This window comes from Lycium barbarum, chromosome 2, assembly GCF_019175385.1.
Source record: "Lycium barbarum isolate Lr01 chromosome 2, ASM1917538v2, whole genome shotgun sequence".
Taxonomy (NCBI): Eukaryota; Viridiplantae; Streptophyta; class Magnoliopsida; order Solanales; family Solanaceae; genus Lycium; species Lycium barbarum.
Window position 1 is genome coordinate 146,235,390 of NC_083338.1, and position 144,179 is coordinate 146,379,568.

General features: G+C 33.9%; 8 protein-coding genes, 2 long non-coding RNA genes and 4 pseudogenes across 10 annotated transcripts; all 14 read right to left on the reverse strand.

Annotated features, from left to right (window-relative positions):
- Positions 1–2,907: 2,907 nt before the first annotated feature.
- LOC132627888 (patatin-like protein 2) lies at positions 2,908–7,098 on the reverse strand. Its single transcript, XM_060343502.1, has 7 exons — positions 6,903–7,098; positions 6,043–6,227; positions 5,778–5,952; positions 5,132–5,293; positions 4,326–4,628; positions 3,391–3,566; positions 2,908–3,274 (listed from the first exon to the last, which is right to left on the reverse strand). The coding sequence occupies exons 1-7, from the start codon at positions 7,053–7,055 to the stop codon at positions 3,205–3,207; spliced, it is 1,224 nt and encodes a 407-aa protein (XP_060199485.1). The 5' UTR covers positions 7,056–7,098; the 3' UTR covers positions 2,908–3,204.
- Positions 7,099–9,103: 2,005 nt separating this feature from the next.
- Positions 9,104–12,010, reverse strand: LOC132627889 (uncharacterized). Its single transcript, XR_009577991.1, has 2 exons — positions 10,212–12,010; positions 9,104–9,265 (listed from the first exon to the last, which is right to left on the reverse strand). It is a non-coding gene; the product is annotated as an uncharacterized LOC132627889 (long non-coding RNA).
- Positions 12,011–12,122: 112 nt separating this feature from the next.
- Positions 12,123–12,983, reverse strand: LOC132629112 (secreted RxLR effector protein 161-like). The gene is made up of 2 exons (XM_060344849.1): positions 12,496–12,983; positions 12,123–12,261 (listed from the first exon to the last, which is right to left on the reverse strand). The coding sequence occupies exons 1-2, from the start codon at positions 12,981–12,983 to the stop codon at positions 12,123–12,125; spliced, it is 627 nt and encodes a 208-aa protein (XP_060200832.1).
- A 13,931-nt stretch (positions 12,984–26,914) lies between these two features.
- Positions 26,915–29,973, reverse strand: LOC132627891 (uncharacterized). The gene is made up of 3 exons (XR_009577992.1): positions 29,481–29,973; positions 28,357–28,406; positions 26,915–27,554 (listed from the first exon to the last, which is right to left on the reverse strand). It is a non-coding gene; the product is annotated as an uncharacterized LOC132627891 (long non-coding RNA).
- Positions 29,974–35,423: 5,450 nt separating this feature from the next.
- Positions 35,424–44,331, reverse strand: LOC132627890 (patatin-like protein 2; annotated as a pseudogene).
- Positions 44,332–57,126: 12,795 nt separating this feature from the next.
- LOC132629113 (patatin-like protein 2) lies at positions 57,127–59,570 on the reverse strand. The gene is made up of 5 exons (XM_060344850.1): positions 59,382–59,570; positions 58,621–58,782; positions 57,846–58,148; positions 57,523–57,698; positions 57,127–57,202 (listed from the first exon to the last, which is right to left on the reverse strand). Exons 1-5 carry the CDS (start codon positions 59,568–59,570, stop codon positions 57,127–57,129), a joined length of 906 nt encoding a protein of 301 aa, XP_060200833.1.
- Positions 59,571–59,653: 83 nt separating this feature from the next.
- On the reverse strand, positions 59,654–60,686 carry LOC132623399 (patatin-like protein 2). The gene is made up of 2 exons (XM_060338148.1): positions 60,448–60,686; positions 59,654–59,839 (listed from the first exon to the last, which is right to left on the reverse strand). The coding sequence occupies exons 1-2, from the start codon at positions 60,595–60,597 to the stop codon at positions 59,654–59,656; spliced, it is 336 nt and encodes a 111-aa protein (XP_060194131.1). The 5' UTR covers positions 60,598–60,686.
- A 5,706-nt stretch (positions 60,687–66,392) lies between these two features.
- LOC132623389 (patatin-like protein 2) lies at positions 66,393–68,581 on the reverse strand. Its single transcript, XM_060338137.1, has 7 exons — positions 68,450–68,581; positions 68,152–68,336; positions 67,873–68,059; positions 67,405–67,566; positions 66,993–67,295; positions 66,708–66,883; positions 66,393–66,432 (listed from the first exon to the last, which is right to left on the reverse strand). Exons 1-7 carry the CDS (start codon positions 68,579–68,581, stop codon positions 66,393–66,395), a joined length of 1,185 nt encoding a protein of 394 aa, XP_060194120.1.
- An 11,262-nt stretch (positions 68,582–79,843) lies between these two features.
- Positions 79,844–83,114, reverse strand: LOC132627892 (patatin-like protein 2; annotated as a pseudogene).
- An 11,120-nt stretch (positions 83,115–94,234) lies between these two features.
- LOC132629114 (uncharacterized) lies at positions 94,235–97,528 on the reverse strand (annotated as a pseudogene).
- Positions 97,168–105,405, reverse strand: LOC132627893 (syntaxin-32-like). Its single transcript, XM_060343503.1, has 5 exons — positions 104,946–105,405; positions 103,392–103,636; positions 103,012–103,184; positions 99,300–99,503; positions 97,168–97,694 (listed from the first exon to the last, which is right to left on the reverse strand). The coding sequence occupies exons 1-5, from the start codon at positions 105,172–105,174 to the stop codon at positions 97,535–97,537; spliced, it is 1,011 nt and encodes a 336-aa protein (XP_060199486.1). The 5' UTR covers positions 105,175–105,405; the 3' UTR covers positions 97,168–97,534.
- A 3,780-nt stretch (positions 105,406–109,185) lies between these two features.
- On the reverse strand, positions 109,186–111,181 carry LOC132629115 (patatin-like protein 2; annotated as a pseudogene).
- A 4,515-nt stretch (positions 111,182–115,696) lies between these two features.
- On the reverse strand, positions 115,697–118,283 carry LOC132623407 (patatin-like protein 2). The gene is made up of 7 exons (XM_060338156.1): positions 118,015–118,283; positions 117,728–117,912; positions 117,445–117,631; positions 116,959–117,120; positions 116,546–116,848; positions 116,261–116,436; positions 115,697–115,997 (listed from the first exon to the last, which is right to left on the reverse strand). Exons 1-7 carry the CDS (start codon positions 118,144–118,146, stop codon positions 115,922–115,924), a joined length of 1,221 nt encoding a protein of 406 aa, XP_060194139.1. The 5' UTR covers positions 118,147–118,283; the 3' UTR covers positions 115,697–115,921.
- A 7,491-nt stretch (positions 118,284–125,774) lies between these two features.
- LOC132623415 (patatin-like protein 2) lies at positions 125,775–128,347 on the reverse strand. Its single transcript, XM_060338168.1, has 7 exons — positions 128,063–128,347; positions 127,765–127,949; positions 127,403–127,589; positions 127,108–127,269; positions 126,646–126,948; positions 126,372–126,547; positions 125,775–126,074 (listed from the first exon to the last, which is right to left on the reverse strand). Exons 1-7 carry the CDS (start codon positions 128,192–128,194, stop codon positions 125,999–126,001), a joined length of 1,221 nt encoding a protein of 406 aa, XP_060194151.1. The 5' UTR covers positions 128,195–128,347; the 3' UTR covers positions 125,775–125,998.
- Positions 128,348–144,179: the final 15,832 nt, after the last annotated feature.

Sequence of the window (144,179 nt, forward strand, 5' to 3'; positions counted from 1 at the left end):
TGGTGGCACCTACATGAAAATTACTAAATAATATTTTTTTATAAAAAAAAATTGTATATATTTTTTAAAAAAACTGCATTTTTTTTAAATCAGCCTTTTAAAAAAAAATCTGAATTTTTAAAATAAATAAAAAAAATTGTAAACAAATATCAAAAATTTTAGAAAATCAGAAAAAAAAAGATTTAAAAAATGGAAATGTTGATTTATTTTTTTTAAAACGTGAAAACTAAATAACTTGTTTTCTATTTTTTTTTTCTTTTAAAAAAATAAATTTTCCATTTTTTAAACTATTTTTTTAATTTTCTATAATTTTTGATATTTTTTTACGAATATTATTTTTCAGTTTGTTTTTTAAAACAAATAGTTTTTTTTTAATTTCCATGTAGGTGCCATTGTGACATTATTTATCCACAAGGACAACACTTAGCAATATTTTTATATAAAATGGAGAGTGTAGATCACATGTCATTCAACAATAATTTGAGGTGTGTTTTGCAAACTAGATAGTGATAGTTTAAGTGGTTTTTCTCAACCTTCTGATAGTTTAGGTATGAAACTAAAAAAACAAGTGATAGTTGGAGTTTGTTTTTTACCTTTATCTTTTGTATATAACTAGGTGACAATTAACCAATCGAAAAATGTTCCACTTCAAAGTTGATTTATTTTTCATCAATCTCAAACGTCCGAAAAATCATGGCAGGATCCTCTATCTCCAACATCAATCATGTCTCATTGACTCCTTTGTGTTCTTCCTCTCAACAACCCCCACTCCACCATCCTCCTATTTGCTATACTTCTTTCTTCCTTAAATCTATTTAAACGATTATTAGATTTAAAAGGTGATAGAATCCACAAATCAAACATGTCGAAAAACAACAACATTTATTCACATAAGTTGTACTTATATATATATATATATATATATATATATATATAGTAATAAAAAACCAAAAAGATTTAAATAATATAATAAAAATATTAGATGAAATAGAAATAATAGGAGAAAAAAAAGCTTTGAGTGCATTTTTAGAAGTAATAAATACTGAAAAATTAGTATCATTAATAGAAAATAGATTATTACAAAGTATTATATACGAAGAAACCATATCTGCCATAATTTGGGAATTACAAGGAATAAGGGAAGATATAGAAATATTCACACGAAGTTTTAAGTTTCAAAAGGAACGAAAAGTGTGGATTCCACTAGGAGAAAGTACTTTGGCTATACATGTTATTTATCACCAAAATATTTCTTAGTAGACATTTGGGGCAATAGAAACCAAGTATTTTTCACTTATTTGAAATTTTGAAGTTGGAGTTGTGTTCGGTTATAGTTTTCGCAAAAACAATAATCAAATTGTTTGTTTGAACGTACTGAAAGCGGAAAAAAGTTTTTTGTTTTAAAAAGAAGTTGTATTTGAAATTTTCATAGTCATACGCTAAATTTCAAATAAAGTAAAAAAAAAATCCAAAAAAAAAGTGAATAATATTCATGGCCAAAGGAGTCCTAATTAGTAGGCATCTTGATAATATTTTGTTTAAATTTGTCAAATAAACAAAATTATTTAAGGGATGATTTTACTGAGCTCCCTGAGGTTTCATCTTGCAACACCTATCCTCTTGTAGTTTCAAATATTATGTTAACCTCCCTTATTTGATGATTAATATAACAAAACTATTCTAAAACTTGGAATTGACATGTTTGCCCTAAATTTTGTGTTGTTGGTGTGTAATTAAATTAATATATTTTAGTTTTGGCTTTTTACCATTCGACCAGCATTTAGTCTGTTACATCATATTAATTATTTTAATTATATCTCCAGATTATAACTAGTAATATTATTAAAGATATTGTTGGCATTTTGATGGAAAAAAGAAGAAGCTAATCTTGGCATTAGTCAGGTTATTAACGGCCGCAGTACATAGGTGCATCAGGGTTGTCCTTCGAGATTTTTGAGCTTAGTTAGGTTAACGTAATACTTGGAACCACAAGGGAGGTCAATGTTACAAGTCGAAACTTCAAGAGAGATCTCTAAAATTATCCCATTATTTACGGTTGAAGCTTAAAAGAAATATTTAGAAGTTAACAACTTTGTTTGAACATGAATTTCATATGAAAAGAGGTACTAGAAGTTATGCGAGTGAAAATTGGTAATACATACTTTTTTGTATCTAATTTCAAATACTGAATTTTAATATCAGTACATAAAAAAGATATTATCGATAAATAACGAAACGTATTTAGTACTACAATATATTTTTTATGATTCTATTTTTGGCTATGTCAAATGCACATGTTAGGCTAAATTTAGGAGGCATGAAGCGGTGAAATTAATAAGTAACTGAGTCATAAATCATAATATGTTGTCAAATTTGCTTGAATCAAAATAAGTTTCGCCAATTTAAATTAGACAATAGGTTGTAATTTTATCTCCACTGCATAATCATTTTTAATTTGTCTATTTACTTTTAAATCACTTTAATCCGATTCATTCCATTAACTTCACACCACTTTGTTATGATAACAAAAATGCTAGTAATAGAATCAATATTAGTTTAGAGTACTTAAGACTAATTACAATTGTTTAGCAGGATATCATTCCTGAGTTTCTTCCATCATATCATATCTTTAGGGCCGCATTATTGTATTTAAAGCATAAATAACACAATATAGGTGGATCCAGAACTTAAGGCCTATGACTTCAACTTTTAAGAGTTTTAGTATTAATATATTGTATTTTTTAAATTATGAGTTCAGACCTCCTATTATTATATCTTTAATAAATTTTTACACCATAGATTTATATTCCTCACCGAAAGTACTAGTTCAGATGAATCAACAGCTACATAATTGCATCCGCCCCCGGTGACCAACTAGTCTACATATGCCCTTACAAATTGTATAACTAAGCACGGTAAAAATAATTTTACATATTTCAATAAAACACTATTTTAATACAATCACACTAGTCCAGCAATCAAAAGCTAGAATATATAAATGGAATTACAGCTGCCATGAACAAATGATCGACGTCATAGCTAGATTGTAGGAAACGGATTTGGTAGAATCCATTAATTTTAATTTAAATCATGTATTTATTTTAAGAAATTTATTTAATATTTATAAAAATATTAATTTAAAATCTAGCAACTCAAAATGACTATAAATCCAGAACTCATAAGTTTTAGATCCTGATTCCACCTCTACAAATTGTTTGGAGCAGGTGATTTGGAGTGCCTGAATCTTTTTTCTTCAGAAAGCAACTTCGCAAACCTGACAAAAAATATCAGTTCTATAATTAATCAACACCGCATATATACCGATTAATCTTGGTATTGATATTACTATACACACACACACATTTATTCACAAGAAAGTTGAATAATTACCATTTCAAAGTTTCTCCGTTTGTGCCAGCATTTTTGCATTCTTCAAGTAGACCTGTCTTCAAATTTACCCTTGAAACTAGTTTTTTCAATAAAGTTTCTCCTCTTTCAACCAATTTGGCCATGTTCTCTTCGGTTGTTATGTCAACAGAGGCGTCTGTTCCACTTAACGTGTCATCCTAGCATTGTTGAGCAACACAATTAATAAAGTCAGAATGAAATCAGCAGCAGAGTTGGAATTTTCACGAAGGGGTATCAAAATATGAAGGAGTAAATCCACAAAGAAGCCAAGGAGAACCAATGTGTGGTATATCTACGTTAAAAAAAAATACCTAGTTACTAAGTGTAATTTTCTCACGAATCTAGTATACATATATAAAAAGAATATACATAGTTATGTAGTGTAATTTTCCGACGAGGAGATGCTAATTGACACGCCTTGAATACGTATGGCTCCGCCACCTGTTACAACACCTATAACTTTCCTAATTTTGAAATACAAGCATCTACTAAACATCTTTAGAATGTACTACTCCGCTTTTAAGGATTTTGCACACCCGTTAGAAATAGACATTTATAGCCTAAATGGTAAGAGTATATTCTTAATGGTTAAATGCTCGCCTAATTGAGACAATAAGCGGAGATTGAAAGAAGAATAAAAAGAGCACTAATTGACTATAAATGTCAAATATTTAGAAATAATTTCATTTTATTAAAACGATCAATATTTAGGGCTAGATGTAGTATTAAAAGTATATTCACCAAATTTCCATTTGTAAGAACAAAGCAAGACAAGCACGAAAATAATTATGACTACTTTACATAAAAAGTCGGTCGGATTCATATTTTACTTTTCTTAACCGGTACATATAACATTGATTATACACTGTTGTAGATATATTATACAATTTGTCGGCTATTTTTAGTTTAATCAATACCTGAATACGTAGATAATTTTCCTCAGAATGAAGAGCTTGGAAAACAACTGAAATATGCAAATCAACCATATCACCACTGGCATTACTAAAAACATCCAGAATTGGAGTTGAACCTCCATTAAGGAGCCATCCCAAGATACCCCATTTGGATGCAATTTTAGCATTATATTTTTGTTCCACTTTTGCTGAGCCAGTGCCTATAGAGATCACCAAAAATCTTGAACAATCATTGGGTTTGATTGGGAAATAATCTGGATTTCCAGTCATTATTTGTTTGGTCACTTGATTTGTAGCAACAAGGGCCTGCAAAAAAAGCAACCAAGTTATATAAATTTCAGACAGTACCATAAAAACTTTGAGTAATTCTAAGTATATTGTCAGTACTTTATTACAATTTTTTTTTATTATTAAAGTTATTAATCTTTACCAATACAATAATAAACTCATAACGTTATCTTGTGTCCCAAGAAAGTAACTAAACATATACCCTATTGCAATCTATGTGAATAGAGTCACCTTGATGGATAAATCTTGTCGCTATAGTGTGTAAAATGTTTAGTAACTTTATTGTTATACTCCTTTTGTCGCAATCTATCTGAGGGGTTCGAGGTATAAGGGTCAACACACTTAATTTGACTATGAATTCGAGTATACAAACACTTAGTTTTGTACGTATAACTATTTAATTTACCCTCTTTTCAGTAACTATACGTGAAATTAACAACAATTAAATCTCTCATGTAAGAAAAAAGAAAAGAGGGGAAAAAAGATAGAAACTAGAAAATAAGTTAAATAGTTATACATACTGGATTGTTAGCTGCGACTCCACCATCAACAAGATTGAACTCGTGAAAGTTTTCATCTTTGTCTTGGGTCCGGAAATGATGTGCAGGAAGATATGTTGGAGCAGCAGATGAACTGATGCATACATCTGAAAGCTTAGCATCCATTAATAGATTTTCTCTAGCCTGTCGGACAGGTTAGACGAGTCAAATTAATATCAGATTCAATGACAGCCTGATTAATATGCTTTATTGAGTTAAGATGAACTTGTTAAAAGAGGTTGAGTCATAAATTAGCTAATGTTTGCTTGAGTCAAGATGAAAAAGTCAGAATGGCTGAAATGAGTAAACTGACTCGCTCAATTCAAAATTTTCCATTCATTTATTTGTTATTTTATAATTTACCTCAGTACCAAATCAAACCAACAAAAATATTCCTTTTTTAGTTATCATTACTATATCAAATTATCAATCATAAAAAACCATTTATTTTATTTTATATTTTGATAACATCTTTTCCCTGATCAATTTGGACTAAATATGCAATCCGAATTGAACCAAACTTTTAAGCATGCTAATTTATTACAATATCCAAAATGACCGACTAATATTTTCATGTGTTAAATTTGACACCCCTAATAAAAACAAATAAATTTATGGAGAAAGGGACCTCATAAGTGGAGAAAATTGTAGGTTGCATATTCTTGATATCAAAAGTTGGAATAACCACATTAGTCAATGTCTCATGCATACGAGTCTCTCCTAGTTTCTCTTGTATGACTTGGTGAAGATACTTCCCGTCATACCTTGGACCTATTATTGGTTTCAACATCTTCATAATCATCCTATGATGAAAAGAAAGACAGTATCAGTCCTAAGATAATATTAGAGCTTTGACAAGAATTACACATGAAAAAATCAATTAGAAAAATTACAATTTGTTTTGTGGGAATATTTTAGGGCCATGCTCAAGATAGAAAGGCTTTATGTCTTTAGCAGCAAATAGAGGCCGTTTTTCTTTGTTTGGAGCTGTTAGCATAGCCGTGACAAGACCACCAGTGCTCGTTCCTGCAATTATGTCGAAGTAATCTGCAAGTCTCGCATCCTCACCATCCAATTCCTATTCATCCATATTTAAACTAGTTAAATGTAAGTTCAAAGTACTTAGCATAATGTATTACGTACTTGCTAATTACACAAATAAATGGTTGTTCATATACTTAATTTCTTTATAGTGGCAGAGCAAAAATAAATTTACATTATCAAGTAAGTAAATGATAACTACCATAGTTAAACACCAATAATAAGTGATTAATAACGATTATATGTTTTTTTAGAGAATAACAGTTTGTTTGACTAATTAATCTGAAAAATACTTTTGAGCAACATTAAGCTACAACTTGTTTTTGACCGAGGTTTCAAAAGTGATTTTAGAGGAAAAACTATTTTTCCAGCTTTTGCTACCTGCTAAGCACTTTTTCTTTCAAAAAGCTTGACCAAACAAACCAACTGTCTAAAATAAGCACTTTTAGCTATCAGAAGCTTGGCCAAATTAACAGGCTATAAGAGCGCTAAGTTATATGTCTTTAACTTTATTAACTTTGACGGTGTAAAAATTATTTTACACAATCATATCACTCAAAAGGATAATTATATATAACTTTTTTTAATAATCAGACTTAATTAGTTACTCGAAAAATAATTAATAAGCTAAGTAATCTAATATAACAGGTTAAGCTACGCTAATGATATAAAATGTAAATAAGTAGGGGTAGAAAGGTTTTAAGCTCATCACCTGGAGTTGAGATTCAAGGTACTCAAGAACAGTTGCAGGAATAATTCCCCTAATGCCACCTCCATCGATGCTCAGAATTGTTACGAGTTTACCATAAATTGGAGGCTGGAGCAGCTTGGATGAACCACCTGGTGACATTATTCCACTCTTCATTTTTGATAAATTTTAAGAGTTATGATGGAATACTATTGATTTTTAGCAAGGTCGATTCATCTATTTATAGCCCTCAATATAATGGATGCTCCACTATGTCATGACGCTTTTTGATCAACTTGCAATTGGAGACCGATATATTTTATTTTACTTTTTAGAAGTCCATGAAAAATTGAAATAACACGTGTATTGTGATTCTGATTTGATGTAGTCACGTGGAAATGCCCGTATTTTGTTTTCTAGGGTTCTAGGGTAGAAACTGTTGCTCATGAGGGCCCCGTTGAATATGTTGTAGGCTAAAATACAGTACCACGTTTTTTTTAAGATGAACATGAATAAGTTTTGTAGTTAAGAACATATATGAGTATTTTTAATATTGCATAATTAGTTGAATGCCATAATTTACGCGAATAATATGATAATCTGCTGATATGTGCTATAAACTATAAGTGTGGTTCAAGGAATTTTTAACCTAGTTGAAATACAAGTTAAACAAATTAACCTAACTAGCACAAACTTTGAAAAATTAACAATAGTAACGTTTTATTGAACATTTAATTGGCATAATATTTTGGATCCTTCTGAACTAGATACCTTTTGTACACCTAAATTATCTTTGATCCTAATTACTTCTTATCTTTGCCTATTTGATAGCTTTCAGTCTTTCACACCTTAGACACCGACCTATAAATATGTGTGATATTATAAACAGAAATACATTAGTTAAAATAAATAATCATTATATATAGAGATAAGGCTAAAAAACACACCCTCACTATCACTTTCTTTTGAGTTTCATACCTAAACTATCATAAGGTTGAGAAAACTACTTAAACTATCATTATCTAGTTTGCAAAACACATCTAAACTAAATGTGTGAACTCACTTTTTAAAAGGCAAGTGAAACTGATTTTTTCTTTAAAAAATTGTCCACATGGCATAAGTAATGTTATGGTGGCACCTACATGAAAATTACTAAATAATATTTTTTCATAAAAAAAATGTATATATTTTAAAAAAAAAAAAACTGCATTATGTTTTTTTCTAAAATCAGCCTTTTAAAAAAAATCTGAATTTTTAAAATAAATAATTTTTTTTGTAAACAAATATCAAAAAAATTAGAAAATCAGAAAAAAAAAAAAAAAAAGATTTAAAAAATGGAAATGTTGATTTTTTTTTTTAAATGTGAAAACTAAATAACCTGTTTTCCATTTTTTTTCTTTTTAAAAAAATAACTTTTCCATTTTTTAAACTATTTTTTTTATTTTCTATAATTTTTGATATTTTTTTACAAATATTATTTTTCAGTTTGTTTTTTAAAGCAAATAGTTTTTTTTTTTTTTTTTTTTAATTTCATGTAGGTGCCATTGTGACATTATTTATCCACAAGGACAACACTTAGCAATATTTTTATATAAAATGAAGAGTGTAGATCACATGCCATTCAAAAATAATTTGAGGTGTGTTTTGCAAACTAGATAGTGATAGTTTAAGTAGTTTTCTCAACCTTCTCATAGTTTAGGTATGAAACTAAAAAAATAAGTGATAGTTAAGATGTGTTTTTAATCCTTATCTCTTATATATAACTACGTGACAATTAACGAATCGGAAAATGTTCCACTTCAAAGTTGATTTATTTTTCATCAATATCAAACGTCCGAAAATCAAGGCAGGATCCTCTATCTCCAACATCAATCATGTCTCATTGACTCCTTTGTGTTCTTCCTCTCAACAACCCCCACTCCACCATCCTCCTATTTGCTTTACTTCTTTCTTCCTTAAATCTATTTAAACGATTATCAGATTTAAAAGGTGATAGAATCCACAAGTCAAACATGTCGAAAAACAACAACATTTATTCACATAAGTTGTACTTATATATATACTAGATGGCTCGAGCCCTTGCAAAGCACGGGCGAATGTTGTTATATAAAAGTAGTTTGACTTTTGTAAGGTATTTCCTTATTCGTTTTGTAGGAGTTTTAACTAAAAAAAAGGGAATCAATACCATCAAGTTAAATATTACTCATAACATAATATGCTTCATATTGTGCGGAACAAAGTTATATTATTACATTGCCAAGTTTGCTTAAAAGAGAAAAGTTGTGAAATTTTTGATGTTCTTGGTGTAAGTGGATACAATCTGGATTCAACCAGTTGTTGTCAGCTGTGGAAAAGAGAAGAAAAACTTGTACAGTATCCCGATAAATCTACAAATAAAAGTTCAAACCAAAAACAATCACCAAAACTATCCAAAAAAACATCCAACCCACAAGTAAACAAATACTTACATCAAACTGATAATGATTATCCAATCAACACAAACCAAACAATTGAAATAACTCAGCATACAGAGACTACCAAATTAACCTCATGTACGAAGCAAACAGTCAAAATCATTATTCATAACAAGGCTCACAGTAGATAGTATTACTATTAATTAGTAAAAACTCAACAAAAATCAAGAATTCACTCACTGTTCCCACCTTTCCTCAAACAAACAAAATCGATATGGCCACAAAAACATCACAAACCACAAAGACATAAACTGTAATAATATATTGAAGCAATCATCCACTCAACAAAAAAGAATCAACCAATAGTTGAAGCAGATAATCCAAAAATTTCATCCAAGTTTGAACCTTCAACTCACTCAGCAGATGGTATTATTTCAATCAAAATCATAATTTAAATCACTAAAATCAAGAATTGCTTACTGATATTCCCATCTTTCCTCAAACAAACAAAATCAGAGATAACCACAGAAAGGTCAAAAACCACAAAGACATTAAATTTAACAATCAAAGTCAAGCAATCATCAGAAGCAAAGAATCCAAATTTCATCCATGATTCAACCTTTAAGCTCACTTAGCAGCTGTTCTAAAGGAAATCCATCTTTCATCAAACAAACAAAATTAGAAATAGCAACAAAAACCACAAAGACAAACTTTAACAATCAAAGTCAAGCAACCATCCTCCTAACAAAAAGACAAGCTAACAGTGAAGCAAAGAATAAGTTTGTCACTAAGGTTGAGAAGTGATGAAACAACTGAAAGAAAGAAGAATTGCAGCCAAAGATCTGTCTTAAATAAGGTTGGATGGTTATTATAGTTAAAGTGTTTTACTTAGAATAGAGTGACAAAGAAACAGAATTACCAATTGAATGAACTGAATAGTTGGAGATGCAAGAAAAACTGGGGTCGAAGTTCCATTGAAACTGAAATGAAGTTACCAACAAACTGCCGTTTGTCATTCTTTCAAGATGACACAACAATTGATTGATTTTGAAGCTATAAAATGATACAGAGAAGATGTTAACAGATAGGCCCCATTTTAAAAAAAAAAGGATGTGGTTGCAAAATGATTACGTCTCAAGAAAGAATAAATAATTGGAAAAAGCTTATACCCACGTGAAGTAATTAGAGCAAGAGAGTTGGTAGCAGTAGTAGTGGCGACATCAAAATCAGACTCCGAATCTTATTTTTGAAACAAAATTGGGGCACAGGCAGCGCAATGCACCATATGATTAGATAAGGCATAAATTCACTGGGGCTCATATCGCCAATACTATAAGGAATTGCTGAGAACTTGTTGTGCATGTTTGAAAAAACAGAGGAAAGTGAAAAGAAACACACGGAAAACCATTTGCAACCTATTTTCTTAGTATCTGTCAATTTACCGGCTCTTAAATAGTGAAGTCACAAAAAAGTCTAATAGAAACACCAAAAAAGAGAAGAACCAAACAGAGAAATGAGAAATATGGACATAAAAGCTGCTCAGGAATGGAAGTAGATAGGGGAATAAGAGCTCACCTGAGAACCGAGAGAAAAGAGGAAGAATGGGAAAAGAAATGAAAGGAAACTCAAGAAAAAACATCGAAAACTAAAGTGATGATAAAAAGAAGCTTAAAACTGGAAGTAAGTGAGGTTTTGTGAATCAAGCATAGAAAGAATTTATTAATAAGATTTCTGTAATAAATTTTTTTGCTATTTCTAAATCTTCACTCTTCAAAGAGTAGAACATCTCTTGTCCATTAATCTCACAAGGGACTACAGACAAATTGATGAAATAGAGATTTATAGATATAACTGTGATTATGGATTTGAAATTAAAGTGTGATTGTTTGCTTATTGATTTCATCTTTTCCTAATTGGTACTTCAGGTATTAAAAGAATAGTGTCAGTACCGTACTACCTTTTGAGCCGACTTAAGGTTTTAGCTTTGACTTTTGTTTGATAGGTAGCTATGTTTCTTACAAGACATGGAGAAAATATAGGCTGCGGAGGACAACAAAGGATGCAGGGTAGTTGAACAAGATTTAGATGAGCCTAACATTAGTTGATGCTGGTAAGACAATGCCTAATGCCTAGATGTAAAATCATTTGGTGTCATTAGCTACTCAATATGTTCCAGAAAAAAGCACCGAAAGGAAAAAATAAATAGAAGAAACGAAGTAGGAAGAGAACCCAACAATAAAATCTGAAGGATTGTTTTTGTATCAGATGTATGGGCTTTCGTTTGTCCCTCTGTCTCTAATGGTTAAATAAAACGGCGAGGTTAGAATTAAAAATGGAGTTTCAAGGTTACATTTAACGCACACCAATCAATGGATTATGAAATTAAGAATTATGAAGATAAACCCGAAAAAAAAGGATGCTAACAAAATTAATGTTAGAAAATCAAGATGAAATGTATGAGATTTTGGGAATTTTTCTGTGTATATTTTATTGATCAATGCCTCATATATATACAAGTAGCTGAGGATTCTTCTACAAGAAATAGCAAATAGAAAACTAGTAATATCTAAACAATCTATGGACTAAAATGCAATTACATATTTTGTGTAACAAACTTTTTGTACACATACACATCCTAGAATATTCCTTGTACAATGCTGAAAATGACATTTTCAGGTATTGTTTGGTGTTGGGCTGGTGTCATGGAAATTGGGCTGTGTTGAATCATTGGCCCAAAATAAATAGTAGAGTCCATAACAAATGCATCAGCCCATTGTTCGATTATATCCATTTGAACAAAGCAATAATGAAGCCTCGTCTAGTCCGCACTTCATCTCCTCTTTCTCGGCTTCTTAGCTTCATCAATTTCATCAATGGCGATCGGAGATGGCTTCTTGCCAACATCCCTCCTCAAGTTGGGGGGAAGGGGCATAACACCCAACTTGTCCATTATTTCATGATGAGAAGCCCTAGAGAGAGGCTTGGTAAACAGATCTGCCAGCTGATGGTGAGAAGGAACAAAATGGAGTGAAATCAGGCCTGAGAGAAACTGTTGACGCACGAAATGACAATCCAAGTCATCGTGTTTCGTGCGTTCGTGGAAGACGGGATTGCGAGCGATATGGATGGCGGCCTGGCTATCTGAATGAAGGGGAATTGGAAGTGAAGGAGGAGTGGAGAGATCATCTAGAAGTCACACTAACCAGGTAAGCTCCGTTGTAACTCGTCTCATCGATCTATACTCTGCTTCGGCAGAGGATAGGGAAATGGACATCTGTTTCTTTGATTTCCACGAAATAGGAGCACCACCTAGTGTAATGAAAAACCCACTTACTGATCTTCTACTATCCTTGCAAGCAGCCCAGTCTGCATCGCAAAAGGCTAGTAGATCAAAAGAGGGTGTAGAAGATAAAAGAATACCTTGGCCTGGATCTTCCCTAAGATAACGAAGGACCCTCTGAGCAGCTGAGAAATGTGAAAGACAAGGCCTTTGCATGTATTGACTAAGACATAAAACTGCATAGGATAGATCAGGTCTAGTATTAGTCAAGTAGTTCAATTTGCCAACTAAATGCCTATACTCAGTGGGGTTATCCAACAAAGGCTCATCATCAGCTTGCAATTTCATATAAGGGTCAAGAGGTGAGGACACACTTGATCCAGTGCAGTCAAATTCCTTAAGAAGGTCCATAGTAAATTGCCTTTGACTTATGATGAAACCTGAGTCTTCCCTGATTATTTCCATGCCCAAAAAATAGTTTATATCACCCAACATTTTGACTTTGAATTCTGTATTAAGAAAGTTAGTGACATCGAGAATTTATGAAACAGCATCACCTGTGATTAAAATGTCATCCACATAGATTGCGATAATGGAAATTAGATCACCAGTAGTCTTGAAAAACAAGGAGTAGTCATTTAACGAACTAGTGTATCCTTTGAAACTCAAAGCTCCCGCAAGCCTGGCATACCACTGTCTAGATGCTTTCTTAAGACCATACAAGGATTTCTTTAGGAGACAAACATGCCTTGGTGAAGGAGGTTCCAGCCCTGCTGGGAACCTCACAAAGACCTCCTCTTGTAATTCGCCATGTAAAAAGGCATTATTGACATCAAGTTGGGAGACTTTCCATCCCTTCTTTATAGCAACCATGAGTAGACATCGAATAGTGGTCATTTTGACCACTGGTGAAAAGGTTTCAGTAAAGTCTATTCCCTCTTGTTGAATATCCCCCCTTACGACCAGCCTGGCTTTTAGTCTCTCTATGGATCCATCTGATTTATGTTTGACTTTAAATACCCATTTACATGGCAAAGGTTTCTTCCCCGCAGGTAACTCCATTACTGACCATGTGTTGTTCTCTTGTAGGGCTTGAATTTCAGCTTCCGTGGCCTTGATCCAACCTGGGTGTTTGCTTGCCTCAGCATAACTAGTAGGCTCTGAAATTTGTGAAAAGGATTGGAGAAGAGCCTGGTTGGAGAGTGATAGAGATGCAAAGGAGAAAAGAGTTGGTGTTGTGGGATGAATGAAGCAAGAGCTGGTAACATCAGTTAAGTGGATGCTGTTGCATACGAAGTCTTGAAGGTAAGCTGGTGTCTGTTTAATTCTGGTTCATTGTCTAGTGGGAATAAGAAGGATTTCTGCATTGGTTTGTTGAAGGTTAGGAATAATATTATTAGGGGAAACAGAGGGTACATTATGAGGAGATAAGTGAGAAGTAGATGGTGAACCTGAGTGAAATCTGGGACTGTTAGGTGAGTGTCTGGGTGAGGGAGGAGGTGTGTCAGCTAGTTGAGAAGGTGTAGAGATAGAGATAGGTTGAGCAGGTTCAGTAGCAAGGTCAAGTGGTGGAAAAAAGGTAGGATCTGAATTAGGGATTTTGGCAAAAGGGTAGTGTTCTTCATGATGTTACATCCCGTATTTTTGGCTTAGGGAATTGAAATACGATCCCATTGTACATTGCCTTGATATATACCTTCTTGAGTAAACCTTTAGTAAAGAATTGATAAGTATGATTTCGGGTCACTACTACTACTACTTCCAGATATGCTTTAAATTATACACGTGATATGAGGAAATTTATAAAAGGGATTTTATTTATCATAAAAGATATGAATTACCTTTCCCAAGAAAAGAAAGTTATCTTTTTACCGTTTTGAGAACTTGTAGTACAAAAATTTGTACGCTTGATATTAGGTTGGAAAAATTGTAAGAATTTGATTATATATATATATATATATATATATATATATATATATATATATATATATATATATATATATTTCGTAGATGTTTTAGTGAAACATTATCGTATGTGTTGATTTTATTAGGCAAACGTGATGTTTTTTTTTATACTCTAATAATTGTTCCTTGAGATAGGAATAGAATCGTTAATTACCTTGACTTTTCCATGTGGATTCACATGATAGTGCTCCCATAGTAGACATATACATTAGCAAATTATAAAGTATCAGCTAAGTACTTACTAGATATATTTACACGTATGTGTGTGTTCCACCAATATCAAAATAACAACAACTTCTTTCTTTCCCAAAAATCCAACACGTTAGCAGTCACCATTCTTTTCCCAATTGATAGGATATATACTTTGTGTGTACCAAAAAGTTTATGGACTAGTGCTATGTCACGCGATCATGACAATAAGTATATGAAGTGTATTAAAAATGATTTTTATTTAAGTAAATTGTGATCAAAAAATTAATTATGTGTGTAATTGATTAAATAAAAATTTGTAGTGAGAAATAAGTATTAAATTAAAATCAATGGATAAGTTCGGTGAACCAACCCATGTGGGTGACGTGTGCAACAAGTGGCATCAAGTGTAAGTTTATTTATCTCTACACATGATAGTGGTGGCATCACCTTGCCACATGTCACCAAGAAGGGAGAACATTAAGTGATATGCATTATGTACTGCATTTCACATTTGCTGGATAAAATAAAGGGATGGGCCCAATTTTTGATAAGGCTGTGTGTAAAGGACACTTTGAATAGAATAGCAAATTCTAAAAAAATCATTTGTTGGAATAATATGTATCAGCGTGCAACACACACATATATATATATATATATATATTACAAAAGTAGAAAGTACATTTCTTTCTCTAACTATGTTGCTAATCTTTAGCTAGTGCATATGTACAACATATATACTAAAATACTCTTTAAAGGTTCCTATACCATATGGAACAGGATCCACAAACTTATAACGTCAATTACCCTTCCTTCTTCTTCTTGTTGGTATAGAGTTTTTTTTTTTTTTCAAGTTAGAGCATGCTCGGTGAAGAGTATTTTTGAGTTGTTGAGGTAATATTTTCCTCTTCTACATGTATTTAAGTATATTTAAGTCTTGGTTTGTTTGTTAAATTAGTAACCTAAGAATCGGAGGTTGGAATTTGAATTTAGATTATTTTAGTTGTTGGGATATTTTGAGATAGTATGTATGATATTATATGAATGCAAATTAATGGTGGGGATCTGGTTGGGTTATTGTTGTTGCTATTGTACTATGTACATACGATGATGAAGTGTATAGAAGCGTTGGTATACAATTGTATGTTGGGCTGTTTTGAGTTTATAATTGTGTTGTTGCGATTACGTTGTTGTTGGTATTGTTGTGATAATCGGAGATTAATTGGAAGTTTGGGTTAGGCGAGTTATATAGAGGAAATGATGTCCGATTTCCGTTAAGTTCTTAACTAATCAAAATACTAATCAAGAAGTATGAACTAAGAAGTGATTCCCATAAGTGATTGGCCGTAAATTTATAAGTTTGGGAAGTCGTAGTTTATTAACAATAGTGTTACTCTCATATTAAATAGGCTAAAGGGGCGACGAAGCATGCTTGGTTACGGTTGATCTACGACAGGTATGTAAAGCTTTACCTTTCCTTCTCTTGGCATGTCTTAGGTGTAATAGGTTTGGATATGAGCCTCGGGGACGACTCTACTCTTAGGAATCCGCGCTTAAATTTGCCCCTTTTTCATTCAGTAGAATTGAATTAAATATTTTATGAATAGTTGGAAGAATTGCCTAAACACCTAGAACTTGTGCAAATAGAACCCGACTACTTTAAAACTCTCACAAGTGACGTCATGAAGTGTAACGTACGTAAATTTTGTACGCCACCTCAGTTGACCCGAGGTGGGCCCACTATTCCCGATTTATCTCCTATTGTATTATTGTCTTATTTTCGAGCGATCTTAAAGGAAACGTTTTAACTATTCTTTTAACTACTAAACGAAAATTGTTTTAAATATTCCATTGAGTCTTATAAACTATTTTGGAACATGGAAACGATCCCAGAAAGATTATTTCTACGTAACTCACTATGACATCCGAAATACGCCTACTATGATTATCGTCCGATTTCATTATTACGATTTGTCATTCGATATGTCCTATCGAGTCTTTGTAAATGTATTATGTTTTATATTGCATTTAGTTTCTCACTACTCCACTCGTGGATGCCTCAATGCTTCCTTCACTGAGCCCGGGCCAGGATATGTTATCACGCGTATTCCACTGCATTGTTCGTCGTGCCTCGATGTGAGGGGGCAGGTATACATGTACATGGGTTGTGGAGTCTGTTGTGCCATGTACATATATTATGATATATGATGATATGATATGATATGTCCATCTGATATGTTTGATATGTGCATATTCTGATATGATATGATATGTTACGGAGCTATTCCCTACTCTAGAGTTATGCTGTGTTGTGGCGCCAGTGACGGAGTGGCGACCACGTTTTTATCCACCGTGTCCCATAATGGGGCCGGATATGCCATATGTTCTGACATGCATTACCTGTGTTTTGTGAGTACGCATTTTGATATTCCGGTTATTGCACTTATTTTTCTGTACTCTCTGCTCAGATTATGATTCTGTTTATTGTGTCTCATGCTTTACATACTCAGTACATATTCCGTACTGACCCCCTTTCTTCGGGGGCTGCGTTTCATGCCGCGTAGGTACACCCAGATAATGTGAAGTTATTGTAGAGGATGTTCCAGCATAATTGGCAAGCTCCATTTGTTCCTGGAGTGCTGCCGAGTAAGAGTTTGTATGTTTGATTCTTCTGGATTGATGTAGAGACTTTGCAGACAGAGTCGTGGGTATAGTATGTCAGTTGTGTATGCGGCTTCATCAGCCGATATGTCATTCTGTATTATGCGTTAAATTCTGTATGATCATAGATTCTGTTTGATTTGGAAAACATCGGACAAGAATATTTTGAGAGTTTATTGTGTATTTTATTTTATTTGATTTAAAAGCCTAATAAGATTTTGTATGTCCTAAAGGTATGTGGGTTCGTTCGGCTCCGGATATGGGGTCGGGTGCCCATCACACCCTAGTGGAATTGGGGTGTGACAAAGTGGTATCAGAGCAGTTCGTTCTAGGGGTTGTCTGCAAAGTCGTGTCAGGTAGAGTCTTGTTCATGGGTGTGTTGTCGACCACACTTATGAACAGGAGGCTACAGGGCATCTAGGATGGTTTCCCTTCATTCAGATCATAGATTGTGCTATAGAGCTGTGTTATAGACCTTAAATCCTTGCCACTAACTTTAAGATTTGATTTTTGATTAAGTGATTGTAAAGTGTAGCTATTATTTCAAAATTAGAATTTTTCATAAGAAAGGTAAGTTCTCTAATGATTAATGATTGTTGCGTGAGGTAAGTGTCACGGGTTAAGGATTGCAGTAAGAAAGGTATGATTCTTATCGAATTGAGAATGCCATTTGTGAAGAGCATTTGTACAGGTATGTATAGGGTGTTGTAATATGATTGTGGCCCTGTGAGGCATGTTGATATATTTTGATTGTTGCCCTGTGAGGCTTGTTGGTTAGCTGTGTACAGGTGGGTAGTACAAATTACAGAGGAGGTTCTGCCAAAATTTGGTTAAAAATTAATTGTGATCAGTATATATATGTGTGCTATGATAAGTAAGATGCACAAGTGTAAACTGGAGAATGAAAGGTTAAAAATAGTTGTAAATCGGCTGAAAGGAGAGTTATGAGATGGGTTCAGAATAAGTTTGAGAGTTAGGTTGAAATTACTCGAAGATATAGAAATGAGTCGAGGGTTAAATTAAATTCTCTCGGGGATTAGAAGTAAGGTTGGTGAACTAAGATTAATGTGATTCGAATAATGTGATAAGATTACGAGAAGAGACATAAGAGGGGAAGAAATGATAAGCAAGGAGTCATTCGAGAGGTGAGTCAGTATAAAAAAAAAGTTAGCTTAAACGAGCAAAGAATGAAACAAGGAAGAGAAAGAAGCATGATTATATGTGTTTGAGGAAAGGGAGTAATGTGTCCCTTATAGAAATCAATATAACTGAAAGCATTAATTGGTTAAGGGAAGTTGAAGCTTATAAAAAAAGATAAGTATTGAAAATGACTTTAGGAATTGTGAAGGGTTGAGTGATATTAGTAAGCATTAGAATTGGATACGAGCATTAGTCTTCATTTAACATTCGAGGACGAATGTTTCTAAGAGGGGGAGGATGTTACATCCCGTATTTTTGGCTTAGGGAATTGAAATACGATCCCATTGTACATTGCCTTGATATATACCTTCTTGAGTAAACCTTTAATAAAGAATTGATAAGTATGATTTCGGGTCACTACTACTACTACTTCCAGATATGCTTTAAATTATACACGTGATATGACGAAATTTATAAAAGGGATTTTATTTATCATAAAAGATATGAATTACCTTTCCCAAGAAAAGAAAGTTATCTTTTTACCGTTTTGAGAACTTGTAGTACAAAAATCTGTACGCTTGATATTAGGTTGGAAAAATTGTAAGAATTTGATAATATATATATATATATATATATATATATATATATATATTTCGTAGATGTTTTAGTGAAACATTACCGTATGTGTTGATTTTATTAGGCAAACGTGATGTTTTTTTTTTATACTCTAATAATTGTTCCTTGAGATAGGAATAGAATCGTTAATTACCTTGACTTTTCCATGTGGATTCACATGATAGTGCTCCCATAGTAGACATATACATTAGCAAATTATAAAGTATCAGCTAAGTACTTACTAGATATATTTACACGTATGTGTGTGTTCCACCAATATCAAAATAACAACAACTTCTTTCTTTCCCAAAAATCCAACACGTTAGCAGTCACCATTCTTTTCCCAATTGATAGGATATATACTTTGTGTGTACCAAAAAGTTTATGGACTAGTGCTATGTCACGCGATCATGACAATAAGTATATGAAGTGTATTAAAAATGATTTTTATTTAAGTAAATTGTGATCAAAAAATTAATTATATGTGTAATTGATTAAATAAAAATTTGTAGTGAGAAATAAGTATTAAATTAAAATCAATGGATAAGTTTGGTGAACCAACCCATGTGGGTGACGTGTGCAACAAGTGGCATCAAGTGTAAGTTTATTTATCTATACATATGATAGTGGTGGCATCACCTTGCCACATGTCACCAAGAAGGGAGAACATTAAGTGATATGCATTATGTACTGCATTTCACATTTGCTGGATAAAATAAAGGGATGGGCCCAATTTTTGATAAGGCAGTGTGTAAAGGACACTTTGAATAGAATAGCAAATTCTAAAAAAATCATTTGTTGGAATAATATGTATCAGCGTGCAACACACACACACATATATATATATATATATTACAAAAGTAGAAAGTACATTTCTTTCTCTAACTATGTTGCTAATCTTTAGCTAGTGCATATGTACAACATATATACTAAAATACTCTTTAAAGGTTCCTATACCATATGGACCAGGATCCACAAACTTGTAACGTCAATTACCCTTCCTTCTTCTTCTTGTTGGTATAGAGTTTTTTTTTTTTTTTCAAGTTAGAGCATGCTCGGTGAAGAGTATTTCTGAGTTGTTGAGGTAATATTTTCCTCTTCTACATGTATTTAAGTATATTTAAGTCTTGGTTTGTTTGTTAAATTAGTAACCTAAGAATCGGAGGTTGGAATTTGAATTTAGATTGTTTTAGTTGTTGGGCTATTTTGAGATAGTATGTATGATATTATATGAATGCAAATTAATGGTGGGGATCTGGTTGGGTTATTGTTGTTGCTATTGTACTATGTACATACGATGATGAAGTGTATAGAAGCGTTGGTATACAATTGTATGTTGGGCTGTTTTGAGTTTATAATTGTGTTGTTGCGATTACGTTGTTGTTGGTATTGTTGTGATAATCGGAGATTAATTGGAAGTTTGGGTTAGGCGAGTTATATAGAGGAAATGATGTCCGATTTCCGTTAAGTTCTTAACTAATCAAAATACTAATCAAGAAGTATGAACTAAGAAGTGATTCCCATAAGTGATTGGCCGTAAATTTATAAGTTTGGGAAGTCGTAGTTTATTAACAATAGTGTTACTCTCATATTAAATAGGCTAAAGGGGCGACGAAGCATGCTTGGTTACGGTTGATCTACGACAGGTATGTAAAGCTTTACCTTTCCTTCTCTTGGCATGTCTTAGGTGTAATAGGTTTGGATATGAGCCTCGGGGACGACTCTACTCTTAGGAATCCGCACTTAAATTTGCCCCTTTTTCATTAAGTAGAATTGAATTAAATATTTTATGAATAGTTGGAAGAATTGCCTAAACACCTAGAACTTGTGCAAATAGAACCCGACTACTTTAAAACTCTCACAAGTGACGTCATGAAGTGTAACGTACGTAAATTTTGTACGCCACCTCAGTTGATTTTATTAGGCAAACGTGATGTTTTTTTTTTATACTCTAATAATTGTTCCTTGAGATAGGAATAGAATCGTTAATTACATTGACTTTTCCATGTGGATTCACATGATAGTGCTCCCATAGTAGACATATACATTAGCAAATTATAAAGTATCAGCTAAGTACTTACTAGATATATTTACACGTATGTGTGTGTTCCACCTATATCAAAATAACAACAACTTCTTTCTTTCCCAAAAATCCAACACGTTAGCCGTAACCATTCTTTTCCCAATTGATAGGATATATACTTTGTGTGTACCAAAAAGTTTATGGACTAGTGCTATGTCACGCGATCATGACAATAAGTATATGAAGTGTATTAAAAATGATTTTTATTTAAGTAAATTGTGATCAAAAAATTAATTATGTGTGTAATTGATTAAATAAAAATTTGTAGTGATAAATAAGTATTAAATTAAAATCAATGGATAAGTTCGGTGAACCAACCCATGTGGGTGACGTGTGCAACAAGTGGCATCAAGTGTAAGTTTATTTATCTCTACACATGATAGTGGTGGCATCACCTTGCCACATGTCACCAAGAAGGGAGAACATTAAGTGATATGCATTATGTACTGCATTTCACATTTGCTGGATAAAATAAAGGGATGGGCCCAATTTTTGATAAGGCAGTGTGTAAAGGACACTTTGAATAGAATAGCAAATTCTAAAAAAATCATTTGCTGGAATAATATGTATCAGCATGCAACACACACACACATATATATATATATATATATATATATATATATATATATATATATATATATATATATATATTACAAAAGTAGAAAGTACATTTCTTTCTCTAACTATGTTGCTAATCTTTAGCTAGTGCATATGTACAGCATATATACTAAAATACTCTTTAAAGGTTCCTATACCATATGGACCAGGATCCACAAACTTGTAACGTCAATTACCCTTCCTTCTTCTTCTTGTTGGTATAGAGTTTTTTTTTTTTTTTTTCAAGTTGGAGCATGCTCGGTGAAGAGTATTTCTGAGTTGTTGAGGTAATATTTTCCTCTTCTACATGTATTTAAGTATATTTAAGTATTGGTTTGTTTGTTAAATTAGTAACCTAAGAATCGGAGGTTGGAATTTGAATTTAGATTGTTTTAGTTGTTGGGATATTTTGAGATAGTATGTATGATATTATATGAATGCAAATTAATGGTGGGGATCTGGTTGGGTTATTGTTGTTGCTATTGTACTATGTACATACGATGATGAAATGTATAGAAGCGTTGGTATACAATTGTATGTTGGGCTGTTTTGAGTTTATAATTGTGTTGTTGCGATTACGTTGTTGTTGGTATTGTTGTGATAATCGGAGATTAATTGGAAGTTTGGGTTAGGCGAGTTATATAGAGGAAATGATGTCCGATTTCCGTTAAGTTCTTAACTAATCAAAATACTAATCAAGAAGTATGAACTAAGAAGTGATTCCCATAAGTGATTGGCCGTAAATTTATAAGTTTGGGAAGTCGTAGTTTATTAACAATAGTGTTACTCTCATATTAAATAGGCTAAAGGGGCGACGAAGCATGCTTGGTTACGGTTGATCTACGATAGGTATGTAAAGCTTTACCTTTCCTTCTCTTGGCATGTCTTAGGTGTAATAGGTTTGGATATGAGCCTCGGGGACGACTCTACTCTTAGGAATCCGCGCTTAAATTTGCCCCTTTTTCATTCAGTAGAATTGAATTAAATATTTTATGAATAGTTGGAAGAATTGCCTAAACACCTAGAACTTGTGCAAATAGAACCCGACTACTTTAAAACTCTCACAAGTGACGTCATGAAGTGTAACGTACGTAAATTTTGTACGCCACCTCAGTTGACCCGAGGTGGGCCCACTATTCCCGATTTATCTCCTATTGTATTATTGTCTTATTTTCGAGCGATCTTAAAGGAAACGTTTTAACTATTCTTTTAACTACTAAACGAAAATTGTTTTAAATATTCCATTGAGTCTTATAAACTATTTTGGAACATGGAAACGATCCCAGAAAGATTATTTCTACGTAACTCACTATGACATCCGAAATACGCCTACTATGATTATCGTCCGATTTCATTATTACGATTTGTCATTCGATATGTCCTATCGAGTCTTTGTAAATGTATTATGTTTTATATTGCATTTAGTTTCTCACTACTCTACTCGTGGATGCCTCAATGCTTCCTTCACTGAGCCCGGGCCAGGATATGTTATCACGCGTATTCCACTGCATTGTTCGTCGTGCCTCGATGTGAGGGGGCAGGTATACATGTACATGGGTTGTGAAGTCTGTTGTGCCATGTACATATATTATGATATATGATGATATGATATGATATGGCCATCTGATATGTTTGATATGTGCATATTCTGATATGATATGATATGTTACGGAGCTATTCCCTACTCTGGAGTTATGCTGTGTTGTGGCGCCAGTGACGGGGTGGCGACCACGTTTTTATCCACTGTGTCCCATAATGGGGCCGGATATGCCATATGTTCTGACATGCATTACCTGTGTTTTGTGAGTACGCATTTTGATATTCCGGTTATTGCACTTATTTTTCTGTACTCCCTGCTCAGATTATGATTCTGTTTATTGTGTCTCATGCTTTACATACTCAGTACATATTCCGTACTGACCCCCTTTCTTCGGGGGCTGCGTTTCATGCCGCGTAGGTACACCCAGATGATGTGAAGTTATTGTAGAGGATGTTCCAGCATAATTGGCAAGCTCCATTTGTTCCTGGAGTGCTGCCGAGTAAGAGTTTGTATGTTTGATTCTTCTGGATTGATGTAGAGACTTTGCAGACAGAGTCGTGGGTATAGTATGTCAGTTGTGTATGCGGCTTCATCAGCCGATATGTCATTCTGTATTATGCGTTAAATTCTGTATGATCATAGATTCTGTTTGATTTGGAAACATCGGACAAGAATATTTTGAGAGTTTATTGTGTATTTTATTTTATTTGATTTAAAAGCCTAATAAGATTTTGTATGTCCTAAAGGTCTGTGGGTTCGTTCGGCTCCGGATATGGGGTCGGGTGCCCATCACACCCTAGTGGAATTGGGGTGTGACACATGAAACTTCACATCTCTAGAAACAAACACTTTTCTAGTCTCCATGTCCAGAACCTTATACCCTTTTTGAGTTTGAGAATATCCCAAGAAAACACAGGTTTTAGCTCTAGGTTGGAATTTGTCTCTGGATTGTGTTAGACTGGAAACAAAACATAGACACCCAAAACACCTAAAGTTGTTGTAGGATGGTGATTTTCTGAAAAGAACTTGATATGGTGATTTGTTCTTCAAGACCTTAGTAGGTAACCTGTTAATGATGTGAGTGGCAGTGAGTATGCACTCACCCCAGTGTTGAATAGGAACTTTAGACTGGAAGAATAGTCCTCTTGCCACTTCCAAAAGATGTCTATGCTTCCTCTCAACAATCCCATTTTGTTGAGGGGTAGCAACACAAGATGTCTCATGAATAATCCCTGTTGAATTAAGATAAGAAGCCTCTTGTGATCCTTTCCCAAGCTCTAAGGCATTATCTGATCTTATCCTCTTAACCTTTACTTCAAATTGTCTCTCCACCATTGATAAGAAATCCTTAAGAACTGGAAATGCATTAGATTTAGTTTTTAGAAGAAAAGTCCATGTCCCCCCGCTATAGTCATCCACTATGGTTAAAGGGACCCCAAGTGTCAATGTAGATCAATTCAAATACTCTATGTGTTTTGATGAAACTCAATGGGAAAGGTAGTCTACTTTGTCTAGCTTGAGGATATATAGAACACACATAATCTGAACAAGAAGGAAACTGAATGAAATTTAAATTTCTCATTACTGAAAAGGGTAGGTGCCCTAGTCTGATGTGCCATAAGCTTACATTAGGAATAACATTTGCAAACATACAAACAGAAGTAGTATTACATTCTGAATTGGAAACTAAAGTAGAACTAGGGACAGTTTTGGAGTGTACTCCTTTTGAAATTGAAACTATTTGCCTAGGAACTATGGAATTTCTTCCTTTTTGAATAGAAAAGAATTCCTTGACTTGGCTTGGCTCTAATTTAGTAGGCTTGAGTAGATAGAGTCCATCCCCCACTTCACCAAAAACTTGTTCCTTCCTCAGGGAAAGGTCCTGTAACACACATCCAGTAAGAGTGAATAAAAGATCACATTGCAGTTGTACACACAATCTATGAACAGACAACAAGTTGTATTTAAATTCTGGGACAAGCAAGACATTATTTAAGGTGAGATTAGGAAGAACAGAGACACTCCCTATATGTGTAACAGAAATTCTAAAAGAATTGGGCAAACTTATATTCAGTGGTGCAGGCAGGGGTTTAAGGGTTAGGAAAGAGTTAGGATTGAAACACATATGTTCTGATGCCCCTGAATCAATGATCCAGGTGCTAGTGTTATATACTGCAAAGCATGAACCTGAGTATTTTAGAATAGTACCAGCCATGGCACTGGCATTGAGAGCTGAACCTGATGAATTGGAGTGACTGAGCTTCATTTCTTTTAGCACCTGCTGGACTATCTCACTACACTGCTCCTTGCTAAATTGATTTCCCTGGTTAGGGGTGAATTGGGTTGGTTGAATAGCAGGTGTGAAGTTCATGTCCTCAGTTTCTTCATTTCCTATAGCAGCATTCCCTCTGATATTGTGTCCATACTCTTTTGACTTGATGAATTCAAAATCTTCAGGGAAACCATGAAGCCTAAAGCAGTCATCATGTACATGTCCTACCTTCTTACAATAGGTACAAGAAACATTAGGATTGTACTTTGCTCTTCTCTGTTTGAACCTCTGGTTACCTCCCCCTCTTGTAGGTTTAGCACCACCATTTCCATTCAATTGAAAATTGTTTCCTCCCTTGTTAAGTTGATTAATAGGTCTGTAATTTCCCCTTATTTTCCCAGAAGCCATAAATGAGGCAGAATCAGCTGGGGTGCTGAATGCAGTAACACTAGCCTCTCTTTGATTTTCATCTTGCAATAGCAAGGAATAAGCAGCATCCATTGTTGGCAAAGGATTCATCACGATAATAACACTCCTAGCTTGAGCATAAGCATCATTGAGACCCATAAAGAAGTGGATTAACCTTTGATCTTCTAGAGATTTCATTAGCTTAGCCTTACCTTCACACACACAGAGACAGGTGCAATATGAGGCAAGGTTGAGAGAATCTAACTCATCCCATATCTTTTTAAGCTTGGTAAAATACCCAGCTATGTTGTTGTTACCTTGCACTAGAGTTGATAATTCCTTCTGAAGTTGATAGAGCTTAGCTCCATCCAGCTTTCCAAATCTTTGTTCCAAGCTATCCCATAGCTCTTTAGCTGTTTTCGAGTAGATAACACTATCTCTAATATCTGGAGATAGTGCATTCAAAAGCCATGCTATTACCATATCATTTACAGAACTCCATTGTTCATAGTCTTTAGATGTGAGATTTGGTGTTTTAATGCATCCATTAATGAATCCTAATTTCTTCTTTGCAGACAAGGCAATGAAGATTGATCTTCTCCATCCAGGAAAATCTCTTCCATCAAATATGGAGTGAATTAGGTTCATTCCTCATTCCAGAGGAGTCCGAAGAATTGAGATGATATGGATGACTTACATCATAGGTCACCACTTTGTTATTTGTGTCTTTAGTGGCATCAACTGGTGCTGGATTGTTAGTCATTTTTGTGGGTAGATGAATCTGATGTAACAGTGAACAAGATGATGACACAGAAATTGAGAAATGGATTGAGATTAATGCTCTGATACCATGTGAAAATCAAGATGAAATGTATGAGATTTTGAGAATTTTTCTGTGTGTATATTTTATTGATCAATGCCTCATATATATACAAGTAGCTGAGGATTCTTCTACAAGAAATAGCAAATAGAAAACTAGTAATATCTAAACTATCTATGGACTAAAATGCAATTACATATTTTGTGTAACAAACTTTTTGTACACATACACATCCTAGAATATTCCTTGTACAATGCTGAAAATGACATTTTCAGGTATTGTTTGGTGTTGGGCTGATGTCATGGAAATTGGGCTGAGATCAGAATTTTGGGTTGTGTTGAATCATTGGCCCAAAATAAATAGTAGAGTCCATAACAAATGCATCAGCCCATTGTTCGATTATATCCATTTGAACAAAGCAATAATGAAGCCTCGTCTAGTCCGCACTTCATCACCTCTTTCTCGGCTTCTTAGCTTCATCAATTTCATCAATGGCGATCGGAGATGGCTTCTTGCCAACAATTAAAAGAGGAACAAACCTGTACGTTAGAATACCCAGCAAGAACACCAGCCAATCGCAGCATCCTCAACCAAATCGGAGCTTCTTGTTGTAACAAATTCTAGCAGATGACTAAGAGAGTAAGCTCGAAGCTACATTGAGGAAGAGCAACTAAGGTGCATATTGTTCACAACTGTAAAAAAAGGCTCAAGTTTAATTTTGTACTGATATTTTTATTGTAGCACTTTTTAAGAATTAATAAGACACCTGTAGACCAAGCAAACAACGCATCCATCTGAAACATGAGATCTAAATCTTTAACCAAGAGAAAATTAAGAAATAAAGAAAAATTAGGAAGTTGTTCCAGCAAAAGAATTATTATATAAACAATTAGAATGAGTATGTCAATTGCAATCCACTCAAAATATCTTCATCTAAAAATGTTATATAGTTTAACCAGATATTCTACTTGAAACATCTTATCATCAGTGCCTTTTTTCTCTGGAGCAGCTCATAGTAGGAAACTATTCAAACAGAAGAATGTTCTCTATTTGAAAAACAATTTGTTTCTCGCAACTCTTTCTCATATAAAGTAGCCTACACAAGAATTACCTCTTCCGAGTTTCAATTGCATGTATGAAAACCAAGAGCAGTGAAAGTCTTCTTAGTTTAGTTGACAGATGAGAAATAGTGCTTTTCCATTGAACGAAACTCATTTATTTGATATGATATTTTCTTTTCCCACTTCTCTAATAAATCTGATGTACATCACATAACTCAATTCAATTAGATACTTATTTATGTGATGGTTGTTCAATTGTAGGATTGAAAAAAAGCCCTTACATAAGTACTGTTGAAAGTTTAATACCGATAAAAACCATTGCCAAAATTTTATAATATCCTCAAATGTAGGTTAAATAACAGTAAGCGGCATCAAGAATCTGTTATTTATAACACTGATAAAGCTCTTCTATGATATAGCAGTAGCATCATACCTAAGAGTATTTCTACTCTAGAGTGTTGACATTATCAAAGGAAACACCTCCTGCAAAGTAACATAAGCAGTAATTACTTAATTACGTTATTGATCTAAGCATCAAACAGGAAATTAAGACGTTTTTGAAATTTAGAAATGCATTGCTAGAGTGCTGCTTCGTGACAATAAATTAGGCCTTTCCATTTTTTTTTTTTTTTGGTGATTGGAGGCTTACAGATGTTTTGTCTCAGCTTGTTTCTTCAATCACATCAACCTATATTGCCAATTACTCAAATGTTTCTAACAAGTCAATGTACTCAATATACGAAGCAATTATATACAACAGACACATTTGCTTAACCGAGTAAACTTCTTTTCGGTAATCCCTGCATAATATATATATATATATATATCATAGAAACTACAGTTAGTTCGTAGCTATAACTTCGTCTATATATCCGCCTTTGAACAAAACAATTATGAATTTCTGTGTGCATTAAGAAATCATATGCAGTTCAGTAATGATTATTTGTGGAAATAGCCTATTAGCCACTTCGTATAAACACAAATATTCACATAATAAAAAAATGTGGTGAATTTTCTGTTGAATCCCCTTTACCCTTGAAGGAAGCTATAAGTCTTGAAAATGGACTTGATACGCCCCCATGTGATTTGCTGAAATGTTTTCCAAGCATTACTCTACATTTGTAGAAGACTGAATTAAATCAAAATTTTGAGTACTGAATCAGAGAATTTGGGCTTAGATTACATTGTAATTCAGATGATGGTGCCATTGTTGCTCCCAATACATGTTCTTCAAGCTACTCGATGCAGAAGTATTTATTAATTCTTGTAATTATTTAATTCAAGACGTTGTAGTGTTGGTTTTGTTGTTTTTAACTCTCTTTCTTCAGTTTTATCTTCCAGAATCAGCTTATTGTAAACACTACACTAAATCACTCCTTCAACTGAAGTCCAACCTTCAGTTAACTAATCCTCATGAACCAGTAATACATCTTCTATATCAATATTAACTTGCACCATTTTGCAATGTAAAACCCATGCCCCAATCTTCTGCCTTATTTATTTCCACCCAAGTTACTCAACTATAAGAAAGAATTATCATAAACAAGAAGTTATTACCTTACGTGAAACCGATATAACAAAAGCATTAGTAATTGACAGGCGCAACCCAAAAAGTTGGAGGAAGATGCAACCTGCGGAAAACAAATCTATATCAAAATCCCATCACCAAGAGTTGGGTAAAACCAAATGAAGAAATCAGCAGAACTCCCAGATTCAAAAACTGAGAACAAACAGAGAAACCAATGAAGAAAAGCTGAAAACATCAATAATCGAGCAACACGACTTTAAATCAAAACCAAACCGATCAATCCACCAGATATTAATCATCAAACTATCTCTGTAATAATCATTCAGATATTGATCAAAATCAAGTAGCGAAAAACTTGTTCTTTCATAGAAATCGCAAACAAAACCAGTAGAAAACTGATCGGATGAAGGATGTCAAAGGGGAGAACATTGTAGACTACTGATCGGATGAAGGAAGGCAAAGGGCAGAAGATCGTAGAACATGGTAGAATATGTGATTTATTTTAATTAATTGGATCAGCGCGAAATTATAGTTTTACCCTTCGTCGTCCAAGGAACCTTCACTTATATTACTTTACTTATTATAGTACATCTATGTGTATGTATTTATTTTTGAACAGTGATTATATATATATACACTATATATTATGTTCAAAATATGATTAATATAATATTGTAGTTTGTGCTCCGTATCTAAAACTTTATTATATTAGTGTTTGCTATGAATACAAAGTCTGCACGTTTTTTTTTTTGACATTGTTTATTGTTTTAATATGGGATTTACTTTTTTTTTATATTGCTTGATTTTGTTAATATGGGGTCCACTTTTTTTTCCCGTGAGTTTGGAGATAGTGGGTTCCGCTTTTTTTACTTTTTTTTTTAATGTTCAAAACACAATTAATATAACATTGTAGTTTGTGCTCCGTATCTAAAACTTCATTATATTAGTCTTTGCTACGAATACAAAGTCTGCACGTTTTTTTTTTACATTGTTTGTTTTTTTAATATGCGATTCACTTTTTTTTATATTGCTTGATTTTGTTAATATGGGGTTCACTTTTTTTTCCCGTGAGTTTGGAGATGGTGAGTTTCACTTTTTTTACTTTTTTTTTTATATTGGTTGATTCGTGTTTAATATGGGGACCACACTTTTTTTTATTTAATATTGATTGGTTTGTGTTTAATATGTGGGCTCACAATTAACATTTTTTTCCCCCTCCCATTTTAGGAGGATTTATAGTGTTTCCACACTTCCCCTCCAGTGTGACTCGAACCCAGGACCTACCGGTCGTGGGTGGAGGTGCTTAACCACTGAGCCATCCCTCACTTGTCAAAATTAACATTATAGTTTGTGCCCTTATTATTAGTGTTTGCTACTAATACAAAGTCTGCAGTTTTTTTTTACATTGTTTGTTTTTTTTATATGAGATTCACTTTTTTTTTATATTGCTTGATTTTGTTAATATGGGGCTCAGTTTTTTTTTTCCGTGAGTTTGGAGATGGTGGGTTCCATTTTTTTTTTTAATATTCAAAACACGATTAATATAACATTGTAGTTTGTGATCCGTATGTAAAACTTTATTATATTAGTGTTTGCTACGAATACAAAGTCTCCACGTTTTTTTTTTACATTGTTTATTTTCTTAATATGGGATTTACTTTTTTTTTTATATTACTTGATTTTGTTAATATGCGGTCTACTTTTTTTTCTCCGTGAGTTTGGAGATGGTGGGTTCTACTTTTTTTACCTCTTTTTTATTTTTAATATTGGTTGGTTTGTGTTTATTATGTGGGCCCACAATTTATTTTTTGGGCCCACAAACGGACGACGAAAAAGTGCCCTACTATGTTCAAAACACGATTAATATAACATTGTAGTTTGTGCTCCGTATCTAAAACTTTATTATATTAGTGTTTGCTATGAATACAAAGTCTGCACGTTTTTTTTTTTACATTGTTTGTTTTTTTAATATGGGATTCACTTTTTTTTATATTGCCTGATTTTGTTAATATGAGGTCCACTTTTTTTTCCCCGTGAGTTTGGAGATAGTGGGTTCCACTTTTTTAATTTTTTTTTAATGTTCAAAACACGATTAATATAACATTGTAGTTTGTGCTCCGTATCTAAAACTTTATTATATTAGTGTTTGCTACGAATACAAAGTCTGCACGATTTTTTTTTTTTGACATTGTTTTTTTTTTAATATGGGATTCACTTTTTTTTATATTGCTTGATTTTGTTAATATGGGGTCCACTTTTTTTCCCCTTGAGTTTGGAGATGGTGGGTTCCACTTGTTTTACTTTTTTTTTTTTTTAATATTGGTTGGTTTGTGTTTAATATGGGACCACACTTTTTTTTTTTTAATATTGGTTGGTCGTGTTTAATATGTGGGCCCACAATTAACATTGTAGTTTGTGCTTCGTATCTAAAACTTTATTATATTAGTATTTGCTACGAATACAAAGTCTACACGTTTTTTTTTTACATTGTTTATTTTTTTAATATGGGATTCACTTTTTTTACAAATCGAATTACAAATCCATGCATGAACAGATGAACAAGGATTCTTGTGTGCTCCAAACAAATGAATTCAGGGGCGGCGCTAGAGCGTAAGAAGCGGATTTGACACAACTTAGAAGTTTTTATTTAAACATCGTATTTCTTTTAAGAAATTTATTTAATATGTATACATTATTAATTAAAAGCCCAATAAACTTCAAATTATGGCTTCGTCTCTACTACTTAGAAGAGGGAGTTTGGTCGTCCCTGTTCGTCGTAGTTGATGGGCCCCATAAAAAAAAACTTTTGGGCCCTATATTAAACAGGCCATAAAAAAATAAAAAAAATTATATAAAAAAAAAATTGTGGATCCCATATATATTAAACAACATTTTAAAAAAAAAGTGGGCCCCATATTAAACACTATGCATATTCGTAGCAAACATTAATATAATAAAGTTTTAAATACGGAACATAAACTAAAAAATTGTGGATCCCATATATATTACACAACAACTAATATTTAAAAAAAAAAAGTGGGCCCTATATTAAACACCATGCGTATTCGTAGCAAACACTAATATAATAAAGTTTTAAATACGGAGCATAAACTACAATGTTATATTAGTCGTATTTTGAACATAGTATCCCATATTGACAAAATCAAGCAACATATAAAAAAAAAAAAGGGTGCAGACTTTGTATTCTTAGCAAACACTAATATAATAAAGTTTTAGATACGGAACACAAATTACAATGTTATATCAATCGTGTTTTGAACATAGTACATATAAATACGAACATAGTATCCCATATTGACAAAATCAAGCAACATATAAAAAAAAAAAAAGGTGCAGACTTTGTATTCTTAGCAAACACTAATATAATAAAGTTTTAGATACGAAGCACAAATTACAATGTTATAGCAATCGTGTTTTGAACATAGTATATATATAAAAAAAAAAATTGGTCTCCATATTAAACAGGCCCATAAAAAAAACAAAATTGTAAAAAAAATAAAAATTGTGGGCCCCATATATATTAAACAACAACTAACATTAAAAAAAAAAAAATAGGCCCCATATTAAACACCATCAAGTATTAAAAAAAAGGTGGAACCCACCACATCTAAACTCACGGGAAAAAAAAAGTGAACCCCATATTAACAAAATCAAGTAATATTAAAAAAAAAAAAAAGTGAATCCTATATTAAAAAAACAAACAATGTTATTTTTGGGCCCCATATTAAACAGGCCCATAAAAAAAGTCAAATTGTAAAAAAAATAAAATTATGGGCCCCATATATATTAAACAATAACTAATATTAAAAAAAATGTAGGCCCTATATTAAACACCATCCAGTATTAAAAAAAAGAAGGTGGAACCCACCACATCCAAACTCACGGGAAAAACAAAAAAAGTAAACCCCATATTAACAAAATCAAGTACTATTAAAAAAAAAGTGAATCCCATATTAAAAAAAATTGTGGGCCCCATATTAAATACCGTGCGTATTCGTAGCAAACACTAATATAATAAAGTTTTAAATACGGAGCACAAACTACAATGTTATATTAATCGTGTTTTGAACATAGTATCCCATATTGACAAAATCAAGCAATATATATATAAAAAAAAATGAATCCCATATTAAAAAAATAAACAATGTCAAAAAAAAAGTGCAGACTTTGTATTCTTAGCAAACACTAATATAATAAAGTTTTAGATACGGAGCACAAATTACAATGTTATATCAATCGTGTTTTGAACATAGTATATATATATAAAAAAATGGGGCCCCATATTAAACAGGCCCATTAAAAAAAAATTATCGGCCCTATATATATTAAACAACAACTAATATTTAAAAAAATGTGGGCCCCATATTAAACACCATGCAGTATTAAAAAAAAAAGTGGAACCCACCACATCCAAACTCACGGAAAAAAAAGGTGAACCCCATATTAACAAAATCAAGCAATATTAAAAAAAAAATCGTGGGCCCCATATTAAACACTGTGCGTATTCGTAGCAAACACTAATATAATAAAGTTTTAAATACAGAGCACAAATTACAATGTTATATTAATCGTGTTTTGAACATAGTATCCCATATTGATAAAATCAAGAAATATACATAAAAAAAAAATGAATCCCACATTGTGGGCCCCATATTAAACACCATCCAGTATTAAAAAAAGGTGGAACCCACCACATCCAAACTCATAGGAAAAAAAAAGTGAACCCCATATTAACAAAATCAAGCAATATTGAAAAAAAAAAGTGAATCTCATATTTAAAAAACAAACAATGTTAAAAAAAATGTGGGCCCCATATTAAACACCATGCGTATTCGTAGCAAACACTAATATAATAAAATTTTAAATACGGAGCACAAACTACAATGTTATATTAATCGTGTTTTGAACATAGTATCTCATATTGACAAAATCAAGTTGTTATGTTCACTAAATATATTTAAAATATTTATTTTTTAAAATTAGATAGAATTTAATACAAAAGACAACATGACAAGTAAAATGAGCTAAACCGAGAATATTTACTAAAAAATAAAAAAATAGTATTTCTTCGTTTAGATAGAAAATCAATTTCTACAACAAGTCTTCTCTTTTAAAAAATATTAATAAATTTGCCGATTTTGTATTCGTAGCAAATATTAATATAATAAAATTTTAGATATGAAGCACAAACTACAATGTTATATTAATCATATTTTAAACATAACATATACTCTCTCTCTCTCTGTATATATATATATATATATATATATATATATATATATATATATATATATATATAATATCATTATTCAAAGACAACTACATACACATAGATGCACTATAATCTAAAGTGTTGGGCCCGTGCGCAGCACGGGCATAAGCCATCTAGTTAATAGTAGAAATACTAGATGGCCTAGGCCCGTGCGCAACACTTTAGATTATAGTGCATCTATGTGTATGTAGTTATCTTTGAATAGTGATTATATATATACACACTATATATTATGTTCAAAACATTATTAATATAACATTGTAGTTTGTACTCCGTATCTAAAACTTTATTATATTAGTGTTTGATACAAATACAAAGTCTGCACGTTTTTTTTTTACATTGTTTGTTTTATTAATATGAGATTTACCTTTTTTTATATTGCTTGATTTTGTTAATATGGGATCCACTTTTTTTTTCCCCGTGAGTTTGGAGATAGTGGGTTCCGTTTTTTTTTACTTTTTTTTTATGTTCAAAACACAATTAATATAACATTGTAGTTTGTGCTCCGTATCTAAAATTTTATTATATTAGTGTTTGCTACAAATAAAAAGTCTGCACGTTTTTTTTTTGACATTGTTTGTTTTTTTAATATGAGATTCACTTTTTTTTATATTGCTTGATTTTGTTAATATGCGGTTCACTTTTTTTTCCCCATGAGTTTAGAGATGGTGGGTTCCACTTTTTTTACTTTTTTTTTTTTTTAATATTGGTTGGTTTGTGTTTAATATGTGGGCCCACAATTAACATTATAGTTTGTGTTCCGTATCTAAACTTTATTATTAGTGTTTGCTACGAATACAAAGTCCGCATTTTTTTTGACATTGTTTGTTTTTTTAATATGGGATTCACTTTTTTTTTTATATTGCTTGATTTTGTTAATATGGGGCCCATTATTTTTTCCCCGTGATTTTGGAGATGGTGGGTTTCACTTTTTTTTAATATTCAAAACACGATTAATATAACATTGTAGTTTGTGCTCCGTATGTAAAACTTTATTATATTAGTGTTTGCTACGAATACAAAGTCTGCACGTTTTTTTTTTTGACATTGTTTGTTTTTTTAATATGGGATTTACTTTTTTTTTTTTTTTTTTTATATTACTTGATTTTGTTAATATGGGGTCTACTTTTTTTTTCTCCGTGAGTTTGGAGATGGTGGGTTCTACTTTTTTTACCTCTTTTTTTTTATTTTATTTTTTTAATATTGGTTGGTTTGTGTTTAATATGTGGGCCCACAATTTGTTTTTTGGGCCCACAAACGGATGACGAAAAAGTGTCCTACTATGTTCAAAACACGATTAATATAACATTGTAGTTTGTGCTCCGTATCTAAAACTTTATTATATTAGTGTTTGCTACGAATACAAAGTCTGCACGTTTTTTTTTTTGACATTGTTTATTTTTTTAATATGGGATTCACTTTTTTTTTATATTGCCTGATTTTGTTAATATGAGGTCCACTTTTTTTCCCCGTGAGTTTGGAGATAGTGGATTCCACTTTTTATAATTTTTTTTTAATGTTCAAAACACGATTAATATAACATTGTAGTTTGTGCTCCGTATATAAAACTTTATTATATTAGTGTTTGCTACGAATACAAAGTCTGCAAGATTTTTTTTTTTGACATTGTTTGTTTTTTTAATATGGGATTCACTTTTTTTTATATTGCTTGATTTTGTTAATATGGGGTCCACTTTTTTCCCCTTGAGTTTGGAGATGGTGGGTTCCACTTGTTTTACTTTTTTTTTTTTAATATTGGTTGGTTTGTGTTTAATATGGGACCACACTTTTTTTTTTAATATTGGTTGGTCGTGTTTAATATGTGGGCCCACAATTAACATTGTAGTTTGTGCTCCGTATCTAAAACTTTATTATATTAGTATTTGCTACGAATACAAAGTCTACACGTTTTTTTTTTACATTGTTTATTTTTTTAATATGGGATTCACTTTTTTTACAAATCGAATTACAAATCCATGCATGAACAGATGAACAAGGATTCTTGTGTGCTCCAAACAAATGAATTCAGGGGCGGCGCTAGAGCGTAAGAAGCGGATTTGACACAACTTAGAAGTTTTTATTTTAACATCGTATTTCTTTTAAGAAATTTATTTAATATGTATACATTATTAATTAAAAGCCCAATAAACTTCAAATTATGGCTTCGTCTCTACAAATGATGAGCTAGTATGATGTATTGTTTGTATGAAGTGACTTGGAATCCTTGAAACTTTTTTCTTCAGAAAGCAACTTCGCAAACCTGGCAAAATAATATGTTCAATTAAATAATTAACACAAAATTATGTACGGATTAATCCTGGTATTGATACTATTGTATATGCAGGACATTAATGATCACTAAAGAGTTGAATAATTACCTTTTCAAAGTTTTTTCATTTGTACCACCATTTTCTTGTGGTTCAACTAGACCTGTCGTCAGATTTACCCTTGAAACTTGTTTCTTCAATAAATCTTCTCCTCTTTTAACCAATTTGTTCATGTTCTCTATGGTTGCTATGTCAACAGAGGATTCAGTTCCACTTAATGTGTCATCCTAACATTGTTGAGCAACATAATTAATACTCCTAGTGTCACACCCTAATCTCCCTAGGGTGTGATGGGCACCCGACCCTTACTTAGGGCCGAGCGAACCCTCAAACTCTTAGTGCACACATTATCTGCTCAGACTTTTAAATCAAATGAAGATGGAATACATAGTACAACTTTCAAAAATATTCTTTTTCATCGTTATTCTCAAATCAAACAAAATCTATAATCACGTAGAATTTATCACATAACACAAAATGACATGTCGGCTGATGGAACCGCTTACAGAACTGACAACCAATACCCACGACTCTGTCTGCAAAGTCTCTAACTTCGAACAAGACATCATAGCACATATACTCTGACTCGGCAGCACTCCAGGAACAAGTGGAGCCTACCAACTCCGCTAGAACATCTTCTATACTAGCTTTAACTCATCTAGGTGTATCTGCGCGGCACGAAACGCAGCCCCCACAGAAAGAGGGGTCAGTACGAGCAATGTACTGAGTATGTAAGGCATGAATAATAGCATAAGATCATAGTAAGAGACATAAAGCACAACGTAAAGTAAGGAAATAACCTGCACCTCTGTTTGCCTCTTAAGGCGGATATCATGCATGCTAACTTTACCTTTTTAAAACAACATAAAAATATTTACAAGTAAATTGCCCGACCATATAGGTACGGTGTAATGCTGCCCGGCCATTTAGGCACGGTGTAATGCTGCCCGGCCGTTTAGGCACGGTGTAATCATCATTAGCCCGCGTCCAGGCCTCCCGTGTCCGGGGTAATCATAATCTGCCCACTGCAGTGGTGTGTCTGCCCGGCCGCCTATTGGACGGCGCGGTGTTATACTGCCCGGCCATGTAGGCACGGTGTTATTTAAAATACATACATAATTATAAAGCATGCACGAGAGCCCAAGTGAAATCTACAACTCTATCAGAGTGACGTAAGGTCGGTAACCTTCGATTATATTATGGAATAATCATCATGACTTTGTCTCGCCTTGAAGGAACAATTATTATAAGACGAGACTAGCAACGAATAACAGCGTACATAAACTGACATCTGAAGGCTCAGAAACAAGTTCCAGGTCATTCCGATTTAGTATGAAAAAGTTACGAGCGTTTGAAGTACAGAACCTTCTACGAGCGTTTCAGAAGCTATTTTTGGAAAATCCTTCTTATCATAGTCATCATAAAAATACTCTTATCCTTGATATCATCAATGTCGTGGTAAAACATATCCATCATTATAATCATAAGACCTTACAACATCATAAACTTCTGTTTTGGTAAAGCACAGACACTTTGGAAAACATTTACGAGTTATCGGGAAAATAGTTCATTCTTTGGAATCATAACATCTAAGTTTTGAAAACAAGGAAAATATGGAAAAAATTATGAAATCATAACATCGGAATCATGCCTTGAAAGAAAGGGACGAGCCTTAACATACCTGTTCCACGTCCTATTAGCTATGCTTAATTGTCCAAGCTTGCTACCGCTAGTCTACATTCAAGAAGATTGATGTAATCATTAGATTTATTACCACACACACTTGTCTTAGTCTTTCAAATAAATTCACTTATGATCTGCCGAAATTTCGGCAGCATCTCCCCTGTTTATATGCCTAGCCCAAAATTACAATTCAGCAACCAATCAACAACAACAATAATACCAACATCAACAACACTATTATCCATACCAACATATTCCATAAACATCCTACACGACGTTTTTCAACATACAACAACAACACACACTTTCTTCCATCCCAATCCAGGAGTATAATCTCATCAACACACCAACAATGTTAGATACCATTTTTATATGCATAAATCAGTCCATCCACACGTCCACAACATGTTCAAAATAGCCTTTAACACAACAACTTCAACACAACACTTTATGACCTTTTCTCCATAACTATTTTCATTTTTAAAGCTTGCTAGACCTTCAAATAAACTCAACACAAGAGATGGGATGAATAACATGCCTCATATTTGAATAAACTCAGCCACATCAACCTTTTTCCAACACCAAGCGTAAGTAGAAGCAAGAATAATCACCTTTCACGGACTAGTTTGGCGTAATCTTGTTAAATTCTTGATTTATCGGACTATAATATTTGGGAGATGTTTGAGAGGCTTCTAGGAGTTTTTGGAGTGTTAATATGCTGAAAATATGAGACTTATGGGGTATTTATAACCTCCCTAGGTCGGTTTCACCGACCTCCCCATGTGGGGCCCGCAGAGTTTTTTTTTTGTTTTTTGGCAGCTTAAGGTCTTGCTCTTAAAATGACCATAAATTTTGATCCCGACATCGTATGAGGACCCACGACTTATGGTTGGAAATCTAATTCAATTATCTACAACTTTCATTCTTTGAGTTTTTTCAAATTCTGAACGTATAATAGCGCTTTGGCCCTTCGAAGCCGGATCATCCGAAAACGTTTTCTTAGATCGTCCTTTTGGAGGGCTTACACTCATTTTTAGCTTATGGGTCCATATATATCTTCATATGTCCTTTATAAAATCCCGACATGTGGGCCCCACCTTAACTTATCGCGGTTATCTTGAAATATCCGAATGTGCAAAATACGGGATATAGCACCTAGCTTAGTCAAGATAAAGTCACATACTATGATTTTTCTAATTTTCTAATATTTTATTTGAAAACACAAGCATCTGTAAACTAATTAAGCAGCTTTAACGTTTTTTTCTTTTAGGTGGGTGGGTTGGGGGTGGGAGGTTGTAAATAAAGTTGGTTATATTATTTGAAACAAAAGAAGCTTCAACTACATCTGTAGCCAATTTGACCAACGGAAAGCAAAAAAGTACTTTTTAAAAAATATATATATTTTAGAGAGTTGAGGTGTTTGGCCAAATGTTTAGGAAAAATATAAGTGCTTATGAGTAGTAGCAGAAATTGTTTTTCATAAGCTGAAAGTACAGTAAATTTTTCCCAGAGCAAGCACAAATTTGTGCTCTTGTAAAAGTGATTTTCAAATTGATTAGTCAAACATAAAATACTATTCTCTAAAAGTACTTTATTAAAAATCACTTTTCAAAATAAGACGAAGGTTTATCCATAGGTGCTATTACTCCTCCAGTCTTTGTATTGGCAGTCTTTTAAAAGACATTTTACAGCCTTGATCATAAGAGTATAGTCCTGAACTATCATTTATCTCTTCTTAAATATCGCACTAGACAATTACTCGACTAATTGGAACAATAAGACTAGATTTGATAGAAGAAAAAAAAAAGAGTGCTAAATGAACCTAAAATATTCAGAAACAAATTCAGTTTGTTAAAACGATTAGCATTTAGGACTATAACTATACCTGAATACGAAGATAATGTTCTTCAGAAAGAGCTTGGACAAGAAAAGAAATATGATAATCAACCATATCATCACTAGCATCAGTAAAAGCATCAATAATTGGACTTGAACCTTCACCAAACAGCCCTTCACCAAACAGCCATCCAAATATACCCCATTTGGATGCAGTTTTGGCATCGTACTTTTTTTTTGGTTTTGGTTTTGCTTTTCCGGTGCCTATTGAGATCACCAAAATTTTTCTGGTCTTGATTGGGTAGAAATCTGGGTCTTCTCTGTATATTCGTTTTGTCACTTCACTTATAGCAACAAGGGCCTGCAAAAGCAACCACCTCATATAAATTTTCGACACTACACAAATTTTGAGTTAATTTCATGTGTGTCACTGAACTTCATTGACTACTTTATAACAAAGGTTTTTTGTCATATGAAAGTAATTGAACTTTATCTATTATAACAGTAATTTCACAAAAATTTACTCACTTTAATAATAAAGTCACCTTAACGGATAGAGTTTGTCGCTATAGTGGGTAAAATCTTGTAAATTATCGTTACAATAAATAACGTTCAGTTAGTTTGATGTAATACAAAAAATATTACTATTGTACTGTTATGCGGTAGGTAAAGTTTAGTGAGTTCCTCATTATATATGGGTAAAATTTAACTACCCTAATGTGAAGAAAAAAATCATGTGTTGTTATATTATTGAATAAAATTCAATAACTATACGTGAAAGTAGTCACATACCTCTCATGTAAGAAGGACAGAAAAAGAGGGAACAAAATATATATAGAAACTAAAAAATAGGTTAAATTATATAGTTATATGTACCGGATTGTTAGCTGCAATTGCACCATCAACAAGATTAAACACATCATCATGAATTATGCCATCTTTGCCTGGGTCTTGAAATCATGTGCATGAAGATATGTTGGAGCAGCAGATGTACCAATGCATATATCTGAGAGCCAAGCATCGATTAATGGATTTTCTCTGGCCTGTTGGACGGGTTAAACAGGTCAAATTAATAAATAGATTAAGTGTTACATCTCGTACCTTTAAACTAGGCTATGATTCATGATTTGAGACTTAGAATATTAGACGAAGAGTGTTGGAATTTAATTTGCTGCAGTTCAGCAAAATCCCATTTTCACGACTAGATATACGGACCGTATAATAATACACGGCCCGTACTTCTAGTTGGTATAAGGCGAGTACAAAAAACCTAGTTTCTGTCAAGTTTTTGAAATGCTTTGATATGGACCGTATAGTGCTATACGGACTGTATAATGTTATACGGACCATATTTTCAGTTCGTGAAACCCTTTTGGGAAATTTCGGTTTCTGGAATTTTAATCATCGTTAAATATGGTTAGTTTGTACGGACCGTATAACTTTATACGGAGCGTATAAGTTGACCGTATAATCTCTCGACTTAGTTAAGTATAAATACGTCATGTTCAATTCTTTTTCACTTTTCACATTCTCCAAGCCCTGGAATGAAAATTTTCTTGTCCCATCAATCCAAAACACAAGGTAAGCCTATTCCAATAATTCCAAGTCAATTCTAACATGTATTGATGTGATCTAATGAGAGTTATCATTCCTAACCTAGGGTTTTCAAGAAAACCCATTTAAATGATTCAAGACTAAAGCTTTAGGGATTCTTCTTCAAGTTTAGATTATTGATACAAGTTTTGGAGCATAACCAGGTATGTAGGGTTCTATCTACGTGTGGGAACATATTTGTCCTTCCCTACGCCATGTTATTCCATGATTATGCAAGAGTTCACTAAACTAGGTTACTAGGTTTTTTCGCCAAGTTCAGGATAACCCTAAGTCCATGCACCATGATTTTCCGCTCATGGTTATGCCCCATGTTGATTCAGCAAGTCATATGGTTGTCTCGGTCACATGCAGTCAGGCACCGAGTGTCATGTTAAGCCCAAGCTATGGTTCGGGGCGTGACATTGAGTCTTAGCCCGGTAAACGTTTGATTGGGTTAAGATGAGTGTGGTAAAAGAGGTTGATCCATTAGACAATTAATGTTTGCTTGAGTTAAGATGGACGGATCAGTATGACCAAACAATGAGTCATAACCTCACCTATCCAATTCAAAATTATTTTTCATTAATTTGTTTGTTCTTTTATAATTTACCTAAATACCAAATCAAACTAATGAAAGTATTTACTTTATTTATCGCATTTACTTTATTTATCATGGCTACATTAAATAAATTAATCATAAAAAAAACTTATTTTCTTATATGTTCTGATAACTTCTTTCCTGGATCAATTTGGATTAAATATGCAGTTCAAATTGAACCAAACTTTTAAACATGTTAATTGTTACGCCCAAATTGACTCATCAACTAATATTTGCATCTGTTAAATTTGGCACAACTAATAAAAACAGATAAATTGTGGAGAGAAGGACCTCATAAGTGGAGAAAATTGTAGGCTGCATTTTCTTGATATCAAAAGTTGGAATAACCACATTAGTCAATGTCTCATGCAAACGAGTCTCTCCTAGTTTCCCTTCTATGAGTTTTTGAAGATACTTTCCATCATATAGCGGTCCCATTGCTAATTTTAAATTCCTCATAATTGATCCAAACGCCATCCTATGATGAAAAACAAGATAGAGTGTCAATCTTAAAATAACATTAGTGTTTTTACAGAATTTCACATGAAAAAAAAAATGAAATATAGATATTACAATTTTTTTTGTGGGAATATCTTAGGGCCATGTTCTAAATAAAATGGCTTTATGTCTTTAGCAGCAAACAAAGGACGTTCGTCTCTATTTGGAGCTGTTAGCATGGCCGTCACAAGGCCACCCGTGCTCGTTCCTGTAATTATATCAAAGTAATCTGCAAGTTTCACATCCTTGCCATCCAATTCCTATTCATCCAAAATTTAAACTCGTTAAATATAAGTTCTAAGTACTTAATTAACATATAGAAGATACTTAGCATATGTATTACGTAGTTGCTAATTACACAATATATGGTTGTTCACAAACTTAATTTCTATTGTGGTAGTGCAAAAGAAATTTCTACTATCAGGTCAAGTAAAAATAACTATTACAGTTAACCGCCCATAATACCACACAAACTTTTGGAGTATTAGTTTGTGTATGCTTTTGTAAATGTGAGAGTTGCATTTTGTGTTTGACCAAGTTTTTAAAAGTACTTTGGGAAAAAATTACTTTGCTTAACATAAGCTTGACAAAACAGGCTATAAGAGTATATATACGTTCTATATGTCTTTTACTTTATTAACTTTGTTGGTGTATAAATTATTTTTCACAATTATATCACTTAAAAGGTAATTATATATAATTCTATTTAATAGGCATAATTAATTATTAACTAAAAAAAAATGATAAGTAATATGATATAATAGGATAAGTAATATGATATAACAGGTTAAGCTACACTGATGATATAAAATGAAAATAAGGGTAGAAAATTTTATGCTTCATCACCTGGAGTTGAGATTCAAGGTACTCAAGAATAATTGCAGGAATTAATCCCCTAATACCGCCTCCATCAATGCTGAGAATTGTTACGAACTTACCCTTAGTTGGGGGCTGATGCTTGGAAGATGACCTCTTCATTTTTAATAAATTTTAAAGTTGTTGTTGGAATATATATTGCTTTGTTTTCTAAAGAAAATTATTAGATTTAAGAACACCACCTACAACTTTTTATTGATTTTCAGCAAGGTCGAATCATGTATTTATAGCCCTCATCAATGCCCCACCATGTCAAGTAGCTTCTTTAACTTTGCAATCCAGGATATGTTGTGGAACACTCATAAGTATCCTTTTATTTTTCTCAAAGGAAAGTAATATTCTAATAGAAATGACCTTTGCCTCTATTGAAAGGGATTCCGCGACTTGCTTAGGTTAGGAGTAGGGATAGACATGGTACGGTATTTGAAATTTCGGTACGGTAATTTCGGTTTTCGGTATCTAAAAATACTATATCATTACCGTACCAAATTAATTTGGTATGGTTCGGTATTTTAAAGTTCGGTTTCAGTATTTTACGGTACGGTAAATCGGTACCATAGTTTGTCCAACTTCGACTTACATATACTCATATCGTGGAGAATTATGACTTGCGCTACTTAAGAAACGTCTCAATTATTATGTACTAAACACCTTACATATGTAAAAATATTCAAAAGAAAGTACAAGCAATCCCCTTCGTAAAATCAATTACACAAAAAAGACATTTAAATCAAGATAGAGTAGTCAAAGTTCAACGTTTAAACAATTAGTTTTCTAATAATACTAGTTTATATATTTGTTAATATTATAATACTAAGATATATGATTTATATATGTAATTATAAACTTCGGTATGGTATTCGGTATTTCGATATATATATTTTTTTTATGAATACCGAATACCGTACCGAATACCAAACTTTTTAAAAATGCATACCAAATACGTATCAAATATCATAATACCGAAACCGAAGTATAAAAAATTTCGATTTCAGTATGTTAATCAATATCTATCATACTATGCTCACCCCTAGTTAGGAGAGCTCCTTTGTTATTTTTGTTAGGAAAATTTTGAATGGACAAGTGGAACTAGTTATCTAGCGATCAGAATTTTTTTATTGAAATTATGTAGTTACTAGTACCGACTGGTCCGACAATCCGAATTCAGCTTGTATAACCATCAAATTAAATGCGCTTCATATCATGAATTTTCTATCTTCAAAGCTCAAATCTGAGTATTTTGATTAATAAGTCTGAATTGCAAGGTATAATTGAACAACCAGTGATGTAATCTTGAAAGACTATTTCTATAATTTGACACTATCATTAGATCGCTTAAAAGATAATCTATATAATTGTTCATAACAATAGTAAGTAGTAATTTGAAGGAAAAGTTAATAGTAACTCGTTTCACTAAATTAAATGCACTGATAATATAAAAATTATTTATATTGTTTTTCCCTCCTGAAATATTTAAAAAACGTTTATTGTGATTTTAATTTGATGTGGTGAAAGGCCCTTATTTTGTTTTTTTGGTGCAAGGTATATGAAAAGTCCTTATGTTGTTTTGGAGGGTACAAGATGTTGCTGATGGCCACTTTGAATATGTTGTAAGCTAAAATACATATGTCCCGCGTTTTTAAATTTAAACATGAATAAAACAGGCTGAACAAAACTTAAGCTAAATTATTTGTGCTTGTGTTACTATTGAGTAATTTCGAATACTGCATAATCAGTTGAATCATCTACTTATAGCCCTTTATATATTAATTTTCAGCAAGGTCGAATAATCTATTTGTAACCCTCAATGCCGCACTTATATATGTAAAGTTGCATCTTTAACTTGAAATCCAGAATATGTTTTGGAGACTCATTAATTATCAGACGAATGTATAGTTTAATATCCTTTTAGTTTTCTCAATTTCTAGGAAAATTTTGAGTGGACAAAGGGAACTAGTTATTTAGCGACATAATATTTTTTTATTAAATCATCAGATAACTAATACTCATTGGCCCGACTAATTCGAATTCACATTGTATATGAACCACCAAAGCGGAAGTGTTCCATACTAGGAATTTTTCCATTACAATCCCAATCAGCTAATTAAGACAGGTGACTCCCATCAAATATATGGGTGTCAAGTGGGCCGGGCCGGGCCGGCCCATTTAAATGTGGGCCACAAGGGGCCGGGCCGGGCCGTAAGTTAAGTGGGCCGGGCTGGGGGCCGGGCTTGGAGAGGGAAAGGGTGTCCGACCCAGCCCACCTCGGATAGGGGCTACACGTCGGGCTAACCGGGCCCGTTAGTGGGCCGGGCTGGGTTTTAGTTAGTGGGCCGGGCCAAGTTTTAGTTAGTGGGCCGAGCCGGATTTTAATTATTTTAAAAAAAAATTCTAATGCTAAAATTTATTAAGTTTAATACTTTAAAATCTAGTTGTTGTCAACTTTATTTTAACCTTCAAGTTCCTTAAATTATACTTTGACCCTATTTTCAAACTATAAATACCATTCATTCTTCTCCATATTATCTCACAATTCCCTACTCTCCTCTTTCTTTAAATTTCCTACTCATCTAAATGAGAACTAAATGGGAACAATGCACATGAGTTTTGATACTAAACCAAAGTTCTTATTTTAATTATCTCATCTGATCCTAAGTCCTAATGTCATGTGCAGATTGTCACGTCTCCATCATCGGTGGAGACATTTCAATATGCTAAAAAATATTTAATTATTATTATATATAAAATATTTGAAACTAATAAGATTATATTAATATATTATTATATATATAACTAATAGTTTATATTATTATATAGTATACTGTATAACCTATTGAAATATTTTTGAACTTGTGTAAGCCAACAACAAGATAGTAACTTAAAAGGGGTATTTGATTTATTTCACGCATCAGCAATTTCAGAGGTAAATAATTTTTCATTTAGTAGCAATTAAATATTAACGAATTCGATTCCTCTTCATTTTTATTGTCTCCATTTTTCTCAAGTTCTTACTTGAATAAGAGACACATTACATGAGTTAAAATTAATGGTTAAGTTTTAATTAACTAAAGTAAGATTCTAACTATGGTTTGAATAATTAATAAATATTTCATATATTTGCTTCCAAAATTTTAAGAATCCCACAATTATAGCTACAACTATTTTATTGGGATACAATGTTTTTAAAATACTTATTATTAGTAATAAATGTAATACTTATCTTTTTTTTTTTTAATTTGAAGTGGGCCGGGCTGGGTCGGGCCGGTGCCCTGGTGGGCCATCACCCAGGCTTATGGTGGGCCGGACTGGTGGGCTGTCCACCTTGTCCGGCCCAGCCCCCTAATAAAACCCACCTAACCCAGCCCCTTACACCTATTAGTGGGCTTGGGCCGGGCTGGTGGTGGGCCGGGTTCGGGCTGGCCTGGCCCACTTGACACCATCAATTACAACACATCAAAAACTTTTTACCCTTTTTGGGACATTGTTTAGTAAATGACTTTTTTCTTTTTTTAATTTCTCTTGCAATTTATGGATCTTTTAGACCACGATCTAAAGATTCTTTTTGAATAAACTAAAAATCTTATGAGAAAACATTAGACTGCATTCTAAAATTTAATAAGTTATTGTAAACACTAGTTGAAAGTTTATTAATGTTTTGTCTGTAAGATTAAGGAATATATGAGCAACCATTAAACCCCAGTCTAATATTGTCCGAAAGGATAATTTCCTAAGGAATGTATTTGCAAATTTTTAAAAATAAAGACAAAATATAATTGATCGCCTAAAAAAGCGATATTTGCATAAATCAGTCGTTTCAACAAATTATTACACTGTTAAAGTATGAATTACTTATATTGTATATACCTCCTGCAAAAATAACGTTTATTGTGATCTTAGATTGACGTTAGTCACATAGAAAGGTCTTATTTTGTTCTTTTGGGTACAAGCTGTATGGATCGGTCCTTATTTTGTTTTCAAGGGTACAAGCTGACCACTTTGAATAATGTTGTAAGCTAAAATATGTTTTAAAATAAAATAAAATAAAATATGATCAATAAAACAGGCTGAACAAAAAAGAGAAAGAACAAACATATAAGTTAAATTATTTGTGGTTATGTTGTAACGTATGAGTAATTTTGGGTATTGCATTATCGGTGGAAAGCCATAGTTTATGCGAGTAATGTGATGAATCTGCTGATATGTGTTTTTAGTGTGGTTCAAATAACTTTTAACCTCATTAAAACAAAAGTTAAGCAAATTAACATAACTAGCACACCTAAACTATATTTGCTCCTAATTATCCCTATCTTGGCTACTTGGTAGTTTTTACCTCCCGGGCCGACCTGAGTCCTCAGACCAAGGATATTTTATCCGCATGGTATTTTTGATTGTGTACAATTTTCCCCCCTATTTAAACTCATTAAGGTCATATTTTCAAGCTAAATTTGTTAGAGATATGTTTGAGTTTGAGTTCTGGATACAACTTGTTCGGTTCTTGATAAATTATTTATATATTTTAAGTGGACTTTTAAATATAAATACATGATTTGAGTTAATTTGTTGCGTTTTGCCGAACCCGTACACAAAGCTCTAACTCCACCCATGTTTCGAACTCCATTATTTAGGCTAATTTTCTTATTTAGCTAACCCAAATTTTTTTGTTACAAATTTAGCTCGGCAAAGAACAATGCATAGTTGAAACAAATTGTATTGCATCTAACGATGAAATAAAAAGAACCACATGGTTGAAAATTCATTACTTCGACTAAAAGATTTATTTGTATAGAAACAATAAAGTTCTAGGAATTATTCCTTTTTGCAAAAAATTCAGAAAAAGGAAAGATGTACAATTTGAATAATATTGGTTGCATCTAAAGAAAGAAATACAAAAATACACAGTCGAGGTAAAATATATGTGGTACATTAAAATAAGTAAGAAGGAAACTAAAATAAAGGAAGGAAACTAAAATAAAGTTGAAACAAACAATAAATCATTATTTATGACTATGTGATATTTAACAATTGAAAAATATTCCACTTAAAAGCCGGTTTATCGATTTTTCATCAACCTCACGCTCCTAAGAGGGTATCCACTTTCTTGCTATATCAATTTCCGGAGGGTGGAAATTACCACATATCTAAGCATACAAGATAATTATAGTAAAATACAATTTAAATATACATTGAATAAAAGATGACAAATTCAAAAATCACAAGACATCATTCCTATTTAATTTAGAAACTGAAAATAACAACACACAAGGCAACATTTTTTGCTACCCTGAGTCGAAATTGACAAGTTTTAAATGTTAGTCCACTGCCTCCAATAATCTATATGCCTCCAACACCTTTCTCCTAGTTGCTTTCCTTTTCTTCAAATTAATTTAAACAACTAGTGAAATTGTTCGCTCTTCGCGCGATCATAATTTTTTTTTTCTTCTAATAATTGTATAGATCCAACTGTAGGTATCAAGTTCTAAAAGATTTTATTATTAACAATTAACTTCATACGTTTCTCAAATTTCTCATCACTTAAAAGGTTTACATTGTCTTAAAAAATATGTAAAGAAGGAAAAGTGTTCTTTCCCCTCTAAAATAGCTTCTCTATACATGCATAGGTGAAATAAATTCTAGAGTATGATTTTTCTTTGTACATTTAGTATATGTACAAACATTTTCTCCTTTTTATTAAAGAGTTAGCTTTTGATATGAACTTATATCAATAAGTACTATTTCAAGTTAACAATTCAAGAATTACTAGTAGGTTTATATTACATATAACGAATAATAAATAATTTACTACTAAACCAAAATTTGGAAACCGATACTTTATATCTAAAATTTATCTCATCATATCATTTTTCTCACACTTTAATCTTAAAACATCCAGATTATTTCTTAAAGAAAGTCTTAGGGTTAATATCCTAAAGGAGGACTCTGATGCTCCGAACACTTAGAATCATTGTAAAAAATAATAACAACAACTTGTAAAGCGTAAAAAGTTAATTAACGAAGCTATAACGTTCAATCTATTAAAAGTCATAGAGCGGAAAACAAATTTCAAGAACCTGTACGCTTTCTTGCTCAAACGGGCGTGAATTTTTTATTTGCTTTCAACGTTTGCTGTCAGGGGTAGATGTACCATTGTAGGTACGGGTTTAATTGAACCCATAACTTTTGATGCGGAACACAAATTTGTGTATAAAAGTTACTAAAATTGCAATAAATAGTAGATACATATAATGGTTCAATTGTGAAAATCTTAAAAGATTAACCCATATAGTTTAAATCCTAGATCTGCTTTACCTTTAGTTAGAAGTTGTGGGGGTGCTCTTCGAAACTATATTCTTTCAAGTTTTTTTATAGCTTAAGAATTCTTGATTTATGCGCAATATTATTCTTTGCCCACATCCAAGTTAAAGCTGCATGAGAATATGCCTTGTAAAAATGGAAGTAAACATGCATACACATTTCAGAACGATGAATACATGTGAAAATGCTTTCTTATGAGAAATCCAAAAAATGAAAAAACAAAATGCTTACTTAAAGAATAGAAGCAGCATATCAAACTTACTGATCAAAGTGTGGGGTTCAACCCCTATTTTGAGGAAGAAAACATCTCCCTTATTTTAGGGAAGAAAACACTTCCCTTGTTTTGAGGAAGAAAACATTTTCCTTGTCTTTGGCAAATTGTCAAGTGTTTGCTTGAGTCACTAATGACATCAATAGGTTCATTTCATCCCTATAAATAGGGAAGTCTTCTATCATTTGAAGATACAAACCAAAATCATTTGCTAGACACACCAAAATCTCAGACAATACATCTGAGTGAGAGCAAAGTGAGGTATTCCATAGACTGTGTAAGAAAATAGTCTGTGAAGAAAAATAGAGTGTGAGTGATATTATAGTGAGGTGGGAAAATCAAAAAAGTGTTTTTCTTTTGAGGGTGTAGTGGTTTTAGGAGTATTTATACTCGTTACTACACAGTGTAAAATTCCTTACTATAGTGATATCAGCTGCTCCTCTTGGCCGTGGTTTTTCCCTTATTCAGAAGGGTTTCCACGTAAAATCTTGGTGTCATTATTGCTGCATTTTATTCTTGCTGATTTAACCATAAGTTAGTGTTCCGCGTTTATCACTAATACCGTGAATATTATTTTTGCGGGTCTATTTTATTCCCAACAAGTGGTATCAGAGCCAAGGTTCTGTCTGAGTATGCTCTGTGGTTGCAGCACAGTCTGAACTTCCACATCAGAAAAGAATTACTTTGGTCTTCGAATAAAATAGTATTTGTATTTGTGATAAACGATGGAAGCCAACACTAGTAGAATGGTTACTTTGAGTGGCGTAAATTATGTCATTTGGAAGGGCAAAATGGAAGATTTGCTCTATGTCAAGAATTTTCATCAACCTGTCTTTGCCAATAAAAAGCCTGATAATAAATCAGATGAAGAGTGGAATTTGTTGCATCGGCAGGTTTGCGGCTTTATTAGACAATGGGTTGACGATAATGTGTTGAACCATATTTCTGGGGAGACACATGCTCGGACCCTATGGGAGCATCTTGAAAGTTTGTATGCTCGGAAAACTGGTAACAACAAGATGTTTTTGATAAAGCAAATGCTGGGTTTAAAATACCACGATGGTTCCACAATGACAGATCATCTGAATATTTTTCAGGGGATCATGAACCAGTTATCCGCTATGGGCATTAATTTTGATGAAGAAATTCAAGGCTTGTTTCTACTTGGTTCCCTACCAGATTCTTGGGAAATTATTAGAAATTCATTATCAAATTCTGCTCTGAATGGTGTGATCTCTATGGATCTTGCCAAGAGCAGTCTTTTAAATGAAGAGATGAGAAGAAAATCTCAAGGTTCCTCCTCATCAAATGTCTTGGTGACTGACACTAGGGGGAGAGGCAAGAATCGTGGTTCTCAAAATAGAGAACATCATAGAAGAAAATCCAGAAGCAGACTTAAAGATATTGAGTGCTATCATTGCCAGAAAAAAGGGCACACAAAGAAGTTCTGTCGGATTTTGAAAAAGGAGAATAAAAATAAGGAGGAAAAGAAAGAAGATGGCAATCGAGTTGCCGCTGTCACTACAGAAGATCTTGTTACCGTCCTTGATGCGGATCTGATAAATATTACTTGTGATGAGTCAAGCTGGGTTGTGGACAGTGGTGCCGCATCTCATGTGACATCAAGGAAGGAATTTTTCTCATCCTATACTCCAGGTGACTTTGGAACTTTGAGTATGGGTAATGAGACTGTATCTAGGGTGGCTGGTGTTGCAACGATTTGTTTGAAAACTAGTATTGGAACTAAACTAGTTTTAAACAATGTAAAGCATGCACCTGATGTTCGTTTGTACTTGATCTCTGTTGGTGTTTTGGATGATGATGGATATGTTAGTACCAATGGTGCTGGAAAGTGAAAGCTTACTAAAGGTTCCATGATTGTGGCTCGTGGCGAAAAGCGTCGTGGTCTATACTGGATTACGGCCTCTACCTGTGTTGATATGATGAATGCAGTTGAGAGCAATAGCTCTTCAACATTATGGCATAAGAGGCTTAGCCACATTAGCGAGAAAGGACTAAACGTTCTAGCCAAAAAGAATTTTTTGTCAAATTTTGAAAGTGCTAAATTAGAAAAGTGTGAGCACTGCTTGGCTGGAAAACAAAATAGAGTTTCTTTCAAGTCTCATCTTCCTTCAAGAAAGACAGAGTTGCTTGAGTTGGTGCATTCAGATTTATGTGGTCCAATGAAGACAAGGACTTTGGGTGGTGCACTTTATTTTGTTACTTTTATTGATGATTGCTCAAGGAAACTTTGGGTCTACGTCTTGAAGACTAAAGACCAAGTGTTGGGTGTCTTTAAGCAGTTTCAGGCTTCAGTTGAAAGAGAAACTGGAAAGAAGTTGAAGTGTATTCGTACTGATAACGGTGGTGAATATTGTGGACCGTTTGACGAATACTGCAAGCAACAGGGTATCAGACACCAGAAGACTCCTCCTAAGACTCCTCAGCTTAATGGTTTAGCAGAGAGGATGAACAGTACCTTGATGAAAAGAGTTAGATGTTTGCTTTCTGAAGCAAAGTTGCCGAATTCCTTTTGGGGTGAGGCATTGTTGACCGCCGCACATGTTATTAATCTATCCCCTGCGGTTGCTTTGCAAAGTGATGTTCCAAACAGAGTGTGGTATGGAAAGGATGTTTCCTATGACCACTTGAAAGTGTTTGGTTGCAAAGCTTTTGTACATGTGCCTAAAGATGAGAGGTCAAAATTAACTGCCAAGACAAGGCAGTGCATCTTTATTGGTTATGGCCTTGATGAGTTTGGTTACAGGCTATATGATCCAATTGAGAAGAAAGTTGTGAGAAGCCGTGATGTTATCTTCGTGGAGGATCAAACCATTGAAGATATTAACAAAGCGGAGAAGATAAAATCTTCAAGTTCTGAAGGGTTAGTCCCTCATACAAATGTTGATGAAGTTGGTGGGCTCAATGACGATGGTGATGCCCAGAATCATGTTCCAGATCAGCACGTTGATGATGATAACGATGCTGTTATTGATGAGGTAGATGTTTCTACTCATGAAGTCGTGGATGAGCTAGATATTCCACTTAGAAGGTCTACTAGACAGCATGTTCCTTCTTCCCGTTATTCACCTAATGAGTATGTATTACTCACTGATGGGGGAGAACCTGAATGTTATGAGGAGGCCATGGAAGATGAGCACAAGGATCAATGGATTGAAGCCATGCAAGATGAGATGAAATCTCTGCATGAGAATCATACTTATGAGTTGGTGAAATTGCCTAAGGGCATGAGAGCTTTGAAGAACAAGTGGGTGTTCAAAGTTAAAGCCGAAGAACATAGCTTGAAGCCCAGATACAAAGTTGTGAAGTGGATACTCAGGTATCTAAGAGGAAGCTCAGATGAATGCTTGTGTTTTAGAGGATCAAATTCAATTTTGAAGGGCTATACAAATTCTGATATGGCAGGTGACCTTGATAACAGAAAATCCACTACTGGATATTTGTTTACTTTTTCAGGGGGGGCTATATCATGGCAGTCGAAGTTGCAGAAGTGTGTTGCACTGTCTACAACTGAAGCGGAGTATGTTGTCTATTGTGACAGTCAGAGTATACCATGCGAGAACAAAACACATCGACGTCAGGTATCATTGGATTCGTGAACAAGTGGAGAGTGAATTGTTCCAGGTCAAGAAGATTCACACGAGTGAAAATCCTGTAGATATGCTGACCAAGGTGGTACCGAGAGACAAGTTCGAACTGTGCAAAGAACTTGTCGGCATGCACTCAAACTAGAAGTCAATGTACCCTCCTTCAGGTGAATGGGACTGGAGGGGGAGATTTGTGGGGTCCAGCCCCTATTTTGAGGAAGAAAACATCTCCCTTATTTTAGGGAAGAAAACACTTCCCTTGTTTTGAGGAAGAAAACACTTCCTTTGTTTTGAGGAAGAAAACATCTTCCTTGTCTTTGGTAAATTGTCAAGTGTTTGCTTGAGTCACTAATGACATCAATATGTTCATTTCATCCCTATAAATAGGGAAGTCTTCTATCATTTGAAGATACAGACTAAAATCATTTGCTAGACACACCAAAATCTCAGACAATACATCTGAGTGAGAGCAAAGTGAGGTATTCCATAGACTGTGTAAGAAAATAGTCTGTGAAGAAAAATAGAGTGTGAGTGATATTATAGTGAGGTGGGAAAATCAAAAGAGTGTTTTTTCTTTTGAGGGTGTAGTGGTTTTAGGAGTATTTATACTCGTTACTACACAGTGTAAAATTCCTTACTATAGTGATATTAGCTGCTCCTCTTGGCCGTGGTTTTTCCCTTATTCAGAAGGGTTTCCACGTAAAATCTTGGTGTCATTATTGCTGCATTTTATTCTTACTGATTTAACCATAAGTTAGTGTTCCGCGTTTATCACTAATACCGTGAATATTATTTTTGCGGGTCTAGTTTGTTCCCAACACAAAGAAGGCATATTCATAAAATTATTTTTGAGGGATTTGAATATTCCCATCCATGCCTGCATTCATTGTTTCACAAGTTATCAAACAATCCACGACCTCAACACATTACCTCTATCTCTATATATATTTAGTAACTTTTACGTTATAAAATGATGATGATGTTAAATAAGTATCATTAAAGAAATCAAGTATTAATAGATATAAATGCTACAATAGAATATGAAAGGTTGGAGTTGATAATAATTGAGACTACTAAGGTTTTACATAAACAAATTTAATTACTGCTACGTGGGCTGGCCTAGAGAAACAATTACTTAGGATTTATTACAATTACGTGGCTGACTCAGTAATGGGTTTTTATTCCAAAGGAATATTTTCTTTAGGAATTTTTAAGGCTTTTTAATAGTCCTTTTAGTTAGTAGAATGAAAGAACAAAGGAGAAAAAAGATAAATAGGAATGAAGGTCATAGAGAGGTGCTACATCACCTTGTCTATGCCTAATTTTATATTATATATAGATTAACAGATTTAACAAGTAAAGATCTAATTGCAATAAACCTCTAGCTATATTAACGACGTAACCTACCAAAAGAATATCACCTCTATTTACGTTGTTCAATAACCTCAAATTGGTCATGATTTATCAAGCCATTGAAGTGATGGCAAAAAATATTCACTGCACTTTTTCATCAACAACAACAACATACCCACTTTTTCACCTTTTCATCAATTAGTGAAAGAAAATACCCTCTTACATACTTTAGCTTATAACTATCTAGACAAGAACAATAATGCTCTCTGCTTGGATACAAAAATGCTAGAAAGTAGAAATAGGAGGTAAAAAGTGAGGAAAAAGAAAAAGAAAGATTTCACAACAAGCTAAGATAAAGACAAAGGCTAGATTTCACTCTTTCAAGATCGAATTTCGAGTTTCGTACCCAGGCACGAAATCCACTTGACAACTGATCCGAGTTTGAATTGGGAAACGAACAATCTAAGTAAGGAGGTAGCTCTAGGAAGGTAGTTCTTTGACCCATTTCAGTGAGACCAGGGATGGTTAGAAAGATTCTTGGGACTAAAGACTTCCTACTTGGCAATAATGTTACTAACCAGAGCACTAAGAGCAGTCCGATCAAGCACCTGTACTTGCAATTTCTTGGAGATTTTCCTAAGGTCCCTTGGAGGTGTTTATGATTTCAGAACTCAGCCAGGCCTAAAGCTCTATTCATCATGTGGCTGCAGATTCAAAATAGGTTGCTTACTACTGACAGACTTTTGAAATGGAACATTCAAGTTGATCCTGTTTGTCAAATGGTCCCAATGGAAATGACACTAGAACTCATCTCTTTTTTGACTGCTGTTTTGCTTAACTATTATGGAAAAGATTGATGACTTGGTTGCAACTCCAATGGCCAGTGACTCAAAGCTGGGATTTGCAGTATCAAACAGTCCTAAAGTGCAACAAAGGCAAGACCAGACAAGCGCAGCTGATTAGAATGATCTATGCAGAGTATATCCATGCTATTTGGATCATTTACTGATTGTAGGATAGTATCTAGTCTATGTAGTGTTATGTAGTAAGTGAGGGGTGCTCCCAAAAGATTGAGAAAGCTGTGTGAAAGTTTTGCTGGTTTGTAATTATTTCACTTGGTATTAATACAAGATTATTATTTACCAAAAAAAAAAAAAAAAAAAAAGATATGGGAACATAGTCAAACATTTTTTTCGTAACACATGAATTGGATAACAAAGCATGACCAACTAGTCAACCTTGGCCTTACGAAAATTAACAATAATTTTATTGTTTATCTGTAATATTTTCATATAACACACGAATTGAATTACACTGTACCTGATACACGAATTGAATTTTCACTTTATCTATTACAAATTAAACTTTAAATTATATACTGAGCTAATTAATGACGAGGATTAATTTCTTGGTGCTCCAAACAAATTCTACTCTGAGGATTTATTTGTATGAGGTGACTTTGAATCCCTGAGTCTTTTTTCTTTTGAAAGCAACTTCGAAAACCTGCCAAAAATAGTAGTAGTTCGATATTAATAATTAACACGAAATGCTTTTTTGGTATTAATATTTCTATATACATCATTTAAAAAATTAAAATTAACTACGAACTCCGTTGTGAATTTGTAGCTACATAGCTTGTAGGTAACATCTTTTTTTAATAAATTTTTGCTAAATCATCATTAAACTAATTCGCCATAGATTTTTCTGTTTAGCTACAGAACATATCCGTCGCTTAACTATTGCTTTTATAGTGATAAGATGGTAATATTCACAAGGAGTTGAATAATTACCATGGTAATATTCACAAGGAGTTGAATAATTACCTTTTCAAAGTTTCTTCATTTGTGCCACCATTTTTGCATTGCTCAAATAAACCTGTATGCAGATTTATCCTTGAAACTGGTTTCTTCAATAAAGTTGTCCCTATTTCAACCAATTTGTCCATGTTCTCTTTGGTTGCTATGTCGACAGATGAGTCTGTTCCAGTTAATGTGTCATCCTATAGTTGACAATATAGTTATTTTAGTCAAGAGAATATTTTTTATAGCAAGCATAAAACAATATAAACTACAAAACATGATATATAAGTGATATGTCACATTAGGTAGTATAATTACTGTTACACAGTCAGTGTATATAATAGTACCTGAATACGAAGGTAATTTTCTTCAGAATGAAGAACTTGGAAAGCAATAGAAATATGAAAATCAACCATATCACCACTGGCTTGAGTAAAAACATCCACAATTGGAGTTGAACCTCCATTATGCAGCCATCCCAAGATACCCCATTTGGATGCAATTTTAGCATTATATTTTTGTTCCACTTTTGCTGATCCAGTGCCTATAGAAATCACCAAAAACCTTCCATAATCAATGGGTTTGATTGGGAAAAAATCTGGATTTCCTGTCATTATTTGTTTGGTCACTTGGCTAGTAGCAACAAGAGCCTGCCAAAAAAACAAAGTCAAATATACAGATTTCTGACTATACAAACCTGACAAGTCATATGTACGGGAAAAAAAAGAGAGAACAAGAAAGAAGTATACAAGGTGTGTTTAGTATGTCGAAAATGACTGATTTTATGGAAAGTGGAAATATTTTTGGAAAAAGTATTTATTAGAGATCAATGCTAATTTTAGCAAATCAGAAATGTTTCGACGAAATTTTGAATTTTAAAGTTTGATCATAATAATGTTCAAGTGTTGGTTAAAAGTTAATAGCTGAGATAATTGTGAAGGAAAATAATTTATGTCTAAAAGTGAGGAAAGTCATTTCCTCCTCTGGAGGAAAATATGTTCCCCTGAGAATCTTTCATGGCAACCACTTGAACACTAGAAATGACTTAGTTTCTTGAAAATGTTTTACAAAAAATATTTACCCACATAAACAAGAATATAGTCAAAATAGTATTTGACGTACTGGATTGTTAGCTGCAACACCACCGTCAACAAGATTGAACTCATGAAAGTTGCCATCTTTATCTTGAGTCCGGAAATAATGTGCAGGAAGATATGTTGGTGCAGCGGATGTACTAATGCATATATCTGAAAGCCTAGCATCCATTAATGATTTTTCTCTAGCCTGTTAAACGGGTTAAACAAGCCAAATTAACAAACAGGTTAAGTCATAACCTGATCAATATATGTTTGAGCTATGATGAGCGCATCAATTTGGATAAATATAGGGATCATCACCCAACTCGACCAATTCAAAATCATTTTTCATTCGTTCTTTTGTTCTTCTATAATTTATTTTATTATCAAATTAAACAACTAATAGCTTTTTCATTTTTTTTATCATGATTATATCAAACAAATCAATCACAAAAGGACTATTTTTCTAAGTTTGATTACTTCCTTTTTGGAATCAATTTGGGTAATATGCCACCTAAATTGGCCAAACTGTTTTAGATATGCGGCCTTGATACGCGCAACAACACTCTTAAATAACTATTTTCAGGGGATAAATTTGATGTGGTAATAAAAATTAATAAATTTTTGTGAGGTTTATCCTAACTTGAACGAGTCATTATTATTATTACTGGGCTATTCTTTTTAACAAAATCATGGAAGAAGGATGCAAATTAGTGTTCTTGAAGGATCAAAATTCTAGGCAAAAATATTACTACTATTATTCACATAAACATAGCGCAGGCAAGGAAGAAAGAGAGAGAAAAAAACCTCAAAAGTGGAGAAAATAATTGGGTGTAAATTCTTGATATCAAAAGTTGGAATAACCACATTAGTTAATGTCTCATGCAACGGAGTCTCCCCTAATTTCTCCTCTATGACTTGGTGAAGATATTTCCCATTATACTTTGGTCCTATTAGAGATTTCAATGTCTTCATTATTGATCCAAACAGTACCATCCTGTAAAAGTGTTTAATTAAGGTTTCAGTCCTAATAAGATAAATACTTTTAGTACTTAAATAAGAATTCCAAAAAAAAAAGGTTACTTTTTCTGTGGGAATATCTTAGGACCATGCTCAAGATAGAAGGGCTTTATGTCTTTAGCAGCAAATAAAGGACGTTTTTCTTTGTTTGGAGCAGTTAGCATGGCCGTGACAAGACCGCCTGTGCTTGTTCCTGCAATTATGTCGAAGTAATCTGCAAGTCTCGCATCATTACCATCCAATTCCTATATTGATCCAAATTTTAAACTTGTTAACTATAAGTTCAAAGTACTTAGCATAAAAAAGGTACTTAGCATATATATATATATATATATATATATATATATATATATATATATATATATATATATATATATATATATATATATATATATTTGTTCACATGCATACTTAATTTCTAAAAAGCGGCAGTGAGAAAGAAAGTTTTACTATCAGATCAAATAAAAGATACATACAGTTAATTTACCGTTTATAATAAGCGAGACTAGTAGCCAAAAAATAAGACAATCAACCTACCAAAACATGTTCAAAAGAAAAGTGTGACGGTGTTTGACGACACATAGTGTTCAGATTGTTTTTTAATATAGAAGGGTGTCATTCTTTTTTTATTTTTTTAACAGACTAAAAAGAGGTAAAATTACTTACATAGTGAATGAATATCCATAAAATTAATATAGATTGTAACATTGTGAACTACTCACTTCGTCTGATCAATTTATGTGATGTTGTTTGACTACGCCTAGTGTTTAAATTGTTTCTTGATATAGAAAGATGTCATTTTTTTTAAACATACTAAAAAGGAAAATGTATCACATGATGAAATTGATTTCACCTGGAGTTGAGACTCAAGGTACTCAAGAACGGTGGCAGCAATAATTCCCCTAATGCCACCTCCATCGATGCTCAGAATTGTTATTAGTTTACCATAAGTTGGAGGCTGCAGCTTGAATGAACCACCTGATGACATTATTGCCTTCTTCATTTTTCCTACTTTGCTTTAATTTGATGGATAGAATTAAGACTTTAGATTGGAAATAATATTGATGAGTTTATGAAACAAGTATATTCCGGAACAATGCTTATACTTTTTATTGATATATCCAGCAAAAGCAATCATCTATTTATAGTCCTCAATAGCCATCAAGTTGCTTCTTAATCCTCGATATGTATTGGAGACCGATATATTTTTTTACTTTTCTTTTTTTAAAAATCAAGAGTGATGACCACGAACATATTTATGTAGAACCAGTCAAAGACGGCCTATAATTAAGGGCTGGAACCGAAAACTTTCACGTAACAAGAAAATTTTTGACACTAATATTAAATACTACTATATTATACTATAGTTTATCAATAACATTTTATTTTTCTGAGCTCTTGCAAATTTTGATTCGTAAAACGGAAGTATAGTTATCTTGCAAGATTTAAACTTCTATAAACATTTTTTTCATATTATTCTAAAGCTTTTTAAATAATTGTTTAGTATGATAAATGTAAGTAGTAATGAAAAATAAGACGAGCGACTTGTTACAATGTCAAATTAAATCATACATTGTTAATACTTAATAGAAAATTTGTAAACGTCGTCGGCGAATGTATAAATTAAATTCATCTTGAAAAAGTAAGTATATACTAATTAATTTTGTTCGTTACATGGAAAGATGACAGCAAACTCTCTATTGACAAGCAGCCTTAGATATCGGAAGTAGCTAATAATGTGCTCCCCCATTATCATTTTAATTTTCAGAATAATTGGGTTGAAGAGGAATTTTGCTTATTTAAGCTATTTTAATTTGAATTAGTAAACTCATTATTATAGTTTTAATTTTAATATTATAGAGGAGTGGGTTTGGGCATGGGATCGTTGTCCACCCACTCTTCTATAATAGTTAAAAAAAAAAAAAAAAAAAAGCGGGATCCACGTGAAGAAGTAGGAGATAATTGCAAAAAAAAAAAATGATAATAAGTTCAGAAAATGGTAAAGGTACGCTTAGAGGAAATTTAAAAAAGTGAAATTCAGGAAAAAAGAAATAACGATTTACATTGAACACAAAAACCGCTAAAGAGGTCAAAATCAAAAGATTTAAAACTTATACCTTTGGGTAAGGATAAAAATGCACTAATTTTAGACACATACGTCTCACACAAATAATGAGGAATAACATGAAGAAGACAAAATATAAACGGTCAAGAAACGTATACACATTTTTTTTAAATGATGAAGTTGGTCTATACTTAAAAATTTAAGACTACAACAGATGCTAACGCATAAAAGCGCTTTTCAGTGTTGTTGAGTAGAAAGAGATGATGGCATGAAACTCGGTAGGAGAAGGTGTATTTCAAATCTTTCAATTGGAGAACCAAACCAGGAAAGTCATATATGGAAGAAGCGGACTAAGTAAAATAATTTATTGATATTTTCAATTAATTCAATTATAATACTTTCTATAATAAAAATTCCAAAATTATATTACTAAAAGGTACTCTCTCCGTCCTAATTTATGTGACATAATTTGACTAGGCACGAAGTTTAAAAAAGAAAGGAAAGATCTTTGAAATTTGTGGTCTAAAACAAGTCATAGATATTTGTGTGGATTTAAATTATTTCATTAAAAGTAAAAGGGGAAGTTTCAAGTTAAATGATTTCTAAACATAAAAATATATCATTTTTTCTTAGACAGATTAAAAAAAAAATGTGATACTATTTTTTGTATTGGGCCCGTGCTAGCGTGCGCTTTCACCATCTAGTAGTTTTAAAATGTTGTTACTTTGAAGGGGCACAATGTCTTTAATTCTTGAGATTTATTTATCAACGAGTCTGTCTTGAAGCTTCAGAAATTAATTTAAAGCAGAAAAGTATATCCATATAATCTGTCTAGTACGTGTTTAATATGTTTTGAATAGATGTATCTTTCATATTGCTAGCAGATATGAATTATATGTACCTTCTCTTCAAAATGTCTAATCTCATTTTAGGTGTGCTAGACATTAAATTGAGAAGAACTCTTCTAGATACCGATATATAGTCCAAGATAATTTACAGAAACATATGATTATAAATACTTTATCTGTATATAAAAGGAAAATTTTGACATACCAATATAATATGGCCAAACTTATCTTACAGTCTAACACTGCTTCAGAGAAGGAAACTTATTGCAGAGATATTAAATGAAGCGAAAAGCACGCCCAAGGAAGCCTTTGGAGCTTACAAGATGGATAAGGCTCAAATGCCTAGTTTCAGAATGAGGAAAGCAAAAACTTTACATCCAAGTTGATCGTCATACTCCATAGGGTCTCACTTTGTATAGTAACCGTCCTTTTGCCAAATAATATGCACACCTTATACAGGTCGATCCTAACCATATTTTTTGCCAATGATCAGTCTAAGTGTATAGGGATGTGCATCGTCCTTCTTTATGTAGCGGAGGCTTGGTTTATGTCCTCCTCCACAAAGTGTACCTTTTTTGAGCAATATACATGTTTGGGTCTGCCTTAGCCCCATCACAGGTGATTTTTTTACTTGATTCGTTTTCAACCAACCTAAAATATGAACGAGTCGAGTTTTGATCCGTTTTTCAGCCCATTTTCAACTCTTTAAATTCAATCCAACTCGTTTCAACTCCTTACATTCGACCTAACATGTCTATTTGTCTTACCTAGTCTGGATTAGTATTTGTACTATAAATTTTCGACGGTAATCTCTTTTTGAGACACTACTTTATGACCTACTTTTTATTTTTTTACAATTTATGGAGCTTTTAGATCACGGTTTAAATTTTTTAGACATTACACAACACAACTTTAAAAAATATGAAAAAAATCTAAATGATGAGTCAGAAAAAGGATACTTGTATAAATCAGCAGGAAAAATGAATGGAGGACCAATTCTTGATAAAGGAAACGGAAAAAAAAAAAAAAAAAAAAAGGAATTACACCACAAAAAAAAAAAAAAGGGGGGGGGGGGGGGGGGGGGGGGAAGAAAGAGTAGTACGCTAAATCATTTGAATATATAGGAAGAAGTCCTAGTCAAAACAAGCAAAAAATATTAGATACTATATTATTTATTCTACTTATTGTTGATTAGAAGATGATTCAGATGCAAAATTGCACGCTTCGAGGCTTTGTTAATTTAAAAAATCAAAATGGCTAGAAATTTGATCCATAGTGATAAGTACGAGGTTTTCTTGTTGACTTGAGAAATCATCGGTCAATAATCGAGAATTTTCTTCAATACATCAACATTAATTTTGTGTATCCTTGAAGCAATATTTAAAATTTATAAGATATGATCATGATGGATATGATCCGCGTCTCCACAATACTGTAACTGCTTATTCAAAAAGTTGATTTTTCTTAAGTATTTAAATTAATATATTTGGCGTTGCATTCTGGTACTTGTGTGCCACAAGTAGAATAATTAGTGGATATGTGTATTATTTGGAGCGAAAATATTGAAGGCCAAAATATTTCATAATCTCCTTAGTTAAATAATGGCTTAATGCATATGCACCTCCTTGAATTTGTCCCTTTTTTTTTCTTTTCATTTTGGCACCTTAACTAAGTGTTATTCCTATTGAACCCCTAAATTGGTCCTCAAGTTTGTCTATTGCAAACACAATCTGACTTACATAGTATTCTATCTTCAATGTAGCAATATGCTAATATATATTCTAATTTAATTATGTCATCTTTTAGCTAATATTAGCAACAATTGAGAGGGGAAAAAAGAGTAAGATCTTAATTAAGCTGACAGTGGATAGGAAGAGTAGAACTAGTAGAAACCTACACATCCATGACCTAAAGAATAACTTACCACACGTCTAAAATATTATTTCACCTTCATTACCACAATTTAATTTTTGCTTCTAATAAAAATCAGATTTAGAGACTTTGATAGACACACTTGAGGACGAATTCAGGGATTTAATAGAAACAACATTAATTAGTTGAGGTGTCAAAATGAAAAAAAAGGACAAGTTTAGGACTAACAGAGTCTCCTTTTCTAGAATGAAGCATCAGGTAATTTATCATATGAGATGGGCCATATCTAAGAATTTGGGCAATGTTGCTTGGCCATGGCAGTGGCAATCCATTTGCGATCTAGCTTCCTCGCTTACTCCTCATATTGAGACCATTCTTGTTAAATAGGTTAAACCTAGCCAGACTGGGCGAAAATTAATACGGATGGTAGTCGCAATGGGGATAATCAAACAGGGGCTGGAGGAATCGTGAGAAATTCGGATGGAAGCTTGATTATGGTCTTTGCTAGCAATATTGGAGCAGGCACCAGTAATTTAGCTGACGCCAAAGCTGCATAGATGGGGGCTTCCTAGTGTACCTCGATCGGCTTCTCGATTTTATTGTAGAATGCGATTCTCAATTGATTGTTAATATGATAAAAGGAAAAGTCAGTTTGGCGTGGAATCTGCACGACATCATTAAGGATATTAGAATGATTCTCTCAAGTACCGATTCCGAGATTCAACACTGCTATAGAGAATCAAATCAGGTTGCGGATGCCTTGGCCAAATATGAGATAAAAAATGTTGAAATCAGTATTTTTGATTCAAATGAGCTTCCTATATCTGCGATCGGGTCATATATTCTAGACAAAACTCAACTTCCCTCCATAAGACAGACATCGCAAGAATAATTTTTTTTTGAAAGCTGTTTTTTGGCTATATTTTTCTCAATCTATGGGTTGTGAATTACCCCCGTATAGTTCCCTGATGTAGGCTCGATGGTAGAGGTTTTTTGGCCTAGTCCCCCTCTGCCTCTGTTTTGTATATTTTTGTCAATCAATAAAAAGGTGGCACCACTTATGGCGTGAATTATATATAAAAAAAAATGACAAGTTTAGGGGACTGCATATGCCTTAAGCCTAAAATAATTATAGTATTGAGCTAAGAGAACAGAATCGAAATACTTTTTACTGTTGTATATGAGTTGTTGAGTTCTCTTGATATGAAGAATAAGCTTAGTGAAATGGCGCAGAGTTCAAAAATTACTTTAAGATAACAAGTGCGAATTCATATGTAATATATAGTATATATTTTTTTTAAGAATCTCCTTGTCTAAATTCCTGACTTCCCCACCGCCTCCATAGATACTAAGAACGATGATCAAGTCTCCATAAGTTGGAGATTGGTTTGAGATATTATTCCCTCCATATGTGTTTAATATACTAAAATTGATATGCTAATTAACATAGAACCTCAGAAATTTGTTTTTTATTTTTATTTTTATTTTTTATCAAGCTAATATTTGTATATTAAGTGGGAACTTAGCATAAAACTACCCTTTAATATGGTAGAAGATACATATTTAGGAATAACTAGTTTGTTAACTGGTAATCAAACCCATACTATTGGAATTGAAGTGGTGACATACGTCTACCATTGTGTGCTAGCTTTAAGAAAAAGTTAAAATTTTGTTTTTACTAGTTTAAGTAATCTATTGGAAACTCAACTGGGACACCATAACATATTAAAAATGCTGCTGATTGTTCCAAAAAAGTTTTAAGACTTTAGCCAGACAATAAAGAATATTAATAAGTAAGACGAATTTTGTACAAAGTACAGACTATATATACCAATCTACAGAGCATTTCTTACATATAGGTCATGGATATGAATGATGATGAATACACTTCTATATTAGTACTATATACAAACTAATAAATCGAATTTTATGAAGTTAGTACCCTATGCCTAATATTCCCCAATATATAGGAACTTTTATTTTGAGACATTTTTGATAAGTGGCGATCTTGACTCAACGAAGTCTTCTTTCGTTGACCAATAATGTTGCAAGCCTGTCACCAAAAAAGATTTTAATGATTTAACTTATGATAAAAATAATGTATAATTTCAATTTCTTATATTTAGATACAACATAGCAGTAAGACACAAAAATATATTATGCTATTAATGAATACATGGTTAAATCGATGCTTAATATATTAATTTAGTCACAAAGGACAAAGGGCCTTTTCTAACACATTTTTTTGTTGTCCAATAATAGCGTAATTTTGTTTTCAAATATTTGACATACTTCCCATTTTATTTTCTCAAAGTTGTGATAATATACCTCTTAAGGGCTTCCTCATTAGTGCCTCCTTTAGGAATTGGTTCTGTCAAACCTGTTTCCAAATTAACCCTTGAAAGTGGCTTCTTCAATAAATTTTCCCCTATTTCTACTAGCCTCTCCAAATTTTCCTTTGTAGCCACATCCACTGAAGCTTCTGTCCCACTCAATTCATCCTCCTGTTATTAATTTCAACGATCAAAAAAATTATTAATCAACCATTACCTATTAAAACCCTTCCAAAAAGAAAAGAAGGATAATAATATGACACAAGAAAATGATACGTACTTGAATTCGAAGGTAACTATTTTCACTATGAAAAGCTTGAAAAACAACAGAATTATGGTAATCAACCATATCAGCACTTGATTGAGTGAATACTTCGACCAGTGGTGTGGAACCTTTGTGAAATAACCAATCGATAATACCCCATTTGGCTGCCATGGATGAATTATATTTTTGTTCACATTTTGCAGCTCCTGTTCCTATTGATATTACAAGGAAACGCCCATAATCCAGGGGGTTTATTGGGAAGAAATCTAGGTTGTCCTTTAAAATTTCTTTGCTTACTTCCGATATTGCAACCAAACACTGAAAAACAACATGCCAACATATTTTTAAAAATATTAAAATATTAATTAAAAAATTACATTAAAAGTATATACAAGTTAAATTTTTTTGTATTCATAAATTGTAGTACCGGATTATTTGCAGCAACACCACCATCAATGAGATGATGTTCTCTAACGTTGCCTTTGCTATCTTCAACTTTGAAAGAATGAGCAGGAAAATAAGTAGGAGCTGCTGAAGTACTAATACAAACATCAGACATCTTTGCATCATAACATGCTGATCGTTTCGTCTGCAACCAAACAATCAAGATCCCATTTGGTTAAGAACTAAATCACTACTAAAAAAAAAAAGAATTAGCGACATACAAATTTTGTAGCTAAACAAAAAATCGGTTGCTAATTCTATTTCCTGATGGATTGGTAACGGATTATTGGCAGGTTATCATCAAATTTTGTTAGCTATCAGCAATTTAGCGACGGAGCAGTGACTGTAGTGAATAGTGGAGTAGTACTTTAAAGGAAATACTTACTCACGTTTGCGTCAAACTAATTAATATGATTAAGTACTGAATTAAGATGGACTTAGGAAGATGTACCTCATAAGTGGAGAAAATGGTAGGGTGCAACTTCTTGATATCAAAAGTAGGAATTACAACGTTAGTGATAGTGTTACTAAGGCGAGTATCTTTCAATTTTTTCCTGATAAAGTCATGCAGGTACTTGCCATCGTATTTTGGTCCTATTAGAGTTTGCACTATATTCCCAATTGGAGCAAATAAACCGCTGCATGTTTGTGAGTTCAACAAATTAAAATTGTAGTTTAGCCGTAGTCAAATAAAAGGAAACACTAGAGAATAAATTATATAAATGTATACCACTTCTTTTGTGGAAAAATCCTTGGACAGTGCTCAAAGTAGAATGGGGTAATATCTTTTGCAGCATAAAGTGGACGATTGTTTTCGTCGGGAGCCGTTAGCATGGCCGCCACAAGGCCACCGGTGCTCGTTCCAGCAATCACATCAAAGTAATCTGCAAGGCTTGCGTCCTTTCCATCCAACTCCTGCAAATTTAGTATGACCAGTTTTATTTGCCATGTGTGCAAAAAATAAAGTTCTAACAGAGGAATTGACGGATCATTATGTATAATATTTATGTGTATAAAAGAAAATTGACCTGAAGGTAGGATTCAAGAAAACTGAGGATGGTAGCTGGAATAATTCCTCGAATGCCACCTCCATCAATGCTTAGAACAGTGATCAAGTCCCCGTAAGTTGGAGGTTGGATTTGAGATGTTTTTCTCTCCATTTGTGATGATTTAATCTTCTAAACTGATATTTTAATCAAAAGAAGGTAATAGAACTGATTCTTAATGAATAAAATAATATTACTGTAAGAGTTAGAAAGCTTGGACGAGAAAGGGGTTGAATTTATGAATTGTGTGTTTTATGAGAATATTATAGAACTAGTTTATGATATCTTTTGTTGTGTACAAGGAAACATATTTATAAGCCTAGCTCTCGAGAAACTTGGTGACTTAATGGGTCAAAGATTGACTTATTACATCAAGAAAGTTTCAATGAAAAATTACTGAAAATTTTGGGAAACATGCAGCAATAAGGACCGAGTATCATGAAGTGAAAATTAAACACGCTTAATATAAGTTTTACGGAAAAGGTGCGAATATATCCCTCAACTTTGTGATTTAGAGTAGATATAACTCTCGTTAAAAAAGTGATGCATATATATCCCTACCGTTACATAAATGGTGCAAATATACCCTTTTCGCTGACATAATTTTTTTAAGAAAATCATTTAGCTTGTTTTTTAATTAAATAAAAATGTCATGTGGCTTTAAAAAAATAAATCTACCTATTTTTTTAGTAGACTTATATTTTAAAGCCACTTGGGTTGGGTCTGGTTCGTTTAAAAAATTGGCTAGACTTGTTTTTTTTTTTTTTAGTGAAACTTACATAAATAGCTACCTTTTATTGGCTTCTAACTAGATATAACTATAAAATGTAAAATTACCAAGCGTAGCTACTTTTCTTTAAAAATCGTGTATTTCTGTTTTTTTTTTTTTAAATATAGAGAAATACAGTGAATAGTAAACACGTTCCAGTGAAATCAGGAGCTATTTATGGAACAGATTTTTTGAAATACAATGAAATACACGGAAATATAAAATCGGGTTGAGTAAAAATAGGCTATATTTTTTTAACAGATTCTTCTTTTTCTTTTTTAATGGTAAGTTAAATTAAATCAACCATATTTCACGCATTCCATAACAGCTCACGAATCTCTCTCAACTTTTATCACAATCAAAACTTTTTGAATTAAAAAATCACTAAAGATCTGAAAATTTCCAAATATAAAAAAATATAAAGTTGTAGTATGCGTATATACAATAGAATTCAATGAAATATGTCATAAACTATTTCATAAATTATAAATACAAAAATCGTGAAAACAAAGTGGAGTACAAATAGGCTCTACACCAAAAAAAAAAAAAGATAAATACATTTCAATACAGCGAAATAATACACTGAAATATAACGAAAAATTAGATATTGTTTGCTGATACACAGAAATACACTGAAATATACTGAAACATTTTATCAAACACTTGGTGGGCATGAAGCTCCCCAACTCTCATCAATGGTGTTTCTACAACAACAGCCTATTCTCTTGCTCCTAGATGATGCTACAATACTATTCTTCATCACTCATAAGATAAACAACAACACATGATTAGCAAACATAAGAAGAATTTTCCTCTTATTTCGGCCTATCCATGGAGATTTAGCAAACGAATTGTTATGGCTGAGCTTTGGCCATTAGCTGGAGATCCTCCACTGATTTTCTTGTTGCCACTGGTGTATTTTTGCTTGGAGTATCAATATCCGCCATTAAAATGGAGAGTTAGAGCTTGTTGAAGATACTCTAACAATGGCTGAAAATATATAAAAAAAAAAATCGAATGAAAAGTGAAGGTAAAAACGATAAAATTTATGAACAATTGAAGAGAAATACAACAAATAACATAACGAAAATTAGTTATCTGTAGAGATTGGGTAACTAATAAGGAAGAAGAAGAAATCATGCTAATTATGGTGAAGAATAATGGGAGTAAAATACGGTTGTGAATTGAAGATGTGAGAGAAAAATATTTGAAAGAAAAAAAAAAAAAAAGAGATTGTGGGTAAGTGGGAAAGAGGTACCTTATTTTTAGGGAAATACACTGCAGTTACAAAAACAAGTTATAGATGATAATTTGATAAATAATTAAGCTACCAAAAATAATTAAAAAAAAGGTAGTTATTACTAATAAATAAGTCTTAGAGATAGTTATGGGCTGTAAATTTTCCTTTTTTTTAAGCCAAGCAGACATTATTTAAAAACGAACAAGACAACCCACTAGAAAAAATTGCTTCGTGGCTTTAAAAAAATGGGTAGACTTATTTTTTTTAAAACCACATGACATTTTCTTAATTAAAAGATAAGCTAAATGATTTTTTTAAAAAAATTGACAGCGAAAAGGATATATTTGTACCATCTATGTAACGGCAGGTGTATATTTGCACCATTTGTGTAACGGCAGGGGTACGTATGTACCACTTTTTTAATGAGGGATATATTTGCTATAAATCACAAAATTAAGAATATATTTGTACCTTTGTCCTAGGTTTTATTCAATTAAACTGGACTCCGAACAACAAAAAAACATTTGAATTTTCTTGCACTGAAAAGTACTTCTTGACTCTTGTACTCGCAAAGTTTGTGTGGTTATCGTATGGACCACATCTAAGCACTATGGAACGCTTTCGAAGATTTGATTTGTCAGCCTAGTGAGATATTCTTTTTCCTTTTTTGTTCAATTGGTATCCGAAACTCACTTATCTGATCGATTTAGATTTGTCGTAAGTGGTCCATTAAGATGAAACGCTCTTTGCTAAAAATTTAGCTACTCCCAAGGCTAGAGCCTGAGATCTCTAATTAAAAACGGGTGGATCTTATTCATTCAACCACATTCCTTAGGTAAACTTGTAACGCTACTTGTCTGATTCTTAGTCTTACTTCTTTAGTTTAAGTGCAATATTATTTCTTGTTGTGAAAGTAAATGAGTATAAATTGAGAGAAATAGTCAAAGTCGTCAAAACATTTCGTCTTGCATACAACAAGTAATACTAGTCTCTTGTGCTCCTATATTATTGGAGCTGAACTTTTCAAGCTTCTTTAATTGGTTAAATCAAAAGTTTAGCATAAGTTTACTATTCAACGTCGAAAGAGATTTTCCTAAGAACATACATAAAACAGTGTCATATTGACATATTATACCCGATAATATTAATATTGCAAACACGATAATTTTTCAAGTAGAAGCGTAAAAATGCTTTTTAAAGTACCTCTTTAATTTCCTCTCTTGAATCACATGCATCAGACCTTTTGGTTTCAAGTATCAAATGTTTATTCACGATATTTCATTCCTCTGTAACACTGCAGAATATACTTTACAGTTATGATGTAACGACCCGCCCGGACATTATTTAATACTTCGCAAAACTCATACCCAATCTAGGCGTACGATCTTAAATGGTAAGCCCTATGGGGTGTTTGAATGATTAATAGTGGGAAGAAATCAATTTCGGAAAGAGTTAAAAATCGTGGGCCCGAGCAGAAATTGGTCTGCCATAGGGGACATGGCACCGCCGCAGCGGTCTCGCCATAACGGACATGGTGTCGCCGCAGCGGTCATCGCGGACAAGTGGGCGCGTTTTTCTATACTTAGTTTATTATTTCACCCTCCCTTTTAATAAAAGACCCTTCAAGGCTGCTAGTAGGTTTTAGATGAAGAAAAACCCTTGATACCAAGAAAAAGAGGCTCCTCCAACATTCTTCACATCTTCCCCTTTAACTATATTTCTCAAGGATTCGGATAAAGGCTAGGAGGGTGGATACTTCATGGAAGTTCGAATAGTTGTTCGTCATCAATGTAGGTTACGGTTTACTTGAGTTAGATTTTGATTAGTGAATCGTACATACGTATAGAATTGACGGGAGAATGCATGATTAGGTCTTCGGACACGGAGTTTGGATGGATATGTTCATAATTTAACGGAAGTTTATGTATATTCAATAACTAGAGTAACAACGAATGTATAAATGGGTACTAAGTTCTACAATTGTTGATGTCTATGTGTTACGGATAGGAAGTGATTACTTGTCATTGTTAAAAAGGGTTATCCCATAGGTTAGCATAATTAGTCCAAGGTATATTTAATTTCCGCACTAAATTATTGAGTTACTTGCAATATTCATACGACTGATTATGTTTGTCAATAAAGAGGGTTCCATTGGGTGAGTTGAAGCGAAGGCATAACCGTTTTACGCCCGTCAAGGACATATTTCATGGCATTTATCTCATTCATTAGAACTGTTGCATATGTTGCGTGTGATTATTGAGCACTGCATGAGACGGAAAGTCTGAGTAAGTATCAGTTGAGTTATCCGTTTTATGGCCGAGTTGGGTGGAATATGAAGTACTACTTGATAGTCAGTCATGGGAAGTGATGTGGAAATAGATATATATACATATATAAACATGCATATTTGACCAGGGGTGAGGATGTGGCCTAGTTGTAAGCTCGTGATCCGAGGTTAGTTCTGGAACGAGGGTACATGGACACCATGGGTCCTTTGCAGGTCATGATTACTGGTGAATGACACCAGTTAGCATGTATGTACAGTTGCGTATTTGGTCATTGCACCACATTGCATTGCATTCCATACCTTCATATACTCATATTTACATGTTGTTATTCTACTACATTTGTACTATGCATCTCTTATAATTGTTTTGAACTGTCTGGGGAGTTTTGATCATGCATGAAGGTGTTGGCGTAAGAATAAAGTATTAAGTTCAGGGTCTCTGTGTTAAATCTGATATATTAGAGAGTCATAGTGTGCAGTGGACGTGTGATAAGTAGGTTCCATAGATGCATCATACCTTAGCGAGTAAACTGGATAGAAAACTATAAGGCTAATAATTAGGGAGTAGACGTTAGTGAAATCAAGGAGATAAGACTTAATTATTTGGCCCTAAAGGAAATGCGAGGTAGGACTACACCTGACTAGTCGGATAACTGATAATACCGTGGAAATAAGGGAACCGAATAACTAGGAGTTAGAGAGGTGAGTTTGTATCGGTGTAATTGTCTATATTAGGAGTCTCGAGGATGCACGTCGACTTATCTGTTTATCTTATTGATTTTATATTGTGTTGTGTGAACTAGTCTTAGTCGACCTATGATGCTTACTAGTACGTGTGGTGTATTAATACTACTCTTGCTACATCTTTTTTGGGGTGTAGATGTGTTGCAGGTTATTAGTTAAAATTTCTCTTAGTGGATTTCTGGACATCTTCCTATAGCCTTGCTCATCTCGTTCCAGGCAGAGGCTGTGTCGTTTATTTTGGTTTTGTTCTTGTGTAATAGGAGCTCTTGTACCTGTGTAGACTAGATCCCGAAGATTTTTCAGTTTTCTTGCATTGATAACAGAGTCATTTTGAGTACTTACTTTTTAAATTTGTGAACATTAAGTGTATTGCTGATAATAAAAATGTGTTGAATATTGGGTTGGTTGGTAAGGGTTTGCCTACTAGGTAATAATACGGTAGGTGCCCGCATGGCCCATAATTAGGGTCGTGACATATGGCTTGGGAATATTTTCATTTGTTAATGTTAACGCAGAAACGATAAAACACAGTAATTAACGTGGTTCGGATCGATGTGATCCTATTCCACGGAGAACGGCAGACACTTTTCTTATTATCAAGGGAGAAAATAAGTTACAAGATGAAATACTCTTAGGTTCTTCTGTCAGTTCGCCTTAATAAATCCTAGCTAGCATGTATTTATACTACTAGGTCTAAGTCTTTCCTAGAAAGGATCTAAATCTCAATAATACTCGAAAACCAACAAAGAAAAAAAAATCCTTTTATTTCTTTCCGCTTTTGAGTAGGAATTAGTTTGAATCTTTGCTCAACTTCACAATCTCCTCCTTGAGATGAATTTCGAGCTTCCATATGAACGTCATTGAGTTCAATGTCTCTAAGCCTACGTGACCTAACCCCGTGTAGGAAACAAGAGACACTAACTGAAACTTTTTACATATTAGTAGCTCTACCTTGCCCTGCCGTTCTCCATCCTGACGCATCAGTTGATGCGAACTCCTTCCAAATTCATACAATTACTGAACTTGACAAGAGGAACCACCTTGGTCAACATATTCACTGCATTGTACTTTGTGTCAACCTTCAAGACCTTAACAGTGCCTTGTTCAACAACATCACGAATAAAATGGAATCTGATATCAATGTGTTTCGTGCGATCATGAAATCTCTGATTTTTTATCAAGTGAAGAACACTCTAGCTATCTCATTTTGGAGTTGGTTCATGTTGAACCCTACTCAATTATGACACCAAACCTTTCAACCATATAGCCTCATTTACTGATTCTGCTGCTGCCATATATTCAGCTTCTGTTGTGGACAAAGCAACTATAGACTGGAGAGTTGCCTTCCAACTTATGGCACTACCTGCAAGAGTAAAGATATAGCCCGTTGTTGATCTCCTTCTATCAAGATCACATGCAAAATCAGAGTCCACATAACCAAGGGTCGAGTAGCCTTCATTTCTCATTCTACAAAAAGTTAGACCAATATTCGAAGAACCTTTAAGATATCTCAATATTCACTTAATTGCTTCCCAATGTGTCTTACCGGGATTAGACATGAATCGACTTACCACACCCACTGCTTGAGCAATATTAAGCGGAGTGCAAACCATAAAATACATAATGCTATCAACTGCACTAGAATAAGGAACTTTTGACATGTACTCCACCTCTTCCTTTGATTGGTGCCATCAAAAAAAAGTCTGAAATGTTGTGCTAATGGAAAAGTAACCGGTTTACATTTATCCATGCCAAACCTCTGAAGTACCTTCTCAATATACTTCTTCTGTGAAAGATGTACCTCACATTTTTTCTTGTGAATCTCTATTCCAAGGATTTTCTTAGCTTCACCTAAATCTTTCATGTCAAACTCCTTACTTAGCAGTTTCTTCAAATCATTTATCTCTGTCATACTATTAGCAACAATAAGCATATCATCAAAATATAACAATAAATAAATATTTGAATTACCAGACACCGTTATGTGATACACGTAGCTATCAAATGCACTTCTCGAGAAACCTTTAATAATCATGAACGCATCAAATCTCTTGTATCACTGTCGTGAGGACCGTTTCAAACCATACAAAGATTTCTTTAATTGACAAACCTGGTCTTCTTTTCCTTTAATAAGGAAACCCTCCGGCTGATTCATAAAGACCACCTCTTCAAGTTCACCATGTAAGAAAGCAGTCTTGACATCAAGCTGATGAAGCTTCAAGTCATAATGGGCAACCAAATCTAGTAACAAATGAATCGAGTTGTGCTTCACGACTGGTGAGAAAATCTCATTGTAGTCGATTCCCTCCTTCTGATAAAAGCCCTTAGCAACCAATCTCGTTTTTTAGCTAGCATTTTCCACACACGGAATGCCATCCTTTTTTCTGAAGACCCATTTGCAACCAACAGTTTTCTTCCCCTTTGATAGACTTACCAAATTCCATGTCTGATTCTTGTGTAGAGACTCCATCTCTTCGGTCATGGCCAAATGCCATTGATCAGCTTTACCACACATAGTAGCTTTTGTATAGCTTGACGGTCCCAGATCCTTTATTTCCTCCTCGGCAGTAGCTAATACACAGGCCACAAGATTAGCTTACGAAGGTTGAGTATAATATTTTGTATTAGGCTTCGGAGTTCGTTTTTCCCTTACTGTGTGAGCTTTTTCATAATCTGACTCCACCTGATTCACTTGATCCTTCTCCTCGGTGAGTTTCACATTTTTCTCCGCCATTTCTGTTGTAAGAATGGAGCAACGTTGTTTCACCCCTTCTTGTTCTGCAAACTCAATAGAAGTTTTCCAGGATCAAGTATAGAGGCCTCATCAAAAGTAACATCCCTACTGATTACAAACTTAAGTGGATCTAAACTCCATATTTTATATCCTTTTACCCCTTTAGCATATCCCATAAATAAACCTTTCGAGCTCTAGGTTCTAGTTTTCCATCACTTACATGATAATATGTGGGACATGCAAAGATTCTTAAGTACGAGTAATCAGACGGTTTATCTGACCATACCTCACTTGGAGTGTTAAAGTCAATCGCCGACGCTGGAGAATGATTAACAACATAGCAAGTAGTATTTACTGCTTCCGCCCAGAACTCATTAGGCACCTTGGCATTAGAGAGCATACATTGTGCTTTCTCAAGAAAAGTACGGTTCATCCTTTTAGATACTCCATTATGTTGTGGTGTATGCCTAACAATTCTATGTCTCAATACACCATGAATTTTGCAGAAATTGCCAAACTCTTCATTGAAAAACTCCAAGACATTATATGTTGAAAGACATTTAATCTTTCTGCCACACTGACTTTCAATTAATGTCTTCCAGTTTTTGAAATTCTCAAAGACATCACTTTAGCCTTTAAGTAGTATACCCAAACCTTGCGTGAAAAATCATCAACGAAAGTAAGAAGATACCTCTTTCCACCTTTGGATGCAACCTGAGATTGACCCCATAAATCTGAATGAATGTAGTCAAGTACCCCCTTCGGTTTTGTGCTTGCCCGTGCTAAAACTGGCCTGTTTATGTTTTCCAAGGACACAATGCTCACAAAAATCATGTGTACTAATCTTCTCACCTTTCAAAAGGTTTCGGTTGCTCAAAATTGCCTATCCCCTCTCGCTCATGTGACCTAATCTCATATGCCACATCTTAGCCTTGTCATCATCTGATAATTATGAGGTTGCATCATTCGCAGTACCTAGAATGGTGCTTCCCATAAGTACATAAAGACCACCCTCCAGTTTAGCCTTTAACATGACCAGAGAACCCTTAGTCACCTTGCAGATTCCACCTTCACCTACATGCTTGTATCCGAGCTTATCAAGAGTACCAAAAGATATCAGATTTTTTTCCAGATTGGGAACATGTCAAACATTAGACAATGTTCTTATGATGCCGTCATGACATCATATACGGGTTGAGCCAATGCCTGCTATTCATTCCTCATAAGTACAGTCCCACTCGTCTGCTCGTAGCTAATAAACCAATCTTTTCTGAAGCACATGTGAAAGGTATAAGTTGAATCTAAAATCCACTTGTGTGTTTGAATGTCATCTGTTGAAGCAGTTGTCACATAATCTTCTCCAGATGTCTAAGCTACCTGAACCGTAGATACACTGGCTGTTGTTTTATCAGTCTTCTTATTCGGGCAAATCCCTCTCAGAGTGACTCTTTTATTGACAACCCCAACATTCAGTATTCTTCCTACTCACCCTTTTCCTAGACTTTTACCTCGCTACTAATTTGCCTCTCCCTCTTTGGCTCGAGCGACCTCTAACCGTCTAACCCTCACCATGGTCCTCTTTCTCACTATTGTTGATATGGTTTCTTAATACATGTCTTACCATCTGAAACGTGACCACCTCCTTACTGTCATCATTAAATTAACTATGTCTTTGTACGCCGGTGATAATGAAAATAGTAGAGTGCATGCTAGTTCTTCATCTCCCACTTTAATATCAGCATGAGTAAGATCCATAGCCAATTTATTAAAAACATCAAGATGATCCTGTAAAGTTGTACCTGTCTTCATCTTGAAGGTGTGTAAACGCTGCCTTAACAGCATTCTAGTTATTACTGATTTCTTCTGGTAGAGATCTTCAAGTTTCTTCCACAAACTCGCAGCTGTTTTCTCGGTACTGACTTCACATAACACGCTGTCTGATAAGGATAATTGAATTGTGCTAAACGCGTCCATCTCAATCTTCTGCTTCTCGGCCTCTGTCATTTTTTTGGGATACGAATCGTCCAAAGCATAGACTGACCCTTCTCTCCGTAACAACACCATGATCTTCCAGATGTTGAAGTTATTACTTCGCCCATCAAAATTCGCTACCTCAAACTTCATAGATGCCACAGTCTCCTCGTCTCCTAGATCTCACGACATGTAGGCTCTTGATACCAATTGTTAACGCGGAAACGATAAAAACGCAGTAATTAACGTGGTTCGGATCGATGTGATCCTAGTCCACGGAGAACGGCAGGCACTTTTCTTATTATCAAGGGAGAAAGTAAATTAGAAGATGGAATACTCTTAGGTTCTTCTGTCTGTTCGCCTTAATAAACCCTAGCTAGCATGTATTTATACTCTTAGGTCTAAGTCTTTCCTTTCATCTAAATCCCAATAACACTCGAAAACCAACAAAGAACAAAATTTCCTATTATTTTTTTCCGCTTTTGAGTAGGAATTGGCTTGAATATCTTCTCAACTTCACAGTTAGATATTTTTAATATAAGATTTTGTAGCCGGTTCCAGTAATTGAAACATAATCACTGTTAATCTTATGACACAATCTATTTAAGTATGTTTGCACAAGACAAAAGTTTGATTTGCATGTCCCACTTCTCAGTAAGGGTGTGTTTGGTACGAGGGAAAATAATTTTCTTAATAACTATTCTTAAATAATTTTCGTATTTATTTTCTTGTATGTGTAAAATAATTAAGCAGAACATACTATTTGTGAAGTAAGCAGAACATGTTAATAATCTCAATAAACACATTCAAAATAGCGAAAACTAAAATTCTTTTATCTATTTATTTTTACTTTGAAATGAGTTAAGTTTGAAGCTTTATTTAGCTACAACAGAGGAGGTGAAGGAAGTCGTTAGTTGTAGTACACTAGTACTGGTCCAAAACTTTTATGCCCTTTTGTGCCGACTAGAGCTGGCACATAAACGACTTTTTGTCCTACAGTATATGTCATTAGAGATGAAGTTAAAATTTAGTTCTATGAAAAATGAAACACAATTTTTTTCTTTAGTGGGTTCAGAAATATTATAATTTATACCTATTAAGTGAACTTTTAACACAAATACATAATTTGGATCAAAACTAAATTTGACTGAACTAGTAACTTCAATGATAGATCTGGTTCTAGTGTTGGCTGACTTTTCCCGTTTCTATAGTTACTTTAGCTGCCACAAGAAGTCTAATATCTAGTAGTGCCAGCTAGCTAATTATTTAAATTTTATAATAAGAAACATTTCAATGTTGAGTTCCAAAAATGTGGGGAGGAAAAAAACAAAAAACACATCACATGTACATTTTACCCGAAAGTTTTATACCCATTAGTAAAACGTGATTTTAACATGATTTTTAATCACTGCACTTTTAGCAGACAATAAAGAATGTTGTGAGTAAGACTTTATTTTTATACGAAGAATTACGTAGATACTATTGAAGAACGTATAATTTACATATATCACATATGTGTATATATGAATGATGATGAATACATTTTACACTAGTACTAGTACTACAAATAAATAAATCGAATTTCATAAAGTACTTCCCTATACCTAATATTCCTCCCAAATTTAGAAATTTCATCGGGAATATAGCTAGGAAATTTACACTGATAATATATATTACATTTACTCAATTTCTATATGTAGGATCTTCTTGATGACTGCATTACTTCGAGACTTTCGTGACAAGTGGCGACCTTGACTCACGAAGTCTTTTTTCATTGACTAATAATGTTGCAAACCTGTCACAAATTAAACGAAACATTTTAATGCATTAACTTATGACATAAACATAACAAATTAGACAATATGACAGTAAGACTAGCTAAAATACATTGACAATACAAAAATATTTTAAACTGTTAATGTATATATGATTAAATCGATCTTTAAATATCAATATAGTCACAAAAGAACAAGTGAGGACTTTTCTAACACCATTTTGTTTTTTGGGAAAATAACACTGTATGACAATTAAGATAAAATAATTACCCGTTTTAGCCCACTTTTGTTTTTACTAGCGTTAGCCGTAATTTAGCCGACGAGCATTAGCGTCTGTACTTTCATAATTTAGGCTTTCACCTGATTTTTTTGTTGTGTCGGCACTGTTGGACTTTTTTGTTCCTTTATTTGTTTTGAACTTATGTTTTTTGCTTTTGTTTATTATTAATAAACATCCCACTAAGTTTCTTAGCGGTTGCTAAAAAAAAAGAAGATAAATGCGTATAAACACCTCTTATACATTATGTATAAACCCCTCTTATGTATAAACACCTCTTGTATAAATTTGTATAATATTGTATACTAGTGTAAAAGTGTTTTACACCTCTTGTATAAATTTGTATAATCTTGTATACCCAGTGTAAAAGTGTATATAAACACCTCTTATACATTATTATAAACTTTTATACAATTTTGATACATTGTCTACTCCAAGTGTATAAAGTTGTATATAATTGTATAATGTTATATACCCTAACAAAGTGGCTATGTGGGTGTAATTTAAAAATATGGCTACGCAAATATAATTTTGCATGCTAGATTGTACATTATTGAAATTTTCCCTTTATTTTTCTCTAATAAGAGCGAAAGTTTGTTTTTTCTAAAATGTTTCACATATTTATTTATTTTTCTCAAAGAGCCAACGTAATATCAAATTAAAACTCTGATGATATACCTTTTAAGGGCTTCCTCATTATTGCCTCCTTTAGGAATTGGTTCTGTCAAACCTGTTTCCAAATTTACCCTTGAAAGTGGCTTCTTCAATAAATTTTTCCCTATTTTCACTAGTCTCTTCAAATTTTCCTTTGTAGCTACATCCACTGAAGCTTCTGTTCCACTCAGTCCATCATCCTGTTAATTAGTTTCAATAAAGAAAATGTTTTATTAATCAACCACTACCCATCAAAAAAAAAAAAAAAAAAAAGACGATAAGACAAAAAAGATACTTACTTGAATTCGAAGGTAATTATTTTCACAATGAAGAGCTTGAAAAACAACAGAATTATGATAATCCACCATATCGGCACTCGACTGTGTGAATACTTCGACTAATGGTGTGGACCCTTTTTGAAATAACCAATCAACAATACCCCATTTGCCAGCCATGGATGAATTATATTTTTGTTCACATTTTGCAGCTCCTGTCCCTATTGATATTACAAGGAAACGCCCATAATCCATTGTCCTTTATTATTTCTTTGCTCACTTCTGATATTGCAACCAAACCCTGAAAAATACATATGCCAATATATTTTTAGTGTTTTCTCAAAATTAGTAACGTCATGACTCATGACGCGTAACTTGCTAAACATATGTCAAATTAAAATAAACTGATATATTTTTATTTTTTTTTAAATATCAATATATATATATATATATATATATATATATATATATGTATGTATAAGTTAAATTCTTACAAGATTATTTGCAGCAACGCCACCATCAATGAGATGATGTTCTCTAACATTGCCTTTGCCATCTTCAACTTTGAAATAATGAGCAGGAAGATAAGTTGGAGCTGCCGAAGTACTGATACAAACATCGGACATCTTTGCATCATAACATGCAGATCGTTTCGTCTGTATCCAAAAATCGAGATTACATTCCTTTTGGTAATAAAACTTTAAAAAAAAATACGAAGTACACGTTAACTACTGAAAGTGTAAAAGAATTTCTTACTGTTAGTATATATAAATTGAATTGATGTATACCTCATACGTGGAGAAAATGGTAGGTTGCAATTTCTTGATATCAAAAGTGGGAATGACAACGTTGGTTACAGCGTTGCTAAGACGAGTATCTTTCAGCTTCTCCTTGACAACCTCATGCAGGTACTTACCATCGTATTTTGGTCCTATTAGAGCTTGCAGCATGTTTCCAATAGAAGCAGACCAACCACTGCATGTTTGTGAATTCAACAATTAAAATTGTGTAATTTGGTTAATGTTTGTACACAATCAATTCAATTTAACAGACTACATAAAGAGTTAATATTGTTGTAACAGTGAAGAACTTGTATATAAAACTCGAATTAAAGCGAAAATTATATAAATATGTACGTACCACTTCTTTTGGGGGAAAATCTTTGGACAATGATCTAAGTAGAATGGAGTAATATCTTTGGCTGCATAAAGTGGACGATTATTTTTGTCCGGAGCCGTTAGCATGGCCGTCACAAGGCCCCCGGTACTCGTTCCAGCAATCACGTCAAAGTAATCTGCAAGTCTTGCATCATTTTCATTCAACTCCTGTAAATTTAATATTACCAGTTTAATTTGCCATGCGTGCAAAAATTAAAGTCATAAAAAAGAAATCGACGAATCATTATGTATAATATTTAGGTGTATAAAAGAAAATTGACCTGAAGTTGGGATTCAAGAAAACTGAGAATGGTAGCTGGAATAATTCCTCGAATGCCACCTCCATCAATGCTAAGAATAGTGATCAAATCTCCATAAGTTGGAGGTTGGATTTGAGATGTTTTTCACTCCATTTTTTATGACTTATTCTACTAAAATAATTGATAATATAATCAAATGGATGGTATTGGAAACTGATTCTAAATCAATAATCTTACTATTGAAGAGCTAGAACCTTGGACAAAAAAGTTAACTTATAAAGTGTGTATGTTGTAGGAGAATATTGAACTAGTTTTATGATATGCCATTGCAATGTAGAAGATAACATATTTGTAGGCCTCAGTTTTAGAGACTTGGCGACTTAAACTGTCAAATTAAAGAATTGACTCATTGAATGAGAAAAAAAAAAATGAAGAAAGATTCAATGAAAAAATTGAAGAAAATTCTGGGAAACAAGTAGCAAGGACAGAGTATAATGAAGTCATGAAAATTAAACACGCTTGAAAAATATGTTTTTATTCAATTAATAAATTGGCCTTCAGAACAACAAAAAACATTTGGACTTTTCTTGCATTGAATATTAATTTTTTCTTCCTCAGCCGCCAGAGAAAAGTAGTACTAATACTCGTAAAGTTTTGTGATGTGATGGAACGGACCACGCCAAGCTATGGAACTAGTCGTGCTCGAACAATGTAATTTTTTTTTTTTTTACGTAATTCATCTTATTTTTAAGATTACATATTTCACTTTTGTGAAGATTTACTATATATAAATATGTGTGTGTTTCGGTGATATGATATTGCAAAATTGTGTCAGTGTATATACTAAGTTAAACTCACTTTCTTAAATTTGATTTGTCAACCATCTGAGTTTAAATACCTTTGTTTTTAATGTTATCTTCATTAATTTTTTAGTATAAATATTTCTTATCGCGAAAGAAATGAGTTAAATTGAGAGAAGTGGTCAAATGTCGTCACTGGGGCTGAATTTTCCAAGCTTTAAAAATTGGTTCAATGGGAAATTTGGCATAAGTTTACAATTCAACGTGGAGAAAATGTTTTCTTCTTTCAAATAACAGCAGATTAGCGTGTAAGAGAACACATAAAACACATATTTATATATAGACATATAGTGTATATCGCAAACCTATGATTTTCCAACTAGAAGAGTAAAAGATGCTTTCTATTATACTTAACTAGGAAATTTGCCCACACGAAAAAAAGTAAAAGGTGCTTTCTATTATAGTTAACTAGGAAATTTGCCCGCACTTCGCGCGATCATCAAATGTCTCATTGTAACTCAGAGAATATTTTCCCCTAATATCTAAATGTTAACAAACTAATAATAAAAGTAGACTCATGTAAAAATTTGAGAAAACTCAAATGTAAAGAGCATCATAACACCTTGTCCGTAGTTAATTCTGTTAAGGAATTTGATTTAAAAGTGATACATATAATGTATGTCAAAAATATTTATGGCATAAGTTGAGTTATTAATTCCATTCCAACTTAATACTCTTCTCAATAGTTTTGAAATAGTTAAAAGTAGGTTAAGCATATTCAAAAACCAGCCTTCCACAAAGCAAATTTCGTCATCTAAATAACTGATACACAATAACTGATGATAAATTCTCTTGAAATAGTTTCAAAAATTCGCCATGGCATGAGACCTAAAATCAAATATATATTTATTGTTTAGTCAATCTTTTTAGAAGAGAAATATTAAATCAGTAATGATCTAATCATTAGCAATTAAAAAAGAAACTGCACTTGGAACAATTCATGAAAAAACTAAAGTATGTTAAATATAGAATTAAAGCAAAAAAAAAAAAGGAGGTACAGAAATACAATTATTGAAAGCCTTAGTCTTTTCCACCCACGACTCACGTATCGGTTCTAAACCATCTTCTCCGCCTAAATAATTTTAATAAAGCATAGAAGATAAATAACCTATAGTGTTACAGTCAGAAAGTTAAGGAAAATGAAAAAAGAGAAGGAAAGAGCTACTACATGTAATGAGTTAAAAAGGAAAGGAAACAAAAATATAAATTGTTATATAACCCAAAAAATAAAATAAAATAAAATAAAGAACTGCACCCCAAAGAATAAATTATTGTATCTTCTAATTTTCCAGAACTACGATCAACAAAAAAAATGGAACACCTCCTGGAGTACTATTAGTAAAATTATACAAAATTTAACAAATTGTTTGATTAAATGACATCAAACACAAGACGATAAAGCAATTTACCATTTTATGTTTGAAGGTAATTGAACAGTCATTTTTCTAAGGAAAACTGTAGCCTCTTTTTGCGCCTCCTTAGGGAAAAAGCCGTTACTCCTTTTGGTTGTAGGTAACAATCTAACAGTTAATTTGAAAACGCTATTTGATACTGACAAATTGGAAGAGGAAGTAATTTGTAACAGAACCTAAAGGAAAGTACAAGGATTTTAGGTAAATAAGAGCTGAGATTGAAAGAGGAAGTAAGAGATTCGCAACAGACCCAAAAGAAGGAAAATACAAAGATTTTAGAGAAAGGTGTGGATACAAAATATTTTGTAACCGTGGAGTTCTTTGTAAGCGACTTTTAGGATTTTAGTAGCACGAACAGGTGAAATAATGTTGAGAATGAATGAGGTGACTTTTGGGTTTTTGGAAAATGAATTTAATAAAGTTAAAAAGGGAGGAAAAGGTAAAAAATTGTGATAAAAGATAAATAAGAATCCTAGCTTTAGAGAGCGTCATGTAGGCGGGCTTTTGTCCTGCAATTATATATATACTAGTGAACTCCCCGTGCTTCGCACGGTTATTGGAAATATAGAATTCATCAAACAATCTTCTTCTAAAATAGTTGAGGAAGTCAGGAAGAATATTTAAACTTACAAAAGGATATACCAGGAAAAATGAATTAGTTATAATATCTTCAGTAAGAGTACTTAGCCTTGGCAATGGAAAATATTAGTAGTTTAACAAAGGGTGAGATTATTAGTTGTTCCATTCACATTAGATTTTTAAATCTCTTAAATGCATGTAAATAGTAATGCATTTACATATCTTAAATCTCCTTTAGTGCATTTCCTCTCATGATATATTATAAATAGCGGCCAAAAAAGATTCAGCCTTATTCAACTATTTCTCCAATCACAATCATTTCTAAGTTAATTACAAAATGAGGAGTAGCTTAATATATGTATCAATAAGAAGCTTAAGTCCAGGAAAGACGCAATAGAAGTAAAGTCGAAGATCCTCCCCGTTACAATAGTAGTCTTGACGTATAAGGACAATCTTCTCACCTGAGGAAAATTAAGTAAAATGTAGAAAACGAAGAAGAAAAGAACGGGTTGAATAGAAAACTATATTAAACGGAGTAGTTATATTGAAGAACAGTGACCTTCCCATACCCCTTTACAATGTTGTTTAAGATACATCGATATTTAAGAAGTGTTATAATAATTTTAGAAATATTCCATCGAATAGTGTAGAAACTTATTCTGTAACTAAAGAGCATCCTATAAACTCAAACTTATCGTCTTGTTTTTCGATACGCCCCACCGCACCTTCTCTGGTTCATCATGAGAAAATTGTCAAACAAATTCAAACACTAATATCAAAAGCAAATACATCCTCTTGCTTCTGTTTTCTTCAACCATGTCTGTGATTCCAGGTTCTTCAGCGGTCGTAGGAGCAACATCTTCCACCCATTTACACTGTATGGGATGATGGCTTCTCCATTTCAGGCGTAGTTGCAAATGCAATAATCGATTGGAAAGAGACCCCAAAAGCCCAAGAACGATCAATGGCACCGTATGGACAGGAGCAGCGGCAAGTTTCTAAGAAGATTGAGGCTGCCGGTGAGTGTTAAAATGGGAGAAATTAAGTTCAGCAATGGAGAATGGGGTGCTCACTGTGACTGTACCTATGCATGTTTACCTGTGGTGCTCTGGAAAATAATCTGCTAGTTTGGAGATTTAGGAATACTCAATATGAAAAGAGGCTCTTCAAAATATGAAAATGGTCCAATAAGCCTTTGATAATCAAATCTTCCATTACCTGCCTGCAAATGATAACAGACTAAAAGAATTACAAACTGAATTATTTGATTTCTAAAGGCAAGTACCAAAATAAATAAAGAAGCCTAGATTTGATCCCCTGTAATCGAAAACATCCGAACTTTACAAAGCGAAGATTGCTGAGTCTGCAAGGGCTGCTGTCTATTAGTTTCGGGACCAAAAGGTTATGAAAGGTGAAGGGCCGAAGGATATCTAGATATAGATTAATTTCCTCTGCCTAATAATTTTAATAAAGAGATATAGATTAATTTCCTCTTTTACTAGATGGGACTATTTTTAAAATTAAAAAAAAAAAACATTTTGGAAAAGGCAAAAAATTGACAAAAAAAGATAAATGTAAATGCTGATATTTTAAAATGTCATATCACCGGCCCTTTGTCCTGTAATTATATAGATATAGATTAATTTCCTCTGTTGAACCACATCAAAAGTTTTTTTCTTTCATATATCTTCAAATATAGTATGTAACAGAATGTAACAAAGCGCCAATTTCTTACCACAATATTTTTATAGAAAAATTGTTGATAAATACTTTTGTATTATCTAAAATTGTTCAATTTTGTCTCCCCCGTTGTACTTTTGGTTTATTCATACCCTTGTCATTAGCATCATCTGGTAAATGTCATTGCCGCTAACATTGCTTCAACTTAAAATAGTTAGACTATCCAAGTTTTTGAGAAAAAAATGTCCAAATTTAAACCTCAGTTTTTTTACTATGATCTAAAATTACCTTCATGTTTGAACTTGATTACTGATCAGGGGCAAAAGCGAGCCTTTTTTCTGAAGGGTGGAGTAATGTTAGACCAGAAGTTTAGGGGGTGACAAATTAATAAAAGTTACTTAATTTCAAAATAGTACATGTGCAAATTCGGTCATTTTTCCTTCTTTTATAACACTGCAGAACATACACAAAATGAATATGAATGATGTATATTTTTCATTTGTTACATTCTCTATGTAGGATTTTATAGTAGATTAAATTATGTCGAATTTAAAATTGAGATGCAGTTGTTATTATTCTTATATCTTACTATATGACGTTGATCCTACACAAGAAAAAGAGTTTAATTTGCACGTCCCGATTCATAGTAAGTATACACTTTTTTCTTTTTTTAAGGATAAAGGAAGAGTTATAAGCTGCATATGGAACACTTCATGTTATCTTTTACTAGTTAATTTCATTTGTCAAACCTTGCGAGATTATTTGCCTTCTTCTTAATCTTATCTTTTTCTCTAATTTTGTAAGAGTAAATATTTCTTATCGTGAAAGAAATGAGTTTAAATTAAAAATTGAAAGCTTACTTTTCCAATTCGAAAAAATGCTTTCTCCTCCCAAATAAGAACCGTTAGCGTGTGAAAGGGAACACATTTTATCCCTCCCCAAAAAAAAAAGCATAAAACAGTGTCACCTTATACTTTATAATACTATTGCAAACCAATGATTTTCCAACTAGAAGAATAAAAGATGCATTTTTTATACCTCTCTTGAACCACATCAGAGGTTCTGCTATTCCTTAAAAAAATCTTTATCAAAGAAGATGACCTAGCACCCAAGTATGGATTATTTCCACTATCACTACAAGCCTATTTTTTGGAGTAAACATCACTTGCTTAGATTGAAGAAAACTCACGATTTACCCTGCAAATGGGTTGGTTTTTTATTTTTTCCCTTCAGATTGATTGGTCTTTAATTTTTTTCCCTTTAGCAATCGAATTATGTGCAGGGCATAAGTTCTTTAGTCATGCAGGGCATAATTATGGGATATTATGAACTATGAAGTGAAAATATAAACTTATACCCCGCGAAAAAATTATTTGTTATAAGAGACAAAAACTAAAGACCAACAACAAAGAGGGGCATAAGTTCCAATGGATAACTATTTTAAATCCAAACTACTAGTACATATGAATATATTAATTTTGAGGAGTAGCTTATTTGCTAAACGTCATTTAAGATGCAGTCACTTTTTAAAAAAAAAAAAACTTTATTGGTTGCCAGTGAAGGGTCTTTGTCGTTATATTTATCTAGATCTCATATTTGTATAGCAGAAAGCATATTTGCTATTTTTACAAAGTAAACGTCGTACATACCAAGCAATCTTCTTGAAAGACGATAGACATGCAATTCATCTTCTTATGCAATAGTAAGTTTAGGACTTATCAAAAAATTGTTTGAAGACAAGTAAATTTTATAGAATAGAAAGCATGCAATTTCATATTTCTCAACACTGATTGATACAATCTCATAGACCGTGAAGGCTCGTACTACATACTGCCAGGGAATATGCTTATTTAGATGAAGACCCACTCTACAGATGCCTTTAGTCCAGTTATGTATGCCTAGCTAAGTTCGGTCATATATATGTCTAAACTCTGAGCGTAAATATCTGAAGTTCAGTCATATATGCCTATTTTTTTTTTAACTGTAACGACTAATCTTTCGTTCCTGAAAATAATAATCAAGACAAGAAAAATAGCGACAAAGAATAACATTTGATTTCAAGAATTTGTGCGGGAGTTACAATCTTTATGAAATCTTAAATAAAAAGATGTAATCCTCTGATTCTTCTCCTCACGATACGGCTGTCAATCAAGGGCTTTGCTTGTTCTTGAATGGACAGATCACTTGTTGTTGATATTTCACTACGAATGTGGAGCCGAGCTTTAATCACAAACGTAGAGGTATGGAAACTTGCGGCTCACCACTTGGAGCGAAGACTTCTTAGTATGCGGAAGACTTGCGAGAGCTTCTCTATGTATTTTTCTTCCTCAGTCATATATGCCTATGGCTCTCTCTGCTTTCTCTCTCCTCTGCTTTCTCTCTCCTCTGATCTCCAACGGTAACATCTCCTCCCTCCCTCCTCCCACCCCACCCGCCACCCCGTCAGGCGACCAGACCGCACCACTGCCCAGGTAACTCCGGCGACCAGGTAACGCCGGCTACTTTTCCGGCCAGATCTACTTTTTTTTCACTCTTTCCTTTTCTTCTTCTCCTCTTCTTCTTCTTCTCTTCTCCTTTTCCCCTTTTTTAGCTGCTCCTGGTGCTGCCAAAACACAGCTGCGTCATCGCCGGAGACTTTTTCCGGCACCATTTTCCGGCCAGCCCTCTCTTTCTCTCCTTTTTTTCTTTTTTCTTTTTCTTTTCTTGTCCCCCTCTTCTCTGCTCCTGTTTCAGGTCTCTGTGAGAATAATTCCGGCAGTGAACAGTAACTCCGGCGGTGAACAGTAACTCCGGCAGTGAACAGTAACTCCGGCAGTGAACAGTGAACAGTACTCGGACGTTGAACAGTGTTTTCCGGCGGCGATCAGGTTCATTTCAACTGGAGTTGGTACCTCCGGTTGCCATATCCATTATTTGTCCATACACTTATAGTTACATTTTTTGCTAACTTTAGACTTTTGAATAGTTTATTAGTTCATACTCATTTTCGTGGCTTTGCTTAGTGATGGTAGACTAGGGTCATGTTCTCGTTCGGGGACGGGGCGAGGATTAGGAGGGGTAAGTGGGTTAAAGGAGCGTCTAGGTTGAGAGTAGGATCTTGGAACATTGGAACGTTAACGGGGAAGTCCATAGAGCTAGTTAAGATTCTTAAGAAGAGAAAGATTAATATAGCTTGTATCCAAGAGACCAAATGGGTAGGTCCTAAAGCTAAGGAGGTAGACGGGTATAAGTTGTGGTTCTCTGGTAGGTCGAAGTATAGAAATAGGGTGGGCATTTTAGTAGATAGTGAATTAAGGGATCAGGTGGTAGAGGTTAGGAGAGTCACTGATAGGATGATGTCGATTAAGGTGGTCGTTGAAGGACTCACTTTGAACATTATTAGTGTATATGCGCCGCAAGCGGGCTTAGGCGACGAGGTGAAGAAGCGCTTTTGGGAGGATTTGGACGAATTAGTGGGAGGCATACCGCCTACTGAGAAGCTATTCGTGGGAGGTGATTTCAATGGACACATCGGACCTATTTCGGGAGGTTATGATGATGTGCATGGAGGCTTTGGCTTCGGGGATAGGAATGGAAGAGGAGTCTCACTTTTGAATTTTGCAAGAGCTTTTGGGTTGGTGATAGCCAATTCGAGTTTTCCAAAGAAGGAGGAACACTTGGTAACCTTCCGTAGTTCGGTGGCTAAGACTCAAATAGACTTTTTACTCCTTAGGAAGGATGATAAAGGTCTGTGCAAGGATTGTAAGGTTATTCCGAACGAATATCTTACAACCCGACATAAGCTCTTGGTGATGGATTTAGCGATCAAGATGACGAGGAAGAAGAGGGTCGTGGAGGACCGACCTAGGATCAGATGGGGGAGTTTGACCACTATTAGTGCCCTGGAGATGGGAGAGAAATTGAAGGATATGGGGGCATGGGATAGTAGTGGGGATGCGACCAGTGTGTGGGATAAGACGGCTAGTTGCATTAGGGTGGTAGCAAGGGAAGTGTTGGGGGTCTCGACAGGTAGTCGTGGTCAGCATCGAGGGGACTGTTGGTGGAATGGAGAAGTTCAAGGGAAGGTGGAAGCAAAGAAGGTGGCGTATGCGAAGTTGATAGAAAGCAAGGATGAGGTGGAGAAGTGGACGAATACAGAACTTTATAAGATGGCGAGGAAAGAGGCGAAGTTGGCGGTTTCGACAGCAAAAACGGCAGCTTTTGAACGCATGTATGTTGAACTAGAAGAGAAAGGAGGAGACCAGAAATTGTTCAGGCTAGCCAAGGCGAGGGAGAGAAAGGCACGTGATGTGGATCAAGTAAAATGCATCAAGGACGAGCATGGCAAAGTATTGCTAGAGGAGACTCTCATTAGACGGAGATGGCAGTCATACTTCTCCAAACTCTTGAATGAAGAAGGGGACAGAGACATTGTGTTGGGTGATTTAGAACATACAGGAAGGCATCGCGATTTTGGCTATTGCAGGAGTATTAAGGTTGACGAGGTTAAGAGTGTTGTTCGTAGGATGCGCAAGGGAAGAGCGACCGGACCTGACGAGATTCCTGGGGAATTCTGGAAGAGTGCGGGCCCGGCAGGTTTGGAGTGGCTGACTAGGTTGTTTAATGTCATCTTTAAGACGGCATTGATGCCCGAAGAATGGAGGGCGAGTGTAATGATCCCTCTATACAAGAATAAGGGAGATATCCAGAGTTGCAACAACTATAGAGGTATCAAGCTGCTAAGCCATACTGTGAAAGTGTGGGAAAGGGTGGTGGAGATGAGGGTGAGGAGAGGTGTGTCTATTTCAGAAAATCAGTTCGGATTCATGCCGGGACGTTCAACTACAGAAGCCATCCATCTTATGAGAAGGTTGGTGGAGCAGTATAGGGAGAGGAAGAGGGACTTACACATGGTATTCATCGACCTAGAAAAGGCTTATGACAAAGTTCCAAGACAGATCCTATGGAAATGCTTGGAGGCTAAAAGTGTACCTGTGGCGTACATTAGGGTGATCAAGGACATGTATGAGGGAGGCAAAACCAGGGTGAAGACAGTAGGAGGAGACTCAGAGCACTTTCCAGTTGTGATGGGGTTGCATCAAGGATCAGCTCTTAGTCCGTTTTTATTTGCCTTGGTGATGGATGGATTGACACGGCAAAGTCAAGGTGAGGTGCCTTGGTGTATGCTTTTCGCAGACGACATAGTCCTGATTGACGAGACTCGTAGCGGAGTTAACGCTAAGCTGGAGTGTTGGAGACATACTCTGGAGTCTAAAGGGTTTAAGCTGAGTAGGACCAAGACAGAGTACTTGGAGTGTAAGTTCAGTGAAGCACCCCAGGAGGTTGACTTGGAAGTAAGGCTTGGTACCCAGGCCATCCAGAAGAAAAGTAGTTTCAAGTATCTTGGGTCTATTGTGCAAGGCAGCGGGGAGATTGACGATGATGTCACACATCGTATTGGGGCAGGGTGGATGAAATGGAGGCTTGCTTCCGGAGTGCTATGTGACAAGAAGGTGCCACAAAAACTTAAGGGCAAGTTCTACAAAGTGGTGGTTAGACCGACTATGCTATATGGGGCGGAGTGTTGGCCAGTTAAGATCTCTCACGTTCAAAAGATGAAAGTTTCCGAGATGAGAATGTTGAGATGGATGTGTGGCCACACCAGGAGGGACAGGATTAGGAATGAGGATATTCGGGATAAGGTAGGGGTGGCCTCGGTGGAAGACAAGATGCGAAAAGCGAGATTGAGATGGTTTGGGTATGTGAAGAGGAGAGACACAGATGCCCCAGTGCGGAGGTGTGAGAGGTTGGCCATGGATGGTTTCAGACGAGGTAGGGGTAGGCCGAAGAAGTATTGGGGAGAGGTAATTAGACACGACATGGCGCAACTACAGCTTACCGAGGACATGACCTTAGATAGGAGGGTTTGGAGGACCCAAATTGGGGTAGAAGGCTAGTAGATAGTCTCGTTATCCGTTCTTATTAGTAGTCGCATTATTGCAATATAATTTCTTGTGCTCCGATTTCTGTTATTATCTGTTATTTCCTGTGCTTTGATTATCCTGTGTTATCTGCTCCGATTTCTGCTATTATCTGTTATTTCCTGTGCTTTGATTATCCTGTGTTATCTGTGTCGCTTGCATTATTTCATTTCCATATCGCTTTGAATCTCTTATCCGAATCTTTTAACCTTTTATCTGACTTCTTTTTATGCTTTTATTGAGCCGAGGGTCTTTCGGAAACAGTCGTCCTACCTTGGTAGGAGTAAGGTCTGCGTACATTCTACCCTCCCCAGACCCCACGATGTGGGATTGCACTGGGTTGTTGTTGTTGTTGTAGTAGTAGTCATATATGCCTATGCTTCATGCATAAATGTCTAAATTTTTCAGTCTTATATGTCTAATGTTCAGTCATCCAATCTTTCCTTGCCAATAATCCTAAAAGTTCACACACATATGTTAGAAGTTTGCTTGCTACCAGATTGTCTGGAATTAGGCTTTGACAAGTCCAACTTCATACGCATATCAGCATACGTCTGAAGTTTTTAAAACTTCATTAAAGTGCATCTAAAATTATTATAAAGCGACAACTTGCAAAACTTTAGTAACTCCACCTATACTTTAAATGAGGGTCCTGAAATAGACTATTTGCGAACTTCCCCTTTATGAACTCCTACTCTAATTCGTTAATCTCTCATCAATGACTTCAAGGACGTAATATGAGAGATTTGGGTGGTAATACATTACAACTGTTATTTTTGTCATATGATCTTTTTTGGCAGGATCTCAATAAAAAATAACATAGGAAATCTATAAAAATCTTTGTGGAAATCATTTTCTTATATTCAAATTTTAAGTGTGTAAGATCATTAACTCTCTAAATTTATACTTTCTGATCCAAATTTACTTTTTAAGACCCAACTAAGGTGCTGTGACTGGCATATATGAGGGTCAAGCTGGCTGAACAGTACACTATGTATTGCCCAAATATTGGGTTGTTTCACTTCTTGTATTTTCTTGATTTCCCATAGATATGTATTTTTACGCTATATATTAATTTCTCTAATTATGTTTTTCTTTTTTCTATTAACAAAAAAGAGCAATAGGCTACAAGCTTTCTACAAATCGGAAAAAGAGATTTAAATATTTTTACACCCAAGTATTCAGGTACTTCCATTTTGATAACAAAAAGGTTTACCTTCAGAGAGTTTTGTCGATAAAGCTGATCAACATTAGTGCCCTCTTCCCTCACAATTTATTCACTCCTTGCTCGTCACTTCAAAATAGTCCATGAATTTTATGTACTTGCCAATGCTGTCATAACATTAAGTACTAACAAAATTTCAAAGGGGTTTAGTAGATAAATCATCATTTCCAAAAGCTTCAGAAACAACTTTGGATGAACACATGCAGTAGCAAATCTGTTCGGACTACTGCAAATAAATTGTAAGGTTGCCCGTTAAGGAAATTGTAATGGTCCTCCGCATTGAGTGTGTCTCTTGATACAAAACTATAGCACATCGAAAACATCAATACGAAAGCTGAGTTCCCAGAATAAAAAGTGAATTAGCAATAACAAATGGGGAACTAGGAGCAGCGGATCTTTTCACCCACATGAAAATCAATGCATCCATTGTCCTTAAAATTCCAGTCCAAGGGAAACCATGTATAGTAATACTTGCCGACAATTATTTGCCTGTAACAGCGGATTGAAAATTGTCCAGAGTTTGCAACTGAAGTGCACTTCATGGGGCTGGCTAAATTCGCATCTCAGACAAAACAGAGAAATGCGGGATAAAACTATGTTAATCTTACCGGAAGGAAATCATGCCCTTATCAATTCACAACAAGGAACAAAACATGCAATGTTGAGTTTCCAGAAAGATGAGGAGAAGCTGAACTGCACACCAGTCTTCCCTCGGTCATGCTCTTGCTGCTTCAGTATGTAGCAGTAATTAACCTGGTGGATGGAATCAAAGTCAGAAATGCCCGGGAAACTAGTATGGACTTGAGACAGAACAGTTCAAAAAATTAATGTCCACTATCATCCTGTAATTTCGACTCCCATATGCTACATTTATGCGTCTGAACATCTGATACCAAATTCAGATTTAGATAATTATGAGTCCAAGTATTGGCCAAGGCAAGAAGCAAAAGAAAAAAAGAAGCAAAATGGGCTTATTGCTCAAAGGGTGAGACACTTTGGAAGGGCATGCTCTACTAAGCATGCTTTAGTGGAGAAGGGCGCAAATGAGCAAATAAAAAGTATATATGTGAATGATAAAATGAGGGGAAAAAAAAAACATTTATTGCATGGTAAAATGAAAGTTCAGAAGCATATATCGCGAAGAAGAAATTTTAGCATCTGAAAACAAATTTTATAGCGAAGAAGAAAAATCCAAAAGCAGATCTTAACATGGATTACTTACCTCCATTCGGAAGAGCTTGGTCGGTACAATGACACCAAATCCAGCCGAAGCTCGGAATGATTCTTTGAATTTCTGTAAAGATAGATCTTTATACGCATTTTCCGTTAATTTGTTCAAGCTTCCGGTACAAGCAAAAGCATGGCCATGAATTCCAGCTTCTCTCAATACCTGCAATAGTAGATCAAAAGAAAGGTCCGCAAAAGCAGTAACCGCAAGGTCTCCTCCCACAAAATCCATTGTAGAAGATGCATCAGAGCTCTCATCAGCGGAATTCTCTGTAACTTGCCTTCTAGGTTCAGCAGGGTGGTCTTAAAGCCCAACAAAGATGATGGGCCTCCCAGTGCACAAACTGGAGAAGAATTAAATAGGTGGGAAGACGTAAGAACCCACTTCCCAATGGGACAGTTACACCAGCAGAAACTCCAATGTTGAGAGCAGCATTATAAACTCCAATTTGTTTTTGGACCTTCTATAAATTGAGCCATTCCCCTTCTTATTTTACAACATTCATTAGACCTTTAGGAGTTGGAGAAGTTTATTTAGGGCGAGAATTTATTATTTTGTACTATCTTTTATTTTGGAAGATGTTCTATCTCCTCCTCTATCCAGATGGATATAGCTCAATTGATTAAAAAAAAGGTCAATTGATTAAATCACATTGTGATATATTTTTCTTCTGTCATCTGATTACATTAGCTTCCGTATAATATATGGTTATTTCGATCCCAAACAAAATCTATCTCCCAAGAACTTCAACAACATATTTTCTGCACCCAATATATTTCACAAGGTTGTCAAAATTAAAAATCACAAAAGACACCTATTTGTTAGGGGATAGAATTATGTTCATTCATATCCCCTTAAATCAGTATCCTCCACACAAACTTTGTGCAAGTAATTCGTGGATATGCTTTCTGGAAAACATACGTATGAAAATTGTCATCTTCTACGTCACGCAACATTTCACATCTATATGACAATATTTCGCAGACTTAAGAAAAACGAAAGACTTCTTGTCTGCTGGTTTTATGCAAGTCTTTAAAAAATTCTTACAAGTAAACAATATTCTCTAATATACTTAAGTGCATCTTCATGAGAAGATAGAACCCGAAGATTTAAGAAAGATTCTTTTGTAAGAAAAAGAAAAGGCTGGTAGTCACCATCTTATTTAATGATTACGGCTTGCCTGAAAGGATTGATGTAGTAATTTGTGGTTTTGCACTAATTGAAACTTGAAAGGATTGATGTAGTAATTTGTAGTTTTGTACTAATTGAAACTTGAAAGGAGTGATGATTAATGCCCTGTGTTTCTTTTATGGATCTCGTTGTTAGTTTCAGTTAACCTACATGGATCTTTCTAATTTCCTAAAGTACTTTGCGTTTAATTTCGGAAAACAGTATACTTCGAGAACATATATATGACTTCTCAGATTTGGTAAACCGTTTTAAAAAGGTACGATGAAGTAGAGCCGTCATGACATCTTTGGGTAGGTTTTAAAAGCAAACTTGAATACTTAAGCTTATCATTGTATTGTGATTCCACATTGAATAAAACAATACAATGACTATCTGTATAAAATATGGTAATAACAATTCAGAATTGAAATGAAGACCAAACGGAGCATAAAATAATAGTACAAGCTTTTTATACCGGGTACTTTACAGAATTCAAATAATTACCATATAAAATAAAACTGCATATTTTTATACGGGGATAGTTTTGCCTTGTTCTGGTAACCAGATGTGACAGCTTTCAACTTAAAGTGGTGACAAAAACAGAAACTGCCGGTCCCAATAACCTCACAGGGTAATTACAATAAGCCGCATCTGATGGAAGACAAGGGTGAAAAGATGCCTCAAAATGGAGTTGCTACCAAATTCGAACTTGAAACAACAGTTGAGTCACAAGGGGGCGGAGCAACTTATCTAAAATACAGGATTATTTGTCTTTCTACATCACACTTTGTCGAATGTTGCCATTGTTCACTATGCCACAAAAAATAGGAAAATCATAAGGAAGAAAATCAACACAAAGAATATCTTAATCATTAGCCATCGATTTGACGAGATGCTATTGAGGTACTTGAGCAGAGCCCCTTGTGCCCCTTCCACATTTGTTAGTGTGTCATCCATGTTCTCATCAATCCTGTGATGGAAACCAAGATATTACTTTCCTGCTAAAAGAATGTGTTACCAACCCCACCATATCTTGACAAAAATCGTAAATAAGGACAATATTGTGAATATCAGTTTAATATCAACAATCAGGTAGTACAAGGTTTTATGCACTACAGAGTGACAACAAGAGAAGCAGCAAACTTTAAGTGCAAGGCACCATTTTATAAGATTCTAAATACAGATAGTTCGAAGTATAAGAAACTTCCATCAACTTTCAGACTTTTCTCTAACCAAGTTAGGGATAAAGCAGTAAACCCTTACCTGCTGATAAACATCATATTGAAGATCATTTATGACATCTCATGCAATTTGATTTCAAAAATATTATCAATAATGTTCAAAAGATTTACTTGTAAGTTAAAAGAAGTGTGCCAAGCATTACATTAATCACAATAGAAAGAGGTTATACAAAATGATGGTAGGATTCATTGAGAGTACACGCATGACATTTTATGTTAACCACAAGTAGATGCTTTCTGTGTCAAGAAAACAAGGGAACAGTTGAGCACCTTTTTCTTTTATAGAGAATGTTGGGAACTGTTCCTAAATCTTCGTGGTATTAAATGCGTGAAGCCTCAGAATGTGAAAGGCTTGCTGGAAGGTTGGCAGCAGTAGGTGATACCAAAAGAGATAAAGCAGATTTGGAGAACTATACAATTGTTTATCTTATAGACAATATGGCTGGAGAGGGAACAAGCTTTCTTTGAAGGGAAGAGAACTCACATTTCCAGAATTAAGGATAGATTTTTACAATATTTGTACTTCTGGTGTAATAGCAGCTTAATAGATAGTTTGAACCAGTATATGGATTTCTTGGATATGCTAGGAAGAAGAGTGTAGTAGGCTGCTTTTGACTTATGTTGTTTTTGTTTTTTTCCTGTACCATCCTGGTACCATTTAATAAAATCTCTACCTTTTTTTTTTTTTAGAGAGAGAGAGAGCTTCAAAAGCTCAATTTAACATAGAATTTACAACAACAATGGCATGTTATTCCCTTGATCAAATAAACCTACAAATTTGAATATATTTGTCATCCTCCCCTTACCGAGTCAGTGTCAACAAATAGGAAAGATTATCAATTACTTATTAATGTTTTTAAGAACTGAGAAGAATTAATCTGCTTCCTCAGACATAAATATGCTATAATATGAAAGACACTAGACTTCTAAATCCTTATAACTAGCGGATGGTCGATGCATGATCTGATCCCAAATTGGATCCTTAATGTTCTCAGACCAAAAGTTCATGCAATGGTTAAAAATCATCTTTTACCATACAAAATAGAATCAATAAAAGACACCAAAGTACTGATCAGAGTGATAAGTCCAGAACTAGTGATTAGTTTACAAAAATTTAACAAACAAAAAATCCCATCGCTTGTCATCATATAATTAACTTTATCATTAGGAGACTACAATGGTGTCAACAGTTGAACAAAGATAACTACATAAAATATAAAGCATTGAGATCTCCTAAATCCTTTTATTATTATCATCATCATCATAATTGTTGCTGTAATATTATCTCCTACATCTTTTTATTTTTCAAGTGCTACAACAATTGTCATACAAACCTGATTGCAACCTCTCCCTGCTGAGAAACCAAGGTAGCAAGCTGATTAAAAATGCCGCCCAGCTCATGGATAGTAGACTCAACATTTTGAAGAGCTTCTGCTCTACTCTGCATGTAGCTGTCCTGCAATGGAACCATCTGCTGCTGCTGTTGCTGCTGTTGTTGCTCCTGCAACAATGGCTGTGTGTCTCCATCCCCTTGCTTCCTACAAGAAAGAATTAGGAGGGAAAAAAACTTAATGATACTTAAAAACCCCAAAGCTGAGTGTAAAAACAGATGTAGAACAGAATCTGGTTTATCTTCGCTGTTTTTTTCCAGATAATGATTACAGTTTGGACAAAGAAAATTAGAAAAGGATGTTTTTTGGGACAAGCAGAAGTAGACAAGTATGCTAGTATATAAATTATTTTGTACATTAGAGGAATAGCTTCTCGTTCTGATTTCTCTTAGTGTACCCATGAGATTCTTATTCGTATAGATGGTTAGCTGTATTTTTGTAGAATATCATATTTTACTGCATGATCTTTACTTTTTGGTATACTGCTCGGCTGCTTGCATACGAGAGTTCTTCCAAATATTTAATAACATTATTCAACTTATTAAAAAAGTGCATGGTCATGTAACTTACAAGTTATAACAACTACACCTCAATCCCAAGCTAGCTGGGGTCAGGCATATGAATCCGCATAGTCCATTTAGACCCATCTCAATCCAATATTCTATAAATTTAGGTTTCCTAACCCTAAAAGTTCTCTACATTCTCTACTTGCACAAAAATCTCCCAACAAAATAAAAAAGACTCTTAACAAATGTTGGACTAATTTGACCGTACCAACAAAATTTGGCCGAAAGCTCAACTAGTTGGGGATCTTTTTCTTCCATTATACTCTATTTTCAGCCAAGTTCTGCATGGATTTTAAGAGATTATAGATATCTCAAGATAACTTCCTTTCTATGATTTTAAGTCTAAAACGTCCTGTAATACCTTCAACCAATCATTGTTTCACTACCAGTTCGCCTACATCCTCCTTTTCTTCATATTTCTGGGGGTTCAAAAATTGATCTCTAAAGATTGACAAATTTCCAAAATTTGTCTGCTAGGCTCACCTAGGTCCTTTGACTAAGCAGGAACAAGAATAGAACAGGGCAATGTTCTATTCTTTCCGAGAATAGGAGTGGGGAGGAAGCACTCTACAGCTTTATAATTAATACCACCGACCCAACATCCCAATACTTTTTCTCTTAATCACTAGTAGCTGCAGAAAGATAGAATAAGCTGACACTAACAACCTCAACTAGTGACATGCATATATTTCAATTGCCTACAACATACCTCCAATGGCGATAACTCATCTTGCCCCTCCCGAGTCCCTCAGCTACTATGTTTCCTCCCGAGTCCCTCAGCTACTATGTTTAGACCTTACAGGGCATCATCTGCCATGGTGCAGTCATCTTTATTGACCATAGCACAAGCACCACCACCCCTCCCTCTATTTTATTTAGCTACATCAACTTATACTACATTGCTATTTGTTACTTTCTTACAGTTAATAACCATCACATAGCATTGTCATATTCGGCTTTTCTGCCATTATTAATATGGCCAACGCTGCTCCAAATTTACTTGTAGAACAGTATTTTCTAACATATACAATACTTTTTGACCGATCTGTACCATTTTACCAAAATTGTCGCTAAACTATACATTTATTGAACTAATACAAATCTGGCTAGATTAAAAGAGGGAGAGACTTTTGGGCTACCAATGAGGTCAATAATCCATATGGTGTAACTGTCTGCAGGTCAATCAGAGCATGGTGGCCTTTTTGAAGAGCCAATCTGTTATCAGAGTAAATAATGGCAATAAAACAATCTTTTGGAAGTATAGGTGGCTAGGAAACAGAAGTTTGGAGGAACTATTTCCTGATATGTTTGCTCTGGCACAACATCAGAACAAAACAGTGCTGAAATGTGGTCACCTCAAGGCTGGGATTGACTTTCAGAAGAATGTTGAATGACTGGGAAATACCTAGATTAGTTGAGCTATATAAACATTTGGAATCTTTCCAAGGGCTGAAGGATGGACTGGACTGCTTGTGGTGGACTGGGTATAACAAGGGGCAATACAAAGTGAGCTCAGGCTATAAGATCATGAACATGACTGAGCAACAGACCTCTAACTGGCCTTGGAGACAAATTTGGAAAGCTAAAATACCTCTTAAGGTAGTATGCTCACATGGTTGCTAGCCAAAGAAGCTGTTTGGACTCATGAAAACTTGAGAGAGAGAAGGAATATCTTAGTTTACAGCTATTGCTTATGTGGGGAAGCAGCTGAGACAGTAGGACATCTGTTTTTCCACTACAGAATAACTGATCAGCTATGGAAGATTTTTATCAATCTCAGAAGCATTTCTTGGACAATGCCTAGCAAGATTGTAGACACTCTTTCTAGCTGGGAGGAGGCTGGGATTGGGGCAAGGAATAGAAGTTATTGGAGGACCATTCCAGCTTGCATTTGGTGGAGTATCTGGAAAGAAAGGAACTCCAGATGTTTAAAGGATAGGAGTAGCCCTCTACAGAAGATCAAGCAAGACTGTATGTTGCTGCTCTATTTTTGGTGTACAAAGAATCCCTCAGTAGATGCAGAATCAATCCTAGAAGTCCTTTACTCATGCAAGGATTTTCTTTTTCTTAGCATCTTAGTTTTCTTACTTTCTTTTGTAAAGGGGGTTTTCAGTACTACCTAAGTACTGGTCTAATACAAAGTAGTAACCTGTTCAAAAGGAAAAAAAGAGGGAGAGTAGACGGAGAGAGGGAGAGAGATCAAATAGATAACCAACAACTATAGCAAGACCAAAGAATAGTGCACAACGATTCCAATACAGGCAGTTACAGTAACTAGGTGATACGTCAATAGTATATTGATAGAAGATAAATAACGAAATAATGAATTGAAAAATGATATGAATAATAAAAGGAGGCCCAGGGGAAGAAACAGATGAAGGCAGAATAGTGTATGTTAGTGGGGAGAGGCATGGGGAAGCGTGGGTAAGGGGTAGGAGTGCTCTTTAAATTTCTCATGATTTTTAAAGCAAAAGATCATGTGAAACCAAACTTCCCGGAGATCAGCCCCCAATCATTCTTTTACCCAGATATAGATCAAAACTTCCCACCATTAGAACTGTCACCATACCGCATTGGTCTCAACAAGGTGCATGTCCTATTCAATTTCACCAATTTAAGTTTCATGGAAGAAGGGGGTTAATAAAAAAATGGATTTGGTAATGGATTAGACGAATAGTATAATAAAGGTACTTAGGATTATGAACATGTTTGGAGAAGCTATTATCTGGAATGTCCAGTACTTAACTTGGGGAGATAGATTAGGCCATAAGACCAAACAAAAGGTTATTCCCACGACAGGAAGAGCTATCTCCTCTTTCAACCTTTAATTCATGAATCATTTGGAATTTCTTTTTGGCATCAGTGATCATGTCAAGATCACCAAAAGCAAAGGTTGGAAAGAAGAACAGACTCCTTAAATTTCATCTCCTCTTTTGAATAAGTTAAAATCATTTGTATTAAAAATATAACAAGCAAGATGTTCCAATGTTACAAGAGAAACTCATGGCTGCTGACCAAGCATCTATTCAGTTATAGCAGGCCTGTGAGGCATGAACTACCAAGACGGTGTAAAAGAGTTTCATCCTCACCTTGGAAATAACTGAGAAGAAGAAGGTGAACCATTAGCCCAAGGAGGAGGGCTGGCTGGTGTATTAGCAGTATTCCTTGAAGCTAGTGGACGTTGGCGCATAAATGGATTTGAAGCTTCTTTGGTAGCTGATGAAGAAAACAACTGCCTTCTGTTCTCATGAACCTTCATATTCTGGAAACAGAAATCCAAGAAAATGGAAATGACTATAATGACGTGTATTTTTATACTGTTAACGACAAAAAAGTTGAAGGAGACAATGTAGTAACCAAAAAAAAAAAGTAAATAGAAGCCTTCACTAACTTGAGACTCACAAAAGATATATTTGAGTAAGAAAACAGGCTAATAACGAAGATAAAACCAGCATATAACTGATCTCACCTCAGTCCGCATGGTGAGTACTTCTTTGAAGTCCTTAGTGGCCGTCATCAGTCTGTTCTTCAAGTCATCTACAACAGTAGTCGAATGACTAGTGGTATCACTATTACCACTTTCACTGCGAGCATTAGAGTGAAGCTGGAGATCTACTACAGCAGAGTTAAGTGCTGTAATATCTTGCTTGATAACTGCAGTCAGCTCCTGGATTTCTATAGTCGGATCATCAAAAACGGAAGTCCTTTTTGCCACTGCAGTGAGACATATAACACTATTAGATAAATATCAGAAACCTTGGCCCTGATTATTAATCACAACATAAACAAGTGTCAAAGAGCCAAGGCCCCGGTGTACTAAACCACATAATATGTAAAATATAAGGGTCGACATCTAGTGACTACAATTTTCATCTTCTCTATTATAGTTTGAGAACAAACCAAAGCATAAATGGTCAGGTTTGTAGGCACAACAACGTCCAGGGAGGGACTGCAGTATTAATACATAAACTTGAACAAGAAAAGCCATTATGGTCCTTGCAGGACTACAGAAGATGGTTATACTTAGTTGCTCATTCCCCAAATTCTCTTTGGCATCCATAAAAAAGGTCAGTTTCCCAAGTTTGCAACTCTATTTCCTTTTACATGAATTTATAGCAGGCAGAGGACCGTGCTTAAATCCCGCCATGTAAACAATCACACAAACAAATGGGACATAGAATTGAGTTCTTAATACAAGATAGATATCCAACAATTAAATGGAAAGTGTATAAGAGACTAAGCGCCCGTTTGACCATGGATGGTTTTCAATTTTTTCCAGAATTTAATTTCAGAAAACATTTTGGACATAGAATTGTTACAATTTTCCGAATTTGAAAAACTCCAAGAAACTGTTTTCACAATTTCCACTGCAAATCACTCACAAAAAAATAAAAAATAACTCGAATTTGTATTCACGTCCAAACACAACTCCGATTTCCAAATACCATTTTCAACTTGACAACAAATATTACAGCAATTTTTTCCAAATTTCACAATTCTTATGTCCAAAGGCCCACTACGACATATTATAATTGCAATTTTCCTCCTCTCCAAAACAAAATAAATAAATAAAGGAAAATTACGCTCTGTGTCTATTTTTGAAAATATTTATGTCACGTAGCCCGTACTTCGTGCGCAATAATTTTCAAAAGCTGTACCCAAATAACATACTCATTAAGTTTAGTGAGACAAGACTGACTTACATTTTTAAGTTTAGCTTCGCAATGCAAACAATCTGGCAAACAAATGGGATATAGAATGAAATTCTTAATACAAGATAGATATTCAAAAATTAAATCAAAAGTACTTGAGAGACTAAAAGACATATTATAATTGTGATTTTCCTCATCTCCAAAATAAATTATTATAATGAGACAAAATTGACTTAAATTTTGCTAGCTTCGCAATGCAAACAAATGGGATATAGATGAATTCTTCATACAAGATAGATGAGAAACTAATTATAATTGCAATTTTCCGCCTCTCCAAAAATAAAATAATAGATGAGACAAAATTGGCTTACATTTTGCTAGTTTTGCAAGCTTCTGTGAGGTTCGATGTATTCCGTAACCAATTTTCGAGGCTCGTTTATTGAACTCGGATTGCACAGCGATAGTATTCCTTTGTTCCTCCGATCTAGAAGAACTGGTGCTAATCGGCCCGTTCTGAAATGACTTTTTTAACCTTTCGGATATACTCTGAAACTCTTGAGTCCGATCTCGTATTGACGCACTCGCCACTTTCACAGGCATTTTCAATAAAGTGTAGATCGGAGATGAAATCGAGGATTTTACAAACCGATTGGATCTCTGCTTGAATTGCGAATGACGATTTTGAAAACCCTAGATCTTGCGGAGAGATACGGTGATTGTTGATTGTAGATCAGATGAGGAACGTTGAGGGGACGAGGGACACCATTTGAGCTGACGGTGCAGTTTTGATGGTTTTATCCCAACCCGAATGTTTTACCCACGTGAGCCAAAGACTATTTCTAAAAGGAAATATTAAACTACGTGGCAAACATTTACATTATATATTTACAGATATATAGTTATAGTTTCAAAAAAATTATGAAACCTAGCTATATTTTGGGTTTTATAGCAAATATATAAGACACAAGGATAACTGTATGCGCTGATACAGTACGCGTTGTTACAGTTCTTTCACGCGAAATTCAACATATCCGTCTGATACAGGTGATACACACCCGATACTTTTGATATACACCATCTAGTACAGTTGATACTTGGCTAGTACAGTTTTTCTGTCTAATACAACAATTATAGCTACGTTTAGAAAATACACAAACTGTTATTATGTTTCGTAATTACGCTCTAAACTATAGATGTTTATGAAATTTTCTCATTTATAAAACTTGTTATGTGCCATTGCTTTTAGTTTTACACTATTATGGGGGAGGCATTGGCAAAATGCTAAGAATTATGAGTAGGATAATACAATATTTAGTTGGATGGATCAAAAAGTAATTCTTCCATAGTTAAAAGCACAACATTTATCTATTATCCATATATATAAAAAAAATGCCTTCAACAAACATTAAAGTAATAAACAAAAAATTAAGAAATAAAAAAAAAAAAAAAAAAAACACACACACACACATGACAATTTTTTCCCCCTCCCATTTAGGAGGATTTATAGTGTTTCCACACTTCCCCTCCAGTGTGACTCGAACCCAGGACCTACCGGTCGTGGGTGGAGGTGCTTAACCACTGAGCCATCCCTCACTTGTCCACACATGACAATTTAAGAGCACTAGTTGCATTTCTTTTTTTTAACACTTTCAAACATTTACCCAACTACAGCACTTTAAGCCAAAAAATAGCATCCTTTCATTTTAGGCTCCAATTATATATATATATATATATATATATATATATATGTCTCCAACATCAATGTTAATGAGATTTTGAAAATCAAAAATTAAAAGAAGTAGTTAAACTTTGCTTGGTTGCGTAAGATTCGAATCAACTAAGAGCTCGTTTGGCTTAGCTTATAAGTTTCTGAAGCTGTTTTTAGCTTTTTTGAGTGTTTGACTGACCAGCTTATAAGTCATTTTGTACTTAAAATAAGCCCAAAAAAATAAGTTGGCCCGTTTGGCTTAGCTTAAAAAAAACAGCTTATAAGCCAAAATAAAATAAAATGAAAGAGTGTATATCTGTGGTATATCAAGTGGGAAAGAGTGTACTAGCATCTCTATAGCTGTGTATATATGTGGTATATCAAGTGGGAAAGAGTGTATACCTACTCTATGAATAAAAATCTTGTGATATGTTTAATGCTATTTGCATATTTGGGCTCTGTTTCTCTTTTCTATTTTTCTGTGTTTCATGTGGGCTTTGTGATGTTAGGCCCATGACCTTGAATCCTGGATTTGTTCTTTTACCTCAGTTCATAAACATTAATATGTGTCTTCCTGTCTAAATTTTCGTCCAAGCATAGTTTTTGTTTTATTTTGACAAATTGGTATGTTATGTATCTCTTTACTTGGAATATTTTGGATGCTCTCTAATTTACATCCCCTTCTTTCTTTGCTTGCATGAAAATCCTACTTTTTTTTGTGGGGGGGCGGGGGGGGGGGGGGGGGGGGGGGGAATGGGATTTCTTTACTACGCAAAATTCGTTGGGCCAAAGGCCCAATACCCTTCTTGATCGAGTCCATGGGAAATGAATAGAAAGGGAAGCTGATATGCTTTGAAGGCCCAGCCAATGGGTGAAAATGGCACTGATGGGTTTGGTAGGCCCATCAGTTAAAAATTCATTCTCCTTCTTTCTCCGTTTATGTATATTTGCCATATATATGTTGTATAGGTACCGAATATGTGATTATTGGAACACATTATGCATGTTAGAACTTAGGAAAATATTTACCAATTTAGGTAAGTCGTCAAAACAAATCGATTTTTCAAATATGGTTAATAATTCTTTCCTTAATTTAAGAGGTTTCAAGAGTCATTTTTCCTCTCCAAATGTCACTGGTTAAAAGCAGCAGTAGGAAATGGAATTTACCTAAAGGAAATGGTTTTAAGTCCAAAACAAAGTGATTACCTCCTTAAAAAAAATGAAATGATTAAAGAACCTTTCCATTTCAAGTATGAGGCTGTTAACGTTTTTGCATGATAAAAATGGCCAAAAGACGTTTTTTAAGAGACAGTTGGGCTATGGTTAAAAGAAGCACCAATCTGAATACTTTGATAAAGAATTGGACCGTTGAGACTTGGACCTAGAATAATTTTCTAGTAAGATGTTTTTTGGGCCTGGAAGCACAACTCTAAAATTGGGCTAAATTGGACGGTTTTGAGGGCTGGTTTTTTGACGGATCTTGGAACTTAGAATGCGACTTGATTTTATGGGCTTCAAGGATTTAAATGAGCTTGAATAAAAACACTTGCATTTTCTTTCATGTAATATATATATATATATATATATAAGTATAAAAATCGGAGATATACTCCATATTTTCTATATATGTATAAAACCAGTAATTACTAAACCCATTTCGTTAGGACTAGAATATATAGTAGCGACTCTACTCGGGAGAAATCTCGGGTGTGTCCTAGTCCGGAAACGAAGTGAGTTGAACACTTGCGTGGATTTTTGAAACCCCCCCCCCCCCCCCCCCCCCCCCCCCAAAGGGGGAATTTTTGCCAAATTTTTCTTGGAACTATGATTATGATATGAAAAAGAATGACCCTTTTTGCGGAAAAATCAAAACACTCTTTTGGCAAATAAATACATTAATCACACATTGAAGCTCATAGGTCAACCGTATTCTACGAATCTTTAATGCTAGGGTGCGTAAAACCTTCCTTAGGGGATCATCAGAACCCTTACCTCGAACTCTGGTCCAAAAGATTTTTACTTATTTTTTGAAAAAACCTTTAAACCCAGTTTTCCTAGTTTTCCATAATAAATTAGAGCACCAACAACCTCGGATTACTTTTATGCCTTACCCGCGTAAAAGCGAACCGTAACAGATGACGACTCTGCTGGGGAACTTTCTAGTATCTAACCATAAGGGTTCCAATATAATGCGATCTTAACTGTATTTATTTGCTTATGTGTTTAAATTTCCGCAATTTTTTGAACTATCATTCATATCATATCATCAATTCCGCCACTCCTGGCAACAAGTATGGTTTCAAAGGGGACACGCGGGCTCACGGTCTAGCCTTCACTAAAAATCCCGAAACACCCTTTCTTTGGAACACGTTGAACGTTAAGTTGGTGTGCGGTCACCCAACGGCCGACAGCGGTTCACCCCGAGTAGTTCGCTCGGGTCCAAGGTCAATTTGAAAAAACTCACTCTTGCATAAGCCTAAGATAGAGCTAAGCCAAATCCAAATGAGAAGTAGACTGGGTGATTTAGATATTTTAGACGTATCCAAACCCGATAAGGAGACTATCCCATGTCAAGTACGATCTATGACCCGAAAAACACCGCATATCATATTATGTGCTATTTGGAAACGTTAAATGGGGCTATGAATGAAACTATTGTCTAGTGGGGGGGGGGGGGGTGAATTAACATCGGGTTTTGTTTTGTAGATGTCAATCAACTTGAGCTTTAATATGGTCTTGACTACACCCGAGTTGCTGCAGATTTGGTGGGGCCAAATGTCCCCGGAGGAGAAAAGAGGAATCTCATGTCATCTAGGAAATTTGACATCCATTATGACGCTGACCGGTTTGGTTTCTTGAAAATGTTTTACAAAAAATATTTACCCGCATAAACTAGAATATAGTCAAAATAGTATTTGACATACTGGATTGTTAGCTGCAACACCACCATCAACAAGATTGAACTCATGAAAGTTGTCATCTTTGTCTTGATGCTGGAAATAATGTGCAGGAATATATCTGAAAGCCTAGCATCCATTAATGACTTTTCTCTAGCCTGTTAAACGGGTTAAACACGCCAACTTAATAAACAGGTTAAGTCATAACCTGATCAATATTTGTTTGAGCTAAGATGAGAGCGCCAATTTGGATAAATATAGGGATCATCACCCAACTCGACCAATTCAAAGTCATTTTTCATTCGTTCTTTTGTTCTTCTATAATTTATTTTATTATTAAATTAAACTACTAATAGCTTTTTCATTCTTTTATCATGATTATATCAAACAAATCAATCACAAAAGGACTATTTTTCTAAGTTTTGATTACTTCCTTTTTGGAATCTATTTGGGCAATAGGCCACCTAAATTGGCCAAACTGTTTTAGATATGCGGACTTGATACGCGCAACAACACTCTTAAATAGCTATTTTCAGGGGATAAATTTGACGTTGTAATAAAAATCCTAACTTGAACGAGTCATTATTATTATTACTGGTCTATTTTTTTTAACAAAATCATGGAAGAAGGATGCAAATTAGTGTTCTTGAAGGATCAAAATTACAGGCAAAAATATTACAACTACTATTATTCACATAAACATAGCGCAGTAAAGGGAGAGAGAGAGAGAGAGAGAAACCTCAAAAGTCGAGAAAATAGTTGGTTGTAAATTCTTGATATCAAAAGTTGGAATAACCACATTAGTTAATGTCTCATGCAAATGAGTCTCCCTTAATTTCGCCTCTATGACTTGGTGAAGATACTTCCCATTATACTTTGGTCCTATTAGAGATTTCAATGTCTTCATTATTGATCCAAACAGTACCATCCTGTAAAAGTGTTTAATTAAGGTTTCAGTCCTAATAAGACAAATATTTTTAGTTCTTAAACAAGAATTCCAAAAAAAAAAAGGGTTAATTTTTTTGTGGGAATATCTTAGGACCATGCTCAAGATAGAAGGGCTTTATGTCTTTAGCAGCAAACAAAGGACGTTTTTCTTTGTTTGGAGTTATTAGCATGGCCGTGACAAGACCGCCTGTGCTTGTTCCTGCAATTATGTCGAAGTAATCTGCAAGTCTCGCATCCTCACCATCCAATTCCTATATTGATCCAAAGTTTAAACTTGTTAACTATAAGTTCAAAGTACTTAGCATAAAAAAGGTAATTAGCATATATATAGTTGTTCACATACATACTTAATTTCTATAAAGTGGCGGTGAAAAAGAAATTTTTACTATCAGATCAATAAAAGATACATCAGTTAATTAATCGTTTATAATAAGCGAGACTAGTAACCAAAAAAATAAGAAAACCAACCTACTAAAACATGTTCAAAAGAGAAGTGTGACGGTGTTTGACGACACATAGTGTTCAGATTGTTTCTTAATATAGAAGAGTGTCATTTTTTTTTTAACAGACTAAAAGGAGGTAGAATCACTTACATAGTGAATAAATATCCATAAAATTAATATAGATGGTAACATTGTGAACGACTCACTCCGTTTGATCAATTTATGTGAAGGTGTTTGTCTACACATAGAGTTTAAATTATTTTTAATATAGAAAGATGTCATTCTTTTTTTAACATACTAAAAAGAAAAGTGTGTTACATAATGAAATTGATTTCACCTGGAGTTGAGACTCAAGGTACTCAAGAATGGTGGCAGCAATAATTCCCCTAATGCCACCTCCATCGATGCTCAGAATTGTTATGAGTTTACCATAAGTTGGAGGCTGCACCTTGAATGAACCACCTGATGACATTATTGCCCTCTTCATTTTTCCTACTTTGTTTTAATTTGATGGATATATTTAATACTTTAGATGGAAATAATATTGATGAGTTTATGAAACAAGTATATTCCAGAACAATGCTTATACTTTTTATTGATATATCCAGCAAAAGCCGAATCATCTATTTATAGTCCTCAATACCCATCAAGTTGCTTCTTTATCCTCGATATGTTTTGGATATAACCTTTTACTTCTCAAAAAAAATCAAGAGTGATGACCACGAATATATATATATATATATATATATATCTAGAACCATTCAAAGACGACCTATAATTAAGGGCTAGAACCGAAACTTTCACGTAACAAGAATTTTTTTGAGACTCATATTAATTACTATATAATACGAATTGTTTATCAATATCACTTTATTTGCACAACACTAGCAAATTTTGATTCGTAAAACGAAAGTATAGTTATCTTGCAAGATTTAAACAGTTTTTTTTCATACTATCCTGAAGCGTTTTAGATAATTGTTTAGTATAATAAATGTAAGTAGTAATGAAAAATAAGACGAGCTGAGGGACTTGTTACAATGTCAAATTAAATCATACATCGCTAATATAAAAGTTGTAAACGTCTCTCTATTGACAAGCAAATGCCTTAGATATCGGAAGTAGCTAATAATGTGCTCCCCCATTATTATTTTTCTTTCCGCAATAATTGGGTTGAAGGGGAATTTTCCTTATTTAAGTTATTTTAATTTGAATTAGTAAACTCATTATTGTAGTTTTAAAATGTTGTTACTTTGAAGGGGCAAAAAGTCTTTAATTCTTGAGATTTATTTATCAACGAGTATATCTTGAAGCTTCAGAAATCAATTTAAAGCAGAAAAGTATATCCAAGGAAGCTTTTGGAGCTTACAAGATGGACAAGGTCCAAATGCCTAGTTTGATCAGAATGAGGAAAGCCAAAACTTCACATCCAAGTTGATCCTAACCATGTTCCATAGGGTCTCACTTTGTATAGTAACCGTCCTTTTGCCAAATAATATGCACACCTTATACAGGTCGATCCTAACCATATTTTTTGCCAGTGATCAGTCTAAGTGTATAGGGAAATGCATCATCCTTCTTTATGTAGTGGAGGCTTGGTTTATGTCGTCCTCCACAACGTGTACCTTTTTTAAGCAATATACATGTTCATTTTCCATCTCACCATTTTCCCCAAGTTCTATCTTAGATTAGAGACACATGACATGTATTAGAATTAATGGCTAAGATTTAGTTGACTAAAGCAAGATTTCAACCATAGTTTATATAATTAATAACTTATCCATTAATATATTAAAATATTTTCTCTCTCTTCCTATTTTAATATTTCATTTTTTTTTCAATTATGACTAATGGAGATATTTTTCGGAATATAGACAACTCTTTCAAAATATACTACCAATTGAATTGTCACGACCCAAATCTAACACTCAGGTCGTGACCGGGCACCCGTCAAGCTTCTACCCATAAGGCGAACCCTCTAAGCTAATCATGTGAAAATTAACGAATAAAATTAATAATACGCAAAGTCTCATAATATAAAGAAAAGTGCGGAAGCGAAATACAAATAATTAGTCTTGCCCATAAACCCCATAAAAATGTCTAAGTCATGGAACTACTAGTCTGAATATAAAAGTACGAGATGTAGCTCAGAATACTACTAAGTCAACTAAAAAAGAAAGGCCGCCATGATCCAATGGTGGCTCACCTCGACTGAACTAGACTGAACAAAGTTGGAATGAATCAAGTACCGGCTACCTGGTCACCGTTAACCACACCTGCACACATACAACATCAACAAGCGTGAGTCTAAAAGACCCAGCAAGATCATCGACACTCTCAGCTTACCCCTGGGGCAAGTCTTTGAAATCCCTGATAATGCATAGAAGCAATTACACGGTACAAGTATATTAAATATATACAAACACTGAAGCTGAAGCTGAAATCATGAAGCATAAACAAGCAAAACATGGAATACTCTAAATCTGAATCTATGCTCACGGGACATAGTACGTATTTACCTATGTCTTACCCCGTCTTCTGGAGAGGGCATTATTTACCCCCATCTTACCCGGACGAGCATTACATGAAATACACTGAATCTGAATGTATGCTTACGGGACATAGTACGTATTTGTCTATGTCTTACCCCGTCTTCCGGAGAGGGCATTATTTACCCCCATCTTACCCGGACAAGCAATAGATGCACTACACTGAATCTGAATCTATGCTCACAGGACATAGTACGTATTTGTCTATGTCTTACCCCGTCTTCCGGAGAGGGCATTATTTACCCCCATCTTACCCGGGTCACTTAAGATTCTAGCATCTATCTCTCACTGAACATCAATGGGACCTATGGAAGTGTGCCCCTCTGAAGATCCGATAAGTGGAACATACATCCAATCAATACCACTTCTAGACTTTACATTTATATAAATAGTATCTATTTAAGCGAATTTACGCTAAAGGACTCATACGGTCATTACTTTAGAAACTTGAAAATTATCCAATTTAGATCATGCTTGCCCACTCACACGAACTAAACGGTTTAAATGCATACATAAAACACAAACCATATGCTTTTTATGAAAAACAAGCAAACTAAGAGTTTAAGCCTCACTTGCCTTATAACCGTAACGCAACCTCTCTTGAAATGCCAAATTCTCTTCAAACAATCTCCAATAGCCTCAATCTATCCAATAACATAAATAAATGGTCCAAATTAGTCTAGGGAAACTAATCCTTTAATTTTAGGTTAGAACTAAATCTCAACATTCCATACCTTGATATCATAATTCTTTTAAAAAGTGAAAATTGTGTCTCAATACTAATTTGTCTCAAATTATAACACCTTTCTGTTAAGATTCAACTTTACCGAAACAATAATCAAAATGGACAATGATGTTGCTACTGCGTACAAAAGTTTCGGAGGTACTACAGTTAAACATTACCGAACTATTTTCTTCTTTTACAGGATATAGTTGTAGTCTACCTAAATTGACTCATTGCTCATGAAAAGAATAAATTTTGATTGAGATCCATACCTGGAATTAAAGAAACCAGTAGAAACTATGACGGTTTGCTCCACTTTGCACGACTACAGTGCTTTCCTCTAAGTCATTGAAATATGAGTTACAGATAACTAAGGCTAGGGTGAATATTATAAAACGGATGGGCCCATTACTAGTGAATTCTCATGTTATTCACTCAAAGGCATCTATGGCCCATTTGTCACTCTCTTGAATAAATCCCAAAAGCCCACATTTAGTACCATAGAGGAACAAAATAAAGACGGCCCACTAGAACAAAATAAAGACGGCCCACAATTCATGATAAGGAAACGAAAAGAAAAGCAATTACACCACCAAAAAAAAAAAAAAAGGGAAAAAGAAAGGGATGGATCTGAATTTAGTCAAAGCATCTGAAGTACATCAGAAGTCAACCTCATGACTTTCCTTAAAAATTTATACTATAGTAGTTCAGTAGTATAATAGCCAATAGGAAAGTATAATAAGTAAAGAGAATTTGAAAGAGTAGTCCGCCATATCATTTGAATATATAGAAAGAAGTCATAGTCAAAACAAGCAAGAAATATTAAACAGTATTGTTTATTATACTTATTGCACGGTTGAGGCTTAATTTGTTAATTTAAAAAATCAAAATGGCTCGAAATTTGATCCATAGTGATAAGTGCGAGGTTTTCTTGTTGACTTGAGAAATCATCGGTCAATAATCAAGAATGTTCTTCAATACTGCAACATTAATTTTGTGTATCCTTTAACTTGAAGCAATATTTAAAATTTATAAGATATGATCACGATGGATATGATTCACGTCTCCACAATACTGTAACTGCTTATTCAAAAAGTTGATTTTTCTTAAGTATTTAAATTAATATATTTGGCGTTGAATTCTGGTACTTGTGTGCCACAAGTAGAATAATTAGTGGATATGTGTATTATTTGGAGCGAAAATATTGAAGGCCAAAATATTTCATAATCTCCTTCGTTAAAATAATTATAGTATTGAGCAAAGAGAACAAAATCGAAATACTTTTTACTACTATATATAGTTGTTGAGTTCTCTTGATACGAAGAAAAAGCTCAGTGAAATGGCAAAGAATTCAAAAATTACTTTAGATAACAAGTTCAAATTCATATGTAATATTTTATTTATTTTTAAAATCTCCTTGTATAAATTCCTAACTTTCCCACTGCCTCTATAGATGCTAAGAACGATGATAAGTCTCCATAAGTTGGAGATTGGTTTGAGATAATATTCCCTCCATATGTGTTTAATCTACTAAAATTGATATGCTAGTTAAAATAGAGCCTCAGAAAGTTGATTTTTTTTTAATCAAGCTAATATTTGTATATTAAGTGGGAATTTAGCATAAAACTACCCTTTAATATGGTAGAAGATACATATTTAGGAATAACTAGTTTGGTAACTGGTAATCAAACCCATACTATTGTAATTGAAGTGGTGACATACGTCTCCCATTGTATGCTAGCTTTAAGAAAAAGTTAAATTTTGTTTTTACTACTTTAAGTAATCTATTGGAAACTCAACTGGGACACCATAGCATATGGTTTAAAAATGCTGCTGATTGTTCCAAAATAGTTTTAAGACTTTGGCCAGACAATAGAGAATATTAATAAGAAAGACGAATTTTGTACAAAGTACAGACAATATATACCTATCTACAGAGCATTTCTTACATAGAGGTCATGAATATGAATGATGATGAATACACTTCTATACTAGTACTATATAGTCTATATACAAAGTAATAAATCGAATTTTACGAAGTTAGTCCCCTATGCCTAATATTCCCCAAAATATAGGAACTTTTATTTTGAGACTTTTTTGATAAGTGGCGATCTTGACTCACGAAGTCTTCTTTCGTTGACCAATAATGTTGCAAACCTGTCACCAAAAAATATTTTAATGCTTTAATGCATAATTTCAATTTCTTATATTTAGATACTACAACATAGTAGTAAGACACAAAAATATATTATGCTATTAATGAATACATGGTTAAAATCGATGCTTAATATATTAATTTAGTCACAAAGAACAAAGGGCCTTTTCTAACACATTTTTTTGTTGTCCAATAATAGCGTAATTTTGTTTTCAAATATTTGACATACTTCCCATTTTATTTTCTCAAAGTTGTGTTAATATACCTCTTAAGGGCTTCCTCATTAGTGCCTCCTTTAGGAATTGGTTCTGTCAAACCTGTTTCCAAATTTACCCTTGAAAGTGGCTTCTTCAATAAATTTTCTCCTATTTCTACTAGCCTCTCCAAATTTTCCTTTGTAGCCACATCCACTGAAGCTTCTGTCCCACTCAATTCATCCTCCTGTTATTAATTTCAACGATTAAAAAATTTATTAATCAACCATTACCTATTAAAATCCTTCCAAAAAGAAAAGAAGGATAATAATAAGACACAAGAAAATGATACGTACTTGAATTCGAAGGTAACTATTTTCACTATGAAAAGCTTGAAAAACAACAGAATTATGGTAATCAACCATATCAGCACTTGATTGAGTGAATACTTCGACCAGTGGTGTGGAACCTTTGTGAAATAACCAATCGACAATACCCCATTTGGCTGCCATGGATGAATTATATTTTTGTTCACATTTTGCAGCTCCTGTTCCTATTGATATTACAAGGAAACGCCCATAATCCAGGGGGTTTATTGGGAAGAAATCTAGGTTGTCCTTTAAAATTTCTTTGCTTACTTCCGATATTGCAACCAAACACTGAAAAACAACATGCCAACATATTTTTAAAAATATTAAAATATTATAATTAAAAACTTACATTAAAAGTATATACAAGTTATTTTTTTTGTATTCATAAATTGTAGTACCGGATTATTTGCAGCAACACCGCCATCAATGAGATGGTGTTCTCTAACGTTGCCTTTGCTATCTTCAACTTTGAAAGAATGAGCAGGAAGATAAGTAGGAGCTGCTGAGGTACTAATACAAACATCGGACATCTTTGCATCATAACATGCAGATTGTTTCGTCTGCAACCAAATAATCAAGTTCCCATTTGGTTAAGAACTAAATCACTACTAAAAAAACAGAATTAGCGACATGCAAATTTTGTAGCTAAACAACAAAATCGGCTGCTAATCCTATTTATAGTGATGGATTAGTAACGGATTATTATTAAATTCTGTTAGCTATCAGCAATCTAGCGACAGATCGACGATGAAATCTGTAGCTAATTCCTAAAATTGTAGTGAATATTGGAGTAGCACTTTAAAGGAAACACGTATACACGTTTGCGTCAAACTAATTAATATGATTAAGTACTGATCAATTAAGATGGACTTAGGAAGATGTACCTCATAAGTGGAGAAAATGGTAGGTTGCAACTTCTTGATATCAAATGTAGGAATAACAACGTTAGTGATAGTGTTACTAAGGCGAGTATCTTTCAATTTTTCCCTGATGACGTCATGCAGGTACTTGCCATCGTATTTTGGTCCTATTAGAGTTTGCACTATATTCCCAATTGGAGCAAATAAACCACTGCATGTTTGTGAGTTCAACAAATTAAAATTGTAGTTTAGCAGCCTTAGTACAAATAAAAGGAAACACTAGAGAATAAATTATGCAAATGTATACCACTTGTTTTGTGGAAAAATATTTGGACAGTGCTCTAAGTAGAATGGAGTAATATCTCTGGCAGCATAAAGTGGACGATTATTTTCGTCGGGAGCCGTTAGCATGGCCGTTACAAGGCCACCGGTGCTCGTTCCAGCAATCACGTCAAAGTAATCTGCAAGTCTTGCATCTTTTCCATCCAACTCCTGCAAATTTAATACTATCAGTTTTATTTGTCGTGCGTACAAAAATTAGGATAAAAGAGGAGCATCCGCATCATTATATATAATATATAAAAGAAAATTGACCTGAAGTTGGGATTCAAGAAAACTTAGGATAGTAGCTGGAATAATTCCTCGAATGCCACCTCCATCAATACTAAGAACAGTGATCAAATCTCCGTAAGTTGGAGGTTGGATTTGAGATGCTTTTCTCTCCATTTCTGATGATTTAATCTTCTAAACTGATATTCTAATCAAAAGAAGGTAACAAATCTGATTCTAGATGAATAATATAAGAGCTAAAAATCTTGTCGACAAAGCTGTTGAACTTATGAATTGTGTGTACTATGAGAATATTATAGAACTAGTTTATGATATCATATGCAGTGTATAAGGAAGCATATTTATAGGCCTCGCTCTCGAGAAACTTAGTAACTTAATGGGTCAAAGATTGACTTATTAAATCAAGAAAGTTTCAATGAAAAGTTATGGAAAATTCTCGGAAACATGTAGCAGTAAGGACAGAGTATCATGAAGTGAAAATTAAACACGCTTTATATAGGTTTTATTCAATTAAACTGGACTCAGAACAACATACTAAAAAAAAAACATTTGAATTTTCTTCCATTGAAAAGTACTTCTTGTACTCGTAAAGCTTGTGCGGTTATGGTATGGACCACATCTATGTACTATGGAACACTTCCGAAGATATTTTCTTTTCTAATTTATTCCTAATTTAAATTTATCGTAAATGACCCATTAAGGAGAAGCGCTCTTTGCTAGAAATTTCTCTACTTCCCAAGGCTTGAGCCCGAGATATCTAACTAATAGTAGATGGATCTTATTCATCTATTTGACCACATTCCTTGAGGTAAACTTGTAACGCTAGTTATATCTTATTCTTAGTCTTCTTTATTTTAAGTGCAATATTATTTCTTGTTGTGAAAGAAATGAGTATAAATTGAGAGAAATAGTCAAAGTAAAACATTTCTTCCTGCATGCTACGAGTAATACTAGTCTCTTGTACTCCTTATATTATTGGAGCTGAATTTTTCAAGCTTCTTTAATTGGTTAAGTCGGAAGTTTGGCATAAGTTTACTATTCAAGGTCGAAAGAGATTTTCCTAAGAGAAATACACGAAACAGCGTTATATTGACATATTATATTGAATAATATTAATACAAACACGATAAGTTTCCAAGTAGAAGCGTAAAATAGGTTTTTAATGTACCTCTTAAATTTCCTGATATCTTGAATCACATGCATCAGAACTTTTGCTATCTCAATTTCTTTTTTTATCGTAGTTAAACTATATAAAATAGTAACAGGATTTGTTACGAGCACCAAATGTTTATTCCCAATATTTTCTTCTGTAACACTGCAGAATATACATTACAATTATGACTTGGGCATATTTTCATTTGTTATATATTTTTAATATAGCATTTTGTCGCTGATTCCAGTAATTGAAACATAATCACTGTTAATCTTATGACGCAATCTATTTAAGTATATTTGCACAAGACAAAAGTTTAATTTGCATGTCCCACACGCATTTCTCAGTAAGGGTGTGATTAGTTTGTGTGATTAGTACGAAGGAAAATATTTTTTTTAAAATATTCTTAAATAATTATTTATTTATTTTCTTGTGTTTGTAATGTAATTAGCAGAACATATTCTTTGTGAAGTAAGGAGAACATGTTATCTCAATAAACACATCGAAAATAGAGAAAACCAAAGTTCTTTAGCTATTATTGAGCCTTTGACCAAAATAAGCTATTTTTTAAATCAATTTATCAAAGTAATACGTTTTTTATTTTTTTTACGAAACTAGCATAAACGTATTCCTGAGTAACGTATTAGGCATTATTTTATTCAAAAATTCTAACGGAAAAAATTAGGTCGGGTTAACGGTGTTAAAAGCTAATTCGTGACTGTTAGTAACGTATCATTCCTAATACGTTACTGTCAGTAACGACTTTAGAGAATCCAAATACGAACAATCCTTTTATGTAATTTGACATTGACTGATGTTAAAGCCGTAACTAGGAGTTACGATTTTAGCATAAAACGTAACTGACAGTTACGTTTCTACTCAAACTAGGCATGCGCAAATCTTGCCGAGAATCCTGCAAATTGGGAATCTTTCTGATTGATTTGACTATAAAACGTGATTAATAGTTACGTTTTAATTGTAAAACGTGACACACAATAACGACACACTGCTAAAGTCCCTCTTCCTCATACTTTTTGAACAAACCACATATCATTATAAAATATAGTGTATGAAACGAATGTTCAAACACATTCGAACAATTTTCATCAAAGCTTCTACTTGTGTGGCCTATTGTCGGAACATCATTAAAAAACTCAACAGGTATAAGTTAATTAAGTCAAATATTTCGTAATATGTTAAAATAATACTATAGTTTTAATTTATTTTTCTGTTATATTAATAATAATAAGTGTCTTATTTTCGTGTGTAGGAGTAAAGATGGCCAATTTGAACATAATGTGATGGTTGCTTTGTATTGGGGTGGCGAAATAATTACTGAAATGAACAGATTCAGGTACACTGAAGGTGCCAAAATGATTGTCAGCATGTTTATTTCAACGAACTATGCTGAATTGGTTGAACTATTGCATGAGAAGATAGGGACAAATAGTGAAAATATTCAAATTGATATTTCTGGAAAATATCCATGCTCATTTCAAGGTAACAATACAAGGTTCATTGAGTTTAAAATTGAGAATGACCAGTCCTTGCTACAATTTTTCTCCATACGGCAAAAATTTGCGGATAAGATCGATATAAATATTTTGGAGATTTATGTAAAGACCAAACCAGCAAATCAAAATAATATATTTCAAATGAGTGGTCAGCATGGTTATCACATGAATTTGTTGGCTCAAAATTATGGATTTGCTATGGCTAGTCAGCCTCATCTCGGAATTGAACAAGTTTTTTTTTATAAATACAGTTAATACTTTTATTAATATTTTTAGGTATACCTGTAGTAGTGGTAGAAATCCCGCTATCTCATGTTGCTTAGCCTGTGAGGCCTTACAAAGATAGTGATACTTAAATACACTAAGTTTTTTTCAAACAAAACTTACTTCGGGCACCTTTTCAACCCCTAAAATGACGATCCGAACGTCTACGTATCCTTGATGTATTGGGCCTACATTATTGTACGCAGAAAAAAATATCAGGTTCTATATAAAATATTGACGTTTCGGAGTCTTGATCCACGACTAATCGTTGGTCAAAGTATGGAAAAAACACTAAGTTTTTTCAAACAAAACTTACTTCGGGCACCTTCTCAACCCCTAAAATGACGATCCGAACGTCTACGTATCCTTGATGTATTGGGCCTACATTATTGTACGCAGAAAAAATATCAGGTTCTACATAAAATATTGACGTTTCGGAGTCTTGACCCACGGCTAATCGTTGGTCAAAGTATGAAAAAAACACTAAGTTTTTTCAAACAAAACTTACTTCGGGCACCTTTTCAGCCCCTAAAATGACGATCTGAACGTCTACGTATCCTTGATGTATTGGGCCTACATTATTGTACGCAGAAAAAAATATCAGGTTCTATATAAAATATTGACGTTTCGGAGTCATGACACACGACTAATCGTTGGTCAAAGTATGGAAAAAAACACTAAGTGTTGCAAAAAATAAAGTTTGGCCAATTTTTTTTGCTTTTTGGTACTGTTTCTATAACGCAGTATTTTATTGCGCTAAAGGTAGTTTTGTAACATTTTTTTTTGTTGGAAGAGCGAAACTAGAAGCCTGGACACGGGTTTCGCCAAACTCAATAATTTTTGCACAAATAATATATTTGTGTTAAGAAATTTATTAAATATGTATAAATAATAAGTTTAGAACATAAGTATTAAATCTGAAATCGTCGTTCTAAAATCTAAAAACATAAAGTTGAACTCTTGGCTCTGACTCTGCCATCTAATCACGTGGGTAACAATATCCAATTTTTTTTCTTTCTATGTGAATAAAATAATCACATAACTTGCACACTAAATTGTGTAAGAAAATGTTGTCAGCATGGAAATGACATTGACATAACAGATAACAACTATTAAAGGTAAGTGTACAATTTTATTGTGTGTCACGTTTTACAAATAAAACGTAACTACAGATAACGTTTTATAGTCAAATCAGTCAGAAGAATTGTAAGTGTACAATCTTATTGTGTGTCACGTTTTACAAATAAAACGTAACTACAGATAACGTTTTATAGTCAAATCAGTCAGAAGGATTCCCAATTTACAGGCACTACAAGAAATTAGGCTTACGACGACATTTTATAAATGTCATATTAAGTGCCATAAGTGTCGCAAAATCACTTAGCGACATTTATTTTACATTTAGTAAGTGCCATGGGGTCCGGGAATTTTCCGACATTTATATTAATGTCGGTACATAATTTACGACATTTATTTACAACTTTTTAAAAACGTCACAACAAAATTTCCAACATTTAGATTAATGTCGGCAAAATAATTAGCGACATTTATTTGCAACTTTTATTAAATGTCACCGATTTTGAAATTAATTTAATTGCGACATATAACGAAATGTCATCAAATCATACCATCCTTACTACGCATACATAGAAATGTCGGAAAATCATCTCTAGTCAATAGCATCATTTTTCTTTTTTATATACTGAAAAAATCTAATTTAATGCCACGATGAATCATATAATTCCAGTACACAAGTTATACACTACAATAGAACTTTGAATTAAACAAAAGAGTCACTTCGACAAACTTTTGAAAAATCTCGTGAACACCATTAAATATATGGTTCCCGAAGAATACAAAATTTTCTCCTAAGCTGAGAATGCTATAAATAAAATCTAATATTGACTAGTGACCACAAAATTATTGGGGGGAAGATTTAGTCTTTGGGGATTTTTTAATTTTTTGGGGGGAAAGTCTGGGTCCAAATGAAAAAGAGTATTAAAGTACATAGAACCAAAATAAAAAAAAATACTGCTCCTATTTCTATAACTACTATAATTTCATAAGCTTTTTTTTATTAGTAGTAGCAAATAGTATTCCTTGCAAAATCAATTACTTTAATAAGAGCTTAAATAAAGTTCAAATGCATATAAATAAAATAAATATGACACGAATTGTCCCGTAGTAAAATCGATTGTCGTCGATGCCTTTTTCTCGGTTCTTTCCTCCATTACAAGAGTTCGAACAAGAAAAAAATAAGAGTGCCCTACGAAGAATGTTGTAAAAATTCATAATAGAATCTGGCCATAACAATAATGAAAAGATCAATAATGGATAAAAAAGCCAAGTCATATTCTGAAAATAATTAATATTCTTTAAATATTATCCGCAATGACACCTATTCTAATACTACTAGTTAAATACTTTTTAAAAAGTCATATGTGCGATAGTTTTCTTTAATTGGTAGAAATATTCAATAGCTCTATTGTTATAATTGTATAATTTAATTTTAACTAATTTACACAAATAATTTAGTCACGTGTGGGACTACACTGGATGTGTTGTTGTTGTTTGTAATTTAGCCATATTTTTAGTTCCAAACTCATTCGTTATATATATATATATATATATATATATATATATATATATATATATATATATATATATATATATATATATATAATTACTACTTTATGCATCCACTAATTCTTTCCCTAGAATTAAATATAAAGAGTGATGACATAATTTAAAAAGATTTAGATTTCCAACATTAGGTGTAAAAGTCAGTAATTAGCGACTAATAATATGACATTTGAAATAAATGTCATAATATTTTCGACATTTGTATCAAATGTCGTTATTTTAACGACATTTTACGCCAAAAATCGTTGTTTAGCTATATTTTATGCCAAATGTCATTATTTTAGTGACATTTTTCGTCAAATGTCACTATATTTACGACATTTTACATCACATGTCATTATTTTTATGACATTTTTTCATAAATGTCGAGAAATTCCTTTTTCCCCGACATTTATTTCAAATGTCACTAAATAAATGTCGTCGTATCTTTACTTTCTTGTAGTGAGGATTCTCTGCAAGAGAATGCGCGTGCCTAGTTTCAGAAGAAACGTTACTGTCAGTTACGTTTTATGCTGAAGTCGTAATTGCGGGTTACGACTTTAGGATCAATCAATGTCAGATTTCATAGAAAGATTGTTTGTACCTAGAATTTCTAAATTCGTTACTGTCAGTAACGTATTAGCCATAATACGTTATTGTCAGTAACGAATTATATTTTAACGCTGTTAACCGGTGACTTTTTTGTCCGTTGGAATTTTTGAATAAAATAATACCTAATTCGTTACTCAGGAATACGTTTATGCTAGTTCAGTTAACTTTCAAAAAAACGTATTATTTTGGAAAATTGGCTCAAATAATAGCTTACTTTGGTAAAAAATTCACTATTATTTTACCTTGGAATGGGGTGACGTTTTGAAGCTTTATTTATCTACAACAGAGGAAGTGAAACAAGTCATTATTAGTTGTAGTACTGGTTCAAAACTTCTATCCCCTTTTGTTGCGACTAGCTAGAGTTAGCACAAAAATGAGTTTCTGTCACTACATTTCACCGGGACGAATTCAAAATTTAATTTTATGAAATATGAATCACAATTTTGTTTCTTTATTGGGTTCAGATTTGTTATAATTTATACATATTAAGTAAATTTCTTAACATAAATATATAATTTGATCAAAACCATTAAGTTTCAGTAAACTCATAACTTCAACGGTAGATCTAGTTCTAATGTTGGCTGACTTTTCCCGTTTCTATAATGACTTTAGCTGCCGCTAGAAGTCTAATTTCTAGTAGTGAGCTAATTATTTAAATTTTACAATAATAAACGTTTCAATGTTGAGTTTCGAAAATGTAGGGAGGAAAAAACAAAAAACACGTCACATGTACATTTTACCTGAAAGTTTTATACCCATTACGAAAACGTGATTTTAACATGAGTTTTTTATACGGTAAAAATCGGATATATGTTAAACCGGTAAGACAGGAGACCGAGGGAAGAAAGGGACAAGTACGTGCACGAAGACTTTCTTTCTGGACCGGAGGAGTGCTTGAGCCGAAGAAAAGGAAGGGCATCATTTTTCCGGGTTCTCCATAGCCGTTTGGTCGTGGCGGTTGGTCCGTTTGATCGTGGCCGTTAGTCCGTTTGATCGTGGCCGTTGGACCGTTTGATCTTGGCCGTTGGTCCGGGTGATCCGTTACACAATTGTCACGCGTCAATACCGTTCTGCCACATTGTACTGCCAATCATACGGGTGTCAGACCGTACGACCAACCTTATCCATTTTAGGGTTTTTCTTTACTCTTTAGGGCCTTATGTTGTATGAAGCCCATGAGGCAAAATTATAAATAGGGGTCATTATCTTACTTTTGGGGGTTGACTTCTTGAACTCTATAACATTTGTAATAGCAAATATATACGAATTCTCTCTCTCTCAATATCAGATTTTGGTTCGAATTTATTGTGTTCATCTTTAGATTTGTGTAATCAAAACAATATTCAACATATTAGCATATACGTTAGCACAGACCATCAACTACCATCTAGTTTATTCATAGTTAATTACATTCCATTTTCTCTCAATCAAAAAATAGATTAAAGTTTTACCATATACCCTATATGTCATTCATAAATTTAATTGATTATCCAAATTTGGGGTAAACAATTTTTAATTACTGAACTTTTAGCAGACAATAAAGAATGTTGCGAGTAAGACTTTATTTTTATACAAAGAATTACGTAGATACTATTAAAGAACGGATAATTTATATAAATCACATATGTGTATATATGAATGATGATGAATACATTTTACACTAGTACTAGTACAACAAATAAATAAATCGAATTTCATAAAGTACTTCCCTATACCTAATATTCCTCCTAAAATAAGAAATTTCGTCGGGAATATAGCTAGGAAATTTACACTGATAATATATATTACATTTACTTAAACTTAATTTGTCTATGTAGGAATTAGGATCTTCTTGATGACTGCATTACTTCGAGACTTTCGTGACAAGTGGCGACCTTGACTCACGAAGTCTTCTTTCATTGACCAATATTGTTGCAAACCTGTCACAAATTAAACGAAACATTTTAATGAGTTAACTTATGACATAAACATAACAATGTCTAACTTCTAACAACTTAGACAATATGACAGTAAGACTAGCTAAAATACATTGATAATACAAAAAAAAATTAAACTTTTAATGTATATATGGTTCTATCGTCTTTAATATATCAACATAGTCACAAAAGAACAAGGGAGGACTTTTCTAACACCATTTTGTCTAAAAAGTTTCACATACATTTAACTTTTTTCTCAAAGAGCCAACGTAATATCAAATTAAAATTCTGATGATATACCTTTTAAGGGCTTCCTCGTTATTTCCTCCTTTAGGAATTGGTTCTGTCAAACCTGTTTCCAAATTTACCCTTGAAAGTGGCTTCTTCAATAAATTTGTCCCTATTTCCACTAGCCTCTTCAAATTTTCCTTTGTAGCTACATCCACTGAAGCTTCTGTTCCACTCAATCCATCATCCTGTTAATTAGTTTCAATAAAGAAAATGTTTTATTAATCAACCACTACCCATCAAAAAAAAAAAAAAAAAAGACGACAAGACAAAAAAAAATACGTACTTGAATTCGAAGGTAACTATTTTCACAGTGAAGAGCTTGAAAAACAACAGAATTATGATAATCCACCATATCAGCACTTGACTGTGTGAATACTTCGACTAATGGTGTGGAACCTTTGTGAAATAACCAATCAACAATACCCCATTTGCCTGCCATGGATGAATTATATTTTTGTTCACATTTTGCAGATCCTGTCCCTATTGATATTACAAGGAAACGCCCATAATCCATGGGTTTTATAGGGAAGAAATCTGGATTGTCCTTTAAAATTTCTTTGCTCACTTCTGATAGTGCAACCAAACCCTGAAAAATACATATGCCAATATATTTTTAGTGTTTTCTCAAAATTAGTAACGTCATGACTCATGACACGTAACTTGCTAAACATATGTCAAATTAAAATAAACTGATATAGTTTTTTTTTTTTAAATATCAATATATATGTATAAGTTAAATTCTTACAGGATTATTTGCAGCAACGCCACCATCAATGAGATGATGTTCTCTAACATTGCCTTTGCCATCTTCAACTTTGAAATAATGAGCAGGAAGATAAGTTGGAGCTGCTGAAGTACTGATACAAACATCGGACATCTTTGCATCATAACATGCAGATCGTTTCGTCTGTATCCAAAAATCGAGATTACATGCCATTTGGTAATAAAACTTGAAAATAAAATTACGAAGTACACGTTAACTAATGAAAGTGTAAAAGAATTTTTTACTGTTAGTATATATAAATTGAATTTATGTATACCTCATAAGTGGAGAAAATGGTAGGTTGCAATTTCTTGATATCAAAAGTGGGAATGACAACGTTGGTTACAGTGTTGCTAAGACGAGTATCTTTCAGCTTCTCCTTGACAACCTCATGCAGGTACTTACCATCATATTTTGGTCCTACTAGAGCTTGCAGCATGTTTCCAATAGAAGCAAACCAACCACTGCATGTTTGTGAATTCAGCAATTTAAATTGTATAATTTGGTTTATGTTTGTACACGATCAATTCAATTTAACCGACTACATAAAGAGTTAATATTGTTGTAACAGTGAAGAACTTGTATATTGTTGCATATAAAACTCAAATTAAAGCGAAAATTATATAAATATGTACGTACCACTTCTTTTGGGGGAAAATCTTTGGACAGTGATCTAAGTAGAATGGAGTAATATCTTTGGCTGCATAAAGTGGACGATTATTTTCGTCGGGAGCCGTTAGCATGGCCGTCACAAGGCCACCGGTACTCGTTCCAGCAATCACGTCAAAGTAATCTGCCAGTCTTGCATCTTTTCCATCCAACTCCTGCAAATTTAATACTAGCTATTTTATTTGCCATGCATGCAAAAATTAAAGTCGTAAAAGAGGAACCGATGGATCATGATGTATAATATTTATGTGTATAAAAGAAAATTGACCTGAAGTTGGGATTCAAGAAAACTGAGAATGGTAGCCGGAATAACTCCTCGAATGCCACCTCCGTCAATGCTAAGAATAGTGATCAAATCTCCATAGGTTGGAGGTTGGATTTGAGATGTTTTTCTCTCCATTTTTTGATGACTTATTCTAATAAAATAATTCTAAAATAATCGACACTATAACCAAATAGATGGTATTGGAAACTGATTCTAAATCAATAATCTTACTATTGAAGAGCTAGAAGGCTTGGACAAAGTTGTTTAACTTGTAAAGGTATTGTAGGAGAATATTGAACTAGTTTTATGATATGCCATTGCAATGTAGAAGATAACATATTTATAGGCCTCAGTTTTAGAGACTTGGTGACTTAAACGGTCAAATTAAAGAATTGACTTATTAAATGAAGAAAGATTCAATGAAAAAATTGAATTTTTTTTTGGGAAACAAGTAACAAGGACAGAGTTTAATCAAGTCATGAAAATTAAACACGCCTGAAAAATATGTCTCTATCCAATTAAATTGGACTTCAGAGCAGCAAAAAACATTTGAAATTTTCTTGCATTGAATATTATTTTTTTCTTGCTCAGCATGCAACCGCAGCTAGAGAAAAGTAGTAATACTCGTAAAGTTTTGCGATGTAATGGAATGGACCCGGCCAAGCTATGGAACTAGTCGTGCTCGAACAGTGTAATTTTTTATTTTTTTTTACGTAATTCATCTTATTTTAAAATTACAAATTTCACTTTTGCGAAGATTTAGTGTATATAAATATGTGTGTGTTTTTCGGTGATATGATATTGTAAAATTGTGTCAGTATATATTCTAAGTTAAACTCATTTTCTTAAATTTGATTTGTCAACCATCTGAAATTTTAAATACCTTTGTTTTTATTGTTATCTTCTTTAATTTTTTAGTATAAATATTTTCTTAACGTGAGAGAAATGAGTTAAAATTGAGAGAAGTGGTCAAATATCGTCACTGGGGTTGAATTTTCAAAGCTTTAATAATTGGTTCAATGGGAAACTTGGCATAAGTTTACAATTCAACGTCGAAAAAATGCTTTCTTCTTTCAAATAACAACAGATTAGCGTATAAGAGAACACATAAAACAAAGTCACATTATACATATAGGGTCGTTTGGTTTAAGGTATAAGCTGGGTTATTCCAGCACTAATTTTTATACCATATTTGGTATAAGGTATAAATTATTGCTGGAATAAATTTATACCTTGTACCAAACATGGTATAAAAATTAGTGCTGGGATAACCCAGCTTATACCTTCTTAACCCACTTATATTGGAATTATTTTATACTATCTTTTAGATGGTATAAAATAATCTTAATAGATGGGATAAATTAATCCCGGGATTATAATCCTGGGACTAATGAGTCCTTAAACCAAACGACCCCATAGTATATTGCAAAACCAATGATCAGGTCCGGCCCAATAGTAAAGCAGCCAAAGCAGCCGCTTTGGGCCTCATCATTATAGGGGCCCCAAATTTTCCTGTAATAGGTAATACGTGTTATTAAAAAAAAACAATTAAAAGTATAATTGGGAAGTAAAATAGATTTTTGGATATCTGTCTCCTAACCATTGTTTTAAAAGGCAGTGTCAGGACTCGCCTCGGGGCAGGGCAGTGACAAAACGCCCTGGGGCTAACGTGCGGGGCTTAGTTCCTATGAGGCTTACGCCCTAAGCGCCCAACCGTACGCCCTAAACACGCCTAACGCCCAACGCCCAGGGCTCGCCTAACAGTTCTTACACAAATTATATTTTAAATTCCTTAATTAAAATCATTCACCCTCATAATTGTTTAACAAAATAATGATACTTAATAGTTTTTCATCTATAGAAATAGAAGATTTTGTGTAACTCATATAACAAGTCGCAGTATTGGATATTTACTATTTGAGAACGTCGTGAGAGTGAATATCACTTAATTTTTTTAAAAAAACACATAGCGGAATTGTACATTTTCACTTGTCATTGGTCATAAGTCCTATGTATCAGAATTATCATATAATTTTATTTTTTGTTCATGAAGAATTTATATTTTAATTGTAATATTGATAAATTTTATTGATTATTTGCTTATAGGGAGATAAAATGAATAGTATGATACTAATAGTGTTTTAAGAAACTGTGTTTTTTTCCATGTTTGAAAGTTAAAATGTTAGAATTGTTTTTCATTTCATAATAGCTTTTATTTCATTGTATTGTTTATACTTGTAAAATTATGTTATATATAATTACAAGTTATAAGCGGTGTATAATGGATTGCTTTGATCATTTTTTTGTGAGGATCAAGCGTGCGCGCGTGCTCACACACACACACACACACACACAGATACATATATATATATATATATATATATACATATCATTTATTTACAGTTTTCTTTTATTTTTTTTATGTAATTTTACCTATTTAAAAATATTTATTGTAATTATATTATTTTAAGAAATACTAAAAATTAAATACCCATGGGGCTTACGCCCCGTGCCTCGAGGCTTACGCCTCGTCGAGGCGTATGTAAAACGCCCCGCCTTACGCCCCCGCCTTTTAAAACACTGCTCCTAACTTTACGTGTAAATAGTCCGCTTTCCTCATTTATGTTCAATCATACTCCCTTCGTTCACTTTTACTTGTCCTTATAGATTTTCATTTTTTACTTGTCAATTTTTACATATTAATGTAAGACAATTTTTTTTTCACGTTTTACCCTTGGCATTTATTACTTATTTTCAATTATTTTCCCAACTCCAATACAATTATACACCATTTAATAGGAGTATTGTGATAAAATACTTTTCTTAATCATTATTTCTTAAACAGTGTGAAAGTGAAAACATGACAAGTAAAAATGAACAAAGAGAGTAATTAACACAAGCCCCATTAATTGTATCCGTTATTACTTTTTTTCTTTCTAATTGTATTCACTTTTACTTTTTTTATATTTCAATTTGGTGTTTCTTCATTCTCTAATTACCCAGATTTCAAGTCTTGTTTTTCATTGAAAAGTTGTCAATTGCCAGTTCTTTTATTCTTTTCTTAAATTCTAGCGTTGCATCAAGAGTACTCAAGCAGTGAAATAATATCAAGTTTTACATTTGCCGAACCAGGTTTGATTGTGCTATATTTTGTTATTTTCAATTCAAATTTGTTATTTTAGTTATTTTTTAGAGTTTAAATATGTCAACTAAGAAAGTATGAAATCCGGATATTTAAAACTCCAAAAAAAATAAAATTAAACTTTGATATGATCTTAAAATGAAGCCCTTGATAACTTTCAAGAAAAAATAAAATTCTACAATAAAAAATATGAGAGAATTTATTATAGATGAACAAATTAGTGATATGATTGAGTTAGACAATAATAAAATTCAAGAAGAAGAAGAAGAAGAAGAAGAAGAAGAAGCAGTTGGTGAGAAATCTACAGATATCTTCAAGAAAATCAATAGATTAAATATATTATCAACAACGAACTATTCGAAGAAAGAGATTATAAACAAATTTTTAATAATTTTACATTTCAAAAAGCAAAAATATTAATTTGGAATAAAGTTATATATGAATATTTTTCTTTCACCGAAAAACTTAAAGGGATTTCCACTCTTTTGTCCTATTAGAGGCCTATGGGCGAAGTCTCGCTTTAGGCCATAGAAATCATTGAGCCGCCCTACCAATGATTTTCCAACTAGAAGAATAAAAGATGCTTTTTTATTATACTTCTTTAATTTAAGTTCCTCTGCTGAACCAGATCATGTTATGAAATAATAATAAAAATACACGATAACAAAAAATACAACCAAAGAAGTTGGGGTAGAGTGAGAGAAATTTTATTGCTCTTTCATTTAATGTACAAATGAACTGAATTAACTTCTTATTTATAGAAGAAAAGAAGCAGTGTGAGGCTTTTCAGGAAGCTGTTGTGAGGATTTTCATAAGCTGCTGACAAGCTACTTGTTCGAGCTACTTGCAAGCTACCTACTTGAGCTACTCTCAAGTTGTCTGCTTAATTGCAAGCCCAAGGAAGTTGCTACAAGGCTTTTCAGGGAGCTGCTAGCAACCTGCCTGCTTAATTGCAAGTTTATCCAATTGCAAGCTTATCTAGGAAATCGTGTATTTGAATGGACATCCCTAATACAGTGTATTTATAACACTCCCCCTTGGATGTTTATTAATAAATAATGCGCCTCATTAAAACCTTACTAGGAAAAACCCAGTGGGAAAAATCCTACAAGGAAAAAGAGTACACATATCTGGTAATATGCTTTACTAGTTGCCTCATTAAAAACCTTACCATGAAAACCCAAATGGGACAAAACCTTGGCTAGGAAGAAAGAGTACAACGCGGATTTTACTATCCCTGATTAAAGCATTACATAGCTCTTGAAGAGGATACACTCCGATCTTGTATAGCAACTTATCATATTTTGAGGTCGGTAGAGCATTTGTGATCAGATATGTCAAATGATCATTCAATGAACTAGTTGATGATCTATATCTTCATTCCTTAAATAGAGTTTCATTATGTCATATAGTGTTTTTACAGGTCCACCAAGTACATTCTCGACTTGCTTTATAAACTGTTGTTATCTCTCTATGATTTGACTGACATGTAAGATAACATGGTATGACAGTAATCCTTAATGAAAATAAATAACATATCTGGATCAAACTCTTATGTCGATCAGATGAATTCCTTGCATATCCAAAAAACTTGACAATATTTGTTAGGATAAACACATTCATGTTAGGGCTTTTATTTGCAATATGCAATTGATCTTACTTCAATATTGTCACGACCCGACCCGGGGCCGCGACGAGCACCCGGTGCTAGCCCACCCGGGCATCCTCTTAGCTTACTCGCATGCTTACATCTAGGTGAGTCGCATAATTATACATGCATTTCCATTCATTCGTCAACTAGTCCCATTTAGACAACAACGCATTTATATCATCATAGGCATCTATGCCACATCAATGTACATGGGCCAACGTGGCCGACAAAATGATATGCAAAACATAGGCAGGCAAGGCCAAACACATCTACCCACACACACACACTTGTCTACGAGCCTCTAAGAGTATAACATATCACATTAGCGGGACAGGACCCCGCTATGCCCATAATTATATAAACAAAAGAATGAGTACCCAAAAGATATGGCTCCGAAGGAAATGGAGCTCTCTATGTAATCTCCGAATAGGCAGCTATGGATCAAGTCTGTCTCCCTGTGCACCTGCGGGCATGACGCAGCGTCCACAAACAAAAGGACGTTAGTACGAAGAATGTACTGAGTATGTAAAGCATGAGCAACATCAATAAATAAGCATCATGAACAACATATGAAATAGCATAGGAGGGGGAGACAATAATATCATCGTCATAGCACTTACCTGCCTTTCGTAGGACTTTCCATTTTTCACACGTATTTGTACACCTACGTCATCATCCGTATTCCATACTAGTACACGTACCATACTTGTGCTCATATTCGTATACATGTCCTTATTCGTATTCTTATACCTAGTCTTATCACATTCATATTCATATTATATACATAGTCATTTCATATACATAGTATTTACATAGTATACCCGACCTCATAGGATCGGTGTTTCATACATACTTGGCCAACCAAGGCTCAAGGTTACTCATACCTGGCCCTACCAAGGCTTCAGGGTTATCCGTACCATCTGCAGAGGTGTGTGTTATACCCCATTTTAACCGAGTTAAATTAGAGTACAACATATTGGTGATTCCTATTTGTTTTTTTTAAGGAGTCGCCACCTAATTGATTTAAGGTGAATTAGGGCACCTAATTATTAACTAAGGTAAAGCTAACTAAACCTCCGTTAATAGTTTGCTTAATCAGTGTGATTCTAGGTAAGGGTTCTATATTATCCTAAAGGGAAGGGGTTAGGCATCCTTTAGAATCCGTTAACTACGGTTATCCGGCCAAACTTAGGTTAATTAATTAATGCTAAATAAGGTGCTTTGAATTTTAAGAAAAGGGCTAAGAAAGGTTGTTAAGGTTTTAAGGAAAATATAAGAATGTTGCTTAAAATAAGATTTAGAGAAAATATAATAATTTGCATAAAAGAAGACTTTGAATAATTTTAACATAAGAACTCAAACCTAGGGAATTAACTATTGGTTTCTCCTTTAATTTTAACTACCCGTTACTACTAACATTATCCCCACTAATCCGCTAGGATTCATCTAATGTTAAGAAAACGAAACAAGGCAAAGCGTTAGTCATTCAATACCAAAACAAAAATGCACAACGGAGCATAAAATAGAGGAGGAAAGGAATTAAATGGATCGGCCCATTTCAGGTCGATTGTTGTGCACTGTTGCTGCTGTTAAGGGCCTCGGCCCAGAATCGTTTTACATAGCTGACAGGGGCTGAATCGATAGAATGTTTTGTTGGGCTTTGCCCCAACATCGAATGTGGAAGAAGACGAGTTCCTCGGACTCGCACGCGGTGGCCATGCATAAAAACGAAAGGAAAAAGATTAGTATGTAATCGATAAATATGGCTAACGATAGACACAGAACATGCTACAGAGATCTACTTCCTGACAGATTAATACTTCAAACAAATAACAGATTAATAGTTCAAGCTGCTCTGAACTACACTACTATACTTGAATCATAGACATAATGGGATAAAGACTAGCAGCTAAATATACATGAAACTAACATTTCAAACTACCTTAAAACATTAACACGAAACATGGAGGCAAACCATTTAAGCAGCTAACATGAGATCATATTGTTGAATACTAACCAACTATATTATGTGAGAAATCAAAACAAACGAGCAAGAATTAAAACACACATAAGAAAACAATAAAAATAAAAGGAGATGAAGATTACCAACTAAACAATACAATACGGCTGAACCCGAAACAATGCTAAAAAAATCTAATGCGCCTAAACATGCTTGCAACCATTAACGAACATAACTAAATAAGAATGACAACCAACACACATAAGCAGATATTGAACTTGTAATTAAAAGCTACCACCATACCATCCTAGAACACAAACAGCTATAAATTCAAGTTAACTACAAAGAGAAGATTCACTGACCTTCTTCGGGTGCAACGAAGTGGGTGCGGAGGGTTTCCAATCTACTCGAACACTATCAAATCCGAGCTTGCGATGCTCGGATTCAAAGCAGTACCAAAGCAAACGAAAAACAAAAATTGATTTGGGTATTCTTGTCCCGATATGCAGAAGTAAAGCTGATGTACTAATATTGCTTAGGGGGAATTTTGGCCACTGAAAAACCTGTCTCTTTCGATTCAACTAGCCCCCTATTTATATGTTTTTTTTTTTTGCTTTGTGTTGAAGAAGTAGAGAGAAGGAGGAGCTGGAGAGAGAGAAAAGCGGGGGACAAAGGGAAGTGGAGGGGGCAGAAGCGTGGGGAACAGGGCGAAGTGGGGGGAAGAGGAGCAGGAGAGAGAGAATAAGGAGGAGAGAGAGAGAGAGAGAGAGAGAGAGAGAGAGAAAGGGGGTGTGCGGCGCTTATGAGAATGAGGGAACCCTAGTGGTTCCTTTTGTTCAAATAGAATTGGGTCGGGTCAAATGATTTAATGGACTGGGTCGATTTTTCTTTTGGGCTGGGTATTAAAATGAATGGGCTGGTAATTATTTTAAGTGATACTGGGCTAGTCCGAAAAATAATGTTGTCGATTGGGCTTTGATTTGGGCCAGATGAATTAAAATATGGGTTGAGTGAAAGAAACAGTTTGACTTCTAAATTTAAATAAAAGACCCATTTTATTTACTATATACTAAGTGTGCTAAAATATAAAATATGTAATTATTAGTGCTCAGGTAATAAAATCATATGACGTTGTAATAGCCGTGTAATAATATTTTGAAAACAAATAAACGCTATCATTTAATTGTGCCAAATAAATGCAATGCGTATGCATAAGGTGGTAAAAATGCTGAAACGCAAATTATGATAATACTGGTAATAATAATAATAACAAATAATAATAATAATAATACTAATAATAATAATAATAATAATAGTAATAATAATAATGGTAGTAGTGACGGTAGTAAAAGATAATGACAGGATAATGAAATGCCGGTATTAATAAAATCTAATAATTATAGTAAAAAATGCAAATAATTATTTTTTAAAGCTGCCAAAATATTGGAAGCGAAAAATAGGTATTTCGGAGGAAAGGTGGGACAAAATTGGGTGTCAATCGTGTGCGCGCGTTTCGTAATCGTATACATACTTGATACATATTCATATACATATATCCTACCCGGCATTATAAGATCGGGGTGTCATTATAGCCCTTCATAGGCACATGTAAGTATAATAGCCCGTAGGCACCTTTAACATCATTATTATTATCATCGTCATCACTATCATCATCATTTTCGCTACATCTATATCTTATGCTTACTCGTCATATGGGGTGCGTAGTACAATCGTAGCACATATCGAGGATTGTGAGCTTATGAGCTCGGAGTGTCAATCATTTGAATACAACATACTCATATAGAGGATTTAAGAGTTTGGCCAAGGAACCATGCCTTATGAAAGAAGGGTTAGCCTTACATACCTTTTCGTCGGACTATTCTAAACTTGCACGCTTCCTTCCAATGCTAGCGTCTATACCTTCATTAATATCATAACAATGGCCATTAGTCATTCACATTATCCACATTATCTAGATTCCTTAATTTGCCTCTAATTCACTCATATTTATGGTCATAACATCCAACTTCGTCCATTCGTCTAAAGTGTCTAGTTCATGATCTTAGTACCATTTATAATACATTCATCTCACAACACAACAACATTCATGATTCAATTCAAACTATTCCTCAAAATGTCACTATTCATCATTCATGACCTACTTGACCATATTTTCTACAATCCATGTATTTCAACTCTTCAATACCTTAAACATCATGTAAAAATCATGAATCTTACCTTAGAAGTTGTAGGAACAAGCTTTGGTTAATAATACTCCACTTTGAGCAAAACCCTAGTTTTTCTCCATTTGGATTTCTTGACCTAGATGATCTTTGATGATATTCTTACTCTTGATTCACCTTGTTTTATGTTGTTGATCCTCAAATATCCTTGAAAACTTGTATAATAAATATAGAGAGAGGTTTTAGAGAGAAGTGGTGTAATGTTGTAATTAATTAAAACAAGTGTTGGTCCCTTTATTTAATGACTTGCAAAAATCTGGGCTGGGTGAACAGTGGTCGTCCATGGAGGTTTACGGTCCGTATCCCACTTTACGGACCGTCCCTCGTGGTCGTCTTTAACCATTTCCAGAACCAGAAACTTTGGCTGCATGCATGGTGATTTACGACCATGGTTTACGGGCCGTAAATCACTTTACGGTCCGTCCTCCTGGTCGTATTTTACCATTTCTCGACTGAGCAGAAAGTTGAAGTCTTGCATGGCAGTTTACGACCTGCTAGTTTACGGACCGTATACCAGTTTACGGTCCGTCCTAGCACTTTACGACCACTGGGCAGTTGCAATGCTACAACTTTCCATATTTCTTAGACTTCTCATTTTAATCACCCACGTCCATGCACATGCATTTCTCACCTTATATCTCATCTTAATTTAGCCAACTTTCTCATCTCACATCGGATACCTTCGAAATCTCGCCTAAGGTCGTCAAACGTCGTTTCTTGCTCATGGACATCATGCACTCATACTTATCACTAGTTCGTTCACTTACGTACCAACGGAAAATTTTTCTGAGGTGTAACAAATATCTCCACGTAGGAGTGAAACTATATCATGCCCATAGTCATAGTAAGATATTTAAATGCATCATTTGCACAAATATATGGTACTTCAGGACCAATATAATTTTCTCATTTCAACATCTTTTAGCAGATAATCTACTACTTTTGGAAACCCTTCAAGAGCTCCAATAATATTCAAGTTATCAACTTGCACAATAATATGAAAGGTTCTGATTATCATAAAGAGACAAGGGTAAACATGATTATCTTTGTTCCCTTCGTCAATGAATATTAACTAAGGTGATTAAATCATATTCATCTTATCTGATTTAATCCATATAAGGATTGTGACCAAGTTCCCCAAGAACATGTAATATCTGGACTGCAGGTCCAATAAAGTTTACACTTACCAAGATGTATCATATCACTTGGTAGTTATTTCTACGTCAGCATGCTTTAAGAGACGTAGAACTCAGATCCTCACGATGTTATACAGTATTGCGCGCCATATTGTATCAAATATATCGTTGACGAGAGATTATTTTGTATCGGTTCGCAATTTGACATAACTTACTGAAATCTCATCACTTTATTAGTTTCAGGCACCTGAACCTCGCATAAGATTTCATAAAGTGTTATGTCGTAGGCTCTTCAAGAGCACATTTCCTCCTTATTATGATCTTTTAAATCATTTGCTTGATACGCTCAAATTACACATGTTAGTGGCGTAAAACGGACGTTGTCAAATACAATAACCCAAACAAGGTTGGGGTCGAATCTGACAGGGAATATGGAGAGAAGAAGGTACTAATTGTATGCGATACTCGTCTTTAAAGGCTTTAATCCTATTCCAAGCATTTTAAAAAGGAGATTTGGTTTGTATTCGCTAATTTGAAGTAATTAAAATTTGTTTGGATTGGAAGAACCAAAGTTGTGTCACCGCAATGATTAGATGCTATGCTATGAGTGTCAATATGATATATTTCCAATGGGCGCGGTTGTGCATGCACTTAATCTCTAATACACTTTCTAATATTTCCCAACAGTTAGAAAGTATTTTTTTCATGATTTTCCCAAATGCAGAAAAGTTATAAATAAGGTTGATTAAATATGCCAAGTATAACCCATCTTATTCCTAAGCGAGCTCATTAAACGAGGGTTAGCGCCCCGAGTCCTTGTTATATTATTTCAAATCACACCCTAGTTCATCTTTCCAAATAAACTAGGGTTTGTGCATGAACAAGTGTTTGCAACCACTTGTAGAACAATGAATAAGAGAAATAATAAAATACATCACACTCCGTTATATATATATATATATATACAATGTTAGATACCCATTACATAGCACCCATCATTTTGGGTCCACAACTCTGATTAAAGAGACTACTCACACATTTTGATCTCAAAAGTGTTAAGCAATAAATGAGACATAAAGCTTACAAATGTGATAAATATGGTGGAATATAGAATCTTGTGTCTTCACTAAACTCCAAAGGGAGAGTATTCAATGATCACCAACCAATGGGACTTTTTAGTTGAGTACCATAAAATCTGAATAATTGAAATGACCTAAAATGTTCTTTAAGTAGGCTCCAAAAACACACAGCAAAAACTGACAAAATTGTCCCCCCGATAGCAAGGTCGACGGACCGTCGATCGTTCGATGGTCCGTCGATTTCTTCGTCTTTTGTAACTTCAGCCCTGTGTACCATTCGATGGTGTCGTTGATCAGTTCGACGCTTCGTCGAGTAATCCGTCGTTTTCTCCTCTGTTGAGAGGTCCTGCTTGATGACACAAACGACGAACCGTCGATCTGTTCGACGCTTCGTCGAAGCCTCCGTCCTTTGTCGTCTTCAACTTTGTCCTCTCTGGAAAATTATCCTTTTTGATGATTCAAAGGACGGTTCGTCGATTGATCGACGGACTGTCGATTCTCATTTCTGGCCAATTCTTCTGTTGTTCTTTGCTTTTTTTGCTTTTGGGCCACCGTTTTCCTAAAACACAACAAAAACATATTAAAGAGAACCAGAATTACTTGAAAACAACCAAAATTCATAGTAAAAAGGCGTCGAATGTGCCACAAATCCGCGGCACATCATTGCTCCTTACCTTTCCATTGGTTATTACATTTGGAACCGATTGGTCTACCATGCTCCACGCATGTTGTAGACTGTGTCCTTCAGGGACATTATGAGCATTTTGCAGATGAAATATGAAATAATTAGGTAAAAAATGCTTCCAGCATTTGACTTGAATTATCTGAGGATCATACTGATGATAACTCACAATATATTTGTTAGCTGCATATTCTCTCCCCCTTATGTTAGAAAAACAAACACATATCCCCATTTTTTTTTAGGGAAATTCATCTGCGTGCATCATGGTATACTCATTAATCATATACCGCACATCAAAAGCTATAAGATGGAAATATCTAGTTTCTGACCCTGAACTAATTATGAGGGGAGAATTTATCATAATTTATTGGTTTGAAGCATACAAGTGTCATTGTATGCAATATATCATATCTCAGACCGATATCTGAAGCTCTGTTCTCATAAGCAATGGTTTAGCTATATTATGGAGGCATCCAATGCAAACCAGCTTAGATATAAACCGGCATTATCAAGATGAATTGTCTTGATTATATATTCTAAAAATTGTGCTTCCAACTCAATGATTTTGAGTAAGCAACTTCGCAAATGTCAAACTGCCAGTAAACAATAAACGTTCATGTGACTGTCTCATAGATGCATCTATTTATTCACATTGCAGGTGACCGGGCCCATATTTACTTTTTTATATTTTTCAAAATTTAGGGGATTCAGTCCCAACATTAGCTGGTATGATCAGATATCGGGAGAACAAGCAACACACAAAAAAAAAATCGAAGAATCTTCTAGTTCTTCAATTTATTATGAATACTCAATTAGCACATCAGATTGAATTAGGACGACCAAAACGGTCATGTCCACTGATAAATTATCTGTAGTAGTAAACTTCAGGTTTACCATAACGAGTGTTATTTATTTTAGTAAACTTTTGGTTTACTATAACATGAATCTTTATATCAATAAAATTCTGGTTTATTGTGGCATGTGACCTCATCATGCTCGGGTAACGTTTCACATATGTGTTTCCTACCCGTAAATAACTTGGAGATATTTATTCTTCCCATCATTTGTAGTCTCAATATGATAACCATTTTTATTGCTAGTAAACTTCATGTGTTTACTACAATTTATTTCTGATCACAACAATTGCTACGATCCAGTATAAATGGTGCTATCATATATAACCTCTTCAAGAGACTTCAATTTCAGATATCTACTATTTTTGGAGTAGATTTCAAGAGTCCTACTGCTTCAGGAGTAGAATTCAGAGTCTTAGTACTTCGAGAGTAAGTTGCAGAGTTTTACTACTTCGGGAGTAAACTGCATAGTATTTACTACTTCAGGAGTAAATTTCAAAGCCTTAATACTTCAGTAGTAATGCATAAAATATTCAGAATATTTCTTTTCAAATATTCTATCTCTTTTGGAGCAGTGGCGAATGCAGGATTTAAAGTTAACGGGTGCTCTTCTGCGTTAGGGCATAAACCTAAAACTAATAACAAAATCATCATAGCAAAAATCCCTACATCTGATTAATAACATTTCAAACTATCTTAAATTAACGTCATGCTTTAATATATTTTATTATTATTTCACCTATTAGTTAATTTAATTTTAAAAGCAATTTGAATTTATCATTCACTTTAAAAAATAAAATATTTTAAAATTATTCTAAAAACCCTTCAGCATAATTAATAAGCTACATGAAGAAAAAAACGTGAAAATAAGCTATCCAACTTATTTTTTTGGGCTTATTCTAAGAACTTTTTTAGCTTACAAGCGGGTTAGCTATATACCTAAAAAACCAAAAAAACAGCTTATAAGCTTGTTTGACCACTTATAAGTCAATCCAAACAGGCTCTATATATGATAAACAAAAGAATTCATAGGTATAAAATTGTTGACCTATTTTCAGAAGCGTTTTCTCATAAGTTTGATATCATTAGTGAATTTTGTTCTTGTCTCTGCACAAACTTGTTAGGAAGTGGAAAAGAAGATGAGAGAGAGATAAATCTATTTTGGCTTAATTTAACTTAAACTGGGAGAAAGTAGAAGAGAAAAAAGAGAGAGAGAGAAAACAAGGAATTAATAAGATGAATAAAAGGAAAGAAAGATTGATGTGAAAGTGGGGCTGAAAATGAAGGGGAAATAGAGGTATTATATTATCAAGTTAAATACGCTAAAAGTAAAAAATAAATAAATAGATATATTGAAAAGGACGATCGAACACTCAATCATGGAACCAAAGAAAGACCTTTGGACCATAGCACCCAGCGCTCTCTTGGTCAATGGGTGCTAACTCATTCTATATACTTAATTGTACGAAACCTCTACATAATTAACAAATTTTTAATTGAAGTTAGTGGGTGCTTAAGCACCCATAAAGGTACACGTGGGTCCGCCCCTGTTTGGAGGTGAGTGGTGAAACTTTCACAACCATGCATCTCTGTATTGATAAGCTTTACTAAATATTATCACATTCACTTTAGGGAAAGGATCTATATTTATAACATTTATCAAGAGTTCTCATTCTTCAGGAATGGAACACAATCATCTGAACGTGCCTTAAGCATATCAAACCGTGATAGCTTAGGATTATTTTTTAAGATATTGCTTACTTCATGAGCAAATCGAGACATACCTATGATGTAGAGAATTCTTCTCTACCACATCTTCAATTGTAGCCACAACAACACATAGGAAATATTATCACTTCTGGTGATCATATATTTCTCGCAAATTCTCAGTTAGCCATTAAGGGATATGAAATTAACATCATAATCCCTCTTAACATTATTGTTCTTTAGGAACATATTTAAGGTATAAATAATCCAGAACCAATTAGTTTCCCATCGACCCGATAAATCCAACGACTTGTGATAGCCATATATACTTCTCGTGAGGCCATCCTTATCATGTGAAGCATGAATTAAATAATTTAAAATATTTACTGCATACTAACCCTTTTGCTGATACTTGAAGGCAATCAAAGAACCATTAAATTAATCTCCAATAATTATGGAGGTTAGCGCAAAAATTTCAAGAAACGGGGAACGAGGAGTAATATCCATGAATGGATTCTATGCTTGTAGCTTAATAATATTTCCAAGGTATCAAACTACCATTCTCTGAACACCACAGTGATCTACTTATTAGTAATATCACTAGGATTAATAAATAAGTAACACTATTTTGATGATTATCACTACCAATTTAATAGAATATTTTCCTCAACGTTGTCCATTGAAACCTTGGAATATATACAGTATACATTGCATATAATTAGGCTTAATCTAAGGCTACTAAATAGGCAACTAAATATATACAATCCTAAAAACAATAACAGAATATATATTTACATATATATCATAACACACCCCCACAATCGAAGCGGGAGGTTGACAAACACTGAGACTGTCGCGAAAATCTTCAAACAGAACACGCGGAAGACCCTTAGTAAAAATATCCGCGATTTGATATCGTGATGGAACATGAAGAACTCGAACTTGTCCACGGGCAACCTTTTCCCGTACAAAGTGAATATCCATCTCAATATGCTTGGTATGTTGATGTTGCACCGGATTACCTGATAAATAAATTGCACTAAAATTGTCACAATAAACAATTGTAGCCTTTTTAATCGGACAATGTAGCTCCAATAGCAAGTTTCGTAACCAACAGGATTCGGATACTGCATTTGCTACACCCTGATACTCAGCCTCAGCACTCGACCGAGAAATAGTAGGTTGTCTTTGGAAGACCAAGAAATCAAATTATCACCCAAAAATACACAATAACCAGAGGTATAACGTCTTGTATCCGGGCAACCACCCTAATCAGCATCAGTATAAGAGACAAGGGATGATATCGAAGATGAATAGAGATGGAGGCCATGATCAAGCGTACCTTGAATGTATCGGATAATGCGCTTTAGAGCTTGCATATGGTCAACTCTCGGATCATGCATATGTAAGCACATTGTTGAAAAGCATAAGAAATATCCAGTCCGGTGAATGTAAGATACTGTAGAGCCCCGGCAAGACTCCTATAAAGAGTGGGATCCTCATAGGTAGCACTAGAAGTAGCACTAACCTTTTCCTTTGTGTCAACAGGAGTAGGAGATGACTTGCAAGAGGACATTCCGGCCCGCTCAATTATTTGTTCGGCATACTTGCGCTGTGAAAGAAACATACCACCCTTATGTCGGGACACTGCATTGCCAAGAAAGTA

Excerpts from the sequence above, each read along its gene's own strand:
- LOC132629113 (XM_060344850.1), bottom strand. The coding sequence starts at position 59,570 with ATGGTACTGTTTGGATCAATAATGAAGACATTGAAATCTCTAATAGGA. Across the intron at positions 58,783-59,381 it reads TTATTTTCTCCACTTTTGAG|GCTAGAGAAAAATCATTAAT; the intron begins GTTTTTTTCTCT and ends CCCGTTTAACAG. Across the intron at positions 57,203-57,522 it reads AATGAAGAAACTTTGAAAAG|GTTTTCGAAGTTGCTTTCAA; the intron begins GTAATTATTCAA and ends TATTTTTGGCAG.
- LOC132627888 (XM_060343502.1), bottom strand. The coding sequence starts at position 7,055 with ATGAAGAGTGGAATAATGTCACCAGGTGGTTCATCCAAGCTGCTCCAG. Across the intron at positions 6,228-6,902 it reads ACCTTGAATCTCAACTCCAG|GAATTGGATGGTGAGGATGC; the intron begins GTGATGAGCTTA and ends ATGGATGAATAG. Across the intron at positions 3,567-4,325 it reads AAAATTATCTACGTATTCAG|GATGACACGTTAAGTGGAAC; the intron begins GTATTGATTAAA and ends CAACAATGCTAG.
- LOC132623389 (XM_060338137.1), bottom strand. The coding sequence starts at position 68,581 with ATGGAGAGAAAAACATCTCAAATCCAACCTCCAACTTACGGGGACTTG. Across the intron at positions 67,567-67,872 it reads CCATTTTCTCCACTTATGAG|ACGAAACGATCAGCATGTTA; the intron begins GTACATCTTCCT and ends GTTTGGTTGCAG. Across the intron at positions 66,884-66,992 it reads ATAGTTACCTTCGAATTCAA|GAGGATGAATTGAGTGGGAC; the intron begins GTACGTATCATT and ends AATTAATAACAG.
- LOC132627893 (XM_060343503.1), bottom strand. The coding sequence starts at position 105,174 with ATGCCTGTGAAAGTGGCGAGTGCGTCAATACGAGATCGGACTCAAGAG. Across the intron at positions 103,185-103,391 it reads TACTCACCATGCGGACTGAG|AATATGAAGGTTCATGAGAA; the intron begins GTGAGATCAGTT and ends TTCTGTTTCCAG. Across the intron at positions 99,504-103,011 it reads TCTTCTCAGTTATTTCCAAG|GAAGCAAGGGGATGGAGACA; the intron begins GTGAGGATGAAA and ends TCTTTCTTGTAG.
- LOC132623415 (XM_060338168.1), bottom strand. The coding sequence starts at position 128,194 with ATGGAGAGAAAAACATCTCAAATCCAACCTCCAACCTATGGAGATTTG. Across the intron at positions 127,590-127,764 it reads ATTTTCCCCCAAAAGAAGTG|TGGTTGGTTTGCTTCTATTG; the intron begins GTACGTACATAT and ends ACAAACATGCAG. Across the intron at positions 126,075-126,371 it reads AACGAGGAAGCCCTTAAAAG|GTTTGCAACAATATTGGTCA; the intron begins GTATATCATCAG and ends AATTTGTGACAG.
- LOC132623399 (XM_060338148.1), bottom strand. The coding sequence starts at position 60,597 with ATGAAGAAGGCAATAATGTCATCAGGTGGTTCATTCAAGCTGCAGCCT. Across the intron at positions 59,840-60,447 it reads ACCTTGAGTCTCAACTCCAG|GAATTGGATGGTAATGATGC; the intron begins GTGAAATCAATT and ends GGATCAATATAG.
- LOC132623407 (XM_060338156.1), bottom strand. The coding sequence starts at position 118,146 with ATGGAGAGAAAAGCATCTCAAATCCAACCTCCAACTTACGGAGATTTG. Across the intron at positions 117,121-117,444 it reads CCATTTTCTCCACTTATGAG|ACGAAACAATCTGCATGTTA; the intron begins GTACATCTTCCT and ends ATTTGGTTGCAG. Across the intron at positions 116,437-116,545 it reads ATAGTTACCTTCGAATTCAA|GAGGATGAATTGAGTGGGAC; the intron begins GTACGTATCATT and ends AATTAATAACAG.
- LOC132629112 (XM_060344849.1), bottom strand. The coding sequence starts at position 12,983 with ATGGACCTTCTTAAGGAATTTGACTGCACTGGATCAAGTGTGTCCTCA. Across the intron at positions 12,262-12,495 it reads GTTACAACGGAGCTTACCTG|GGCTTCTCATCATGAAATAA; the intron begins GTTAGTGTGACT and ends GCCTCTCTCTAG.